We start from the raw sequence: 137,645 nt of genomic DNA on the forward strand, positions 1-137,645 counted from the left end.
CCCCCTTCCCCCCAAAAAAGGTTTAAATTACACTAAAATTAACTCTACAAATTTTTGTGGTTTTTATGATGGGCCAGGTCGGGTTACACTCCAGCTTATATAATGTAGCCCACTCAAAGAAAGAAAAATTGTTACTATTTAGAAACTTATACATACATACACACACACACATAGATAATACATACATACATACATACGCATATATATATATATCTATATGGGGACGGATCAGCAGCCCTCTAAAAATACTCTTAATTTTACACTAATTAATATCCATTAGATTTGAATTGAATCAATGGATGAGAGTAATTGAAATTAAATCTTCAAGATCTTTTAATATTCTCTCTCTCCATGTGGTCCCCACCTAAAATTTTTCTCTCTTTTATTTTTTCCCTTCCTTCACACGTGATGTGCTCTATCTATCTTCTCTTCTCTTGTTCTTTTTAACCTATGACTTTTCGTTTGCTTTTTTCTTTCTTCCTCAGTCATAAAAAGTCTTAACTCTCTCCAGCAAAAAATTTTTACTCTCTCCAACTTTTAACTCCACAACTCTTCGTGAAGATGCCTGAAAATAATGAATATTTGGTATGTGTCATACTTTTATAATTTTTTATTTTTTTTACAATTAATTTTACCTAACTTTTCTAATACGTAATTTTTTCAATATTTTTATCTTTTTATACATTATTTATTTTTCTTTCAATTGTTTGACACATTACAGGGGAACAATGGCGAAGAGGTTGAAAACAATCTTGAACAATTAGAGGCACCATATGTGGGGATGCTTTTTGAAACATTAGAGCAAGCTAGAAACTACTATGAAGATTACGGTAGACAGGAGGGATTTTGGATTCGAACTCGATCTTCTTCCAAGAGTAGAGTATGCTGCAATGAGGTGACTAGTGGACAATTTACTTGTGCCCATCAAGGAAAGCATGTGCCAAAGATTAATAAGCCTAATTTTATGGAAGAACACAATGAAAAAGATGCAAGTGAGGTAAATACAAAAAAAAGAAGTAGAAATTGTTCAACAGTCAAATGTGGGTGTGAAGCTAGTATGCGGGTTATGTATGACAAATGGTCAAACAAGTGGAAGATTACGGTTTTCAGGGACTCTCACAATCATAAAGTAGTTACTCCTGCTAGAAGAATAAAGATGAAGTCAAACAAACACATGCCTAAAGCTGCTAAGAATTTGACTGAAGCTTTTCATAAAGAAAATTTGCCTATTGCAAAAGTTCGTTCAATTCTAGGAGGTTCGCAAATGGGCTTTAACAACAGAGATTGCTATAATCACTTAAGAAATGTGCGTCATAAGCAATTGGATGGAGGGGATGCCCAATCAGTCCTTATATATTTCAGGAAAAAGCAAGCTGAGAACCCTCAATTTTTTTATGCAATCCAATGTGATGAAAAAGGGCAAGCAACCAATTTTTTTTGGGTAGATGCTCGATCACGGTTGGCATATCACTGTTTTGGGGATGTAGTTTCATTTGACACAACTTATAGAACAAACAAGTACGATATGCCGTTCGCACCATTCACAGGAGTGAACCACCACTTACAGTCAATACAATTCGGTTGTGCACTCCTACAGGATGAAACAGAGGTAACATTTCAGTGGCTTTTTGAGACATGGCTTGAAGCTATGGGAGGACGTCCTCCAGTTTCTATCATTACTGACCAAGACTTGGCAATGAAAAGAGCAATTGTGACGGTTTTTCCAAATACTCACCATCGATTATGCCTTTGGCATATTAAGAAGAAGTTTGCCGAGAAGTTGTCACATGTGTACTTCAAGAAGTCAAGATTCAAGATCGGATTGAAAAAATGTATTATGTCTACTTACAAAGTAGAGGAATTTGAAGAAACTTGGAAGAGTTTGATTATAGAGTATAAATTGGAAGACAATGAATGGCTAAATCATCTATATGAAATACGTGCTTCTTGGGCACCTGTTTATAATCGTAGTATTTTTTTTGTTGGAATGAATACTACAGGACGAAGTGAGGGCATTAATTCATTCTTTGATGGCTTTGTAACATCCTCGACAAATCTTAGAGAGTTTGTTGTGAAATATGAAGAAGCGTTGAAAAGGATTATTGAAAAAAAAAAGGGATGAAGATTTTGAATCAGAACACAAATATCGAATTGTCAATGATGGAGAATTTCTTTTGAAACATGCAATCCCAATTGTATACCAGAAATGTTTTTAATAAATTTAAGGATGAATGGAGCCAAGTTAATCGATATAAAGTTGAAGAGAATGGATGTGATGCTGAATTTCTCAAGTACCTAGTGAGAACAAAGTTTGGAGAATCTGAAGAGTTTATGGTGAAGTTAAATCCGCAAACTTATGAGGGTACTTGTGATTGTAAAAAATTTGAGTTCGTTGGAATACTTTGCAGACATATGCTGAAAGTGTTTGTTCGTTTAGACATTGATAAGTTGCCGAATCATTTTATTCTTCCAAGATGGAGACAAGAGGCAAATAAATTTAGAAAGATTGATTTGAGAGATTTTTTGAAAAATGATGGTAAAGAAGAATTAGAGGCTTTGAGACTAAGCCATATGTGCCACCAAGCTACTAAATTAGCATGTGCTGCTGCATCTTTAAATGAGGCATACTTGATTTACATGGATGGTATCAACGAGCTAGCAAAAAAGTTGTTAGATATTTCAAACCAACCAGCCACTGTTTGCCAACAGAAAGATGATCCTTGCTTTAGCATTAGTTCATCTCAACCATTACTTTTGGATCCAAATATTTCACAAACCAAGGGTCGGAAGAAAGATGTTAACAACACTGGCAGAATCAAAAGTGGTATTGAGTTGGCTCTTGGCAAGAAGAAGAGGAAGTGCAATTCATGCGGCAAACTTGGACATGATAAGCGTATTTGTCCTTTAAATCCAAGTAGAAAAAGCATTGAAATATCAAATCCAGGTAAATTGTAAATAAAATCTTGTGATAATTACCTTTCAATATTAAAGATCTCTCTAAAAAGTTTATTTTTAATTATTTGCAGAAATATTACGGAATGAAGAAATGAGTTAAATTGATATCAATATAATCATGAAGAGGATTGTTGTAAGTATGCTTAGACTTTGATTGATTATGTTCATTGAAATTTATATGTTTAATAGCCAACTTCTTCAATTTTTAGTTCTTCACTTGTATATGTGATTTGAGTTTTATTGTGCATAGTGATTGCCTCAAGCTATAAGCTTAAGTTGTATTCTGCAGACCATTGATGCTACTTATTTTTCTTCATTGTTGTTTTCACTCGTTTCCCCTCTTATTTTCTTTTATTGTCAATTTTGCGTAGCATTGTTGTTGAAATCCTTCCAGGAGGACTCAAAAAGTTGGGCACCAAAATCATTGACGAGGAATATTGAAGCAACCAACTTGTTTCATTGGTTAAAGAAGTCTCTGTAATTTTGTCTTATTTAGTCATTTTAGACTTACTTTATGGACCACTTAAAGCAAATTCTCAAATTAATTATGATGTAATACTAATAATTTTAAATAGCACAAGGCAAGGTTTCTATTTGTTTGCTCAAAATTGCTATTATTTTCTCTTTCTTTATTTTTATTCATAATATAGAGTAGAGATCATATTCCCATTTGCACATTTTTTTTCATGTACTTAAGATTATAATATTTTTATTCATAATATGTGGTAAATCTTTGTACCAATCATATCTAGACTTGAGATTTGAAGAAAAACTTCTAATGCCATGTCGTTGTCAATAGACATCCTTTTTCACAAGAATTTTTTGTTAAACTTGAGTTTGATGACTATTTTGATGGGGGACTAGTTCCGCTGGTTAAAATTAATAATTTTGTGCTTTCAAATGGTATGTGGAGAGAGAAAAAAAGTGAAAGAAAGAGTTGTGGAGTTAAAAGTTGGAGAGAGTAAAGAATTTTTGCTGGAGAGAGTTAAGACTTTTTATGACTGAGGAAGAAAGAAAAAAGCAAACGAAAAGTCATATGTTAAAAAGAACAAGAGAAGAGAAGAGAGAGAGAGAGCACATCACGTGAAGGAAGGGAAAAAATAAAAGAGTGAGAAAAATTTTAGGTGGAGACCACATGAAGAGAGAGAATATTAAAAGATCTTGAAGATTTAATTTCAATTACTCTCATCCATTGATTTAATTCAAATCTAATAGATATTAATTAGTGTAAAATTAAGAGTATTTTTAGGGGGCTGCTGATCCGTCCCCTGTATATATATATATATATATACAGAAATGTTACAATCCGGAATTTTAAAGTGCGGAAACGTTCGGGAAAATGCATAAACCTTGCGGTTTAAGCACTTTAAGTTTTAAGGTTTTAAAATCCCACGGTTTTAAAGTTTTTCCGAATGTTTCCCTCACTTTATAATCATGGACTAGAAAACTACTAATATTATATATATATCTCAATCTTAGGTACGAACGTCCACGCTTTATCCTTTTATAATGCTATAGAACGCAGCCGTATAGAGTATTTTTATAGTCCTGTAAAATGGTGAATTAGATTTTTTAAGACGTGTAGTTGTTTACATTTGATAACATTTATATAAACTAATCAGAATTGAGGTTGCGCGTTATGATCATTACTATAAGGAACTCTTTTATCAAATATAAATTGGAGGACTATCAAAGGTCCAGAAGATATTTCATATTGTTGTAAATATTTTTAGCTTTACCTTGTGTTTGGATACCAAGAAAATGAGCAAGAAAATAGAACAGTTTTGGAAGGGAAAATTGCTCTGTTGCTTGAGAGTTGGATTGTATTGCATAAATGGGATTGCTTACATTTCTACGGGCCTTGAGCCTTCTTATTTTTGGGCCATTCATTGAACCCGCTTTGATCTAAAGTATTTTACAAAATTAGTGTTCTTTAAAACATGAAACGAATTTAGTTTTTCTTTTTCTTTTTAATTTTTTTTCTTTCTCTTCAATTGGTAAACATATTTGAACGGGGAGAGGTCTGAAATTTGAATCTACTTACTCATATCAACAAGGAGAATACTGATATTTGTATCGAAAAAAGTATAAAAATTAGCTCAAAAATTATTATAAAAAAAAAAGATTTGAGACAAATTAATTAGATAGTATTCCTTCGACTTTAGTCATCATCATACGTGTAAAATCAGCTCTTTATTTGGTCATGAAACGAGTTTCGGCTGTGGCTTTCCTGATGCTCTTTGGGATTACATCATCTTTTGCTAATTAAATTATAGACATATTCATAATTACAGGAAATATCTGGATCCTGAGTTTTATTGTTGAGAGAGATACGCCATCGGCCCCATAAATCCATAATCAAATCAATTCCGAATAAATGAAGATCTTGGCTTTGCGTGGAAAATTTGTTCCGTTGGCTACACCTACCCTAAACAGGAGGCCAACATACAAAACATGTAGAAGTGTTGATGTCATCCAATTCAATTGATTAAAATTGTGTGAAAACAGGAAGTTATTCAATAATTGATTATTTAGAGTCAATTCAGTTAGGGGTGTTTGCGGATTGAATATCAATTTATATCCGATTCATGATTTTGTGGATTGTAAATTTTTAATCCAATCCAATCTACAGATTGGCGAATTCCAAATCCAATTCATATGTCTGCGGATTGGATGTGAATTTGATCCAATTCATATTCAACCCACCATTGTGCGAATTGGTTTGCCAATTAAATTTTTTTAATTATGTTCATTCTACAACTAATTAAATAAAAAATCTAATATAAAAATAATTTTACTACCGATCAAATTCAAAATTGAATAAGATTTAAATAAAGTTAGAATAATACATTCAAATTTTCTAAAAATAACACAGTAAGAAGAAAAAATCTCATTTGCTTAAATCAATACATGAAAAATAACTAAAATTATAAAAATTAATTGTTTAGAAAGTTATATTTGTTTATTTAATTATTCAATTATGCTTATTATATATTATTATCGGATAATATATGTATAGTGTTAATGTAACTATATTTTAACTTATTTATTTATTAGTAAGTAGTAATGCCACATTTACAAGTTTTATTTTTTTAGTTAAGTAAATATATATATTTTTATATTTTTACGAATTTGTGAATTTTTTTGGATTTATAGAAGTAAATTATATCCAATCCACCAACAGTGGATTTTTAAATTTTCAATCCAATGCAATCCACCAATCCACAGATTAGATTTTTGCGGATTATACGGATCGAGCGGACCGGATTAGATTATGAACACCTCAAAATTTAGTAATGCTGTAACTTTTAAAATAATTGTTGTTACTTATTCCATGGAAATAATTGGCTATGAGAAAAATCAGTTAGGTGTTTGGCAAAACTTATTTTAAAAGTACTGTGAGTTTTAAAAGCAGTTGTGTTGTTTAATAAATCTTATTGTTAAATTATTGTAAGAATTTAAATGATTGAATTGGACATAATGTTTGAATAAAATTTATTTAAACATTTATAAACACACACACACATATAGTAATTGACAACTAAAATAAATATTTTATATTATCAATTTTATTTTTTATTTTATTATCTCAATATAATTGGTAATAATAATAATATTTCAAAATTGATGATTTTATTTCTTGGTTAATAACGATAATTTTGAATTCTTATAACATAAATGAGGATATATATGGAATTGTATTAAATATAAAATTAATTTTCAAAATCAGATTTTGAAAAGTTACTCTAGCAAAAAATGATTTCAAAATAATTTATCAAACACTAAAATTAATTTTCAACATTTCAAGATCATCTTTAAACTTCCTAAAACGAATCCTATACAGACCTTAAATCTTATCACTTCTCATTCAAATCACGAATTTAATTTAGTGATTGAGATATAAACTTTTTATCCCATTATAAAAATTAAAATGTACCACTGCTCTTAAATAGTGAATAACATGAAACTTCCAACACTGCAAAGATGTATATGTATAACGCTGAGCATGTGTGCTTTTTTGATAATGGCCCCTACTTCAAATATATATTACTACGATAACACAGATTCACAGTCTCCTCCAACTGTAAAGGAATCAGATCAAGAATAATAGAATCAATGAAGGTGACTACCAATTATTCATTATCAATTAATTAAAAGAGAAATTGGAGGCATCACATCAGATGATCAGAGAATGTAAATTTTTTAATTGTTCAATCATGTATCTTTATGAGTCAGTAATATGTCATCCATACATCTTATTGTAAGCCATCAACAACAAAAACAACTTTTCATAAATCATGAAAAAAAATTTATCCGCTCTTAATTTATAGAAACTGATACACCTTAAATGGCTGTTTTATTCGTTAAAATAATTTTTTCCATTCCTAAAAGCAGGATCATATGCGACTAGCTAGCTACTCTATCTATCATATCCTTTGAGTGTGCCATGTGCACCTTTTTATTCCATTGCATGAGTAGCAGCCTTGCTCTTCTCTTCTTTTGATTCAGCACAAATCACTTGTAGATAAACCCCAGTGTTTTTTTTTTCAAAAAAAAAAAAAGCCTAAAATAATAAAGCAAAATAAAGCTACCCTTGTCTCTATCTTCATTCATGTTCTTTGCTTTGTCTCTGGTCTTTGAAATCACTTTAAACGTCCATGAAAATCACATACCCAATCATCTTTTCCTCTTCTTTCAATTCCAAGTGTCGCCCACATGTCGCTACTTTAGTTTGATTTGTAGGCCCCTTGATGTATTTTTGTACAGTATTTACACAAAAGTGTTGCCTAGGATATTCAAATTTATGCATGCTAGAATATTGCACATTCATGATCTAGTCATCAAGCAATTATATAACTAATTAAGGTGCATGGTGGGTCAATGTGCTGGGAAGAAAAGTGGTGAAGAATCTCTCTGAATTTTCCCTTCCAAAATTCTCACTCTGCTCATCTTCTCTTCACACCAATGCATTTGTTCTTCACTGATGTCTGTCATTCTTAAAACTCTAGACACCACTTTGAGGTCTATTAGACCCATCAAAATCTCTATCTCTTCCTCCACCGTTAATCTTTTCTTCCTCATGCATTTGCGTGAACGGCGGAGATCTTTGAGCTTCGTCTTCTTCTGCACTTATAAAGAAAAGATATATGACTGGTTATACGTATATATAAATATATATTTTAAAAAAGCAATGAAAGGAGATTAACTTACTTTGTTATTTACTTTCTTTATGAGATTAAGAAGAGTGGGATCAACTGAGCCTCTTTTATTTCTCCCAAAGAAAGATTTAATGATTTGACAAGGTCTCTCCTTATCTGCTTTGAGAAAATTCATGAATGTTCGGATCCCTTCTTCCATTATCATTATAAATGCAGCCGATGAAATTCTTGAAGCAAAACCCTCATCTTTTAGATCATCCTCAGAATCTTTAATTAAAAAAAGAAAAGATTATAAATAAGCTTAAGAAACATTATCAAATGATTAAATATAACATGATTCATATTCATTTAAGATTTGGATTTAATGCTGATATGATTTAATTTCTATGTAACTACGTAAAATCTTTAAAAGATCGATGTCATTTAAATATGCACTATTGAAATAAAAAAAAAGAAGGTTATCAATTTTTCTTTGAAATCAATATATATCACTTAGTCACGTACTATTTTACATATAATACTAAATAACTCCCCTAGCACGAAAAAAAAAAAGATCGAAAAGAGAAATAAATGGGTTATTAATTGATATTTAATGTTAGAAATATAAAATATATATTCAGTTTTAAAATAATAAATAGTATAAAAAATTCTTATTATTAATTCTATTTAATCACACCAAAATCTAAATTTCTCATTTGTAGTATTTCAATTTGTATTTTAGTTTCAATTTATTTGATTTATTAATTTATAATAAATATAAATGAAAATGTATTTAAAAATAAAGATAATATTATCAATTTATGGTGCTAGGTGGTTATATTGCTTATAATGAAAATAATAAAGGAGTAATGAAAATAGTAAAGGAGCAACTGATATATAGTAATGGGAAAAAAAAGGGGCAAATCTCACGACAAAATAACGAGTAATAAGAAAAAAACTGTTAAAGAAAAAAGTACCTCGATATTCTGGCACTAGAAGTAACTTTGGTGCTAAAAGCCTCATTCTAGCATATACCTCGGGTCTCCTGCCTTGCTCATAAGGCTCATTCTCTATGTATCGCTGTAAAAGAACCTGAAATTGCTGAAACTGCTGTGCGATGTGAGCCGGACAGCCGGGGTCAGATTGATCTCGACGCGAAGCTAATAGCTTGCGCTGAAAGTACTTGTAATTCCAATTCAGTGCTTCCCATGTCAAGCAAATTTGAGCTACATAAGCAGCTTCTAGTTCATGATATGGGTTGTGCCGGATGTCCGCTGGCTTCTTGTTTATTGTTGCAAATTTATGAACAATCCTCTCAGAGATCGATCTCGGACAGACTTGGATAGACCTTAATGATTCTGAAAATACGCAGGAAAAATTAATCACTTGCATGAGGAAACTAATACAAAAATTTATTAAATATATGGAATTTAAAACAACAATTATATTACCTGTTTCATGAAGCTTTTGTGCGCTAACTTGGCCCAAAAACATCATTTCTTCATCATACCTTTGAAAAACTGTGTAGGATTCCCATTTGGGGCAACTTCTTCGCGACGAAGAAGAAAAGGGATCTTCAGTCCCTGAATCTCTGTAAGTGATGGAGCTCCTCCAGTCCGAGGAGCTCTTTGAAGTAGAACCAACGGTACAGGAATCACCGAATATCTCTTCATGGTCAATATCCTTTTCTTGGACTTGAAGCTTATTCTTGGACTCCAATCTAGTTGCCGAAAAAACAAAAATATTTTCACTTTTGTCCGCTTTATTTTTTTCATTTTCCTGATCACGGTGACTTTCTGCAACGGCATTAGCAATATGATCAGGATGTGCGAGCGAACTTATTATTACAAGTGCAGCAAGTGATGACTAATGTAACAAAGCACACATAGTGGTGCTAGTAAAAGAGTGAAAATACCGTCATCATTTTCGACCAAACCACTTTTATTGTGAACGTTTATGATTATTGGAGAAGTGGAGCCGCCATGATTTTGTTCAGAATCATAGGCTGAATGGTTATAATCTCTTGCTGGAGAGATCTCTTCTTCTACGACGTCTTCTGATGAATCACCACCATCATCAGGTTCAGAATATAGAGCAGTATCGAAACTTCCATCTCGATCGTCATCAGCAGTGACATGCTCATCATGCGGGTTTATAAATTCCTGAACATGATCTTGGTCTCCGTATAAACTGTTGTCATGCAAAAACACAAGCGATTCACCTCCATGAATTATGTCGGCCACCAGATGATGATGATGATTTTCGGTGCTTTCCCCGTGAAAATATCTGTCATTGTCATATGCCTCTTCCTCTTCTTCCTCCTCCTCGGACAACAAATTGTAATCATATTCATTCTGAGCTCTGCGACAAAATAAAAAAATAAAAAAAATAAAAAAATACAATAATGAGATAGAGCTACAGATATAATATATTCATGATGATTATGGTTTCTATACCTTTGGATTAAAGGGTAACTGCCAACGAAGTGAAAAAAATTGGCTAGAAAAATGGAAGAGTAGTAGATGAAGAGAAGGAGAAGAAAAGAGAGGCTTGAGATATTGTAGAAGAACCTAGCAAGGGTTTCTTTTGAACATTGCATTTTCTTGAGGAGGGTTGCTCCAAAATGAGTTCCCAATAATTTCTACTCAAAGCCAAAGTGGAGTCCTAGAAAAAGTGTGTGCTTTGGTTGCTTTCTTAACATATCTTCTGACTCATCAGACAAAATTATCCATTACGCTTCTTTAAATGTCTTATATGTCCTATAAATTAGAGTGTAACTAATTAATTATGATATCACAATGATTGACTGTGATATTACAATAGGAATTTACCCAGACTCTACTGTGTTCTGGTGCTTTTCAAATATTTGGATTTAAAATTATTTCATATATTTAAAAGATAATGATCTTCTTAAAAAATAAAAATACATGTACACAAGGAAAATTTTAAGGAATTGGATCCTCTTCTGATTTGATCTCTATTGAGTTTTTAAAATTTTTTACCATTTATCTTTTAGTAACAGTGTATGAGTAAAATTTAATTATTTATTTATTAACTATCAATTATTAATTGAGTTATTTGCTCAGTACAAATTAAATTAAGAGAGAACCCTAATCTAAATTTTAATTCCTATCAATTAATATGAGGGAAGAAAGTTGATTTACTATCTTTTTTAACGAGTGATTTTCGAATTATGATTCAAAATTGAAAAAACTATCCACTACCCAAATTTATGAATTGATACATTTGAAATCTAAAATTAATTTCATGAAGACAAATGATAGCATATTATGAAATTATGGGGGAAAAAGGAACAAAAATGCCTAACTATTTATTTTGTAAAACACATTGCTAAAATACTTATTTACTCATTTTTGTGCTTAACGCAAAATAATTCCTACAACAATTTTTCATAAATAAAGAGGTGAAAGAAAAGCGGTGGGGTTTTCTTTTGCATGTGCTGCACTGTACGACAAACTAAGAAGAATCATTAGGATTACTATTTGCATTAAAAGTTTGGAAATCGTGTAACAAACTGAGTAAACAAAGTAGAAATTAGATCCTAGTTCATAAGGAAGAAGCTGCTTTATCATATCCATAATAATTAAATAAATAATCACTAAAGAAATAGAGCAAAAGATGGAAAGAAGAGACCAAAACCTTGCCGCACGCATCCATTTGCAGACATGCATATATATGAACCCCCACCTTTTACTTTTTAAAAGAATTATTAATGAAAACTTTTGAAAAAGATTTTTCACCTCTTCAAATATAATACGCTATAAACAATATGTGATGGAGAGACTTTGGCTCTTGATGACATAAAATCATAAGTATTGACAGTATCTTTCTAAAAGGTTATTGTGGATTTGTATTATAAGCGGCTTCTCTTAGAAATTTCCTTGTTTTGCCTCTTGTCCTTAACTTCGCCTCTAAGCATTTTTCTTTTTCTTTTTTTTTGCTGCTGCCTTCTCAGAAATTGGCACTTATGTCACGCATTCTTAGTTAATTATATCATTATATCCCGAATTCTAGGTTGTAGACCATATATTTAATTTCGTCAGAATCTTCATTCAACTTGAGAAGCTAAAATCATAAAATGTCATTTGCTATGCATGAGACTAGAGAAGAGATTATAATTATAGGGAATTATTAGGATTCTCATTTCAAATGAGCTTTTAAAAATAAATTTTGGTTGCAAAATACAATGGGATACAAGAAATTAGTATATACTCTATACACACACACACATATACACGGGCAATTATATATTAAGATATAATTAAATGCATGTGTGACACTATGATAAATGATTTAATATGATTATTAATGTTATGAGATCCACCAAACAAAAAGTTTTTTTTTAAATTTTTTTTAAAAAAGCCCACATACTCTACATTTGATAGAATTTGATTGACAGGGCATACCTTCTCAGCAGGCTGAGGTAGTATGCTCGGCTCACAAATAATTTTGGGTGGGGAGAGAGTTAATTACCAGTTGTGTTATTATTGCTACTATTTTTTTATTTTAAAATAACAGCATGTACAAGTACAACACCCCTATATACTGACATAATAATAGAGAAAAGCTGAAGGCATTTTTGTGAAGTTGGGTACTCTCGCGACTCATTCATAGTAGTTCCATTACCATGCTAAAGCCTAAATTGATTAATGGTGGCTCCACTCCACACCGCCAGAGTCTCTCAACATTATCTAGAAGCAAACAATTTTTAGCTTGCAGCTGCAACTGCTGCTCGTATGCAAATGAATGTACAAATTGTCACCTGGCCCCCATTCTTGCAAAGCCCGATTTGGTCCCTGATGTCACCTATGTATCAAAAGATTCTTTCCCGTGACCATGTCCCTTTGTCTTTGCATTAACCACCGTTTTTACCATTTACCTTTTTCTATTTATTTCAGCAACTACTATTGCATATTGCAACTTTTACAATTTACAAGTTACTTAACTAATCTCGTTATAAATTTTCAAACTGTACGGCCATTTTCGCTGTGTCCATTGATAAAGTTTCATTGCTCTTAGAGCGAACGGAGGGATGTATTTTCTATGGGCTTGCTTACTCACCGGCTTTGTTACTCTCGAGCCCAAAAATTAGTATGGATTCAAGAGCACTGGTAAAGACCACACAAGTTCAGACGCCCATGAGATAAAATAGAATGTAAGTAATGTGAACTTAAGCTTCATTTAGTATTATAGTTAGACAGTTATAGTTTAAAAATTATGATATTAAAATAATTAGTAGATATTTGTTCTTGTAGTTTGAAAATTTTAATTTAATTTTATTCTACACTTATATGATAAATTTTTTTAATTTTTTTGTTATTTCTTTCTTTTTATTTTTTGATAACAAACTTCAGCAATTATTAATTATAATTGTTTCTAAATAGTATGATTAATTACTAAATTATTCCAGGGCTATTATGGCAATTTAACAATCATTTTGGTGACAGGAATCAATCATGATTCCTGAGTCTACTCTTGCGGTCGTCAAGGTTTGGATTTCCGAAATTTGAAAGGAATCCCGCTTCCGCTCTAATTTTGCAAATTAAAACCTCACAATCCCTTTTCCTTAGGAATCAGGATTTTTTTTTTCTGCCGTTATTACCAACAAAGCGGGTTTAAATTTTCAGAAATTATACACACGAAATGATGGCTTCTTCCGCAAGCAAGAAAAGCAAGAGGAATATCAGCACTGGTGATGAAAGAACCCAAGAATCTCTGTCAATGGAACCGAGAAGCTGATGGGAAGACTTGAATCTTGATATTCTGATGAAGATATTCGACGGCATATCCTCCTCCGACTTGTCTTGCAATATTTCCTCAGTATGCTGCTCTTGGCAATTAGCCTGTTGGTACATCTTGTGCTGGGCAAACAAAAAAAACCTGCTTGATTTGGGTTTAATCAGGCCTGCTCTTGCAAATGCAAAATTTACTTCGTCACGAGACAGAGTATTGATGAAACTGTTAAAGAGTATACTAGATGATAATGATACGTTGGGAAATATTTATTTGGAGAATTGGCGATTGTCTATAAGAACACTTTTGTTTCCTGAAGATCTTAAAATTTCAGACGCTCATCTCATTTATGCTTCGCAAAGAACAAAGGGTATTGATAGGTTAGTCCTATTAGGGTCATCAGAAATAACAGGGAGAGGATTTGCGAAAGCAATATGCAATTGGAGAAATGTCAACTCAGTACAATTGGAAAAATTAGATATCGATACTTTGATCAAATTGTGGAAGAAATTGGAAGAAACTGCTCTGCGGTACTTGAAGCTGTGACTCTTAGCATGCGTGATTTTTACTTAACGTGCAGTGCAGCTTCCGTGATTGCGGAAAACCTTGTTTGAGTTAAGATACTAAGGTTTGAAGGTGTTTGCATACACAGAGATGGAATCAATAGACTCTTCAACAACTGCCTTTGAATGCAAGAAATTCAACTCTGTGGTTGCTTTCTGATGGAAGATGATGATCTGTCAAATTTGAAAGCAACAATAAATGTGAATTTTGCTTTAAGGAAGAGGGATCGATTCCAAGAATGAGGTTTTCATAATAATGTTGAAGAGGGTACTAAATACTGTTAAAGTGTGAGCTTTAAACTGATTTCCAGGAGATCAACCGTCGTGTCAGTTTGTGGTCATGTTGGTATACGACATGTCAGCTGTAAAGCATACAAGTCTGTATGACAAACTTGTATTGTCAACCAAAAGCTTTAAGTGAAGCACGTAAATGTCACGTGCTTCCACTTACTCTGTACAGCATTGAAGACTGTCATTTTGGAGCTCACTGTTTGAAAGAATTCAACACGTGTCCTCAAGGCTGTTAAGTCTAGTTACAACAAGCAGGAGAATTCTAGGTTTGTTAGCTAACAAAGCCATATTACAGTTGGTTGACAGGGGTTTTTGTAAAGGGCTTTAAGCTAGTATAAACAGTCTTAAGGACTGGGAAATTTGAGAGCGTGTTGCTTGTAACTTCGTCTCATAACTTGTAACTTGTTCTTGGTGATTGAATAAAAGTTGTTGCTCTGTTCTTCAGTGGATGTAGGTTGTCTCCAGTCGAACCACTTATATTTGTTGTTCTTTGTATACTGTTTCTGGATGATTCTCTTGTGTGGATTTAATTAGCCATTTCTAGGTCATAGTTAGAGAGTTCAGCTAGATCCTAGAGATTCTTGATTGGATACTAAATCTAGTCTAGGTTCAATAAATTGGTATCAGAGCTTTATCTCTGATCTTTGATCCAAGAAATGGGAACCTTTAAGTTTGAGGTAGAAAAATTCACTGGAGAAAACAACTTTCATCTATGGCGGCTCAAGATGAGAGCTCTGTTGGTTCATCAGGGGCTGGAAGAGACTTTCGGTGATCCAAGATCTAAAAGAAGCCCAGCAAGTTTTCTGATGAAGAAATGCAAGATGCTTTGGATAAAGCTCATAGCACTCTAATCTTGAGTCTGGGAGATGGGGTTCTTAGGGAAGTGGGAGATCAAACAATTGTTGCACGCCTCTGGAAAAAACTTGAAGACCTATACACCAAGAAGTCTCTAACCAAAAGACTTTGTACCAAAAAGAGGCTGTATACTTTGCAAATGAAGGAAGGAGGTTTTCTGGCAACTCACATTGATAGCTTTAACAAGATCATCCTGGATTTTAAAGATATAAATGTGAGACTTGAGGATGAAGACAAGACAATAATCTTGTTATCATCTCTCCCACCATCTTATGAACACTTTGTAGATACACTGCTCTATAGAAGGCAGTCAATATCGATAGCTGATGTAAAGGATCCTCTAAGTTCTAAAGAAGTCACAAAGAAGGCATAAACAAAATTTGGGGAATGTTTGATGACAAGAGGAAGGCCTGAAAAGAGAGAAAACAACAAAGGGAAGAAAAAAGACAAGTCAAAGTCTAAGAATAAAAATCTGAAATGCTTTCACTGCCATAAAGAAGGGCAGGACATTTCAAGAGGGACTGTTCAGATAGAAAGAACAATGGTAAAGAAGGGCATGGAAAGAATGGTGATGCTGCTGTTGCATCTGAGGATGAGGGCTATGACTCAACTGGTGTCCTTTTGGCTTCTGAAACTCAAACAAACAGTAAGTGGATTCTTGATTCTGGATGTTCATATCATATATGCCCTGATCAAAATCTTTTTACTACTTATAATTCTTTTAATGGAGGTGAGGTTCTGATGGGGAATAACACAATGTGTTAAGTTGCTGGGTTAAGAACCATTAGATTTAAGATATTTGATGGGATGATTAGAGAGCTAATAGAGGTAAGGCATATTCCTGACCTAAAGAGGAATTAATATCTCTAGGCACTCTAGATCAGGTTGGATGCTCCATTAAGATTGAATATGGAGTAATGGAGGTTGTTAGAGGGTCTATAGTGATAATGAAGGGGAATAAGCAAAATGGCTCATATGTGCTTTAAAGCACTGCTGTAATTGGAGATGTCAGTGTTTCAGCAAGTCTGGGTTTGGATAAAACTCTTATATGGCATCTAAGGTTATGACATATGAGTGAGAAAGGGCTAAAAGTTTTAGCAAAACAGGTAGTCTTAGGGGATGATAAGTTGGGATCTCTGGAGTTCTGTGAGGTATGTGTCCTAGGCAAATCCTCAAGAACTAGTTTCAAAACTGCAGTGCATAACACAAAAGGGACCCTAGATTACATCCATTCAGATCTGTGGGGGCCATCACAAACTGTTTCTCTAGGTGGAGCAAAATACTTTCTCTCCTTTATAGATGATTACTCGAGAATGGTATGGGTTTATGTCTTAAAAAGCAAGGATGAATTCTTTGAGAGGTTTAAACAATGGAAAGCATTGGTAGAAACTTAAAGTGGTAGGAAGATTAAGAGACTGAGGATTGATAATGGGCTTGAATTCTGCAACCAACAGTTTGATGATTTCTGCAAACTCAATGGCATAGAAAGACGCAAAACAGTGAGTTACACCCCACAACAAAATGGGCTAGCAGAAAGAATGAACAGGACTTTAATGGATAAGGTCAGATGTTTACTTATCCATTCAAAGCTTCCTAAAACACTGTGGGCTGAAACCTTGATGACATCATGTTATCTAGTGAATAGAAGCTCATCCAGTGCCTTAAACTTCAAGACACCAGTAGAGATGTAGTCAAGAAGGGCAGCAAATTATTTAAATCTAAAGATTTTTTATTGTCCAGCATATGCACATGTCAAGCAAGGGAAGCTGAAGCCAAGAGCACTGAAATGTATATTCCTGGGTTATCCTGAAGGTGTCAAAGGTTATAAGCTCTGGTGCACTGAAATGAGGCCACCAAAGTGTATAGTTAGCCGAGATGTTGTCTTCAATGAGTTAGAGATTTTGATGAAAAGACATCAGAAAGATCATGCTAAAATAGAAGGAGGATTGGACTCACAGGGACAACATTTGAAGGTGGAGTTTACAGGTAAATCAGCTCTGAACTACCATGATGAGGTTGAAGATATGAAAAGAGAAGAAGCTGAAGATATCAGTGAAACTTCTGGAATTCATACAGATATTCAAAACTATCAGCTGGCAAGAGACAGGCAAAGGAGAGTTATCAAAACACCTAAGAGGTTTGCGTATGCAGATTTGATAGCATATGCTCTAACAGCAACCCATGAATTAGACAATGATGAACCTAAAACCTATAGAGAAGCTGTTTCAGGAAAGGATGCAGACAAGTGGATAAAAGCTATGAATGATGAAATGGAGTCATTACACAAGAATAACACCTGAGAGCTTGTAAAAAGACCAGAAAACAAAAGGGTAGTAGGCTGCAAATGGGTTTACAAGGTCAAGCAGGGTATACCAAGGGTTGAATCCATGAGATATAAGGCTAGGTTAGTTGCCAAATGCTACACACAGAAGAAGGGGATAGATTTTACAGAAGTCTACTCACCTGTAGTTAGGCATACCTCAATAAGAATGATCCTAGCACTGGTTGCAGTTCATAGCATGCATCTTGAACAGATGGATGTTAAGATTGCATTTTTACATAGTGAGCTTGAAGAACAAATAATAATGTCTCAATCTGAAGGCTTTGAAGACCAGTCAAAAGGTGATTGGGTATGCCTTCTGAAGAAATCACTTTATGGCCTCAAGTAGTCCCTGAGACAATGGTATCTCAGGTTTGACAGCTTTATGATGAAACTTTGTTTTCAAAGGTGTAATCTAGACTGCTGTGTTTATTACAAAGAGATACAAGGGGAAGTGGTTTATCTGATTCTGTATGTGGATGACATGCTTATTGCCAGCAAAAACATGAAACATATAAATTTTCTGAAACAACAACTCAAAGGTGAATTTGAGATGAAGGATCTGGGACCAGTTAAGAAAATACTTGGAATGCAGCTAATCAGAGATTGAAAATCTGGCACCTTGTTTCTTACACAGGAGGAATACATCAGGAAAGTACTTGACAAGTTTGACATGGTTGCTGCTAAACCAGTGCAAACACCATTACCAGCCTATTTCAGATTATCAGAGCAGCATTGCCCAAAAGCTGATGCTGATAAGTCTGAAATGATGAGAATCCCTTATGCAAGTGTTGTAGGCTGCCTGATGTATGCTATGGTACTCACCAGACCTGATATAGCACATGCAGTCAATGTGGGTAGTAGGTATATGTCCAATCCTAGAAAGGAACATTGGAAGGCTGTAAAGTGGATACTCAGGTATCTAAGGGGAACTTCTGGGCATGGTCTGATATATGGGGGACAGAGAAGAGACGACAGTTTAATTGTGGGATATGTGGATGCTAATTATGCAGGGGACTTGGATAGAAGGAGGTCTTTAACTGGGTATCTATTCACATTCAACAACTGCGCAAAAACTAGAAATCACAGCTACAAAGTGTAGTGGCTTTGTCCACAACTGAAGTAGAGTACACAGCTGCTGCTGAAGCCATAAAAGAGGCAATATGGTTTAAGGGTATGTTGAAGGAGCTTGGAGTCAATCAGAGGTCTGTGGTGATACATTGTGATAGCTAAAGTGCTATATGTCTAAGCAAGAATCAAACTCACCATGAAAGAACCAAACACATTGACATTAAGGTGCACTTCATCAGGCTGGAAGTGTCAAAAGCAATTGTGATGCTTCAGAAAATCCATACAGATGACAATGTTGCAGATATGTTGACTAAAGCTGTTCCAGGAGCTAAATTCAAATTCTGTTTGGATTTGGTTGGCATCTGTTATAATTAAACTACAGATGGTGGGAGAGAAGAGTAGCAGGTCATGAGAGTTTCAAGCTCAAGGTGGAGAATGTTAAAGTATGAGCTTTAAACTGATTTCCAGGAGATCAACCGTCGTGTCAGTTTGTGGTCATGTTGGTATACGACATGTCAACTGTAAAGCATACAAGTCTGTATGACAAACTTGTATCGTCAACCAAAAGTTTTAAGTGAAGCATGTAAATGTCACGTGCTTCCACTTACTCTGTACAGCATTGAAGACTGTCGTTTTGGGGCTCACTGTTTGAAAGAATTCAACACGTGTCCTCAAGGCTGTTAAGTTCAGTTATAACAGGCGAGAGAATTCTGGGTTTGTTAGCTAACAAACCCATATTACAGCTGGTTGACAGGGGGTCTTTGTAAAGGGCTTTAAGCTAGTATAAGTAGTCTTAAGGACTGGGAAATCTGAGAGAGTGTTGCTTGTAACTTCGTCTCATAACTTGTAACTTGTTCTTGGTGATTGAATAAAAGTTGTTGCTCTGTTCTTCAGTGGATGTAGGTTGTCTCCAGCCGAACCACTTATATTTGTTGTTCTTTGTATACTATTTCTGGGTGATTCTCTTGTGTGGATTTGATTAGCCATTTTCTAGGTCATAGTTAGAGAGTTCAGCTAGATCCTCGAGATTCTTGATTGGATACTAAATCTGGTCTAGGTTCAACAAATACGAGTGGAGGAATTGGCTGAGAAGAGGATAACAGTGCCAATGATGATGAAGCTGAATGTTACTTTTGAAGGTTTATTTTCTGGTGGCTTTTGATGGTTCAAGTAGTTGCAATTGGCAGCTGATTAATTTTTTTATTCTTCTGATATTCTGAGGTACTGTTTATTCTTTTTCTGTAATAATATGTATTTCTTCAGTTGCTTTATATCTATTCTGAATTTCTTAGGCTTAGAAGTACAGAGCGGCTAGTTGAATATTTTGATGTAACATCATGGTCTGCGGCCGCCAAATGAAAAAAGAGAAAAAAAAAAACTGAAATCGTTTTGTCAACAAGAAATGAAATTCAATGAACTGATGTTCACAAACCTATCAAGGCTCCTCATGTCATGATTCGGGAGATAAATCAACAATTTAAATTAGAACATTGCTAAAGGGAAACTAGCAAGGTGACAGACTCTTAAGGATGGAATTTGGAAAAATATTATCCATAGCCACCTCTTTCACCAGTAGCATTTTCAGTTAATCTTCCTTTTGAACCTTTTTTGCACCACGGAAACACAAATCAGAAACGTGATCATAAGAATTGCAAGCAAGTTAAACTCTAACACACCTGTTTATAGAAGAACGACTGCACGGTGTTGTCAAGGTTACCCGTCCATCTATTTTCACCTTGTAGCTTCACATTTTTGAGCTTGGGGGTCATTTGGTCTCCATAACCAAAGGTCTTCATGTCCGGACATCCATCAATCTCAAGTTCCTCCAGCACAGGCCCCGAGCAAAAACAGGACAAGCTTGCAGACCTCTAAGTGTCATCTCACTATCCTCTCTGATGTCTCTGCTGATGCTCCTTTTTCACCTTCCTCTTCCATGACAATTTCTTGCATCACGGACCAATACAGAACTCTCAGTTTCTTGAGTTGTCCTAGCCTTTTCACAGTGCAGGTTGTGAAGAGGTTTACTAATTTGCCACAATTAACATTATGTATTGAACGTTTTAGAAGCGACAAAGTCGGAGAAAACCTTTAAAATTAATTTAATATTAGACCTTGGACATATAATAGTTTCTTATCGAATCTCTTTAGAAGGAAAATCTTTTTCCTCATAGTAGCCTGCCTCAGTCCTCTTATGAAACTTTCGTTATTGGGTTAGGCATACACTTCACATGTTTCTAGCATTGAGAGATTGTGGTTTGGCCATTTTTCTACGGCAGCCACCATCTCCATTTCCCCATCCCCTCCTTTTTTCTTCCCAAAGATCTCCTCTAAGTTACTGCAATCACTTGTGATTTCTTCCAAACAAACAAGGCTTTCCTGTAGAGGCTGTGGAAACAGTCTTCTTAACTTACGACACCGCCATAAGTGGCTGCCGTAGAAAAATGGCCAAACCACAATCTCTTGTTAACTTTCCTGTAGAGTCTTCTTAACTTTCCTGTAGAGGCGTGCATAGGCTTATTATGTGCCCAATATCGCCCGTCCATAGATGATAGATATGTCATCTCAAGCCCAGGAAATCAATTACAAGCATCTGTGACAAACAATTAAATACAAATACATGGTAGTATTCTAAGATTGGTAATCTCTGAACCCAATGACTTTGTGCAATACTTAGAAGATGACATCCAGTTTGATTAAAATTTCCTACACCTTGTATATCAATTCGACTATGATTATTCTATATGAATGTGAAATATAACCCCCGATGGGGATGGGGGGGTTGACAACATTCACGTGCAACTGCGAGGTTGTAAGAAATTAAATGCCCATTGTATGGGGTCTATTCATCAGCCCAGTCCAAATATAGGCTCGCCACTTAAAGCCTTAAATTCTCGGCTCAACCATGAAAATTTACATATAATTGCATCATTGTCCCTAAACTACTAACTAATTAACACCGGATGTGCTAGGAAGGAAAAATACCAAGGACTCCTCAACATTTGGTCTCAATAACACAATAACGAGGGGGAAAAAAGAAAAAAAAAACACACGCTTTCGCTGGTTTGAAAATGTTTAAATTTTACGAATGTAAGTAATATGGAATATTGACATTAAGGCTCGTTGCCTACTAGTGGATTGTTGTTGTCAATATGTATTGAAGCCAGGTTTTGGAACCATTGAGAGGTTCCCCTTACGATCCCCTCCAGAGGTGATTCATAGAGAGACTAGCCCTCTTCATTTCAGGGAATGGGTGTATATAACACATATACGTATAATAAGTATATACATATAAGTGTAAGAGTTCCATGATTGGATAGGAAACGACCGAAGGAAGACTCGTCATAAGAATATGAGCCCGGATAATACCCGGAAAGCAACTCCCATCAGTGCCTTCTTATTCTTAAGGGTGTTAGTCGGCTACCATTGGCTTTAGTCCTGTAAGAATGACTCCAATATGATTCCCCTCATATAATTTTCCTCCTAGAAGTATAGGTGATAATGGATTTATCCCTTCAAATATTAATGATCTTAAAACATGCTTGTTTAAATTTTAGTTTATTTATATATTGGCCTTAAAATGTTAAAATTATAAATAATATGAAATATTGCCACTCGCACCAAGGTTTATTGCCCATTAGTGGGTTGGTGCTCTTAAAAATATTTGAAGGCTTTAATTTGAATTCCCTGCATAAAGTTATTTTTCTTACTAATGCAGATGAGAATATATTAATCTTTTCAAATATTAGTAGGAGTAAATAATAGCATCCATTAATCTTAAAAATAAAAAATAAATCCCATAGTGTAGAGATAAACAAGTCATCTTTAATTGAACCATATTTTTAAGCTACACTTCAAACACCATCACCACCACTGCCATCACGACAACAACAACAAAAACAACAATGCAAAATTATAATTTATACAAAAATTTGTGGTTATAATATTAGTCACATGAAATGTCCAATTAGTGTTGGTTGTTTCTGAAGTTTCCTTAAATTAATAAATATATATGTGCATGAGATTTCTACACCACTGAAGATCAATCATGTTAGATATCAGAACAAGAAATTGATATCTTAACTCTTCTTCGCTTCCACATGTTGCTATAAGTGTGTGTGTTTGTGTGTGTGTAGATCTTATCATTTATTGCCAATGTCTCATCATGCGTTTCTCTTCGGGTTTAAGTAGGAAATGGTCTTCTCAAAAAAAAAAAAAAAAGAGTAGGAAATGGTCAAACATATGACCGACAAATTAAGAAAGTTTCTCAATTATTGGATACTCAGAAAAGACTTGCCGATAAAGCATATAATTAATTAATAAGTTGAACGCTTTATAATGTATGGGTTGTTCTATAATTAATAAATCTAATCGGTAATGACTTATTCTGTGAATACTCATTTTCTTTTTTGGTTATTAAAACAAAAATTAGCTTTAGGTATAGAGTCATTATATTTTTCATGTTGAACAATAACTTACATATAAATTCACTATCAAATCTTCATTTCAAAGATGCAACAAGATATGTGAGTTAGAATCGTTATATATTTATATGGCAAAGCTACTGTAGGGCCGTTGCAACAAAATCTTAACTAATAAATTAATCTTTATATAAGGAGTAGCTAAAACTAAAAATTTGCTTAATTATCGGTGAAGAGTACGTACAAAATGTTTATTAAAAGAATTACTTATTTTTTGGCCTTTTTTTTAATCAACTCTCTCCATACAAAATGTTGCTCATTCTATGCGAATGTTTAAAAGGATCACTGCATGATTTTTTTCCCCCTCAAACGATGAAAACTGTAGAAACCCAATTGTATCCTTTCTTCTAATTGTTAATTTGCCAACATCCAACTTTTTTTTTTTTGTTCTTTTTAACCCATATCAAGTTTCTTTCCTCAATATATATAATGATGTTTTATGTATAAGCTTGTGCAGGAAACCTGTAGATGAGTTTCTAGAAGCTCCAAGTGTAGGAAACATATATGTAGGGATATTTTGGTAGGATTGAAACTTATGATATGGTTTGAACTTTGAAGACAAACAGTGGAAATCATCAAAGAAAAGATCCAACAGAAATGCTTACCAAAAGATCACAGTCTTGTGGGTTGGTGACCATTTTAACCACTCCTTTATAGTAATCTATGTCCGTATTAATTTATTTAATGATTAATAACATTACAATATTATAATATGAAATATTCAATTATATTTACTCTATTCTGTGCCAGCTGTTTTGATGCTTCCAGCTTCACCTGCAATGATACATTGATGATCATCTCATCATCGATCAAAAGTGATGATCAATGCCTCTGGGCATTTCTTGCACATATATGATATATAAATATAACAACAAATTCTAACTTTTGCTGCCTCTATAAACTGTCATATCAAATATATTCTATATTATCTATCATTGCAATGAATAATATTAATAAATTTTGTTAATGTATAAGCCACACAAGAAAAGGGCAATTAACAATTTAGCCTATCGATCGATGACGGTAGGGCGGGTGACAAGTGACAATAACATATTGGTGGAAAAAGTGTTAAATTGCTAATGCCATGTTCCCATTGGACTACCTAGGGTTTGGTGGGTAGAAATGGGTGAAGGTGGTTGGACAGGATCATATGGAGCAAAGAATTTTTCTTTAAAATCTTGTGGTGTAAACAAGACTCAACCCCCTCGTGCACCAATTCTTGCCACTCATAACTCAATATGGTCAATGTTTAAGCTCATTTATTGTACGATAGTAATGGCATATTGGTAAAATAACTCATGTTCATTAGAAAATCGCTATTTCCCTGCACCATCTTTGTCAAAGTGTTAGCTATGTTTATCAAGATTTTAAAAAGACTAGGTAGCTAGCTAGCTAGCCATGGCAGCAGCTTCTTCTTCAAGGGTGAAAGTACACACCATTTATAACTCTTCACCACGTCGATGTTATAAACGCTTATATATATTTAAGCATTTATATACATCATATCCGTACCCCTGGGGTTATTGCTGCCTTTGTTTTTGCTTTCAAGAAAACAATTAATATAATTTGTTAGGCCAACGTTATAATTAAGTTTTTGGGTCTTCATCAAAATGGAGGAAAATCTACCTCCTGGGTTCAGATTCCATCCCACTGATGAAGAACTCATTACTTATTATCTAACACGAAAAGTTTCCGATGTTAGTTTCACATCCAAAGCTGTTGTAGATGTTGATATCAACAAATGTGAACCTTGGGATCTCCCAGGTAGTTTAATTAAGAGCTATTTAGTATAATTTAATTTCTTAATTTGTTGTTAATTTCCAATTTATGTATGTATGCACCACCCTTGTTTTTCAGAATTTATAATATCTATATATTGTGTTGTCCTATCTGTGTCTAAGATTTATTAATTTTCAGGTTTTTAATTTATCAAAAAATAATATCATTGCTTCGATTTTAGATTTTTTTTTCTTTTTTGTTTGAAGAATCTAAAAACATAACTTAAAATAAAAATAATAATAATTGTCGTATGCCTTCTTTTTTTTCTTTTTTTTTTCCTGGGTGATCATTGCTAAAACTCACACATCCCTCTGTGAAGATATTAGTCGAGATTACAATGAATGAAAGCTCTTCACCTTTCATCAAATTGGTAAACAAATGAATAAGTAAACATAAATTAAATTTTGATAATTGGTATGTTCGTATTCAATTACCAAAATCAAGAACCAGAGGTAGTTTCTTTTCTTTTTTTTTTTTTTTGTATTTTCTTAATAATTTTGTGGTACCTGCTACACTATTGGGCGGCCATGGTCTCTAAAGACTGAGTCAAATGCATATATGTTGCAGGCAAGGCTTCGATGGGCGAAAAGGAATGGTACTTCTTCAACTTGAGAGATCGAAAATACCCAACTGGGCTTCGAACAAACCGAGCAACTGAAGCTGGCTACTGGAAAACCACTGGCAAAGACAAAGAAATCTTTCGAGCTGGAGTACTTGTTGGCATGAAAAAAACCCTAGTCTTTTACAAAGGTAGAGCTCCTAAGGGTGAGAAGAGCAACTGGGTCATGCATGAATACCGCCTCGAAAACAAACACCCCTTCAGATCCTCTAAGGTACGTAATAACTATAGCTAGAGAAATTCTTGGGTGCTTAGTGAATCGTCTTGTTGGGTTATCCCATGCATACCGGATGTGATGATGGTCAGTAAGTGCGAACGAAATAACACTGATATCAGAGCTCCCAGGTTCATGAACAACCTAATAGGACGAAACAAGTTGTCTGCTCTCCAACCCAAAGCTCGATATATGAGAATAGATTGTTGGGGATCTCCCCATTAGTTGTGAAGGGGTTGGAGCCAAGATCATTTAATAGATATCTTTTGTTAGATTTTTGTAATGTGTATCTCTCAATTAATCATGTGATATGTATCTTCCATTTGGATTATAGTCACCTCTCCCTCAAAATATGTCTAAAACCATGTGATATGTATCTCTCATTTAAATTATAGTCACCTATCCCTAAAAAAAAATCTAAAAATAAATATATTCTCTCAAAGTGTTAATATCATGTGTTGATAAAGGCTCAAAACCGTGTGATATGTATCTTCCGTTTGGATTATAGTCTCATATACCTAAAAAAAATATCTAAGAAAAAATATATTCTCTCAAAATGCTAATATCATATCTGCTCAAAATAAATTTTTTTATCAAAGTACATAAACTAGTTTTTATGAGTTAAGCTCCATTCACGTGTGGCAAGAATTCAATAGATAGTAGGAGTATTGTTATAGACGGAGAGTACCCAAGATTTTTGGCATTTGACAATCATATGACTCTCTTAATATTTGTTGCCGAATTATACTAAATTTTTCACTGTTATATGCAGGAGGAATGGGTGGTTTGTAGGGTCTTTCAGAAAAGCGCAGCAGCTGTGAAGAAACCACAACATACACCATCATCACAGCCATCAGATGAGTCTCTATGTGATACAAACTCAATGGTCAATGAGTTTGGAGATATAGAGTTGCCAAACTTGAATGGCATTGCAAATTTAACAAGCGGATTTGGAAATATTCCATCTACACATAGTTATAGCAGTGATAACAGCAATGTTAATAACCTGAACATGACCAACAATATGAACTTGAACATGAATTGGGCAGCAGCATCTCTTCCATCGCTTACCTGGCCTTCAAGCTTGCTAAGTCCGAATCTATCGATGAATTCCTTGCTTCTCAAGGCATTACAGTATAGGAATTATCAAGCAAGGGAAGCTACAAGTAATGAACACAACTCATTCCTGCAGCAACAAGGTGGCATTAATTCTCGGTTTGAAAGTGATTTAAGTTCAAATTTCCAAGCTTCCTCTTCTTCAAAGGTCATCTTAGATTCTGTGGTTCCGCAACAAACACAGCAGGAGCAACCGTTTAATTTGGACTCCATATGGTGACGCTTGCATGTAAAGTCTGATCTAACATTATGCAATTAATCATCAAATCTAGTTAAGGGATGGGGGTGGCTAAGTTGCCTTTTACCACAAGTCCAACAGGGCAATTAGTTCATACAATAAATTTTTAGTTTGTTAAGATATTGCAGTTAATCAGATGTCAAATTTCCAGGCTTATGTTATGTGGTGTTGCTTATGTGATCAACTGTGTTCAAGTGTACTGTACTAATTAGCTGTAGTTTAATGGTCTATATGTCCTTAATTGTGTAATTAATGTATTTTATTCTCAAATGTGAATTAATTGTAAGGTCCACGCAACATATAAGGGAAAATTACCTTATATACGTTGCTTGCTGGAAACGTATTATGCATTTATGGATCGAATTGAATGTTCTCAAAATCTCTCACCTTGCTTTCGGATTTGGATTATTTGGTGACCAGAAACAGAATCGTGTGAGAATTGTTTCTTTTCAAACCAAAGTCATATATTTTATTATTATTATTATTATTACAAATTTTTCTTCGCTAAAATACAAAGTGGTAATTAACGATTATTAGATAAAAATATAGGAGCCACTAAATTCTAACCGTACGTACAGAATACATAGCATGTTTAGAAGTTCACAATCTTATGTTCATGAGAGGATCATAATTTACATAAGTTATTTCTCTCTCTCTCTCTATATATATATATTAATATCCCATTTTGAGTAATAATCTAGTGAATGGTAATATTCATCTTATGACAATACCGAATGACATCATACAATTAATCCATATTTTCAACACTACTCACATTAAATCATAGAATTGTGCTATGGTCCAAGTGCTCACCATCGACACAGGTGCTTTCTAGATTATTTTCTTTAGGCTGTGACTATAATATCCTCACCCTACAATTTGGCATCGTGAGATGATCAAATTTTGTCAACTTTGTATCGTGGGAACTTTAGTTGGACCCTTTCCTCTCATAACCATGAAAAATTTTTTGGGCCCCTTTCATTAAAAAGAAAGACACTTTGGGTCCAATCCGCAAATGGGCCTGGGCCCGCAATTTCCAAGAATACCCTTTATGGTTTAAAATCCCCCAAAACTCAATCAGACAACAACCGTCTTCTTCTTTCTCACACGAGACATGGCGGGAAAGCAAGTTGCTGGCGACGGCTTACCGGCGAACCTTGCCGGTATGTCGAAGAACCAGCTCTACGAAATCATGACTCAAATGAAGTCACTGATTGAGCAGAACGAGCAACAGGCGAGACAAATCCTAATTCAGAACCCTCTCTTGACCAAAGCACTTTTTCAGGTTTCAATTTTTTTTTTTTAAATTCCTAAATTACGTTTTTCTGTCTTATTTCTGGATAAAATTTTCCTCAATTTTTCTTTCTTGCTTTTTTTTTGCCCTTGGTGCTTACTGAGTGGAATTTAATTTTGCTTTTGTCACTGTGATAATTTGGTTCAATTAGGGTTTCAGTTTTGTGAATATGAGGTTGAAAGATTCTTCTTCTTATGTTAGCTAGCGAGCTTCGTGATTCAAGCGATTATGTATGGAATAGTTCATCTTGTATCATTGTAGTTTTTCCTGCGTCGCTGAGTCTGCGTAAAGTGTTGATTCTCAAAACAATTTTCTTCATGGATTTATTTGTATCACCACACTAGGTGGTAAATGATGTTTTTGTTGATTGAAATTTACTCAGTTTCTTTAACCAGCAACTACTTCATTGATTGCTGATCAAAAGTATTATGATTCACTTGTTTAAACAGGCACAAATTATGCTTGGGATGGTAAAGCCTCCTCAAGTGGTATGTTTTTTTGTCTTTATCAAACTTAATCTCTGTAGCTTTCATTGGTGTATTTGTGTCATGATGAGTTTCATTTTATCTTCAGATTCCAAGTGTCCAGCCACCAGCGTTGCAGCATCCTCAGCAATCGGCTCCGCAACTTCAGCAGCCCAATTTCCAGGCTGCACAGGCTTTGTCTGGTCAAGTTGGTTTGCAGGACCAAACTAGTGCATCTCAGACCCAAACTTCAATCAGAAAACAGCACCAAAACCAACCTGCGATGCCAATATCATCTGCATCTCTTCCTGCTGCAAATCTTCAGTCTCAGCCAATGCATTCACATGCACTACAGGTGCCACAGCAGCCTAAGGGACGTCCAAATGCCCCATTGACGACAATGTCCCTTCCACAGCCATCTCAACACTCAAGCATGCCTCCAATTTCTCATCATTCTGCTTCACAGCCACCTTCGCTTCATCAACCCCAAATGCCTGCTGCCTCCAGCCAGTTGCAACCACCATTGCAGTCAACAGGACCGCCTCATATGCCGCTGCAACCGCCATTGCCACAACAGCCTAGACCAGCTTCAATGCAATCTTTCCATCAGTACGCCCCTCATGTGGGGTCCACTGTGGGTTTCCAGCACCCTGGTGCTCAACAGCGTTCTTCCCAACCTATGTATCATGTAAGTTGAATATTATAGTTCATTGTCATTTTGGGTATATCACAAGTAGGTTGCAATAATTTCTTTGCTAAACTGGCCAGTCAGGACCCAATCCTCCAGCTAGCATTGGACCTTCATTCCAGCAGGGTCAGCCACCAGTTCCAAGTCAGCCACTGCCTCAATCTGTTTATCAGGTATGTATATGCTCTTGGGTGTCTATGAATTGATTGATGCATTCTCTCATTAGCTTTCTGAATGGGATTGGTTAAAAATGGCGATGCGTGGGTTTCTCATCTTGTTAACTGACTTCTGGTAGTGAAGAAATATTTAATGGCTCCTACAGACACTGTTCTTTTCCTATTAGAAAAGCAATGTCCTTTATATTTTCCCACTTGATTTTGGTATAAGATATGGCCCTTCTCTTATGCATTTATGAACAGTAAGATCCATTGTTTTCCATAGCATAGTAGGATAGCTAAAATGAGAAATGTGGATTGCACATGTGAGATGGAGGAAGTACTGTCCTCATATAATTACTGATGTCTTAGGCATGATTAATCCCTCTTACCACTTTACCAACACTGACATCCAGGCCTTGTAAACTGTAAATTCCATTTGTTATATGCCTATTTCTCATATGGCTGTTGTACTTGAGAATTTATCAGTTCGCTCAATGCTTATTCAGGCTGGAGGTTCACGTTTGGGGTCAGATTTTAACAATCAAATTGGAAACTCCATGCAAATAGATAGAGGATCTTGGATGTCAGGTCCGCCAGAGAATCCAGCATTTACACAACTTTCAGGACCACCGCCAGCAGTTTCTGGTCAGATGGGCCCAGGCAATCAGCCCCCTCGCCCATCATCGGTATTTTATCTGACTCTTTAAATTTCAAGTTGGCGTAAGTTCTGTCAATATAGCTCAAATTGACTCATCAATATTTGACTTCCTTTGTTCCTCATTGTGCAGTTGAGTCCTGAGATGGAGCAGGCACTTCTTCAGCAGGTTATGAGCTTGTCACCAGAACAGATTAGTCTCTTGCCTCCAGAGCAAAGGAATCAAGTGCTCCAGCTTCAGCAAATTCTACGTCAATGACAAGATAATGTATTCTTTCGAAAAGAGCGAGGAAATGTTACTTCCATTTGAATTTTTCCTACAGAGATTGTACTGTAGCTATGGGTGGCAGCGACAAAGGGTCAAGTGAAATTGGTTAGGATCTCTTCACAGAAAAATTACAACTCACGAAGCCGAAAGTTTAGTGTGGGGGAGTGGATTTTGGGGATAATATTTCATTGTAATCTCTTAATGCGTACATGTCATTAATTCTCAGCAAGTAGTTTGATCTTATTTGGTTGATTTCTTCTTGAACATTACTTCTAGTTTGATAGACTTTATAGCTGCTTTAAAATAAAGTGCGTTCTTGGACATATGTTATATGTATGCTTGTAGATCATTAATTATTAAGTTTGATGATTAATCAATTGATTTGGTCCAAGAAAATTTTTTATATATGGTGAAACTTGTTTGAAGGATATCTTGATTCTAATAAATTTTATTCATCGGGGTCTTTATTGGTTGTATCTTCTACAACAGTTATTGGCATTGTTTTTGTCGGTAATCATGTCAATCTTTGAAGATTTTGTAATCGTATTTAGGAGTCGAAGGAAATAAAACAATGTTATAATTTCTTTCTTTAAATGAAATGGCAAGTAATAGTATATTATCAAAATTTTATACATCTTCGTGAATACCAAAGAAAAGGAGGACAAAAAAAGGCAGCAACACGCAGCCGTTACAATTTTTCTGTTAAAAATAATTTCAGCACAAGAAATTAGAAGATTATTTTAGTTGAATTAAAAAGTGTACTCATGATAATTACAAACATAATATTGAACAACCACCGTGATAAGAATGGAAGGGCCATCTACTCACGAAAGAACAAGAATCACCGCCAGCAGCAGTGACAACGTCAAATTATTGCAGGATGCACGCACTCACCCAGTTGATCGATGAGGCTATTCTCAAGCATTCATCATGGATTTACTCGATTCTCTTTGCTGCAAATGGGAAACATAAGCAATGTAATGAGCCCAGCTCCCTTGAATCTTGATGTTTGTGACAACAGACAATTGATGATCAATCCATACTAAGCTGCACACTCTCTGCATCACTTAACCTGCTTAGAAAAGGGGAGACGTAGATGACACGACAAGGAATGTCGAGCAAATGCCAATTGCTTGTCAAACAAAAGTCATGGAAGAGATAGAATGACTACAATTATCCTGAATAAAAAAAAATGGTAAGAATTTTGATAAAATTGCAATCTCACTTGATTATTTCAGAGGCAGATGTCTTTCTATACTTATGAAGGTTCTTTATAAGTATGGAAACTTTGGGATGTGATATCAAACAAATGTAACGAAAACATATCTAGTCTTGACTAAGACGTGAATTCTTTACACCAGCAAAACATGACAATCAATTAAAATGGAACCAAATAATTACCAGAATTGGATATAGCTGGTGACAAAACAGATCCAGTGACTTCAAAATGTTCAAAACTTTCAGCCATTCTTGCTAAGATCGTTGTCATCACTTTCAAAGCTTGATAATTCAGAATCTTCATCAGCTTCTGAATCAAAGTCTTCATCAGAAACATAGTCGTTGTCTTCATTCTGCAAAGGAGAACTCCATAGATGATTTCTTGAATGATTTCTTAATATAAGTTACATGTATATCCCTCTACTGGTAACAACATAAAGAATATTAACAGTCACAATGGAACATGGCTAAGACTTCAACTCCAAAACCCACCCACCTAAGCACTAAACAAAATCATTCGTCCCTAGCCAGGCAGTTCCTCTTTCAAAACAATTCAGGGGTTCAAGTTTTATTAGGCATAAAGAGCTGAGGATTACAATCGTTTGATGAAAAAATTACTAAAGAGAAAGAAGAGAGAGTGAGAGGAGAGGGGGGGGGGGGGGGGGGGGGGGAGGGGAATCAATAAGGAACATTGTCACCACTAAAAAATATATAGGAACACTAGTTCTTTAGTTGCAGTCAGTGGTGCAGACAACTCACTTGGGGTAAGACTGACACATGATCAAACTGCTTAAGGTCCCCTGAGCACCTAATATTTCCATCCTCCTCATCCTTGGAAACACCCTGTCGACAAATAAACATAAACGAAATAAGAGTATCATCAAAAAGTTCCCAATTGGCTGAATTTGTATTGCTTTAAAAAAAAAAATTAATAGTGATAATGGTGAAAATAATTAGACTTTCTTATTTTCAGTTATTCATTAAACAATTATTACACCCCTTTGATGTCCATAACCGGCATTTATTTCTTTTTTGAGCAGGGTAAAAAGAAGTATATTAAAGAAAAAACATAAAAGTTGCAAAGGTGGGCCAGGTGTCCACTAGATAATAAATAAAATTTTATATAAAAAAAAGTTGAGAAATAATCTATGTTGCATATCAATTTTACTTGCCACTAGACCTGTGACAGCTCAAATGGTTGTCAAGATGCCAAAATGCAAATGCCATGTCATTTCAGTGTCATTTATCTAATCTGGTTTACATTAGAGACCCTCAAAGGTTAGAATAAAAACTTCACCAAGTCAAGCGTAGACCCCAAAAAGCAACAGGGTATGGATTATGGCTACCACTTCAGACCACATACCACAATTAACTCCAAGCAATAGATTGTAAAGTTACAAGGCAGGTTTCCCCTGCAATGACCTGTTCTATGCGGAAAGAAAAATTTACGGTGTGTGCCATAATGGGAATTCATTATAAACTAAGGTTAAACTTTTCAAAGGTTACATAAGAATAAGATTAGTATAATTTCAAGTAGATGGATCTAGTGAATTTAAAAATAGTGTGCCTGCTCTTATGCAGAATGCAATTTGAGTTCATAATAGAGAAGGAAGCAGAAAAACCAATACTAACAATTTCTTTCTTCATTTGCTCTATGGTATTCTCCAGATCCGAGATATGCTGACTTAGAGCCTGCACAGTTCATGTTCGATTACAGTGAAATGAGAATCTTTGATAGATAGCAATTGCCATTTTATATAACAGAAAACTAAAGGTAAAGAGAAAAACCTCATGCCGCTGCATGGCCACAGAGCGCTTAAGTGCTTTTGCCTTCGTCAGAAGGTTTCTAGGTCTCAAGCTAATTGGCCGTCTATAATTCTTCCCACGATAGAAAATTAGGGCAAATCCTTTAGGGACTCTTTCTATTGCTATTAGAATCCCACCACTTTCATATTCCAATAGCCTTGCAGTGTCTTCAACATATGCAAGCGTCTTTTGCTTGGTTATCAGTTTGACAAGTTCTCTGTACTTCCAATGCAAGTGCATATTCTCAACGACACCATCAAAAACACCTCGAATGCCTGATCAATCACCAGACAAAGACCATTAGAAGTTCTGTTCAGATCTGCTTTTCACTCAAGAAGCTAAGGATTACTCACCAAGAGGCAAGAATGCCTTCATTCTTAAACCAACCCTACGAAACATAGCCCGTTCCTCATCAGTGATTGTTTCTTGGTCATAATCAGGACCAGAAGGAACCATGGATGCTTCTATTTTAGCTAACAGTCTCTCTGCTCTAAGCTTCTTGGCTTGGGACTGTTCATGCATTTAAAAGTTTAACCAATTTAAAAACAAATAAATGGAAATATTGCATAAAAAGTAAAATTGGTTGTAAGTTATGCACAAAAAAGTCCATATGACTTCTTAAATGACAACTAACACAAGCCATCCAGCAAGAGGTTGATGTTAATATTCAAAACTTGATAAATTAATTAAAGCACTAGAATAATTTAAATCAAATAACTGTGTTTCAATCCCAAATGGACATTATCACATCAATAGCATCCTTACTAGTCTTCACTTTCTTCCCTACATTCCTCTCTCACTTTCTGTGTAGGATACACAACAAATGTTTGTCCATCAGGTCAAATGATTCTTCAATAAGAAAACAATTTTTTATAATTTCCTTCAAAATGCAATAAAGCAAAAAGAGAAATAAGAAATTATATTCAGTTTCTAATATGGGAGTTTCACTTCAAGTGGTGAGTAAAACCATTCATGCTTTTTTATGATGAATTAGATTTTATTGGTTTCATCATTGAATCATGATGCAAACATAATTGAATGGAAGAGCCTATACTTCATTAGGTAACTTTGAAATAATTGATATCTTCGTTTACAATGCCTGAACCAAATTCCAGGGGCTGCCAGTTCCCAATGCCAAATATGAAAACAAAATTACTTGAGCATTTAACACGGTCCATCCCATGCACAAGGGTTGTGAGTTCTTTTTAAAACAGTGGTGGTTCTTCAATGATAATAAGAAACAAAGAATGGTTAAGAAAGATCTGATTGTACTTACAACAGCAAGTTTATGTTCAATCCGTTTGACGAGCCTACCATGCTTAGCTTTGGAAGCTTCTTCAACCATTTTCTCACGTTCTTCAGCAGAAACTTCTCTGCCCCAGCGTTTTTGAGCCTCATAAAACTCAGCTAAAGTACCTGCAGGTGCCTGTCCTTCAGTTTCACCTGATGGAGTTGCCTCCAGTGTTTTACTCCGCACTTTTTCTTCAACATCTTGGATCTGTTTCGCACATTGCTCTCTTTCAGCCAAAGCAGAAGCAACATTTGGTGGAAGGAAATCTTTCCCACGGTATAAAACAATGTAAAACTTGTTTCTTTGAAGTAAGGTGCCTCCTGTTAAGCTCTGCAAAGCAAATAAAATTTAAAACTGCGTATACTTCACGCTTTTCTTGCAAGTACAGCAAAATGCTATGACCAAAAAAAAGGGGGAGGGAGAAGAAATGAAATGTGTCAAAGCTTGTGAAAACAATATTTTATAAATCCCAGATTTACTAAACCTACTCATCCGACAGCATATAGCTTGAAAAATGAGAGTGGCATTACATTTAATTGCAAAATTAGGAATTTGCAGTTAAAGCATCGGTTGAATTGGCTTAAACAGAGAGAGAAGAAGGAAAAAAAGAACACACCTTCAGCTCCTCAGCCATTAGTTTGTTATTTGTATTCTGGATACCCCGCTTTACAGCAATCTTTGCAACAAGGCTTTTCTCCCAAAGTTTAAGTATAGCAATGGCTAAACCTTGATGATTTCTGTTCCTTCCTGTACAAATAAATTTAGGATGAACACTGGTGCCCAAAATAGAAACTGTGAGCTAAAGAAACTCCTCGCAGGAGAGAACAATACCAAGGGCAAAATGACAAGGAAGTGATCTGGCAAGTCTCCTTAAATCAGTCATTTCTGCATTGGTCAGTCGAGATCGCATTCCGGTAGGAAGAAGCCTGAAAGGTGTCTTGTAACCATCAACTTTTGGAGGAAGTAAATCAGCATCAACTGGGAGTATCCCTGTGCCCCACCACTCCTGGAAACGAGGACCTAGACTATCTAATAGGCTGTTACATTCAGCTTCCTCTTCAGTCATTGGCTTAGAATGGTCCAAAATCCTGACAGGTACCTCACTCTTTTCATCGACACTTCTCGCAGTTGAGCCGTCAGTAGAAGATACATGAGGGACAAAAAGAGTATCTCCATCTCCATCTAGAGGTTGTGGTTTGGACGACGGTCCTGCATAGTTATTTCCTCGATACACCACCATGACACTTCCTGCCCTCCAAATAACTAATCCTCCTGTTCGCCGCTGACAATCACTACAAGCACTCAGTCACCATTCATCACTATTTTCATAAAAATTTACCACAAATGATTCAAAAAGAGCCCAAGATAAATATGCACTTTTAAGAAACACCACAAGTACAGGCATTGCCTAGTACTAGCAAATCAATAAACCAACTATTCTCAAATCAAAACCCAAGAAAACAGAACTAACCTCAACAATCTCATGAGCCGTCTTCATATCAGTGGCAAGAACCTCGTGAAACTTGAGCCGAACTAACTCATCCTTCCTCCACTTATCGTGAATCTTCCGCATCACATCCTGAGTGAGTCCAGCTTTAGGCACATTAATCCTCTCCCTCAAATACATCCCATTCCTTCTCAACCGTCTCAATTCCTCATCTTCAATCGTCAGCTCCGCCAACGTTGGCGCCTTCATCCGCCTCCTCCTCGTTTCTCCCGCCGGCTTCTCTCCTCCCGCTCTCAAATTCTCCTCCTCCTCCCTCTCCCACGGCAACAACGAATCATCCTCTTCTCCTTCTACTTCTCGAAGTACCGTATTCGGGCGGACCCACTCTCGCCTCAACAGATCTTCTAACCTCTCCTCTCCCGTCGCCGCACCGTTAATGTCATCTTCCTCTTCTTCCCCCTCCTCCTCGTCGTCGGACCCTAACCCTAGGTTCCGCAGCCGCAAAACGATGCGTTCAATTGCGTTACGACCTTTGTTGTCGCTATCCGAATACCGAGGATAAGAATCCGGCGACGTTTGTTTTTCATCAATTTGATTCCGTCCGCCCAATTTGTTGGCATTCTCGGTGGAGGGAGGCTTAGGGCGGGACCAGTTGTTGAGCCAGGGGGCGGAAGTGGAGGGAGAGCGAGGCTTGGGGAACTGCTGGTTCTGGCTGTCGGTTCTAGGGTTTTGGTTCGTGCGAAGAGAAGAGAAAGGTTTCAGTAATTGAAACGACGGCGTTTTCCGGGAAGAAGAAGAGAAAGGGAGATGGTTAAGTGAAGGAGTAGAGTGTGAGGTGAGAGTGAGTGAGTTTCGGAATGGCAGTTCTGTTAATTTGGACGTTGTCAAAGCCATTTTAGTAAATGCACGAGTGTGCTCAGCAGCAGCTTTTTGTTATTCTTCTTCTTCTTCTTTTAATGTTTTCATTGTTATGAAAGCTGAGTGCTGCTGTGCTGATGGTGCTGATGGACAGATAGGAGAGGTTGAAGAGAGAGACAGTTTTCCACTTGGCGGAGAAGATAAGATATGATCTCTGGATATTTTTAGTTGGGTCGGATATTTTTTAATTGGGCCGGTCCACACTTTTCAGCCCAATTTATCATTGGGCCTCGAACATTAGAAACGATTGTTATCTATCCTTTCAGCCCATACTAATATTAGTTTTTGAATTAGTTTTTTTTTTCGAATTAAAAAAATGCTCTTATCCAGCCTCACCTTGTTAACAGCAAGACTAACCATATCTATTAGTAAGAGGAGAATAAAGTATTAACGCTAACTTTTTATTAGGAGTAATGATACAGTCACAAATTCTTGTACAAATTTATTTTGTACAAACTAACGTGGCATTAATTCATTGGTTGAATGAAAATATAAATTAATAAAAACAAATCATGTGGGCCAAGTAATATTTAATTCAACCAATCTTATCATGCCACATCAGTTTGTACAAAATAAATTTGTACAAGAGTTTGTGACTGTATCATTACTCTTTTATTAGTGGTAGCACTCAAACATGTACTCCTCAACTTCAAGAACGTGAGTTCTCTTATTGATTTAATTTATTTATTTTCCACTTTTCTTTATTTTTTAATTAATTATGAAAGAATGGCGAATGGGTGAATTAAGACTTAAGTGTGTAAAATGAGGGGAAAAAAAAAAGAATTCTATATTCACAATCATTGACTTCTAATATTGATATTGGCATCGCTTTTATAAACAAAATGCTATAAAATTTTATAAAAAATAGAGCATAACACTCGATGCTTTCCTATTCAATAGAATAATCCTCTACTCTTTATTGTTCATCCTCTTGGAGATGTATGGCGAACTAAAAAATACGTGTATGACAGAAAAAGGGATTAACAGCCAATCCCTTCATTTGCTGCTAAAACTATTTATTATATGTGGGTGTAAACTACAAGGACATATCGGTTGGGGCCCATGTACATTATCTATCTGATACAATTTGTATGTGCAAAATTACATTAAGAGAAAAATAATCAAACACTTAATAAGGTATGGCTCCATTTCCAGGAGATCTTCTATTAATGGAAGGTGATGAGTTAATAATTTCCTGACCAAGTTCCTTTATCTTGTTAAGTAGAAGCATCTGTTCAGTTTCGAGCTGTACCATGTACTCTTCTTGTGAGTCTTCAAGAGTTTCCAGCTCGCTCAAAGCAGTTGAAAGCTCTTCCAGATTGTCATCATCGATCAATGATTGAAATTTGACCATCATTTGTTTCATCTGAAAAAGACTCAGAGAAAAAAACATATGTAAAGATTCAGAGGCTGAAACAAAAAGCAAGGTTAATCTATGACGAAGCAAAGCTGTTCATAATAAATTGGAGTGATGCATATCTTTTTTATATTTCTGTTCCCTTATAAGATGCTAGGCGTTACATCAGATTATCATTTATCCAAACGCATGTAATTTTCACCAAGTATATATAAAGGGAGATTTGCAGGGGTATTATGCAACTTATGAGATAATGGCATGCAACATATATCTTTGTCAGAAACAAAATCTTCTAATAATCAACAGTATACCCAATGTATATATGTATCTATATCAGTCTCACCTGGCTAGAAATTTTGTGTGCTCTAGTTGAAGATGAATCGGAATCCATACTGGTTCTCTTATCTAGTTCTGGAACTTTTCTTGTTATTAGAACGTGAATTTCCCCCTTTCTCACTCCTTGGAGAGGTATCCACTTGTCAGCCATCTGATTTGGAGGCAATCTCTGATATTCAACAACACAATCACCGATACTTGATGAAGCCAGTAATGCATTGTGGTCTCTCACATGCAGTGTCAGGGGACTGCCATCATCAGGGAACTCTAAGGTTTGATGCCATTGAGGATTTAGAGTTTTGAATATGACCTGAAAGGCAAGCCACGGTAAGCTACCAGATCATTAATCAAATTAACATATTTGCAGAAGATCCTATGGGAGAAAATAGAAGGATGAAATACATGTATCTGGGAAGAATGCATATTGTATTGATTAAGCTATGGAATTTGAAAATTATATATGTTAATATCCACCAAATTTGATGAAACTGCAATGTGAAAATCATTGGAGTGGATTTCACAGCTGGGTATTAGGCATGCGTTGAACAATTACATGCAAATGATGGGGGAAGAAGAAGGAAGGCTATATACAAGTTCTTTGCTATAAACAGGATAAGAGTACATATTAATAACCAATAAAAGAAAATGAAAGTTTTATATCCATTTTCACAGAGCCAGTAGTCATATCATAGCAAAATTCTACTGATAAAAAACTATCCAATGAAACTATGATTAGAGCAATGTCATTTTCTTAATCATGAATAAGGTGTCCTTACCTTTGTTCTCTTCTTCAAGTCTCCATACTGCACTTTAACATATGGATCACTTGTTCCCCTGAGATCAGCAGCAACGAGGTCTCTCGCTTCAACAATAACAAGTTCAATCCAGCCATTGCCAGAACCTATGTTTTGACCCTGAAAATATTCAAGGGAAAGGAAGAAAATGAATATATTGGAACGAGCATTCTTCAACCAAAAGGTTGTCAATAACCAGTGCCAAAACATTATGGACATTGGTCCCATTGAACTACGATTATATGTAACCATCAGGCTCAAAATAAACCTAAGCTTCAAAACCTGATTTTCTATTACCATGCAAGAAAATCAGCTAGAAAACAGCCATTCCTAGCCACAATCTGAGCAAACAATCATGATCATGCATGCACATTCGCTGAATAATCCATAAAACAAATATTCAGATTAGGAACTCGGACCAAAATTTCTAATGCATTCAGAGTTTTTATTTCCATTTATTACCGATTCTTCTTTTCCTTTTCGGTAAAGAATAAAACAGTTCCTTTATTTTCCAATAGTAAAAACATACCCTTGATCCTTCGTTGTCATCAACTCTCACAGCTTCTATTTGAAGCCTTAGTTCTCCTGTATTTACTTTTTCAAGGGGGACCCATATATCTCTAACTGACCCTTCTACAAGCCCTTCCAAATTTACTCGTGCACTACCCATGTTTTCATCTCCAAATATTTCTTCATTGTAGCATTTTACCATAAGGCATTCACCACCACCTATCTCGTCAAGCTCAAACTTCTGATTCCAGACATGATTAGGTGAATGTGCAGTCCTTGTTCTTTGGACAATCTGAAAGGAATGTTCACATCATAAGCACGACTTGTCATAATTATTACACATATAGAATGAATCACAAATGACCTAGCAAAATTTGTAACCTTAGCATCAGACCAGACTACAGTCTCAAGGGTAGATAAGAAAACCTTACCTTGCCATATTGCAGTTTAACATATGGGTCACACTTTCCAGATTTGTCTTTTGGCATAAGGTCTTTTCCTTCTACAACAGTTACATTAATCTTTCTTCCAGTCCTTGAAATAAAATTTGACGACCCACTAAGCGATTGCTGAGAGCCGGAATGGAAGTTATTCAAGCTATGAGAACCATCAGAAAATTGCCACTCCTTCAGCACAAGCCTCACTGTCAACTGCAAAACACATATGAACAAGAAAAATTTACGTTACACCTGTCCATATATTTGCATGCTGCCAACTGAATGAGTCATGTATCATTAATTTAATGATAACTAAAACAAAAATTTATGGAATTTGTTGTTTTTTAATAGTTGAAGTCCTAAAAGCAATCCTTGGATCCAAAAAGCAGGTGGGACACCCAAACATACGTTCTTATGGGAGAGAACATCAGTCTGTCAGATTGTGACAGAAAACAAGTCAAGTAATTGCATAAAACTGTTTAGTTAGTCTGCTGCTAATCTGGTAATTGGCAAGAAAGCACAATAGATTCACTGGTGATTCACGCAGCAAAAGACGGCTTGATCTTACTTCAGTTTTTCACCAAGATGACTGCTAATCTGTTATGGGTGGAATCTTAGCGCCAATTATAACTTGCTAAGAAAACATGTGATTTATACCTCCCCAGAATTGACCCCCTCAAAAGGAACTGTCATCTCAACTTCATCTCCGCAGAACTCAGCATGCTTGGCTATTATGCCGGAGTCGGGTCCTATTGCCCAAAATGTTGTTGAATCGTCTGCAACATACTTCATCTGCACACAAGGCCGAAAACGAAAGATTAACTTAGTTGATACCATATAATGATAAATTACCTAGTTTGCAATATGCATAGAATTATTTGAAAGCTAGCAGAATTGAACACAGAAATTGTGCATTCTTAATTTACAAAATGGTCTTGTAGCTACTTTCCAATAATTTATTTTATTTTAGGAAGTTTGTTGAGTGATGGCGGAAAATGAAGACAAGCTTAGAAAACAATTACAGGTTATAAGATGTCTGAGCCTATAATTGATATATTGTTAAACAATTTAAACATATCATATAGGAAAACAAACACTACAATGTAAATTCAGTGAAAAGAGCTCATGATCTAATTTTTGGCTTTTGTACAGAACATGCTGTGATGCATTCCAATTGACACTAAGAAACCACCTACAGTAACACATAATACCATACCTTCACTTCGCAACTTGTCAGATAATCATACTTGACATGGCCAGGAATACACTCATAAAGATTGAATCGAACAGTTCCAGTTTCTTCATGTAAGACCATATTAAACATTGAATCCCATCTAGGATCTGAGCCTGGTCTAGCAGCTGTTCTCCTGGTTAACTCTTCAAGTTCAATCTCCACAAAAGTTGTCAAATCTTTATCCTCATAATGCTCTTCTAAACTGCTGTCTGCGGAGTAGTTTTGTTGCCTTCTTGATGGACTTCCTCTCAAACTACTTCTGGAAAGTTTACTCGCAGAAATGACTCTCACATAAACAATACCACCAACAGCCTTTTTCCTCAAATCCACTGCTGGCAAAGAGTAACAACGGCGGCGAGGTTCAACCAATGTCTTAACTAAGGTCTCATTAATAAGTCTAGCCTGCATGAAGCAAATGAAAAAACAAATTATAGGATCACCAAAAATCAGCATTCTCCAAATAATTGTAGCTTAATATGCCACTCAAATCTGTATGTTGGAGTGCATATGCTAAATATGGAATGAACAAGAAAGAAAAATGTTGCTCCAAACTCAGTAGATAAAATTCTAAACTAAATCCTATGAAAGGCCTTGGGGTGCATGGAAAACTGGCTCTGCTTAGGACTTACAGATGAGTATTGGACATGGGATTATTCTCATTCAGCTTATCTAGTCCATTAAGTCATCCGAAGCACAATAAGGCTTTTTATCAAATTTTGCAACACTAGAGAGGTTGATAAGAGTCAATATATAGAGATATCCTTGGGGAAAGAGAGAGAAAGAGGAATATTGCTCAAAACTAACTACACGGTTAGATCCAATAAATGAAGATTTTTAAAGAAAATGGAACAAGAAACTTCATCTTCTTGTTTAATTAGTACAAATTGGAAAGGGGAATGGTCAAAACTAATGCTACTTGACATGAATTTGAAGTAAAGTTGAAAGAAATCTCTGCATCATACATCCCCCCCCCCCCCCCCCCCCCCCCCCCCCCTCCCTTTCTTTTTCTCTCTCTGTGACACCCAAAATATAGAGGAATGTAACAACCTATTATGCTGGCAATATAGTATTTCAAGGCTCTGTAATATAAACTTGAGTATAAAAATAGAAACTTATTAAAAATCTTCAATCGCATAAAAGATTAAAATGCTATTTAATGTGATTGACTAATTATAAATAGTTTAAAGGATGTTACATGCAGAGGTGTATTGAATAGCCAGCCTAATTTCCTGAAATTTGAGATATCATATAGTTACACCAAGTATCATGTTAATGAGCTTCAATTACTATATAATTGGGGGCTTTTGTGGAACCATATCTAAAACCAGTTTTCTGTATAGAAAAAGGCAGCATTGCAGCACCATCATTCCAGATATGCAGCAAACTAAACTGTTTAGCTGTTTAAAATGGAGGTCAAAGAAGAAAATTAAATTAAAATGCAGAATAAAGGTGAAAACATTTAGCAAACACACCAGCCAATTTGAAACGCCTGGCAGCTCCGTGGCAGGTAAAGATTGGCTTCCACCACTTCCAAAAGCAACTCCTATTCTCACATCTGGAATGGATACAAATGAGTATAGAACTGCTTTCCCTTCCAGAATTGGCATCACTAAAAGCTGTAAAAAAATCAAGGAATTAAATAAGCTATATTCAACAATAATCAAAATCACAACATACCTACAATTCAGAAACAGCAAATATCAAGATTTAAACCATGATGACATTTTCCGAATGGACAAACTACCAACATGACAGATACAATGAAAGAAACATAATAACACGCATCAAGTTCTGGGCTCCAGTGTCTACAAGGTGTATCCCCAAAGAACATAGAAGCATGACCACTGTAAATAAAATACAAGAAAATGCTATTTCATTCAATAAAAGCTCATATTCACACAGAAGGCACATTGAAATGAGGTTTTATATGTTGGACAGCTTCGGTTGTTGTCCAGATTTTACTAGAACTGAAACCAATTTTTTCTTTTTTAAGAAATTGTGGAAATGATAATAGAATGGATATATAATCTCTTCCAAAATGTAAAGCAAAAAACATTCATTCCATGATGTCTAGTTCTCGCAACGAAACCATACAATTGATAAGAATGTCAAATTCATTACAGCTTTCCTTTTCAAAAAGGTAAAAAAATAAATAAATAAAACAAAAGAAGAAGAAGAATAGCCGTAGAAAATATAGGCTCAACATACATCACCCTTAATGTGGAGGCTGTTGATGACAATTTTAGCAGTTCCAAGTAATGGTTTGGCCAACTTTGCAAGCAACAAGATGCTTATGTCATTAGCGTCCCAGTCAAAACCCAATTGCATAACCCGCTGCCAACATGCACAAGTGACACCTTGTCAAAAGCTAAGATAAAATTTACAGCTTGGAATTCAAGAAGTAATCTATCAAGCCAGAAAGAAGGGTTGGGGGGGGGGGGGGGTTGTTTGGAGAGGAGCAGTAGCAAATATTAATAATCCGTAAATATCAAACTATATGACATGCAGAATTTGACCATGCAATATCATTCCTATCCAAGCTGCAGTAGGCACCAGATAATGTGTGACAGGCCATGCATTAAGCGTTATCTGATATTATAAAACTTTCCAGGAAGTTAATGGTATCCAAATAAAAATGTTACCTGGGGTTTAACCAAAAGACCAGCGTATTTGGTAGAGTGGCCTATCCACCCTATAAGCCTAGGACAAACCACCTACCCCCGGGGCCCAAAAACTACTCAATGACTCCCCTTTGGTTTCATTTTTTTCTTTTCTTTTCTCATGGATTCAAGGAGTCAGATAAAATCCATCTATTCTTAAAACACATTAAATAATAGAACGGAAAGCTGGTAAACCTATCTGACAATTCACTAGTCTGTATCTTATCATGTCATCTTCCTAAATATTTGAGAAAGAAATTATCCATGCTGTTCAGTTCTTGGATTAGCAACAAAAGTAGCTTTAAGAAGCATAAATCATGTAAAAAGGGAAACCAAAGAATGTAAACTGATGAATAGATCTCAAAATTAGCATTATATCTAGTTCACTGACATTTAATAAGAAAAAAGGGGGTCATCTCGCTTAGGCATATCAATCTCATTCCAAAATAACCTAATAATATCCAGAAAGATAACATAAATTTGACATAATTCTACAAAATGAATCAACTCGCTGTCTTCTGAATTTCAAAAGTAAAACCAGGAATCAAACCTGATCACCTGAGGATGACCAGCGAGTTCCATGCAGACCCAAGCAAGGCGAGGTCGAACCAAGTGAAAACTCCTGCAATTCTATTTTTTCCTGCATAAAAGATTACTTTTTACTCAATAAACACATATCATGCTGTTAGCATCAGCTCAAAAAGTTCCAAGTGTTGGACACTTGAGGACATAACACTTATGTCCTCCCATGTCAAATGCTTAAACAGACAGTTACAGGAGATTCACCCGTATGGCTAAAGTAAGTGACAACCTGAGGGTGCTACACAAAGTTTATTGTGAAAAGCTCATATACTATCAAGCTTAATTACTGTCAAGCCAATAATTCAGATGGATACATGTAATAGGAGATCACTTACTATAAGCCTTGGTTTTCGGTGCTTTAGCCGTTTCTGCATAAAAGAGGATTCTGTTAAAAGAATTTAATAAGAAAAAATAAAATGTAAAATGATTTTGTGTTTTCATATGAAGTATTCGACTACATGAAAATTTCAGACGAAAACATAGAAAAATGGATGAAAATATCGGAGATGGTAAGGATCCAAACTTCTTCCATGATTAAACATTTCTTGCAAACATGATCCAGAAAAGGACTGATATGGAGAAACAAAGAGAAGTGTTCTCAATTCCCTTCCAAGTAGTCACAAAATGAATGCTAACACTTCTCTTTTACTTTTTCAGCCTAAGGAATGCTAACAATTAATCAATCATATTCTAGATCCATCTATTTAGTATCTTCTAAAAAGGAAGAAAGCAACTGTAATCCAGTTATAAAAATCAAAGAAAACCAATGGGGTCAGTGCCTTAGGAGGGTAATTAATTTAGTTAACCAACGGAGCCAATAAAAATTTAAACCCATAAATCAACATTTGGACACAGAATACCTATGAGAGTTAATAGGCCTGGTCTACGTAATTCTAGAACATGACAATGGATCTAAAGCTATTGAAGAAATCCAAATCAAATGGATCCAATACACCTGTAACTAACATTGACATGTCACTAATCAGATTGAACTCGAATATATCCTAAACATGATCTGGTTGGGAGGCCAAAAATGAGCAGCAAGAAATTAGAAAGCTTTGAGAAATGCTAGAAAGCCAATTCAGCATTTGTAAATTAAAGAAAATTGCCAGCTGAATATGTTAACCAAATAGAAAAGAATCAGTTTATGACCATTTGTGTCACAAAAACATAAAAATACAGGCAAGAAGAAAGACCTTGAGCAAAAGGTGGAGGTACATCTTCAATATCAAATTATAAGTTCAGTAACAACCAACAGTCAACCACTATATTCGCACCTCTACTATTTGTGAAAATCTTATTGAAAGCTTTGGATTTATGTAGCCAGGCCAAACTTCCATCAACAGTTTATTCAGCCACTCACAGTGCTCCAGTGGGGTTATTGGCTGTATAAAGAATTCCAAAAGATATTTTTCAATAAAAATGAAAACAGCATAATAAATCTAGAATTGCACATTATCAAAAAGGAATGAAAGAGTAAGAAAAAATACTGAGGTTTTCAATATGATTTGATTCCACTTCTTATTCAACTCTTCCACATGTCTTCGATGTTGATATTGCCCGTACTGTAGGCATAAGAGTGAGTTTATGTTACTATCAGTAAATTGATATCCATGCTGGAAATAATTTGAATTGATAAGAACAAAAACAAACCAAGCAAGTTAACCAAGACACAGAAGCAAGGACCTTGGACGCTTGGGTACCGAACCAAGTATAAGCAAAAGAGAAGAAAATATAATAGAAAAACAATGTTTTTCAGTAGGTTCAGAGCATTAATTTGCAGTGAACCTCAATCAACTAGAAAGAAGACCAATTACCTCACCCAGAAAAAAAAAAAAAATCTCATTCGTATTCCCTGTCTCCTACCTTAAATTCCCAAAAGGCAAGGAATTACTGAATCTTTACAGCAATATAAACACAAGAATTCATTGAATTTTCATTTTGCAAGATCTCATCATACCACTTACTGCTCCTTTTAATGAGAACTTTCCAACAGATCATAGATGTCAATCACTACAAGAGATGTGTATATTGGGAGTACAAAATAAACTAAGCTGCCAACGGTACAATTTGCACCAAAGCACATGGAAGTTATCATAGAAAATTCCTGATGGCTATACAAATATGAATTGACAAGCAGTTCCCTCGCAGATTGACATCAGGTACGAACAAAAAGAATACATTCGTTATTGTCAACAGTTAAGTAAATTATGTAACTTGCCAGAAAATTAGCCAACTAAAATTTTACAACAAACACCAGCAAGCTAGCAGATCAGTCAACTTCTTGTTTTCAAAATTACGAACAAAGTGTATTTTCGTTGAAAGAGTTTATGTATAGTTTTCTACCAATTTAATCCATTCGTAAATAAAAATAGTGGAAAAAGAATAAATAAATAAATGAAACATGAAACACCATGGATAATAGAAAAGTTGGCACAATTCTAAAAATAGCTTAAGGAGTTGCAAAAAAAAAAAAACTCAACTAACAATACATTTCATACTAATAAAACTCTCATCAAAATTACCAAAACAAGGGCCAAAAACAAAAGACTAATAACATACAAATTAGGTTAAAAAAAAACAATATCAAGTCAACAACTTCAACAACAAAAGAAAATTGCCGATACCCAGTAACCAAACACGCAGGAAGTATGTAGCAAAAGAGAAAGAGTGACTAGCCTGAACGGTGGCCCAAACGGCGATGGCAAGAGGAACCCAATTGGAGAAAGAGAAGAACCATCTCTCAAAGACCCAAAGCAACAGGACCAATGGGATCACAAAAGGAAGCAGAGGCTTCTCTTCCAATAAATTTTTCCAAAACTCTACAACTTGTTCTACATTCAGAGCAAAAGAACGAGCTCCCTTCTTTCTTCTGCTTCTAGCCATTTGAGTATTTGACTTTTGATTCAACAACAACCCACTAGAGCCTCACGTCCATGGCTTCAAACAATGAAAAAGAAAGATGGGATATTATTAATTTGAGACGTAAACGAGAAGGCTTCAGTTACTTGAACAGAAGTTTAAACGGCAAACGGGGAAGTTTGAAGAGTATAATGGCTTTGGCTCTGGCCTTGGCCTTTCCAATTTAGAAAGAGAGAGAGAAGACTTGAGACAAGAACGAACCAGTCTTTAAAAGTCAGCACTTAGGAATTGGCCATAAAATTTAGTTAAAAACAAGACCGGTCTCCGTATGATTCTGGATTTTTATTATTAAAAAGCAATAATACTTTTCCTAATTAAATAAGCTAAGCATTTCTGTCATTTTTCAGCTGTTTGATTAAGGATAATTATTTTTAGAGGTTTAGAAATAATTTTTAAAAATTAATAAAAATATTATTATTGTTATTAATTATATTGAGAGAATGAAATAATAATTAAATTTATAAAATAAAATATTTATTTTAATTATTAATTATTAAATTCTTAATAAAAATATTATATATACATAAATTTATAAATATATAAATAAATTTTATTTAACGTTATATTCATTTCAATTATTCACGTTTTTACAATAGTTCAGCAGTCCTAATGTTATATAACAAAAAATAAATGATTAAATATTTAATTTATTTTTTTTATAACTAATTATTATAATAATATAATTTCAGTATTACTAAATTAGTCTTAAATAACTTTTTCATTAATACTTTCCATGGCCAGCTGGACGCATGGTTTTGCTTTCAATTTTGGCTGACGGTTAATATTTAATATCTAAAACGGACGGTTATGATGATATTTTATCAGCTCGCCGATTAATTGAGTTCATTCATGATCTATCTCTTTGTAATTGGATTAGCTGATTCGTCCACATTGACCCAAAATTGAAGGACGCAATGATCACGTCGGACGGGCCGGAGATCGCTGGATTATATCAAAGACAAAAATAAATACGTGGGGGCCACTTTCTCATCTGCTTCCGACGCATCTTAATAAAAATAATAATATTATTCGTTCGATTTCTCTGTCCAAATCGTGGGGTCACCACTAACCTCGTGTGGTGCATTGGATTTTTTAAATTGGAAAAATTTACAAAAATCAAAGAAAAAAAAATCTCTATGAAAATATCGAAGTTGTAAACTAATCTACACACGTGCAAATATGCTTCAAAGATCCACTTTCATTTTTCTGTTTTTCCAAGGCATAGGGCGGGTAAACTTAAATTAATTTTACAGTTCATTTCTCGTTATTATTTAACTGATCATTCGAATTTAAATTTTAGAGGGTTAAAGAAAATAAAAAATTAATTTAAATTACATTTATTTTTTTAATTAAAAACATAACTTCTTACTATTTTAAAGTTCGAACACAACTCAAGTGATCATTCGAATAAATTTATCTGAAAATCAGTCTGATCAAATCATTTATATTTCCAATATTTTTCGTTTTTTTTTTTTTTTTACATTTGAAGAGTAAAAGCCGTTCGCATAAGATCCTCCTGCATCTCGCATAATGTCTTCAGATGGGTTAACACAACTTTTTCAAGCTTAACCAAATTGAGACAAATGGCACGTCGGCTCCCGTGCAGTGCAGCTGATGAGTTGCGCTGATTGAAAAAAAGGCAAGGCGCTCGTTTTTCCCCGAATGTTCGGATTTTTATAAAATTTAGATTTGAATTAGAATTAGAATTGTACAGCCACATGTTTCAACGTGATTCATTACAAATATATAACAAGATGTTGAGGTAAACAAAATTAAGCAAAATAATTTTAAACAATAAAGTTATTTTAATTGCCAAAAAGAAAATTAAAATAAAAATCAATTGAATTTTATTCAACCGTACCTTTCCGTAGTTTGACTAAAATAAGAATGGGTGCTGCTGGGAAACTAACACCCAACCAACTTTCCTGGAAAGAGAAAAGCGGCAAAATATAAAAATAAAATGTTTACTAATTATTAATAATTAATAATAGACTAATAGACCTTTTGGGGAAAGATCCTTTATTAATTAATCAAACTCATAGACCATTCAAAAGTTCAAACTCGTAGACCTTTTGGGGAAAGATCTTTTATTAATTAATCATGCATTTTCGTTGCTGCCCACCAATATTTCGGAGATTTGGGTACTTGATAATAAATATATTTGCTTTTTAGCTCTAAGAATATCTAATTCCCAAATGAGATTATACCAGCCTGAAAAAATATATATGATAAAAGCATCTATCACTATCTTTAATTGTGACTTAACATAAGAGAGCATACTTTTTGGGTGAATGGACCAAGCAGGGACTTTAATTTGCTACGTGTCTTGAGAATTCTTTTTGCGGAATTTGTAAGCATATAAGCAATGGAATGGAACATCGTCGGTACTCAGTAGAAGCAACGATGGCTAGAGAAAATACTGTCCAAAAAGTAGAATTAGTTGTCTTTCCCGTTTTTCTTTTTCTCAATTAGACATATGCTGAGAGTTGGTTTCATAGAGTCGATTTAAAATTCAATCCAAAAAATCTGCTCTAATGAAAAATATAAATACAGGTTCTCAAATCAGGATAATTATAATTTTATTGACTATGTATGATTTTGTACCTCTTATAAAATTTTTAATTTAATGATCAAATGGGTTACACCATCGTAATGTGCTCTTATGATGTCAAAAAGCAATTCTTAATTATTAAACATTAGAGGATACTCTTAAAACTGCACACACACACGAACATATTGAATACACAGTTTTCATCAACAATCCATAAGATTGCAATCTTCTAAATTAGTTCTTATAATTGAAACCTGATAAGCCCTTTGGAGGTATGAACATAAGAAAATTGATTGTAATGCTAATGCAGCCAAAGCTAGAGACATCGACGCCAAATCAGCACATTCACATGACAGTGGCAATGGCCATGGGGACGGGCCAATTCGACAAGGGAATATTTTTGCTGTCTTAATGTATTTTAGTCATTGAGTCATTGTAACTTCCATAAAGTTGCGTGCCAGTAATAATAAGACAAATAAATGTCCCCACCGCCTTAGCGCACAAAAATGAATATGCTCGTAAAGTCTTAGGACACCTAACAAAACAATGACGTGGAGCTCATCTGAGGATGAAAATGGACATCGTCCGCTGCGGATTTATTATTACTAAACTTACATTTATTAAAAAATTAAATTATTAAATCCGTCTGCAAACCTACAACGGTTTTTTTTAAAAAAAAACCTCCCGCTGTGGGTTTTAATAATTACTAAATTCACCCGCAACCCGTGACGTATTTTTACAAGTTTTTTCATTTAAAATTACGAATATAAAAAATACTTTTAATAATACATAAAAATTTAAATTATACAATTCAAACTATAAATATATAATAATAGCCTAAAAAATCCGCAAACAATATTCAATTCTAGATTTTATCAATGTAAATAAGAAATTAAAATTTCAACATTAAAAAGATACACAAAATATATTAATTTAACACAAAATATTTTTATTGTAGGCAAATCATCATCACTAATATCAATGCATTGCTTCATCTTTTAATCAATATACAAGTATTATCAATAATATTAATAAACAGATTTTATACAATATCGTGAAGGCAACACAAACAAAACCAATTAAAGTAAAATAAAATATTAGTAATAAAAATTATAAAATTTATACTTATTAAAAACTTATTGTATATATGTTACAGTGAAATAAGTTAGGTTTAGTAATTAGAAACTTTAACTTGAATATATTTATGATTAAAAATTTTTAATGTAATTTTTGTGATTAAAATAAACATAAAAATAAAAATAATTAAAATAAATAATGCGGGTTGTTGGATACCCACGTTAGTGCTCATCGAATTTTTTCTCAACACTAAATTCACCTACAACTCGTAAAATTAACCGCAACGAGCGGATTTTTACAGGTAGATTTAAGTGTGTTGGTTAGTTGGCGGGTAATTTTGCCGTCCCTAAACTCATCTCATGTGCTCGAATTCATCACACCAATTTCTCTTTTCCCGCTCTTTTCTTTTTTCTTTTTTTTGGGGAAACTCTCGAATAGTCGTCTCCTTGTCCAAATTTGCACCCAAAATGAAGGATACGCAAAGGATTTCTGTTCCCACCCCGCTTCTTTTCCCATGCTTCCAATTCCAATGGGTTCAGACAGCACCATCAAGGCTTTATCGAAAAATGGCATGGACCGCCCATTAACACACCCTTTTCTTTTCTGAATTGGATGCGAAGCTATCTTCTCACCTTTTGCATGCCTTCATTCTACCCACAAGAGAGATTGTTCCTTCTTCTTCCTCTCTCCACCGTACAATAACAGGAACAGGAAACAAGAAGCCAAGTTTTGGTAGACAATGAAGAGAAATTGAATTGCATTATCTAGTTCTGAAACTCAAAGAACACATAAGTGCCTTTTATCGGATGGCAAAAACCCGTGAAAGGCTTTATGCGTTTAGGCTTTCACACAGGTTCGTCTTTTGATCTTAGGCTCAAGTAAACATAGGGGGCCCCCACGATCTTTTATACACAATAATGGCTTTTTTAAAAATTAATATTGATAATGTGTAATACATATGATTTTTAAATAATAATTTTAACAAAAATAATAAACATGTAATAGGTTCTATCGTATAAGCATGGGATCATATTAACTTAACTTTCAAATTATATTAACTATTGTCTACTAAATACTGGAAATATTATAGGTTTTTTTTATATGATTTAGTGTAGTTTTAATTATTTTAAAAATTAAATTTTTTAGTTGGGTACTCATTTTTCATTCTAAACTGAAAGTTAAATTGATTTAATATTCTATAGTATTAAAGTATTTGGTAAACACTAACTATTGTGCCTTGAAAATTAAACTGATTTAATCCACCACTTGTATATAATTTTTTTTTTATTTTTATCAAAATTAATTTACTATATACTATTAACTTTTATTTCATAATTATAATTTTTTATAAGAATAGTAACTTAAAAATTACAGTACCTCTATAAAAAAAATAATGATACAACTACAAACTCTTCTACAAACTAATGTGGCATTAATTCATTGGTTGAATGAAAATATAAAATAATATAAATAAATCATATGGGACAAGAGATATTTAATTCAACCAATGAATTAATATCATATCAATTTGTATAAGATAAATTTATACAATAATTTGTGACTATATCATTATTCATAAACAAAAGGGGACCTTAAAATCTATGTATTAATGATATCCATAATTTTTAGGTGTAATGGGCCTTAAAATGTGCCTCGAAAAGGGACTTGGATTTTGTACCTGCATTCTTATGGGCCGTCTTGGAGCATCCACCAACAACATTCATGTGACGCTGATTTATTTATTTTTATTTTTTAATAAATATGGAGGCAGGAAAATAAAATTGTTTGAACCAAGATTTGGAGAAATAAGAAATTAGCTATATTAAAACAAAACGTAAATAAATTAATTAGTTTTAAATTTAATAAATCAAAACAAAACATAATTAGTTTCATATAATCAAAATTTAATCCGCTTAATTACAATAAAGATATTAGTTATATTATTTTGGAGAAATAAGAAATATCCTGATAAATTAATAATTTAGTAGTTAATGGATGATAATTTACTGATCAATTAATCTTTAACTTAATTAATATATATTATGTGGTTGACAATTAATTTTTTTTATTAATTTATCGATATTTTGTTGACTATGTATGATTTTGTACATATTATAGATCATAATGTGTTCTTATGATGTCAAAAAAAAATCTTAATTATTAAACATTAGAGGATATTCTTAAAACTGCACACACACACGCACACACCAAATATTGAATACATGGCTTTCAACAACAATACGTAGAGATTGCAATCTTCTAAGTTAGTTCTTATAATTGAAACCTAATAAGCCCTTTGGAGGTGTGAACATAAGAAAATTGATTGTAATGCAGCCAAAGCTAGAGACATTGACGCCGAATCGGCAGATTCACATGACAGTGACAATGGCCATCGGCACGGACCAATTCGACAAGCGAATAATTTTGCTGTCTTAGTGCCTGTTTGGTATGGCTTATTTAAGAGCCATAAGTGCTTATTTAATCGTATAAGCACTTTTTTAAAATTTTTATGGTGTTTGGTTATTTTTTTAGTAGAGTTTTTTTAGCTTAAATAAGCTAATTTACCTCTATTAGTAAAAGCCCAAAATTTGAGCTTTTGGGAGTAGAGGTTATAGAGCTTTTCTAAAAATAGATAATATAAAAAATATCACATAGTTTAATGATTTAAAAATACTTTTTTTATTGACAACCAAACACCCAATGACTTTTTATGCAAAAGCTCTATTGGTATAAACTCTACTGCTATAAGCTCTACTGTTATAAGCTCTATTTAATAAACTGTACCAAACGGAGCCTTAATGTCTTTAGTCATTGACGAATAATGTCACCAGCGCCTTAGGGCACATATATGCTTTTTGTTGTTTAAAAGAATATGCTTATATATTCTCTTTAGAACAGTTAAGAAAACAATGACGTGGAGCTCATCTCACGCTCGAATTCATCACACCGATTTCTCTTTCCCCCATTTTTTTTTTTGGGCCAAACTCTCCCTGTCCATATTTGCACCCAAAATGAAGCACGTGTAGAGGATAGTTTATTTTTCCTCATGCTTCCAATTCCAATGGGTTCAGACAGCACTATCAAGGCTTTATCCAAAGGAAAATTATAAAGGAACTAAAAGAAGATTAAATGACGACAGAAACACAGTGCCTACTATAATTTCACGTGTTTTCTTAGTCTTCTTTTAGTTTTGCGTGGGCTCATAATAAATAATAAAATAAAGAATTGATTGTATAGAAAACATGTCTAAATTCAGCTTTTTATCTCCTCCCTCCCCAGCTAGATTTTCCAGTCCTTAGTTTACTCCCCTCCTTCGTTCTTCCCTTTCCGTTCATCTGGAAGGAAGAGGAAATCGACCCCCAACAATTGGTCATCTCCATTTCTACAAAATAATTAACATTTGTATTAAGAAACTTACATAACATTTTTGTCCAGTAACGAAAATTCATAACAATTTAAATATATAAAACATGTACATCCACAAATTTTTATAATTTATTCCATTATCTCCGGCAATTTAAATTATAAAATTCTAACAACTTAAATATATAAAACACATCCAGAAATTGTTATAATTTATTCCATTATTTTCAGCAATTTAAATTAAAAAAATCCTAACATATATAAAACACATTTAGAAATTGTTATAATTTATTCCATTATTTCCAGCCATTTAAATTAAGAAAAATCCTAACATCTATAAAACACACTCAGAAATTGTTATAATTTATTCCATTATTTTCAGCCATTTAAATTAAAAAAAAAACCTAACATATATAAAACACATTCAGAAATTGTTATGATTTATTCCATTATTTCCAACCATTTAAATTTTAAAAAAATCATAACAATTCATAACAATTTAAATATATAAAAAGCAAAAATCTACGAATTTTCACAATTTAAATTAAATATTCTAACCATTTAAATATATAGAACATAACAAAAATTTTATTTGAATGTAATGAGAGTCACAAACTTATCAATTAACCGGTACCAATTTTATCAAGTTGCCTCTGTTTGCATATCCAGATCTAACTTCTTCCTTGTGATAAGCGAGATGCAGAGAGGGAACTGATTTTTTCTTGTTAAATGCAGATGGCTCACGTTAAACGAAAGGTGAGAGATGGAGAGAGAGAGAGAGAGAGAGAGAGAGAGGAGAACAAGAAAAATTAATTGTAAAAAAATGATGCTATTGTCATCTCTTTTCGTTACTTCTGTAGTTTCCTTTTCATTATTTTAATATTTTCTTTTGATTATTTTATTTTTAAATGAAAAAAGTAACAGACAAAGGATGATGAATGGAGTTGAAGCAACAAACAAAGGGACCCACATTTCTGTCATCCCTTTGTATCCAAGAGTTCAAATAGCAAAACTCTTATCCAAATGACATGGACTGCCCATTAAGACACCCTTTTCTTTTTTGCATCGGATGTGAAGCTATCTTCTCACCTTTTGCATGCCTTCATTCTGCTCCTTAGAGAGATTATTCTTTCTTCTTCCTTTCTCCAGTGTACAATAGCAGGAATAGGAAACAATAAGCTAAGTGTTGAGTGTTAGAAAATGCATATTTATAAAGGAGAAAACCGTCATTTTACATTTCAAGTCTTACTAACAACCCTTACTTTTATGTATTTAACCTTCTTGTGATTTAATTACATGTGTTTTATTTTAATTAAGTATTTTATGTATTTTAGGGGCATTATAGTCATTTCACAATAAAGGAGAAATCAGACGGCAAAACGGACATCACTTTTGAACTCAGGACGGTCAAAAACCTTAGGAGGAGCATAAAAGGAAAAATGGCACTATTCACATGTACGGTACTATTCACGCGTACGGTACTGTCTACGTTACTGTTCACGACACTGTTCACATAGACGGATGATGACGTGGCATTGACCGATGATGTGGCATTGACTGATTAGGTGTCACGATCCTGTTGGACTAAAATTCTTATGTACTGTTGATGGTGACGTGGCAGCATATTAGTGGACGAAAAATCTTGCGTACGGTGCATGCATCACACAGGATTATTTTCAACCAAACCGCGTTACTGTTCATCCGGGTCAAACCGCGTTACTGTTCAAAGTCGGGTCAAACCGTGTTACTGTTCATCCGCGTGGTCAAACCGTGGACTGTTGACTGATGACGTGGCGCAATCCTGAGCGTCCAAATTGTTTTTAATCCGATGGCCATGATTTACTCCATGTATCTATAAAAAGGGGGCCTCCCCCCCCTAATTTGATATCTCTGAATCCATTTTTGGGATCCATTTTCTGTAATTCCCTCTCCATCTTGTATTTTCTTCATATTTTAATAAATTCCCATTTTGCCCCTAGTTCAACTATGAGTGGCTAATTTTCTTTCAAGCTTGGGTTGAAGGTGAAGTCTCAACATGTGTCATGGGCTTAATTTGGTAAATTTATTTTCTCTTCCCCTCTAATTTTTGTGGATGTTTTGACTTCTCGTCGACAAATAATAATAGTCTTGTCTAGATACCGCCTTGGTTACACCGGCTCTCTAGTATAAGGTTATTATTATTTGGCACGATAAGCCCTTAGCACCATATTGATTAGAGCGTGGTTCATGAGGTGTGGATTCCCCCCTCATGATTTAATTAGCATTAATACAGATTATTTAGCCCATGATGCATGTTGATACGGATCCAGATACCCAAGTACGTCATTTCAATATAATTCTCGTCAATTTATTCTCGCCATTTCAATACCAATTTTAGAATTTATTCTCGCCATTTCAATACCAATTTTAGAATTTATCCTCGCCATTTTAATTTAAGTTTTAGCATATTCCAAATCATTTCCACCATAAATCCAATCACCCATTTACAAAATTAATTCTACACAATTAAAATCCACCTCCTCGTGGGATCGACACTCGTCACCATAGATCTATACTACAATAGATTCGTGCGCTTGCGAGTACATTAAAATTTGCACAACAAGTTTTTGGCGCCGTTGCCGGGGAGGTAAGTAATTTTAATTCATAGAATTAATTTTTGTGAATAATTTCTTTTATTTATTTATTTTTAATTAAAAAAAAGAAAAAAAAAGTGAATCTACATATAACGGTTAGTATTTCTTTTCTTTTTCTCTTCTTTAACATTTTGTAATTTAATTTTCAATTTATTTTTCTTTATTTTATTTTATTTTAATTAATTTAATTTTTAGTTAATTTCTTTCACGTATTTATTTTTGTGTATTTTTATAGAAAGGTTGTAATAGCGCAATAAGGTTAGTATCGTAATTTCTCACTCTTCTTTATTTTTATTTGTTTTGTTCCCATCTTTATTTTTTGTTTTGTTTGCATCTTTATTTTTATTTTATTTATTTTGCATGCATGGTCGTAGGTCATTATTACCTAATCTTGAACCTATAGACCTTGAATTAGAAAAAACACTTCGCACACACAAACACGTTAAAAATAAAATGGATTTACAAGCACCACAGGAGAGGCCATTTAAGGACTATTTTAGTCCCTTAGCTAATTTGAGCACGTCATGCATAAGATACCCAAATGTAGCTGCTAGGAGTTTTGAATTAAAACCTAGTGTGTTAAATTGTCTCCCTACATTTTATGGCCTAGAAAATGAGGATCCATATAATCATTTGAATGATTTTCATGCCATTTGTCAAACATTCAAATATGAGAATTTTTCAGATGATGATGTTAAACTTAGACTATTCCCATTTTCTTTAAAAGATAGAGCTCGTTCATGGTTAAATACTTTACCTGCTAATAGCATTTCATCATGGGAACAAATGGTAACGAAATTTTTGAATAAATATTTCCCAGTGCATAAAACCAACGCTATTCGCAGGGAAATCTCGGAGTTTACCCAGAGAGAGGACGAGCAATTTTTCGAAACATGGGAGCGATTCAATGGGCTACTCTTGAAGTGTCCACATCATGGGTACGAGAAATGGCATCAATGCCAATACTTTTTGGAGGGATTACAACCAAATGTGCAAGAATGGCTAATGGCAACAAGTGGAGGAGAGCTAATGTCAAAAAGTGCGTCAGAAATTTGGGAATTCTTCCAGCGACAAGCGGACAATTCCCAACAACGGAGTCGATCACTCAGGAATACTAGAAGGATTAAAGGAGTGAACGAGGTTCACATTGGCGAGTCAACTTCGGGAATCAAAGAAGTCAAGGAGATGGTTGAAGGTCTTGCTCGACAAATAGCATCATTATCGACTGCTAAATCAACAGAACCACATGACCATGACTCATACTCAGATCAAGCCAATGCCATAGGTGTAATGAGAAAGCCATCAAATTACAACCCATACTCCAACACATATAACCCTGGATGGAGAGATCACCCTAATTTTTCATGGTCTCAAGGATTCCAACAGAATGGACCAGCAGCTCCAGCTCCACCAATGCAACAAATTTCTCAAACTCCTCAAGCCTCTCAGCCACCATTTAGACCATACAATCAGAACCAGAATTACTCTCAACCTAGACCATGGGAGGATGCATTCCAGAGTTTCAGGAATGTTACTCACTCCACGATTGAGCAACAGAACCGCACCATTGATGGACTACGAAATGAGTTGAGAGCAGGCTTCAACTCACAAGCTCAATCAGTTTCAAGCCTCGAGAAGATGGTGGGACAACTTGCTTCTTCAGTTCAGACCTTGGCAATGACCGTTGAGAAAGGTAAGTTTCCAAGTCAACCAGTGCCTAACCCTAAAGGAGTGCATGAAGCAAGTACCAGTTCACCACAGCAGCATGGAGAGGTCAAAGCAGTAATGACCTTGCGAAAAGGAAAGGAAGTCGACAACAAAGTGGAGATGCCGGTGACAAAAGAAAATCAAATTGTACCTGTGAATGTTGAAGACTCATCACCGGAGGAGAAAGAAGAAACCAACCCACGAGAATACGTTCCGAAAGCTCCATTTCCTCAAAGGTTAGCGAAAGGAAAAAAGGGAAAATCCACAGGTGAGATTCTCGAAATCTTCAAACAGGTAAGTGTTAATATCCCTTTGCTTGATGCTATTAAACAAGTTCCATCTTATGCCAAGTTTCTTAAAGACCTTTGTACTAAAAAGAGAAATATGCATGTTCAAAAGAAGGCATTTTTAACAGAAAATGTTAGTTCTATACTCCAACATAAAATTCCTTTAAAATGCAAAGACCCTGGCTCCCCCACTATCTCATGTAGTATAGGGAACCACACAATTGAGAATGCTTTGTTGGATTTAGGAGCTAGTGTAAATCTTTTGCCTTACTCTGTATTCGTGAAACTTGGACTGGGAGAATTACACCCAACTCCAGTGGTGTTACAGCTTGCAGATCGGTCCACGAAAATACCTCGTGGTATTGTGGAGGACGTGCTTATCCAGGTAGACAAGTTTTATTTTCCTGTTGATTTCATTGTAATTGACACTCAACCAATACAGGATTCAAGGAAGCACATCCCCATTATTCTAGGCCGACCTTTCTTGGCAACTGCGGATGCTCACATTCAATGTAGAACTGGAAATATGCAGTTGTCCTTCGGCAACATGACTATGGAGCTGAACATCTTCAACATTGCCAAACAACCTCACAGTGCAGATGATGGAATTGTTGATGTGGATTTAATTGAAGCATTAGTTGATGACACTTTTCTTTCAAACCTTAGTGGTGATCCTTTACAAACATGTTTAACTCACTTTGGTTTTGATTTTGATATTGACAGATCGGTTGATGAGGTCAACGCCCTGCTTGACTCAGCACCATCTATGGACACTAATAAATGGAAGTCAAGAGTTGAACAACTAGCACCATCAGAGAAGCAACTCATTCCATCATCAGAATCACCACCGAAACTCGAGCTCAAACCATTGCCCAACACTTTGGAATATGCGTTTTTGGGAGAAGAAAGCACTCTGCCGGTAATCATCTCATCATCCCTCAATGACGAACAAAAAGGTAAGTTGTTGGATGTTTTAAAAGAGCATAAAGGGGCATTAGGATGGACCATAGCAGACATCAAAGGTATAAACCCAGTAGACTGCATGCATTACATTCACCTTGATGAAAATGCTAAATCTACTAGGGAAATGCAACGTCGGTTAAATCCTAATATGAAAGAAGTTGTTAGAACAGAAGTCCTTAAGCTATTAGACGCAGGTATCATTTACCCAATTTCTGATAGTTCATGGGTCAGTCCTGTACAAGTTGTCCCCAAAAAGTCAGGAGTCACAGTAGTTACGAATGCAGATAATGAATTGATACCCACTAGAGTAACTACAGGATGGCGTGTATGCATTGATTATAGAAAATTGAATTCTGTCACACGTAAAGACCATTTTCCTTTACCATTTATTGATCAAATGCTTGATAGATTAGCAGGCCATGAATTTTATTGCTTTCTAGATGGTTACTTAGGATATAATCAGATTCCCATAGCACCAAAAGATCAAGAGAAAACTACTTTCACTTGCCCTTTTGGCACATTTGCATATAGGAGAATGCCATTTGGATTATGTAATGCACCTGCTACATTTCAACGATGCATGTTGAGCATTTTTTCTGATATGGTGGAACGATTCCTTGAAGTCTTTATGGATGATTTTTCTGTCTTTGGTGACTCGTTTGATCAATGTTTACATCATCTAACACTAGTTCTGCAGAGATGTATCGAGAAGAACTTGGTCTTAAATTGGGAGAAATGTCATTTTATGGTAAAACAAGGTATTGTTCTCGGTCACATCATTTCGAGCAAAGGTATTGAGGTTGACAAAGCCAAGGTGGATCTCATTTCTAATCTTCCTCCACCTAAAACAGTCAGAGAAGTAAGATCTTTCCTTGGGCATGCTGGTTTCTATAGACGTTTCATTAAAGATTTTAGCAAAGTTTCTAGACCCTTATGCAATTTACTTGCCAAGGATGTACCTTTTATCTTTAATGATTCATGTCTTATGGCTTTTGAAAAATTAAAGCAATTGTTGACATCATCACCCATCATTCAGGCCCCAAACTGGAACTTACCATTTGAGCTTATGTGTGATGCATCTAATTATGCAGTAGGAGCAGTATTAGGACAAAGAGTTGATCGAATTCCCCATGTTATTTACTATGCTAGTATGACATTAAATGATGCACAGTTGAACTATTCAACTACTGAAAAAGAAATGCTAGCAGTAGTGTTTGCATTAGAAAAATTTCGATCTTATCTCATTGGTTGTAAAATAATTGTGTTCACAGATCATGCTGCTCTTAAATATCTTCTCACAAAGAAAGATGCAAAAGCTAGACTAATTCGTTGGGTGTTACTTTTGCAGGAATTTGACTTGGAATTCAAAGATAAGAAAGGGACAGAAAATGTTGTGGCGGACCACCTCTCTCGTCTCCATTTTGACACAATTACAGAATCATTACCATTGAATGAGTCATTTCCAGATGAACAATTAATGAATGTGGAAGTATTACCTTGGTATGCTGATATAGTTAATTATCTTGTTACAGGTAAACTTCCAGAGCATTGGACCAAGCAAGACAAGGCTAAATTCTTTGCAGAGATAAAAAATTTCTTTTGGGATGACCCGTATTTGTTCAAGTATTGTGCAGACCAAATTGTTAGACGATGTGTCCCAGAAAGTGAAATTCAGAATATCCTTTCATTCTGCCATGAACAAGCTTGTGGAGGCCATTTCAGTGCTAAGAAAACAGCGACTAAAGTTTTACAATGTGGTTTCTATTGGCCATCTATATTTCGAGACGCTTACACTTTCTGTTCTTCATGTGATAGGTGTCAACGAATGGGAAGCATTACACGAAGGAACATGATGCCACTAAATCCAATTTTAGTGGTTGAGATTTTTGATGTATGGGGTATCGACTTCATGGGACCCTTTCCCCCGTCTTTTGGCCATCAATACATATTGGTTGCTGTTGACTACGTATCAAAATGGGTAGAAGCAATTCCATGTAGGACCAATGATCACAAGGTGGTGATAGCATTTTTGAAGAGCAACATTGTTTCACGCTTTGGATTCCCTCGAGCAATAATCAGTGATGGTGGTGCCCACTTTTGTAACAAAGCATTCAAAGCACTTTTGACAAAGTATTCAATCACACACAAAGTGGCGACCCCGTATCATCCGCAAACCAGTGGCCAAGTTGAGATCTCCAATCGAGAAATAAAGCACATATTAGAAAAGACGGTGAGGCCGGACAGAAAAGATTGGTCATTAAGACTTGATGATGCCTTATGGGCATATAGAACGGCTTTCAAGACCCCGATTGGGATGTCACCCTACAGGCTAGTGTATGGAAAAGCTTGCCACCTACCTGTGGAACTCGAGCATCGTGCGTATTGGGCCATCAAGAAATTCAATTTTGACATGCAGCAAGCCAACTCAGAAAGAAGATTACAACTGGCAGAACTTGAAGAAATTCGCAATGATGCATACGAAAATGCCAAGATTTACAAGCAACGAATGAAAGTCTTCCATGACAAGCACGTTATGAGAAAATCGTTCACTCCAGGTCAGAAAGTGCTTTTATTCAATTCTCGCTTGCACCTATTCCCAGGTAAGTTACGCTCTCGTTGGTCTGGCCCATTTATTGTTCATACTGTTTTTCCACATGGGGCAATTGAAATTAAGGACCCAAAGAACGGTGTCACGTTTAAAGTTAATGGTCAAAGATTAAAGCCATATCTAGAATACCAACCACGTGGAGAAGACACCGAAATAAATTTGAGTGACCCACCAGATTTGAATTGATTTTTTTTTCTTTCTTTTCGTTGATTTGATTTTGTTTTCGTTCTTTATATTATTCTTTTGCTAATTGAAATTGTTTTTGCATAAGTGTGTTTATTTTACCATTAAGTTTTCTCTTATCATTGTTAATCATGAGTCTCATACTTAGACCGTTCCTCCTGAACATTCTTAAACCACTTCAACGTGTCAAAACTCATCTCAAAAGGCAGATTCAATTTTGTAAAACACAACGCATTTGGGCTCTACAACCACCAGAGTTAGTAGCCTATGTTGAGGGTTTAGAAAGCCAACTCAGAGACATTGAGAGAAGTGTTTACGACATCCAGTTGGAGCTTGAGGTAAATTCAATAAGAGGACGATTTTAATTTTCTTTGTGTGTTTTAATTTGTTTTTCTGTTTGTGTGCTTTAGTTTGTTACCCCGGTGAAGTGGCGGATAACGGTACTCCGTGACAATCAAGTCGGTTACTTCAGGTTCCCATAATAACTGATATTCTGAGGCGAAGGTATGGACAGAAATGAGATTCTAGCGAAGCTTCACAAGCGATTCCCTTCACTTCCTCAGAATGCCCTCCTTACGATCTATAAAGCTCGGTCCGAACGCATGCGATTACTCATGAGGAATAACATACCTGTTGACATCCGTTGGTTAATCGAGGCTAAAGTACGATCGGCAGGTGAGTTACCTCCAAAATTTATTGCATACATGCCTGGTTGTGGTAAAGGAAATTATGCAAGAAAACGACGAGCTCGAAGAATTTCTGTTGCTTGTCATAAGTGTGCCAGAATGAGTTGCAATAAAAACCCATGTTCTTTAGGAATGGTGTCTGATAACAGGGAAGATAAGATTCAATTCATTAGGGATGGCTTGAATAAGGAGTCATTGGATGATATCCTTTTGTCTCTTGAAACGCATCCCAGTGGATATGTGCAAGGAGCGATTCTCCAGTTATGGCCATTATTCCAGAAAGAGCATGCACGATATAGTCTCGGGAATCTGACTATAAACGACCCTGTTTGCCAGTTTATAAGAAAACTGCATAGGAAGCCTATCCTCGACCCATAGAGGGCGTTCAAGCCGTTTCTGGACGTAAAACCAGAGGAAGATGTGAGCCACAGTCGCAACTACGTGTAAATATCCTTTTACTTTACTGTTATTTTATTTCATTTCACTGTTGTTTTATTGTTTGCATTATTGTCTTTAATAATTTTATTACTGTTTGCTTTTTCCTTTTTACTGTTTTCTTTTTGACTCGCGAGCCATGTGCTTCATGCGTTATTTGACACTAACATGTTACCTCATTCACAGCTGTGACCCACTATCACCAAGACTCTTAAATGTGATTTCTTTTGTCAAACACTCACAAATTATTTTTGAGAAATATTCCAATGGCAGCTACTCCCAATAGACAATTCAAGAACATTTGTGTGCTTTCTGGATTTACATATGGCAAACATAAAGAGTTCGTTGAGGCAGCCATAGATCTTGGTCGAAGCGTAGCAGCGAGAAAATTACACTTGGTGTATGGAGGAGGTAATCGAGGGTTATCAAAAATGGTCTCAGAAGCAGCTTTTATCAGAGGAAGTCAAGTGTTAGGCATCATCCCAAGAGTCTTAAAACCTTTGGGGAGTTCGTCTGACTCATCAACTGGAGAAGAGTTAGTCGTCTCAGGTATGCAAGAAAGAATAACTGAAATGCTTAATCATGCTGATGCATTTATTTTCCTTCCAGGAGATCTTGCAACACTAGAGGCACTTATCACGCTAGCATCTTGGGCCCATCTGCACATCCACCAAAAACCCATCGGTTTGTTAAATGTCAATAACTTTTATGATGGCTTTATCGCATTTCTTAACCATGCAATAAAAAACTATTTCATTCCCGCTAATGTGAAAAAACTTTTTATTTGTGCTCACACTGCTAATGAGCTACTTGATCTGTTACAAGCTTATAGACCGGAGCCAGACCCCTGGACCTTCGTGTTGGAGCGTCCAAATAATGATGGTAACAGTAGCAGCAGTAAGAAGTACAAATTAGATTTAACTCTCCGCCTATAAATATTTTCTTCTGTGTTGCACCACCCAGGTGATGTCTTCTAAACTCTACTTCTTTCCTTTCAAACATTGAGGACAATGTTCCGTTCTGGTTGGGGGGAGGGAATAGTCGACAATTGTAGAATTTTGGTTAAGTTTTTACTAATTTTTGTTGTAGAAACTAACTGTTGCTAACTTTTTGTGTTGAAGATGGCTGAATATGGAGTGTAGTGACTCTAGAAACGCATCTTCATCGTTTATAAAAAAAAAAAAAAAAAAAATTCAGACATTTTCTTTTTCTTTATTATGTGTTTATGTTTATTTTTCTTCTTTTTAATTTCTCCTCTATAAATATACATTTTCCAACTTTTGAGTCAAAGATGGCTGAATATGGAGTGTAGTTCCTCTAGAAACGCATCTTCTTTAAAAAAAAAAAAAATCATTTTCGTTTTCTATCATTTTACGTGTAACTTTTCTAATTAGTTTTTATGCATCATTTTCACATTTCTGCATGCATATTTTCCTTTCATGTTTAGAATAGGTTGGGGGGTAGAATGTTGTTTAAAAAAAAAAAAATTTGTGTGATTTGTTTTAACATTGGGTGACATGATTAATTTTAAATTTTAGTATTTGTATTATCTTTGGTCTTAAGTGATGTTACATTATGTTTGCTACTCTACATGTTGATGTCGGAGACATATATGAGTTGCTTGAAGGAATGAACATGTCATAATAAGTACCAAGTGAGTTTTTGAGCCTATTATTTTTCTTGGAGAATAACCCTTTTGCCCACTCTTTATACAGCTTAGCAGTTTATTATTTTATACACGATCTCTAAATTACTTTTGAGTTAACCCTAAAAAAAAAAAATTGTAAAATAAAAAAAAAAGAAAAAAGAAAAAGAAAAAAGAGTGTGTTGCTACATTTGGAGGCCCATCTAACTAGTAGATATGGAAGGTTATTCAGAGCCCTAAAAGACGATGGAAAGGTCATCTTTGATCCGTTTGAGCCTTTCTAGCCATCCCTTTTATTAAATATCCATAGTTAACCCTTTTGAGCCTTTAAAAAAAAATATATATATATATTTTCTTTGTCAACTTATCATCTTGACCCACTCCGATTTGGAGTATTACCCGATGTCTTATAAGTTCCATCACCTATTTATGTTTGAGAAAATGTAAATAATTATGTTGTTCAGTGAAGTTATGCCAAAAACAAAAACAAAAAAAAAACAAAAACAAAAACAAAAACAAAAGTTGTTGTTTCAAAAGAATAAAAATAGGTGAAATCCACCTTGCAACTTTCAAAAAAAAAAAAAAAAAATTTCTCTGCATTTTTCTCAAACATACACTTTGTTTTCCTTATTTTCCGTCTTTGTTAGCCATGTCCCTAGCCTACGTTTCATCCTAATAAAAGTCCTTCTTGATTTTAGGGAACTATAGTTTGAAGTAGAAGCTAGTTATATGGGCTAAAAAGATGTAGTGATGCATAATTAAAAAAAAAAAAGATAAATAAAGTGGGTTGACTAACATTTTATTTGACTTGAGATCGTATTATTTCTAAGCCGAGGGCATATTTATTTCATCTTGGTGAGAGCATGTGATATCACTTCTTTATTATTTTCTCTCTCAATTACCATTCATTGGAGTGACTATTTTTATTGGGATTAATTTATTTGTGAGAGTGTCACTACTTCCAGTGAGATTTTGGGGTTTGACATGTCATTCTTGAGAGTAGCTAAAACAAAGTCTACTGGGCTAATTCACGTGGATGGTTGATGTGGGTGTGATGTTGCTTTAGACTGGAGATAATGCTTATACTTTTATTTGATTGCTATCATTAATCTGATGGAATAAATACGAGTGTTTCTATTAAAACAAAAAAAAAAAAAAAATTTTGAATTTGAATTTTGTTTTCGCTTTATTTGCTAGGGACTAGCAATAAGCTGGTTGGGGGGTGTGTTGAGTGTTAGAAAATGCATATTTATAAAGGAGAAAACCGTCATTTTACATTTCAAGTCTTACTAACAACCCTTACTTTTATGTATTTAACCTTCTTGTGATTTAATTACATGTGTTTTATTTTAATTAAGTATTTTATGTATTTTAGGGGCATTATAGTCATTTCACAATAAAGGAGAAATCAGACGGCAAAACGGACATCACTTTTGAACTCAGGACGGTCAAAAACCTTAGGAGGAGCATAAAAGGAAAAATGGCACTATTCACATGTACGGTACTATTCACGCGTACGGTACTGTCTACGTTACTGTTCACGACACTGTTCACATAGACGGATGATGACGTGGCATTGACCGATGATGTGGCATTGACTGATTAGGTGTCACGATCCTGTTGGACTAAAATTCTTATGTACTGTTGATGGTGACGTGGCAGCATATTAGTGGACGAAAAATCTTGCGTACGGTGCATGCATCACACAGGATTATTTTCAACCAAACCGCGTTACTGTTCATCCGGGTCAAACCGCGTTACTGTTCAAAGTCGGGTCAAACCGTGTTACTGTTCATCCGCGTGGTCAAACCGTGGACTGTTGACTGATGACGTGGCGCAATCCTGAGCGTCCAAACTGTTTTTAATCCGATGGCCATGATTTACTCCATGTATCTATAAAAAGGGGGCCTCCCCCTCCTAATTTGATATCTCTGAATCCATTTTTGGGATCCATTTTCTGTAATTCCCTCTCCATCTTGTATTTTCTTCATATTTTAATAAATTCCCATTTTGCCCCTAGTTCAACTATGAGTGGCTAATTTTCTTTCAAGCTTGGGTTGAAGGTGAAGTCTCAACATGTGTCATGGGCTTAATTTGGTAAATTTATTTTCTCTTCCCCTCTAATTTTTGTGGATGTTTTGACTTCTCGTCGACAAATAATAATAGTCTTGTCTAGATACCGCCTTGGTTACACCGGCTCTCTAGTATAAGGTTATTATTATTTGGCACGATAAGCCCTTAGCACCATATTGATTAGAGCGTGGTTCATGAGGTGTGGATTCCCCCCTCATGATTTAATTAGCATTAATACAGATTATTTAGCCCATGATGCATGTTGATACGGATCCAGATACCCAAGTACGTCATTTCAATATAATTCTCGTTAATTTATTCTCGCCATTTCAATACCAATTTTAGAATTTATTCTCGCCATTTCAATACCAATTTTAGAATTTATCCTCGCCATTTTAATTTAAGTTTTAGCATATTCCAAATCATTTCCACCATAAATCCAATCACCCATTTACAAAATTAATTCTACACAATTAAAATCCACCTCCTCGTGGGATCGACACTCGTCACCATAGATCTATACTACAATAGATTCGTGCGCTTGCGAGTACATTAAAATTTGCACAACACTAAGTTTTGGTAGACAATGAAGAGAAATTGAATTGCATTGTCTAGTTCTGAAACTCAAGGAACATATAAGTTGCTTTTATGGGATGGCAAAAACCTGTAAAAGGCTTGATGTGTTTAGGCTTTCACACAGGTTTGCCTTCCAACTCTTAGGCTCAAGGAAACATAGGGGCCCCCCAACGATCTTTAATATTCAATAATGGCTTTTTAAAAATTAATATTGATAGTGTGTAAAATATATGATTTTAAATAATAATTTTAATAAAAATAACAAACATGTTTTAGGTTTTCATTGTGCAAGTATGGGATTAGGGGTTGGCAAAACTAGGTTCAGGTCGAGTTCGGGTCAATTCGATCGGGTTTCAGGTTGTTCGGGTTAAACAAAAATCAATTTGAATTAAATATGAATTATTGACCCGACCTAATCTGATTCAAATATAATTTGGATCAGATTGGGTCGGGTCAATAATTCGGGTTTAATTGGGGTAAAATTGAGTTCGAATTTGAAGCTTGAAAGTTGAAAGCTTCAAAATCAGGTTCGGGTAGGGAGAAAGCTAGAAACTCGGGTTGGGTTGTGAGGATTCAGTCTTCAAGCAGTTGATCGGTGGCCACGACACTAGATCACGAACAGGTTTTCGGCAGCAGATGGGCGGACGTGCAACAATAGATCGCGGATGGCTCACGGCTAGACGCGGTTTCACTTGGCAGTTGGCAACGGCAGATCGCGGTTTGACAGTGTTGTGAACTTGTGAAGTTGTGATTCTTGTTTGTTGTGGACTTGTGGTGGTGTGTGCGTCTGTGAGAGCGAGTGACTTTGTGTGTGTTCAGTGTGTGGTGTCTGATGGTGTGTGTGTGTTTAGGTTTAGTTTTTTTTTTAGCAAACCTGATTGGGTATTCAGATCGGGTCGGGTTTACCCGACCCAATCACAACCCGATCGTGTCGGGTTTACCCGACCCAATCACAACCCGATCGTGTCGGGTTTACCCGACCCAATCACAACCCGATCGTGTTTGCAATTTTTAATCCAATTGGGTTTCAATTCCGACCTAACCCGACCCGAACTTGAAATTTTTCGGGTCAGGTCGGGTAAAATGCTCACCCCTATATGAGATCATATTAATTAAACTTTCAAGTTACAATAACTATTATCTACTCGATACTAAAAATTTTATAGGTTTTTCTTTGATATGATTTAGTGCAGTTTTAATTTTTTTAGTTCGGTACTCGTTTTTCATCCTAAACTAAAAAGATAGGTTGATTTAATAACTTATAGTATTAAAATGTTTGGTAAACACTAACTATTTTGTTTTAAAAACTAAACTAATTTAATCCACACTTGTATGATTAAAAAAAGTATAATATTTTTATTATTTTTATCAAAATTATTTTACTATATACTATTAACTTTTATTTTATAACTATATTTTTTTTTATAAAAACAATAACTTAAAAATTACAATACCTTTATAAAAAAAATACAACCTTATAATCTATGTATTAATGACATTCATAATTTTTAGGTATAATGAGCCTTAGAATGTGCCTCGAAAAGGGACTTGCATTTGTACCTGCGATCTTATGGGTCGTCTTGGAGCATCCACCAACAACATTCTTGCGATGCTGATTTATTTATTTTTTATTTTTTAATAAATATGGTGGCAGGAAAATAAAATTGTTTGAACCAAGATTTGGAAATTTTTTACGATTATGTTAAGTCCATTTCATGCATAACTTTTTTTTTAATATTATTTTTAAAAAATTATTGGTTCAAAGCTTTTCATTCTTTGACTTTTCAACTATAATTAAATAATAATAATACTGATAAAGGTGTTGCATGCTTTGAAGCGTCGGGGGCCCATGTGCTTCTTCAACAAGCTAGGCTCGCATCACAAGCAGACGCAGTCAAGCATGACTGATGAGTCAGCACGGTGGCTTTCTTCGTTGATCCCTCGTATCGTACGGCCGTTGAGTGAGCATCACGCATCCACTTCGCACTCATATGCTATGAGTTTATTATTTAAAATTTATATCTCATAAATTTATTTATGATTTGACTAACTATTTGATATTCTGAATTTTTTGAATTATTTGATTATTTGATTTTTTGGAATTTTTATATTTTGATTAAACTATTTAGTTAATGATTATGTTTTTATCCAAGTAAGATCATCTTTTTTTTTTTTTAACAGAGTGCTTTGTTTAGTTATGTTTAGGTTAAACTTAATACAAGTGATATCAAAAAAATAAAAAAATACAAAAGCAAATAAAAAACTTGCCAAACAAATTGACATTTTCAAAAAAAAAAAAATGTTGATAAGTGATAACAAGATTTTCTCCCAAAAAAAAAAATTGTCATAAGATCATAAGATTATGACATTTAATAATAATATAATGTAATGATAAATTTTGTTAATTTTTGAAAATTTTAGTGGTCCAGTGTGTGAAATTTTTAGCTCTGCAAGATCAGTGCAAGGTTATGACATCGTTCGGTTGAAATCGCAATTACAGTATATGAGTATATCATCATGATACCCATTGGCTTTAATAAAAGGCATTCATAGCGTATTATGCATTAATAAAAATATATTCTAATTTTATAATTCTAATTCTAATTTTTATAATATAAATAAATAATTTATTCTAACATTTTTCATTCCTTCCTCGTTTTAATTACAATCTATTGCTATCGTGGGCATTAAGCTCGTGCGTGTGACAAGTAGAATGTTTCGGTTTGAAGCGGGCCCCACCTGCTTGCCCAGCACGTAATCTATAAACTATTATTATCTACGTACTTCACCCGATGGCGGTTTAGCAACAGACACAAATCGACGGTCCAGATTAGTTCTACTTTACTCTCAGCAACCTCTACATAACTATATAAATAGAAAGGAAAACTATAAACGACAAGCCCCAAGCCCCCGTAAGGCCCAAGCAAAAAATCTGTCCCTCTACAGAGGCAGCCTGTATAAGTAAATAATAAAACCACACCGATATAATATCATCGAGAAAGTAGAGACCGGCGTCTAATCGCTTCTGAAAACTTCTTTGGATTGATCAGGTATTTTCTCGTTATATTTTTCTGTAGCTTTGATTTTCATTTTTTAAAATTTATTTTTGTGATATGTGGCTGCGAATATATCTAGGGATTACAATTTTTTTTCGGCCCTTGATTTTTTTTTTTTCATTTCTTTTTGCTGATTTCTTTTTTTGAAGTTCAAATTCGTATAATCATCTGATGTTTGAAGTTCGAATTTAATGCTGTGACAATTGCAAAAAACTGAGTGTTCGGGTTCTCTTTATTGGGTAATCGACTCCAATATAATATATTTTTTTCCGTCTTATCATTTCTTGTAGCTTCTGAGGAGTTAAAGCTTGGGGTTTGGTTCAATTTCAATTGGATAGTGTTGTTCAGTTTGGTTAGCATTTGTGGATACGGATAAGAGATTTGTTGTTTCTGAATCCAGAAGAATGAGCTCTGATAGAAGGGATGGGACTAGAAATCCTGCCCGAAGCGCCCGCCAGGAATGGGTCCCACGAGGATCCCCAGCTAGAGTTGTGAATCCACCACCTCAGAGCATCAATCCGAATACGATGAATGGTGTGGTTGAAAATAGCAGAAATATGCCCACTCCGGATGATAATCAACATAGCAGAAATATGCCCACTCCGGATGATAATCAACATAGCAGAAACATTGCCCCTAGAGTTCAAAATGGGCAATTCACAAATCATCACAGGGGGAGGGCAAGGGGTGAGAATCAGGATAAGAAGCTACCAAAGGACCTGGATTTGCCACAGCTTTTGCAAGAGATTCAAGACAAGCTCATGAAAAGTAAAGTGGAGTGTATGATCTGTTATGATATGGTTAAGAGGTCTGCACCAATATGGTCTTGTTCGAGTTGTTTCTCGATTTTTCATCTGAGTTGCATCAAGAAATGGGCACGTGCACCCACATCTGCTGATTTGTCAGCAGAAAGGAGTCAAGGCTTTAACTGGCGCTGCCCGGGTTGTCAATCTGTGCAGCTCACATCATCAAAGGAGATTCGATATGTTTGTTTCTGTGGGAAGAGGACAGACCCAACTTCTGATTTTTATTTGACTCCGCATTCATGTGGAGAACCCTGTGGTAAGCCACTTGAGAGTAAGATTTCCAGTGCTGGTGGGAGTGAGGAGGATCTTTGTCCTCACAAATGTGTCTTGCAGTGCCATCCTGGTCCATGTCCTCCTTGTAAGGCATTTGCTCCACCACGTTTGTGTCCGTGTGGAAAGAAAATGATTACAACTAGATGCTTTGATCGGAAGTCTGTTCTAACGTGTGGTCAGCACTGCAATAAGCATCTTGAATGTTGGCGTCACAAATGCGAGAAGATATGCCATGTAGGTCCTTGTGGTCCTTGTCGGGTTCTTGTCAATGCCTCATGTTTCTGCAAGAAAAAGGTGGAGGTTGTACTTTGTGGAGACATGGCTGTAAAGGGGGAGGTGAAAGCAGAAGCTGGAGTTTTTTCATGTAGTTCAACTTGTGGAAAAAAGCTTAGTTGTGGTCATCATAGCTGTGGAGAAATTTGCCATCCTGGTCCTTGTGGAGATTGTGAATTGTTGCCAAGCAAGATCAAGTCTTGTTTCTGTGGAAAGATGAGCTTGCAGGAGCAAAGGAAGAGTTGTTTGGACCCAATTCCAGCTTGTTCAGAGAAATGTGGCAAACCACTTGCTTGTGGGCTGCACTATTGTGATGAGTTGTGCCATGCTGGGAACTGTCCTCCTTGTTTAGCTGCAGTCACCCAAAAGTGTCGTTGTGGATCAACTTCCCGAAATGTAGAATGCTACAGAACAACAGGGGGTGAGAATTTCACCTGTGAGAAAGCTTGTGGACGAAAGAAGAATTGCGGGAGGCACCGGTGTAGTGAGCGGTGCTGCCCTCTCTCTAGCTCTAACAGCCTTCTCTCCGGAGATTGGGATCCACACTTTTGTCAAATGGCTTGTGGAAAGAAGCTGAGGTGTGGACAGCATTCCTGTGAATCACTGTGTCACAGTGGCCATTGTCCTCCTTGCCTTGAAACAATCTTTACTGATTTGACATGTGCCTGTGGGAGAACTTCATTTCCACCTCCATTGCCTTGTGGTACACCTCCTCCTTCATGTCAGCTCCCATGCTCCGTTCCTCAGCCCTGTGGCCATTCAGCTTCTCACAGTTGCCATTTTGGGGACTGCCCACCTTGTTCTGTGCCTATAGCAAAGGAGTGCATTGGGGGGCACGTGGTTTTGAGGAATGTACCTTGTGGCTCAAAGGATATTAGATGTAACAAGCTCTGTGGCAAGACGAGGCAATGTGGTATGCATGCATGTGGCAGAACTTGTCACCCGCCTCCTTGTGATACTGCCTGCAATTCTGAACCAGGCTCAAAGGCTTCTTGTGGGCAGGTGTGTGGTGCTCCAAGGAGGGATTGCCGGCATACATGTACTGCACTATGCCATCCGTCTGCTCTTTGTCCTGATGTAAGATGCGAATTCCCTGTCACAATCAATTGTTCTTGCGGCCGGATTACAGCAAGTGTTCCCTGTGATGCTGGAGGGAGCAGTTCTGGTTATAGTTCTGATACCGTTTATGAAGCCTCCATTGTCCAGAAGTTGCCAGCACCACTTCAACCCGTGGAATCGACAGGCAAGAAAATTCCCCTAGGGCAGAGGAAGCTTATGTGTGATGATGAATGTGCTAAGTTGGAGCGTAAACGGGTTCTTGCGGATGCTTTTGAAATCACTACCCCAAATTTGGATGCACTTCATTTTGGAGAGAGTGCTGTGACTGAGTTGCTTGCTGATCTTTATAGGCGTGATCCAAAGTGGGTGCTCTCTGTGGAGGAAAGATGCAAATTCTTGGTGCTCGGCAAGAACAGAGGGTCTACAAATGCTCTTAAGGTTCATGTTTTCTGTCCAATGCTGAAGGATAAGAGGGATGCAGTAAGGCTGATAGCTGAGAGATGGAAGCTAGCTGTCAATCCTGCTGGGTGGGAGCCAAAGCGTTTTATTGTGGTTCATGTTACACCCAAGTCCAAGCCTCCACCTCGGGTGATTGGGGTTAAGGGTGCCACCACTGTAAACGCTCCTCATGCGCCAGTGTTTGATCCACTAGTAGATATGGATCCCAGGCTTGTTGTTTCCTTTCTAGATTTGCCTAGGGAGTCAGATATAAGTGCTCTTGTATTGAGATTTGGAGGGGAATGTGAACTGGTTTGGTTGAACGACAAGAACGCATTGGCTGTATTTAGTGATCCTGCACGAGCAGCAACTGCTACAAGGAGATTGGATCATGGATCAGTTTATTATGGAGCTGTTGTGGTCCAGAATGTTGGTGCACCTTCGACTGCTAATGCATGGGGAGGACCTGGAACTGTCAAGGAAGTGGGAGCAGCCCTTTCTTCCCAGAGAGGAAATCCGTGGAAAAAGGCTGTAGTTCAAGAGATGGCTTGGAGAGAAGATTCATGGGGTGAAGAAGAGTCTTCTGCTGGTTCTGGAGATGTGCAGGCGTCTGCCTGGAAAAATAAAGAAGCTCCAATTGTGGCATCAATAAACCGGTGGAGTGTCCTGGACTCTGAAACATTGTCTTATTCATCTCCTGTATCTATTAGAACTGAAGAACCTGCAAAACAGTCAGCAAGTCAATCCAATAAAGGGGGTGAATCAAATGCAAGCAGTGTGAATGTGGCAGGGCAGCCTGCTTCAAGTTTTAGTGAAACGGAGCTGTCAGAAGTGGTTGATGACTGGGAGAAGGCTTATGATTAGATGACCTGCAAATATGGTTGCGATTTTGAAGCTGTTAGAGGTTGCTGATTTATTAAGATTTTTGTTTTGATTCCCCCCCACAATTCAATGTGGAGGGACCATGTAACTGTTGCTGTATCGGAAGGGCATTCACATTGTTGTGAAGGTGAATTTCCTGTTATACTAGAAAAAGGCAAAAACCTTATGAATACTCTCTCTTTTTCTCGTTAGGGTTCTGTTTGTTCAAAGGAAGCTTGTAATTGCATTTTTACATAGAAAACCCTGAGCAAGTTCTCTAAAAGGCACACATGATATGATCTACACATTCTGCGGATAATGTAAAATCCATTTGCAGCAATTAGTAAGTTCTGCTGCTATTTGTTTTGTTGATGAAACATTGCATTTGTAGTTTGGAGTACATGTTTTCAGTTCCCGAAGGGAGAATGATAAGAGTCAATTGATGGTGTTTGCATGAAAACAACTGAAAGGCTTGACGAGGAGGGGGAATATTCAAGAGGCTTATTTTGCTACTTGTAGATGAAAGGACTATTTGGATATTCAATGAAAGAAGTGAATGAGGTAATTTTGTTTAATTAATTATTTTATTGTGTGACACTGATATGAAATAGCAAAATTCTTGTTTGCTGTTTGTAGACAAGTAAACAGAGAAACATATGAGGACTCTAGGAAAATCTTCAGCAAATGGAAGTATTATTTTCTGTTTAGCTTTAATTAAGCAATGAGTTTGGCTTTATAAACCAAAGCTTGATTGGATTTTCAGAGTTCGATTCGGTGAATTTGGAAAATAGCTCTGTGGTGGGAGACTATTTTGTGTTGAATTTAGAAAATAATACAAAAAGATTTCTCCACCATTGGCTGTTGCTGTTATAGTAAAATGATTTTTGGAGTCCTCCAAGAGGTGGTGCAATGAAAATGGTTGGCTACCATTTTGGCAATCCTTGGAATGGAAGCAAGTGGTTCCCTATGAAAGAAGACATACTGAAAATATTTTATATATATTTGTGTATCATGGTTTTTAAAAAATAAATTATTTATTAGTTAAATGGTAGATACTTAATTGCCTCATTCGAATTCTTATATATGCAATGAAGAAGTTGATTTTTTAACATGTTCTGTTCAAATATTCGAGTTCTTTTTATTTTATTTTTTAGTGGCTTAGAATTTTTCTTTTTAACTGTAAATGAGTTCTTGAAGAATGACCTGCCAAATGTGAGAATGTTCAGCTTATGTGAAAAAACTTCGCCAAGTTAGCCATTTCGTATTTAAAAATTCGACAGCTAATATGAATTTATCTCATTCCTTAAAATCCATCAAATTAGAAAAATTCAAATTAAAAAAAAGATTTATTTATTCCGCTGCATGTTGAGTGATCTATATTATCAATGCATAAAAAGATTCCTAAATATATGAATAACGATTTCTGTTACTATTATTGGCGCTTGTCAGGCGATTATCTTCATCTCCAAAATTACAAGCTTCCGTGAGTTATATATAACATGTTATGGAGCTAAAATAGCTATGGAAATTTTTAGACGACGTTGATATCAAAATAGAAAGGGAAATTTACACCAATAACTGTTGTGCAAATTTTATTAAACTCGCAAACGCACGAATCTATTGTAGAGTAGATTAATGGTGACGAGTGTCGATCCCACGAGGAGGTGGATTTTAATTGTGTGTAAAATTAATTTTGTAAATGGGTGGTTGGATTTGTGGTGAAAATGATTTGGATTATCCTAAAATTGGAATTGAAATAGCGAGAATAAATTCTAAAATTGGAATTGAAATGGCGAGAATAAATTGAAGAGAAATCTATTGTGATGACGTACTTGGGTATCTGGATCTGTATCAACATGCATCATGGGCTAAATAATCCTTATTAATGCCAATTAAATCATGAGGGGGGAATCCACACCTCATGAATCACGCTCTAATCAATATGGTGCTAAGGGCTTATCGTGTCAAATAATAATAACCTTGTACTAGGGGGCCGGTGAAACCAAGGCGGTACTAGACAAGATTAGTATTATTTATCGACGAGAAGTCAAAACATCCACAAAAATTAGAGGGGAAGAGAAAGTAAATTTGCCAAATAAAGCCCATGACACATGTTGAGACTTCACCTTCAACCCAACCTTGAAAGAAAATTAGCCACTCATAATTGAACTAGGGGCAAAATGAGAATTTATTAAAATATGTAGAAAATATAAGATGGAGAAGGAATTACAGAAAATGGATCTCAAAAATGAATTCAGAGATATTAAATTAGGGGGGGGGAGGTCTCCTTTTTATAGATACATGGAGTAAATCATGGCCATCGGATTAAAAATAGTTTGGACGCTCAGAATTGCACCACGTGATCAGTCAACAGTACGCGGTTTGACCACACGGATGAACAGTAACACAGTTTGACCCAGGTTGAACAGTGACGCGGTTTGGTTGAAAATAATCCTGTGTAATGCATGTACCATATGCGAGATTTTTGGTCCACTGATATGCTGCCATGTCATCAGTCAACAGTGCATAAAAATTTTAGTCCAACAAGATCGTGACACCTAATCAGTCAATGCCACATCATCGGTCAATGCCACATCATCGATCCGTCTATATGAACAGTGTCGTGAACAATAACGTGGACAATACTGTACATGTGAACAATGCCATTTTTCCTTTTATGCTTATTCTAAGGTTTTTGACCGTCCTGAGTTCAAAAGTAATGTCAATTTTGCCGTCTGATCTCTCGTTTATTGTGAAATGACTATGATGCCCCTAAAATACATAAAATACTTAATTAAAATAAAACACACGGAATTAAATCAAAAAAAGGTTAAATACATAAAAGTAAGGGTGTTAGTAAAACTTGAAGTGTAAAATGACGATTTTCTCCTTTATAAATATACATTTTCTAACACTCAACACACTCCCCAACCAGCTTATTGCTAGTCCCTAGCAAATAAAGTGAAAACAAAATTCACATCCAAAATGATTTTTTTTTTAAACACTCTTGTTTATTCAATCAGACTAATGATAACAATAAAATAAAAGTATAAGCATTATCTCAAGTCTAAAGAAATATCACACCCACATCAACCATCCACATGAATCAGCCCAGTAGACTTTGTCATAGCTACCTTCAAGAATGACATGTCAAACTCCAAAATCTCACTGGAAGTAGTAACACTCTCACAAAGAAATTAAACCCAATAAAAATAGTCACTCCAATGAATGGTAATTGAGAGAAAATAATCAAGAAGTGATATTACATGCTCTCACCAAGATGAAAGAAATATGCCCTCAGCTTAGAAGTAATACGATCTCAAGTCAAATAAAAATGCTAGTCAACCCAATTTATTTATTTATTTATTTTTCTTTCATGCATCACTATATCTTTTTAACCCATATAACTAGCTTCTACTTCAGACTATAGTTTCCTAAAATCAAGAAGGACTTTTATTAGGACGTAACGTAGGTTAGAGACATGGCTAACAAAGAAGGGAAATAAAGAAAACAAAGTGTATGTTTGAGAAAAATGCAGAAGAATTTTTTTTTTTGAAGTTGCAAGGTGGATTTCACCTATTATTGTTATTTTTTTTTTTGAAACCACAATTTTTTTTTGTTTTGTTGGGCATAACTTCACTATACAAAATAATTATTTACATTTTTCTCAAATATAAATAGGTGATGGAACTTGTAAGATATTGGGTAATACTCCAAATCGGAGTGGGTCAAGATGATAAGTTTGACAAAGAAAAGTTTTTTTTTTAATTAATTTTTTTAAAGGCTCAAAATGGTTAACTATGAATATTTGATAAAAGGGATGGGTAGAAAGGCTCAAACGGATTAAAGATGGCCTTTCCATCATCTTTTAGGGCTCTAAATAATCTTCCATATCTACTAGTTAGATGGGCCTCCATATGTAGCAACACACATTTTTTTTCTTTTTTTATTTTACAATTTTTTTTAAAGGTTAACTCAAAAGAAATTTAGAGATTGTGTATACAGCAATAACTGCTAAGCTGTATAAAGAATGGGCAAAAGGGTTACTCTCCAAGAAAATGATAGGCTCAAAAACTCACTTGATACTTATTATGACATGTTCATTCCTTCAAGCAATTCATATTTGTCTCCGACATCAACACGTAGAGTAGCAAACATAGTGTAACATCACTTAAGACTAAAGATAATACAAATACTAAAATTTAAAATTAATCATGTCATCCAATGTTAAAACAAATCACACATTTTTTTTTTTAAACAACATTCTACCCCTCAACCTATTCTAAACATGAAAGGAAAATATGCATGCAGAAATGTGAAAATGATGCAGAAAAATTAATTAGAAAAAGATTTTTTTTAATTTTTAACTAAGAAGATACGTTTCTAGAGGCACTACACTCCATATTCAGCCATCTTCGACTCAAATATTTGAAAATGTATATTTATAAAGGAGAAATTAAAAAGAAGAAGAAAAATGAACATCAAAACTTAATAAAGAAAAAGAAAATGTCTGAATTTTTTTTTGAATTTTTTTTTGTTTTTTTTCAAACGATGAAGATGCGTTTCTAGAGTCACTACACTCCATATTCAGCCATCTTCAACACAAAAAGTTAGCAACAATTAGTTTCTACAACAAAAAATTAGTAAAAACTTAACCAAGATTCCACAATTATCGACTATTCCCTCCCCCTAATCAGAACGAAACATTGTCCTCAATGTTTTAAAGGAAAAAAGTAGAGTTTAGAAGACATCACCTGGGTGGTGCAACACAGAAGAAAATATTTACAGGCGGAGAGTTAAATCTAATTTGTACTTCTTACTGCGGCTACTGTTACCATCATTATTTGGACGCTCTAACACAAAGGTCCAGGGGTCTGGCTCCGGTCGATAAGCTTGTAACAAATCAAGTAGCTCATTAGCTATGTGAGCACAAATAAAAAGGTTTTTGGCATTGGAAGGAACGAAATAGTTTTTTATTGCATGGTTTCTCGTGAACAGTAACGTGGACAGTACCGTACATGTGAACAGTGCCATTTTTCCTTTTATGCTTCTCCTAAGGTTTTTGACCATCTTGAGTTCAAAAGTGATGTTCGTTTTGCCATCTGATCTCTCGTTTATTGTGAAATGACTATGATGCCCCTAAAATACATAAAATACTTAATTAAAATAAAACACACGGAATTAAATCAAAAGAAGGTTAAATACATAAAAGTAAGGGTGTTAGTAAAACTTGAAGTGTAAAATGACGATTTTCTCCTTTATAAATATACATTTTCTAACACTCAACAATAACCATAAAAGTTTTTGCTTTTTTCATCTTAACCCCCCAAACAAATTTCTATCAACATTAGCCATAAAAAAACCTTTGAGACCAAAATACCCCTCTCTCATCTCTCCCCTAACAATCTCTCTTTCACTCATCTCTCCCAAACTGAAGAAACTCTCATAGTCGGCGGCGACAACAGCCCTCGTCGGCGGCGGCTCCATCTCTCATCGGCATCCGATTAACCATCTACAGCCTTCAACAAAACCTAAGTTAGTCATTTTATTTATATTTCATTAATTTAAAATGAAATTTTAGAATAATAGTGGCTGTAGTTTGAGAATAATGGTGGTGGTGTTTGTGGTGGTGGTTGTTGTTTTGGGAGTGTAGAACCGCTGCCCAGCGAAGGGCGCTAGAGCGCACGCGCCGCTCGCCCAAGCGACGGGCGCTAGCTCGCGCCCGTGCTGTCGCACCAATTTTTGGTGCGACATCACGACCTGTCACACCAAATTACAGTGGGTTTAATATTTTTTTTCCGTCAAGTCAATTTATTTTATTTTTGTTGTAAATACAATGTAATAATGTTATAAATATTACAGATACATGGCGAAATCAGAATCATCGGATATCGAAGTAGGCATGATGTATTTTCGTTATGCCGATCACTTTCCGGGTCGAATTTCGAGCATGTGTAATTTATCTTTGGTCGTAAAAGCCATCGAGGAAAAATTAACAAAGTGGCAGTTGAATCTATTCAAGAAGGATATATTTGGACATTTCTTGGAGTGTCGAAGCTTTCCATTTAGTGGGGTAATTTTGCACAATCTTTTACTGAGGCAAGTGGCCCATAAAGAAGATAGCCGTGAGGATCAGTTATGGTTTCAAATTGGTGAGCATTTGATTCGCTTGTCAATTATAGAATGGTGCTTGGTTACTGGACTTTCATATGGTGTTGATACCGAACTAAGAAATAACAAAATGGTGCATAGGCTACGGAATACGTATTTTGGTGGTGTGTATCGCAAGATTAATCTTAAGGAATTCGATACATTATTTAAGAAGTTGAAATTCGAGGAAATGGACGATATAGACGCATTAAAGATTGCGTTCTTTTATTTTGCGGACAGAGTACTAAATGCAAGAAAAAATCACTGTCAAATTAATTTTGATTGGCTTAACGAAGTTGATGATATAGAGTACTTCCGAAACCGTCAATGGAGTCTTTTGTCGTGGGAAATGATATACGAGAGTCTTGACGATGCACTGTTCGAGAAAGACAAGAAATTTAAGACGACTCGGTTGAAAAACCCATATCATAACTCGGTTGTAAAGAGTATATATATGTTGGTTGCTTCGAATTTGTATAGATTAGATGAGAAATTTTAGAGTACATTAAAGATATTATATTTAATTAATACATATATGCTATGCATATTTTTATTAAATATGTTTGATGTGTTCTAAAATCACTTCAAATGGAGACAAATGGAATATAAAAGTACCCAAATAGATGGATGTATGTAAAGGATAAATTGTCATTCCCCTCTCTCTGCCTCTAATTGATATCGGGCTGCTCACTTGAAAGACAAGATAAAAATTGTAAAAAATGTCTCTTATAACATTTTTCTTGTCAAGTTGACCCAGCAAAGGGAAATTTGTAGAGTTTGAACGGCCAAAAAGATATGTAAAGAGTATATAAATGTTGGTTAATTGTGAAAATAGTAAAACTTTTATGGTTATTTTTATAAATTTTCCAAATAGAAACTTAAGCTTCTAAGTTTTTTCTGTTATAATTTTTGAAAACAAATTTTACATATGTGCATGACACAAGAAGTGAAGTAGAACGCTAAACTGATAATAATAAATTGATGCCGAGAATATACGGGTCTATACTATATACTATACGTGTGTCGATTATACCGACACGCCACATCACGTGAGTGGCACCCACGCTCGTGTTAATACCTGCTTTTTATTTATTTATTTTCTTTTTGAAGAAATACCTGCTTTTAAGAAAAAACAGAAAGATATAAAATAAGAAACCCAAACCATGCTTCCCCACCAAACGCGCCGTCAACGCCCAACCTTAAAACCAGCTAAAACCAACACTTAGGGGACTCGCCTTCCCAACTAATCTCCCTACAACCACTCATATTTCAACACGTCAGCATCCTCATTACAACGGCCCACCCTACTTGGGACTCTCTTTTCCTTTTTGCTCACGTGCCTGTTTCCTCTGCCAAATCGTGACGTGGCGTTGTTTCGCTCGCCCATGCAGTTAAATTCTATTTTTAGTTCTTTTTGCATTAGATTATTTTCATTATCCTTTCTTTTAATTTTTTAAAAAATTTTTTATTTTTATTTTTATTACCGGTGCCTATAAAAACAAAACCAAAACAACATTCAATTTCCCTTCTCGTGTCTCCATTTTTTAAAAAATTAAAAAATGAGGCCAACATCAGCAGCAACACAACAATGCAATAACGATAACAATAATAATCAAAATAATAATAATAACAATAATAATTCTCCGCCATTGAAGATCAATAAAGACTCACATTTCATCAAGAAATCGTCGGCGTCGGCGTCGGCGTCGGTGTCATTGCCGCCGTCGCACCGGCATCCAGTGATCATCTACACGCATTCGCCGAAGATCATACACACGCACCCGCGAGACTTCATGGTACTGGTGCAGAAACTCACCGGATTGTCGCGATCGAGCGACGATAACTCGACGGAGAAATGCAATGGATCGTCGGAGGAGGAGAATAATGATAGCAACAACAACAATATTAAGAGCTGTAAGATCGTCGGAATGGACGACGAGTCGACGTCGGTGATAACGACGGATGAGAACTGCAGCGGAGGAAACATCGACGACGGTCAGGTGAATTCTTGTTTTGTTCCGCCGCCGATATTTGAGCCGCCGAATCCATTTTTTACGAGTAATATTCCAGTGTTTACGCCGAATTCTGCAGATTTTTTGTGCTCGAATCATCAGCAGTTTTATAATTACGCAGCTGATTCGTTGCTTTTCTCGTCGAATATCAGAGGGGCAATTTCGTCAACACATCCGGCAGCAGCTGAAGGCATGAATGATTTTCGTGAATTTTAGAGTTTTTCTTTTTAAAAATTTTGGAGGCATACATATTATTATAATATTATTTATATTATAATATATTAACTATTAAATTCATTCATTCATTCATTCTTTCTTTAGGTGAACTCTTTTGATTTGTTTTTGATGATAATAAGGGTTCAATTAAATTAATTAAGTTATTAGATAGCATTTTTTTTCCCCTTCAGGAATAAAGTTTTACAGAACAATGTTTGTTTGTTGAGCCTTTTATTATTTCACTTGATGGTAGTCATGGAAGAAAAAAAATTTTTTGTTTATTTGCGTAGCTTTCTTATTCAAAATATATCATTGTAATTTTTTTGAAATCATATATGCATAAGATGGGGACTCTTTGTTTTTTTTTTTTTTTGGGTTCTAGTTCAAAATGTTTCTGATCTCTTTCTTTTCTGCATGATTTTTTTTTTGGGTAGTATGTGAAATATATGTGAAGACTAATAATGTTCATTACTCAAAAAAAAAAAGAAGGATATTGTCAACGATTCCTCACTTGAAAGACAGAATAAACTTTTATAAAAAATGTTCTTTAACATTTTTCCTGTCAACTTGAACCGGCAAAGGGACGTGTGGATTTTGAATGGCCAAAGGGAGAGTAAATACATGTTGGCTGTCTAGAATCTGTCAAAAATGAGAGGAGAAGTTTTAGATTACATTTACATCATAAGTTTATAATTTATTAATGCATATATATTATGTGCAGTTTAATTAAATAAAATTATTAATTATATAATAATTTTTTAAAATAAATGCACCTATGATATATATGCATTAATTAGGTGTAATACTTATAATGTGTTTTAAAATTTCTCAAATAAAAAACTGATGGAGTATAAAAATGCGTAAATAGTTGGACGTACGTAAAGAACAAAATTGTTATTTTATAGTTACAAATTTTATTACCAAGATTTGAAGTGCTATAGTTTCTAAGGAAAATCATCGCTCATTAAAAGTTATAACTTTTCATGATTCGGAGTCCTACTTGGAAGCTTCCCATGCTTTTGCTCTCTCCTTTTTTTTTTCCCCTCTTCTTCAAAACTACTGTCGATTTATTCAATTGAAAGTCATGATAAAAAATTTTAAAAAAATGCCTCTTTAATATTTTTAATATCAAGTTGACATGGCAAAGGGACATATGCAAAGTTTGAATCTCCAAAGCGATATGTAAAGAGTATATATATGTTGGTTGCCTCGAATTTGTATAGATTAGATGAGAAATTTTAGAGTACATTAAAGATATTATATTTAATTAATACATATATGCTATGCATATTTTTATTAAATATGTTTGATGTGTTCTAAAATCACTTCAAATGGAGACAAATGGAATATAAAAGTACCCAAATAGATGGATGTATGTAAAGGATAAATTGTCATTCCCCTCTCTCTGCCTCTAATTGATATCGGGCTGCTCACTTGAAAGACAAGATAAAAATTGTAAACAATGTCTCTTATAACATTTTTCTTGTCAAGTTGACCCAGCAAAGGGAAATTTGTAGAGTTTGAATGGCCAAAAAGATATGTAAAGAGTATATAAATGTTGGTTAATTGTGAAAATAGTAAAACTTTTATGGTTATTTTTATAAATTTTCCAAATAGAAACTTAAGCTTCTAAGTTTTTTCTGTTATAATTTTTGAAAACAAATTTTGCATATGTGCATGACACAAGAAGTGAAGTAGAATGCTAAACTGATAATAATAAATTGATGCTGAGAATATACGGGTCTATACTATATACTATACGTGTGTCGATTATACCGACGCGCCACATCACGTGAGTGGCACCCACGCTCGTGTTAATACCTGCTTTTTATTTATTTATTTTCTTTTTGAAGAAATACCTGCTTTTAAGGAAAAACAGAAAGATATAAAATAAGAAACCCAAACCATGCTTCCCCACCAAACGCGCCGTCAACGCCCAACCTTAAAACCAGCTAAAACCAACACCTAGGGGACTCGCCTTCCCAACTAATCTCCCTACAACCACTCATATTTCAACACGTCAGCATCCTCATTACAACGGCCCACCCTACTTGGGACTCTCTTTTCCTTTTTGCTCACGTGCCTGTTTCCTCTGCCAAATCGTGACGTGGCGTTGTTTCGCTCGCCCATGCAGTTAAATTCTATTTTTAGTTCTTTTTGCATTAGATTATTTTCATTATCCTTTCTTTTAATTTTTTAAAATTTTTTTATTTTTATTTTTATTACCGGTGCCTATAAAAACAAAACCAAAACAACATTCAATTTCCCTTCTCGTGTCTCCATTTTTTAAAAAATTAAAAAATGAGGCCAACATCAGCAGCAACACAACAATGCAATAACGATAACAATAATAATCAAAATAATAATAATAACAATAATAATTCTCCGCCATTGAAGATCAATAAAGACTCACATTTCATCAAGAAATCGTCGGCGTCGGCGTCGGCGTCGGTGTCATTGCCGCCGTCGCACCGGCATCCAGTGATCATCTACACGCATTCGCCGAAGATTATACACACGCAACCGCGAGACTTCATGGTACTGGTGCAGAAACTCACCGGATTGTCGCGATCGAGCGATGATAACTCGACGGAGAAATGCAATGGATCGTCGGAGGAGGAGAATAATGATAGCAACAACAACAATATTAAGAGCTGTAAGATCGTCGGAATGGACGACGAGTCGACGTCGGTGATAACGACGGATGAGAACTGCAGCGGAGGAAACATCGACGACGGTCAGGTGAATTCTTGTTTTGTTCCGCCGCCGATATTTGAGCCGCCGAATCCATTTTTTACGAGTAATATTCCAGTGTTTACGCCGAATTCTGCAGATTTTTTGTGCTCGAATCATCAGCAGTTTTATAATTACGCAGCTGATTCGTTGCTTTTCTCGTCGAATATCAGAGGGGCAATTTCGTCAACACATCCGGCAGCAGCTGAAGGCATGAATGATTTTCGTGAATTTTAGAGTTTTTCTTTTTAAAAATTTTGGAGGCATACATATTATTATAATATTATTTATATTATAATATATTAACTATTAAATTCATTCATTCATTCATTCTTTCTTTAGGTGAACTCTTTTGATTTGTTTTTGATGATAATAAGGGTTCAATTAAATTAATTAAGTTATTAGATAGCATTTTTTTCCCCTTCAGGAATAAAGTTTTACAGAACAATGTTTGTTTGTTGAGCCTTTTATTATTTCACTTGATGGTAGTCACGGAAGAAAAACAAAATTTTGTTTATTTACGTAGCTTTCTTATTCAAAATATATCATTGTAATTTTTTTGAAATCATATATGCATAAGATGGGGACTCTTTGTTTTTTTTTTTTTTTGGGTTCTAGTTCAAAATGTTTCTGATCTCTTTTTTTTCTTCATGATTTTTTTTTTTTGGGTAGTATGTGAAATATATGTGAAGACTAATAATGTTCATTACTCAAAAAAAAAAAAAAAAGAAAGATATTGTCAACGATTACTCACTTGAAAGACAGAATAAACTTTTATAAAAAATGTTCTTTAACATTTTTCCTGTCAACTTGAACCGGCAAAGGGACGTGTGGATTTTGAATGGCCAAAGGGAGAGTAAATACATGTTGGCTGTCTAGAATCTGTCAAAAATGAGAGGAGAAGTTTTAGATTACATTTACATCATAAGTTTATAATTTATTAATGCATATATATTATGTGCAGTTTAATTAAATAAAATTATTAATTATATAATAATTTTTTAAAATAAATGCACCTATGATATATATGCATTAATTAGGTGTAATACTTATAATGTGTTTTAAAATTTCTCAAATAAAAAACTGATGGAGTATTAAAATGCGTAAATAGTTGGACGTACGTAAAGAACAAAATTGTTATTTTATAGTTACAAATTTTATTACCAAGATTTGAAGTGCTATAGTTTCTGAGGAAATCATCGCTCATTAAAAGTTATAACTTTTCATGATTCGGAGTCCTACTTGGAAGCTTCCCATTCGTTTGCTCTCTCCTTTTTTTGTTCCCCTCTTCTTCAAAACTACTGTCGATTTATTCAATTGAAAGTCATGATAAAAAATTATAAAAAAATGCCTCTTTAATATTTTTATTGTCAAGTTGACATGGCAAAGGGACATATGCAAAGTTTGAATCGCCAAAGGGATATGTAAAGAGTATATATATGTTGGTTGCTTCGAATTTGTATAGATTAGATGAGAAATTTTAGAGTACATTAATGATATTATATTTAATTAATACATATATGCTATGCATATTTTTATTAAATATGTTTGATGTGTTCTAAAATCATTTCAAATGGAGACAAATGGAATATAAAAGTACCCAAATAGATGGATGTATGTAAAGGATAAATTGTCATTCCCCTCTCTCTGCCTCTAATTGATATCGGGCTGCTCACTTGAAAGACAAGATAAAAATTGTAAAAAATGTCTCTTATAACATTTTTCTTGTCAAGTTTACCCAGCAAAGGGAAATTTGTAGAGTTTGAATGGCCAAAAAGATATGTAAAGAGTATATAAATGTTGGTTAATTGTGAAAATAGTAAAACTTTTATGGTTATTTTTATAAATTTTCCAAATAGAAACTTAAGCTTCTAAGTTTTTTCTGTTATAATTTTTGAAAACAAATTTTGCATATGTGCATGACACAAGAAGTGAAGTAGAACGCTAAACTGATAATAATAAATTGATGCCGAGAATATACGGGTCTATACTATATACTATACGTGTGTCGATTATACCGACGCGCCACATCACGTGAGTGGCACCCACGCTCGTGTTAATACCTGCTTTTTATTTATTTATTTTCTTTTTGAAGAAATACCTGCTTTTAAGAAAAAACAGAAAGATATAAAATAAGAAACCCAAACCATGCTTCCCCACCAAACGCGCCGTCAACGCCCAACCTTAAAACCAGCCAAAACCAACACCTAGGGGACTCGCCTTCCCAACTAATCTCCCTACAACCACTCATATTTCAACACGCCAGCATCCTCATTACAACGGCCCACCCTACTTGGGACTCTCTTTTCCTTTTTGCTCACGTGCCTGTTTCCTCCGCCAAATCGTGACGTGGCGTTGTTTCGCTCGCCCATGCAGTTAAATTCTATTTTTAGTTCTTTTTGCATTAGATTATTTTCATTATCCTTTCTTTTAATTTTTTAAAAAATTTTTTATTTTTATTTTTATTACCGATGCCTATAAAAACAAAACCAAAACAACATTCAATTTCCCTTCTCGTGTCTCCATTTTTTAAAAAATTAAAAAATGAGGCCAACATCAGCAGCAGCACAACAATGCAATAACGATAACAATAATAATCAAAATAATAATAATAACAATAATAATTCTCCGCCATTGAAGATCAATAAAGACTCACATTTCATCAAGAAATCGTCGGCGTCGGCGTCGGCGTCGGTGTCATTGCCGCCGTCGCACCAGCATCCAGTGATCATCTACACGCATTCGCCGAAGATCATACACACGCACCCGCTAGACTTCATGGTACTGGTGCAGAAACTCACCGGATTGTCGCGATCGAGCGACGATAACTCGACGGAGAAATGCAATGGATCGTCGGAGGAGGAGAATAATGATAGCAACAACAACAATATTAAGAGCTGTAAGATCGCCGGAAAGGACGACGAGTCGACGTCGGTGATAACGACGGATGAGAACTGCAGCGGAGGAAACATCGACGACGGTCAGGTGAATTCTTGTTTTTTTCCGCCGCCGATATTTGAGCCGCCGAATCCATTTTTTACGAGTAATATTCCAGTGTTTACGCCGAATTCTGCAGATTTTTTGTGCTCGAATCATCAGCAGTTTTATAATTACGCAGCTAATTCGTTGCTTTTCTCGTCGAATATCAGAGGGGCAATTTTGTCAACACATCCGGCAGCAGCTGAAGGCATGAATGATTTTCGTGAATTTTAGAGTTTTTCTTTTTAAAAATTTTGGAGGCATACATATTATTATAATATTATTTATATTATAATATATTAACTATTAAATTCATTCATTCATTCATTAGGTGAACTCTTTTGATTTGTTTTTGATTATAATAAGGGTTCAATTAAATTAATTAAGTTATTAGATAGCATTTTTTTCCCCTTCAGGAATAAAGTTTTACAGAACAATGTTTGTTTATTGAGCCTTTTATTATTTCACTTGATGGTACTCACGGAAGAAAGACAAAATTTTGTTTATTTACGTAGCTTTCTTATTCAAAATATATCATTGTAATTTTTTTGAAATCATATATGCATAAGATGGGGACTCTTTGGTTTTTTTTTTTTGGGTTCTAGTTCAAAATGTTTCTGATCTCTTTCTTTTCTGCATGATTTTTTTTTTTTTTGGGTAGTATGTGAAATATATGTGAAGACTAATAATGTTCATTACTCAAAAAAAAAAAAAAAGATATTGTCAACGATTACTCACTTGAAAGACAGAATAAACTTTTATAAAAAATGTTCTTTAACATTTTTCCTATCAACTTGAACCGGCAAAGGGACGTGTGGATTTTGAAGGGCCAAAGGGAGAGTAAATACATGTTGGCTGTCTAGAATCTGTCAAAAATGAGAGGAGAAGTTTTAGATTACATTTACATCATAAGTTTATAATTTATTAATGCATATATATTATGTGCAGTTTAATTAAATAAAATTATTAATTATATAATAATTTTTTAAAATAAATGCACATATGATATATATGCATTAATTAGGTGTAATACTTATAATGTGTTTTAAAATTTCTCAAATAAAAAACTGATGGAGTATAAAAATGAGTAAATAGTTGGACGTACGTAAAGAACAAAATTATTATTTTATAGTTACAAATTTTATTACCAAGATTTGAAGTGCTATAGTTTTTGAGGAAAATCATCGCTCATTAAAAGTTATAACTTTTCATGATTCGGAGTCCTACTTGTAAGCTTCCCATTCTTTTGCTCTCTCCTTTTTTTTTTCCCCTCTTCTTCAAAACTACTGTCGATTTATTCAATTGAAAGTCACGATAAAAAATTTTAAAAAAATGCCTCTTTAACTTTTTTATTGTCAAGTTGACATGGCAAAGGGACATATGCAAAGTTTGAATCGCCAAAGGGGTATGTAAAGAGTATATATATGTTGGTTGCTTCGAATTTCTATAAATTAGATGAGAAATTTTAAAGTACATTAGAGATATTATATTTAATTAATACATATATGCGATGTATAGTTTTATTAAATATGTTTGATGTGCTCTAAAATCACTTCAATTGGAGACAAATGGAATATAAAAGTACCCAAATAGATGGATGTATGTAAAGGATAAATTGTCATTCCCCTCTCTCTGTCTCTAATTGATATCGGGCTGCTCACTTGAAAGACAAGATAACAATTGTAAAAAATGTCTCTTATAACATTTTTCTTGTCAAGTTGACCCAACAAAGGGAAATTTGTAGAGTTTGAATGGCCAAAAAGATATGTAAAGAGTATATAAATGTTGGTTTCTCATAATTTGTAGAATTTCGAGGAGAAAATTTGAAATACGTATTATATCTAATTAATACATATGTGCTATGTGTAGTTTAATTAAATATAATTATTAATTATATGGTGATTTAAAAAAACACATATAATATATATGTATTAATTAAGTGTAATACCTTTGAAGTCCTCTAAAATCTCTCAAATAAAAAATAGATAGAGTATAAAAATATGTAAATAGATGGATCTACATAAATGATAAAATTATTATTTTTTTTTGTAGTTACAAATTTTTATTACAAAAATTTGAAGTGCTATAGATTTCAATAAAAATAACCGCTGGTAAAAAGATATAAAAAAACTTTTCATGGCACAGATTTCTACTTGGAAACTGTATTCCCCTCCCCCCCCGGCCCCCCCCCCCCCCCCCTCTCTCTTCGTAAAACTGGTGTCCTTTTATTTAATTGAAATACAAGATAAAAAATTATATAAAATGTCTATTTAACATTTTTCTTGTCAAGTTGACCTGGCAAAGGGACACGTGTGGAGTTTGAATGGCTACAGAGATATGTAAAGAGTATATATATGATGGCTGTTTAGAATTTATAGAAATTAGAGGATAAATTCTAAAGTACATGAAAGGTATTATATCTAATTAATGCATGTATATTATGTATAATTTAATTAAATATAATTATTAATTATATGGAATGAATACATGACATATATGTATTATATATACGACATATAGATTCCAATGAAAATCGTTGCCGATAAAAAGGTGTATAATAGCTTTTTATCGGCAATGATTTTCTAACTTGATTCTTTATCAGTTCATTGCAAAGGTCAAATTTCTTTTTCAACTCCATAGCACATTATGATGGTAAAAACAGTGATTACAATCAATTATATATGTGCTTTAGAATTTGAATCTTAATAGTTGTTAATTACTTTGTATCAACCTACCTCACGGGCTGTTAACTTGATAGAATCCTAGAATGTTGGAAGCTTATAACTAATAATTTTGAAATTCAATTATATTGTACTTATTTTTTTATTTGAAGTTCAGTCTGCATATAATTTAAAATGGCGACCAAAATGTAAGGAAAAAAAAAGAAATACACAGTTTTTATAATTATTTATTTAATATTTTATTTTAATAATATCATGCTAGTTTTATTTGAAGCTAATTTATTAATTGAATTTTAATGTGAAGTCATTAATTATCTCACTCCTTAAATTAAAAAAATAAAGAGTTAGATATTAGTATTTAGTTTTATGTCAAAATTTTTAACTTGAGACAGCCTACCTATTTATTAATTATTTAAATTATTTATAAATTTGAAACCATCTGAATTTATATGTGAAAATTTTAAAACATTTAATATTTTAGAATTTCAGTATACAACAGGGAGTTTAGAGTTAATTACCAACCTCTACATCCTAACGTTCAACTCTCTCGCTCGCTCTCTCCCTATATATAACGGGGACGCGCTAAAACGACCACCCACTCTCAGCTTCCTTTATATACACAGCTCTCTCTTGTTTTGCGTACGCAACTCTCTTGTTTATGTTCGATGAAAATGGCGCCGGGAAAGGGAAAACTGAAAATCGAAATCAAGAAAATAGGGAAGCAAAAAGCGAGAATGGTTACTTTTTCAAAACGACGGCAAAGCCTTTTCAAAAAAGCCCAAGAATACGCTAACATCACCGGCTCTCAGATCGCCGTTCTTGTTTTCTCACCGGCCGGCAACCCGTACGTTCATGGGTCACCGTCATTTGACGCCGTTATTGACAAATTCTTGAGCGTTAACGGCGGCGCAAGCAGCAGTGGCCAAGTGGGTGTCCATCACAATGAAGCCGATGTGTGCCGCGGATTCTTGATGGTTCTGGAAGACAAGATCAAACGGTGTCGGAGTGCGGAGGATTTGTCGGCGGTGAAGGCGGAGTTGGAGGAAGTGAGAGTGAAGGTTTTGCAGAGACTTAAGCATATTGAAGAAGACGAATTCGTCACTTCTTTGCTCAATTGTTGATTCAATTTTGATGCTGGACATTAATTAAATTAGGGTTTTGCTTCGATCAACTGATAGTTGATCAAGATTCGATTTTTTTTTTTTTTTCCGTTGGGTATATATAGTTTACATTAGGAGATTTTTAGGGTTTACAAAATGATTTTTTTTTTTTTTATTGGCTTACAAATTGCAAAAGTACCAAACCCTTTCACAAGCACTGGCTCACAAATCACAATTCTGGCAGCAGTAGTGTCTTTTGCTTACTATCGACCTTGGGCATCTCCGTAGCCAAAACTCGCAAGTGAAAGAAACAAATAACAAGCTATTTATTATTAGAATTATTTTTGAAATTAGAAGTTTCTAATATTATAAACCCAATGTTTGAGATTTGACCGATTATGTGGAAATTACTATTAGACCAGAGCCTTAATTTTGAAGATGAGGCTTGGAATGATGAAATATAAACCCAAAAAAAAAAAAAAAAAAAAAAGGTAGCTGTTACTAAGGCATCAAAGAAAAGGTTAAAAGAAGTTGATGGAAACAAAATGCAACTCAAATCTATTAATCTAACCAAGAAAACGGTCTCTGCCTTAGGGTACAAGTGGTTGGTAGAATGAAGTTGGCAATGAATGGCCTTGCAAAAGAGGAGTAGTCCATCTCAGTGGCAAATGAACTGAAAAGGATAATGCATGTGTCTGGCTAACTAAAGGGTAATGGCAAATGAACTGAAAAGGATAATGCATGTGTCTGGCTAACAGGCTCATGTGACTTACAAAATGTGACTCATGTGTCTGGCTAACTGGCTCATACTAGCTTGTTATTTGTTATTAAACAAATAACAAGCTAATATGTTAGATCATGCGTGCTTTTTTTGTGCTTGGTTTGATTATTATTCTTTTAAAGAAGAAGGATCATGTGTTGTTTTTGTGATTTACTTAGTTTCTAATATATCTTCAGTTAAGAAAATAGAATGGAGTCTTCTTGTTGCCTTTAAATTAAATTAGTATTTTGTTTGATTAAGTTATTGTGAGGCTTTGATTGAGATTTTGTTACTTTATGTTGTGAATGGATGAGTTTATAGATCTATGCCGGACAATTGTTTGATAAATTGTCTAAAAGAAAAAGAATTTGGTGCTTTGCTTCACTAATTGTGGCCTAGAAATTATTACTGCATGTAGAAGTATTTCCAATCCGTAGTTGACTTTACATTAAGAAAAAATTATCCTAATTGAATGAATAACTTGCGTTGGTTTTCGCTTCATCAATTCAGTGCAGCAATGAATCCTCTTATATATGCATATAATAGAGGCAAAATGAAAAAAAAAATTCCACAAAAATTCGGTAAATGGAAATATTCTAATAATTGCGTTCTGTGTCTAGCTTATTTCATTTCATCGTAATGCATTTACTATCATAAAAAAGAAGACACAAAAAATGGCCAGGCACCTCCCTACAGCTAGCCGTCTCCCATCATGATCCTGCCCTCAAACAATCAGCCCCTGGAAACTTATCATCATGTCATGTGAGTCGCTGTGATTAATTATCATTCAGTTGCCAATATATTTACTGCCCTTGTTAACAAAGAACATAAGTATTGGTAGAAAGCGTTTTCTACTGCAGGTTGAAATCACATCAGCCCAGGAACCAGTAACCTACATATGCACATGACACAAATCTGGATTACAGAAAGGAAAATTATACAAGAAATCAAAAAAAGAAACAAAAGAAATTTCAGCACCCTCTGAATATACCTCCACATTTGAGTCACTATGCTGAACATTATAATGTTCATCATGCTGATCATCAGACAGAAAGCAGACAGAATATCGTCGATCATAAGAGAGGCAAACCTGGAAAAATGAAAGATAAAACTTTTAATTGCAACATGAGCACGCAGCTTCAATTTATAACTTGAGGAGGTTCAAGCACATGAAATTTACCATTGAAGCGACGAAATATGTGTAATCAGGCAGGTATCCTTGAAATATCTTGCTTAGATCCAACTCATTAGAGAGAGCACTCAATGTCGTTGATATATTTTCTAAACTCTCGTCAACTCCCTGCCAATCTATAAGTGATATGAAGACCTGTGGAAGACGCCGTGGAGCACACGAGATACGGTTTAGTTGTCCGCAGCCACAAGTCATTTTCCCACCCATCCCCGTCAACTCTAAAAGCTGTTTACCAGACATATCCCTGTGGTCATTCTGGGTTAAAAGGACAATGCTCAAATCATCAGAAACAGAGACTAAAAACATTTGTGTTCCAAAAAATAAATGGAGACTTTGTCAATGAAGTATACCAACTCAACCTACCTTCCACCTTCTGAGATCGTATGCGGATATAGTGAGATAAAGGAGAGTAGACTTCTCATATCCCGATCTAATATGACAGTTGGTGCATTCTATACTTTCCAAAACATCCATTCCAAATATTCTATGCACCAAACAATGGGAGCTTGTACAAGCCAAACGGCCCATGTACACGTCTTCTGGTTTGTCATCAGAATTAACGTCATTAAATGACTGGTGGAGAGCTTGGAAGATAACAAGAAGGAATAGAGAAGCATGCTTCACTGGTCCCTGGAAAGTAGGCATTTGAATGAGGGATAGTATATAGATACAAAGGAAGGAACCAACATAAAGACAACAAAGAACAGCAATGGCTTATATATCATTTCAAGTTCTGCAGTTTTGTGGAGGTGAAAATTTTTCAAAACTGGAGACTGATTTGCTACAAACCTCCTGGAAGTTTTTTCGAGTACCGTAGCAAGTGCTCAGAGCAATTCTTAATTCAGTGGGATCAACAGCTTCTCCGCGATTCTTGGCAGCAATTATGCCAAAAAAGGCACAGACAATGCAGGGATCTTCATCGTGCTCTTCAACTTTATCTAATAACTTTTTACATTCCTCTTGAAATTCTCGTAGGTTCCATAGGGACTGCATTACCACATAAAAGAAAAAAAAAATATTCAGGAGTGACAGAAAGTGAAACAAGAAGTGACCATCTTTCCAGTAGCAGATGACAGAAAATCATCTGGTTATGGAATGATAACCCATCATTCCAGTAGTATGTGACAGAAAACATTTGGTTATGGAATGATAACCTGTATAATCGTATATAGAATGCTATTAGCAGCTTCTTTTCCAAGTCCAGTTCCAAGCAAATTGACATTGAACCTAGCCTCATGCTCAAGTTGAAGCTGATAGTTCACATTTTCTTCAAGCAATTTTTTGTCGGCCGCAATCGATTGTTGCAGATCATCAGCTCTTTCATCCTTCTCAGAATTTGGATTGTCATTGTTAACCAAGAACAGAAGTACTGGTAGTAAGCGTTTTCTGCTGCAGGTAGAAATCACATCATCCCAGGAGCCAGTAACCTACATATGCACATGACACAAATCTGGATTACAGAAAGGGGAAAAAAAAGGAATATATATATATATATATAAGAAATCACAAAAAAAAAAGGGAATCTCAGCACCCTCTGAACGTACCTCCACATTTGATTCACTATGCTGAACATAATGTTTATCATGCTGATCATCATAAAGAAAGCAGACAGAATGTTGTCGATCACTAGAACAGCAAACCTGGAAATGAATGACAAAAAACTTTTAATTGCAACATGAGCACACGGTTTCAATTTATAACTTGAGAAGGTTCAAGTACATGAAATTTACCATTGAAACGATGAAATATGTGTAATCAGGCACGTATCCTTGAAATAACTTGCTTACATCCACCTCATTAGATAGAGCACTCAAGGTTGTTGATATATCTTCTGAACTCTGGTCACCTCTCGGCCAATATATAACTGCAATTTCAATCCATATGTAACTTAAGAATAACTAAATTGTTGATCATATGACAATTTGTCTGCTTTTTAATGACAATTGAGATCTAGCATACTGGCTGTCAAGACATGTGGAGGACACCAAGGAGCACGGTTAATAAGGTTTAGTTGTCCGCAGCCACAAGTCATTCGCCCAATTATCCCCACCAGCTCTAAAAGCTCTTCATTAGACATATCCCTATGTTTATTCTGAGTTAAAAGGACAATGCCCAAAACATCAAAAACAAGGACTAAAACATCTGTATTCCAAAAAAATAAGTGGGGACTTGTCAATGGATAATTCCAACTCAACTTACCGCAAGGACTCTGAGTTTGTCTGCATTTAGAGAAAGAACAAGGTGAGTATTCTTTCGATATCCCGATCTAATGTGACAGTTGATGCATTCTATACTTTCAAAAAGATCCATTCCAAATATTCTATGCACCAAACAACTAGAGTTTATGCAATCCAAACTCCCCTCGTACATGTCTTCTGGTTCGTCATCAGAATTAACAGCATAAAATGCCACGTGAAGAGCTTTCAAGATAACTATAAGGAAAAAAGAAGCATCCTTCACTCGTCCCTGGAAAGGAAGCATTTGAATGAGGGTAGGTATTAAGGAACCAACCGAAAGACAATAAAGAACAGCAACGGCTTATATATCATTTCAAGTTCTGCATTCTCATGGAGGTGAATTTTTTTTTAAAACTCAAGACTGATTTGCTACAAACCAATTGCAAGTTGTTTTGGTTCCAGTGGCAGTAGCTCAAAGCAATTCTTAATTCAGTAGGATCAACAGCTTCTCTGCGATTCTTGGCAGCAAATATGCCAAAAAAGGCACAGACAATGCAGGGAGTTCCAACGTGCCTATGATCTGCATCTAATTTCTTCTTGCATTCCCCTTGAAATTCTCGTAGGTTCCATAGGGACTGCATTACCACATAACAGAAAAACATTTCAGCAGTGATAGAAAAAGAAACAAGAAGCGACCATCATTCCAGCAGCAGATGACAGAAATTCATCTAGTTGTCGAATGATAACCCATCATTCCAGCAGTATACGACAGAAAACATTTAGTTATGGAATGAAAACCTGTATAATCATATATAGAAAGCTATTGGCAGCTTCTTTTCCAAGTCCAGTTCCAAGGATGTTGACATTGAGCCTAGCCTCATGCTCAAATTGAAGCTGATACTTCATATTTTCTTCAAGCAATTTTTCGTTAGCCGCAATCGATTGTTGCAGATCATCAGATCTTTCATCCTTCTCAGAATTTGGATTGTCACTGAGCACAGGTGAAACATCTCAGACTCTACTTAAATTGAAAACAATTCAATACCAAATTAGGGACTAACTTTTGAACTGCTTTCTCCTGAGGAAGCGAGGGCCGCTGAATATATACAGTTTCCGTAGGCTGCTTAATATCTCCAGTTTCCGTAGGCTGCTGAATATCTCCAGTTACCGTAGGCTGCTCAATGTCTTCAGTTGCCGAAGGCTGCTCAATATCTCCAGTTTCCGTAGGCTGCTGAATATCTCCAGTTGCCGTAGGCTGCTCAATGTCTTCAGTTGCCGAAGGCTGCTCAATATCTCCAGTTTCCGTAGGCCGCTGAATATCTCCAGTTTCCAAAGGCTGCTCAATGTCTCCAGTTGCCGTAGGCTGCTCAATGTCTCCAGCTGCCGAACGCTGCCCAATGTCTCCAGTTGCCTAAAGTACAAAAATTTCAGCTTACTTCAAACAATTTATAAACAGAACAACTTACTCGGCAGCAAAAACAAGAAGATCACAGTTCAGAAACCAAACCCTAAAATCCATAGCCTCTCCCTGATCTTTCCTTTTCTTGTTCTTGTTCTTCTTCTTGTTTTTGGATTTTCTTTGTGTTTGTCCTTTATTATCAGGCTCCTCTAAAAGTTTTTCTGTTTCATTGTACTTCTTCTCAGCCTTCTCGGTCACAACCGATTGTTGCTGATCATCAGCTCTTTCATCCATCTCGGAACTTAGATTGTCACTGAGCACAGGTGAAAACATATCAGACTCTACTGAAAGTCAAAATACTTCAATACTAAATAAGGGACTAACTTTTGAACTGCTTTCTCCTGAGTAAGCGAAGCCTGCTCGGTATCTCCAGTTTCTGAAGGCTGCCCAGTATCCCCAGTTTCCAAAGGCTGCTCAGTATCCCCAGTTTCCGAAGGCTGCTCAATGTCTCCGGTTGCCTACAGTTAAAAAGAAAAAAAATCAGCTTGCTTCAAACAAATTAGACTTACATGACAGCAGGGGGAAAAAAGGGAAGATCACAGTTCAGAGACCAAACCTTAAAATCCTTAGCCTGTCCTTGACCTTTCCTTTTCTTGTTCTTATTCTTGTTCTTCTTGTTTTTGGATTTTCCTTGTGTTTGTCCTTTATTATCAGGCTCCTCTGAACTTTTTTGAATTTCATTTAACTTTTCATTTAACATCTTCGCATCCTCCTCATCAATATGACATTCTAGTCGTGACTACAGAGCACAGAATTTCACCATGTGAAGATGTAGTATAAACATCAAAGGCAAAAAAGCATTAAGAAAACTGAGAGATTCGAGCACAAACCTTGATAAATGACTTTAACATGGGCAGCAAAATTAACCGATAGTCATAAGCAGATATCTGTCCTAGATGCAGGTTGAATAGCCTCATGCTGACAATGCTTCTGATTATCGTTACAGTTTTTAGAGTCATCTGTGAGATTGAAAATGTTCAGGCAAATGAGAACGAAATAGCATTATAATTAAAGAATCCTTCAGCTGAAGGAATAAAAGCCGATGGTACTCACATCATTTCCCAGTTGATCTCTCCACGATATAATTTTTTCTTCTACGTAGTCATCTGATTGATTTAAGTTTTCGTGCACTCTTGACGTGTTTTCAAACTGATAAGCAGTCACAGGTTGTTCTGTTTCCAGCACATTCAGAATAAAATCTAACTCAAACTGATAAGCTGCATCATCATCATCAAATTGATTGATGACATCAATAATCTCTTCTAGCTCTGTTTGCCGTTCTCTGAGAAGGGATTCAAAAGTTTTCCTCACATACTCTGGATTTTCCTCCCTTCGCTCAGTCTCTTCAGCACATATACCATTCACTGCCAATAGTGCATCCATTTTTTCTGAAAGCTTGCTTCTTTCCTCATACGCTCTCACAAACTTTGAACGTTCCACTTTAAAGGACTCAAACATCTTAACTCTTTGCCCTTTATTAGATTCTCTTAGACTTGCCCATAATTTTAATGGTTCCCCAACCTCTTGGCCCACATATAACCATGACATTACATCAGTACCACAAGACAGTATGCCATCCAAAATCAGATTCGATGAGTTGTTGTCAAATACAACAGCCTCTTTGAAATCAGAAGTCTTTGCACCAGTTAGTTGTTCATCTGTGTCTTCACTTAAAGTACCAGACACATGCTGTAATTTATGGATGATGCTGTTAAGTTCTGAAGATTCCAAAAAGCAAACTAGCTTAAGTGTTTTTGGGCCTAGATTCTTCAACAGTGAATCAGAAAATCTAGTCTCAAGCATGGCAACGGCATTCTGTATCACGTCATCAATATCGGCTTGCACAAGAAAATTGTACCTGAGAAGAAATTGAAACGTGCTACGAAGACTCTCAAGAAGTGCAATACGTTTGTTATCATCACTTAATGGCCAATCTTTGGGTGCTATAGATGATGCTTCCTCATCACTTTCACTTCCCATCTGTTTAGTGAGTGGGACATCTTCATCAGAAAAACCTTTATGCTCATCTTGACCCTTTTCTGCACACCTGCCACTGTCATCCGGATTACAAGATTCTGATTTGGATTCGTTTTCCAAAATCTTGATTGCTTCTGCTGTATCAACAGGCTTCCACTCACCATTAACAATCATCTCATGTGAAATCTCATCGACTCGTTTTGGAAGGATTGATGCCAGATCATGATGAATTCTCAAGTCATGAGAATCACAGAGGTGCTCCATGCAAGACTGCCAGTCACCAAACTTCTCCGAACAATCGCAACACTCCCAAAACTTCCATTCTCCCTGCGCCTTAGCAAATTTAATAGCTTCCGAAAGAAGATCCTTCTCCTTGCGATCTGTCAAATGTTTTTCGAGCTCTTCTCTTTTCACTCGAAATAAACTTCTTTTTTGCTCAGCACTCATTTCATTGTTCCAGAAAGATCTTGCATTGTTTGCTTTTTCAAAATTGGCCATAAATTTATCAGCAAATTGTTTCTTTTTTCTCTCTTCTAGCTTTTCCCGCATAGGATTTTGCTCCATTTCCTCCTTCTCTGGCAAATTCCCGAGTCTCGCAAGCTGGTTTTTAATCTCAACTACCTTTTTTTCTGCTGCCTTTGCACTTTCCTCGATCATTTCAACTGAACTGATGGCAGCCCACCTTTTCTTCCTCTCACTTTTCTTGATCAACTCCCTCAATTCTTGCTTTGTTTTCTCAATTTCCCATTCTTGGCTCGGATCTTTGAAAACGAAAGAAGATCTTTCAGGCTCCCTGGGATTCTCGATTCTTAACGCCCTGTTACATTCCTGAATCACCTGGTCATATTCTCCGTTGAATCTTGCCAAATCATACAGCGTACAGGCACAAAAGTAAGCTATTGTGGTGGAATTCGAGCATTGAACCGATGCTTCGAGAGCAGAGATGGCTGCATCTTGGATGAATTTCTTGTTTGTGTCATCATCGTATTTATTTCCCAAAACGATTTTGTAGAGTATAAAGGCTGTGGCGTGGTGGTAAAAAGGACATTTTTCGTAGCGTGACCGAGAATTTTTGATGCATCTCAAGGTTCCAACGTAGTCTCTTTCGTCATATGCTGCAATGGCAGCCCTGCCATCGGTGGTGGTATGGAACGGTGGCGGCGGCGGCGGCAGCGGTTGTTTTCTTTTACCTTTCTTGCTCATTTCGGGGATGGGTTTCTTGTTTTTCTCGACAGAGAATTAGTAGTGCTTGTAAGTGTTTCTTTTTCTTTTTCTGCTTGAGAAAATGGAGGCTTCTCTTGCTTATGGAGGGAAAATAACGGTCGAGGGCAAGTTGGGAAATCCAAAAAAAGTCAACTGATATTCTGATAGTCAGTTGGAGAAGCTGTTATAAGTGTTTGTTAAGCAAGAAAGAAATGGCGGGAAATCTTCTTGGTGTGAAGTTGAAGCCCATCAAGCCCATAATTGCCGAGCCCGCGAATAAATACGACATCATCATGTGTATTAGGCCCACGAAGGCTTGAGCAATCCCATTTTTGAGCAGTTTCCGTCGTGTCAGTTTCCATCAAGCCCATAATTTTTCCAACAGTTTCCGTGCCGCCAGCCGGGGCTGCATGATCCCGTATGCACGTGATTATCCAATAAACTAACTCCATTTTGAGCCCCCAATTAAGAAGATTATGCCTTAAAAAACCTACCAAACACGCAGCTAGATTCGCTAAGGCACGAGAGAACAGAATCAAATGAATAATTGACGGGTAGCTTTGAAGAGGAGGGAGTTTTTGAAATATATGGGTGCGTGTAATAACCCTTGACTTTAAAACCAAGAACTTTCAGCTAAAGAGTAGCTTTTATGAAAATTTAATTAATTGAAATAACTAAAACCGAAATTTTATGTAAATTGAAGATTAACTAAGTTTGTGACTCGTTCAATTAAGTCAAATATTAAGCCCGGCAAATTTTTCTATCTTTTTTCTTTTCCCAATTACCCTAAACTTTTTCGGCATCATAAAATATATTATTTGCTAGTTAGCTACTTGGACTTGATTTTTCTATTAGCTAATTAAAGTCTAATTACAGTCTAGTTCAAGTAATAATTACAATTGGGCAAAATTGTAACGCTGGCTTACCTGACCTACATCTTCCATTAATAAGGCAGTATTCCAATCAACACTGGGAAATTTGATACGTCCCATTCAATAGGTCGGTTGGGCAGATTCTTTTAGAATTTTGAAGAATATTTCATCTCTTGCAGTGTTAAATCTTATCCTTAAATCACAGGCTATGACTATGAGCTTGGAGAACTTACATTCTGGACTCTTGGTTTTATTGTTCTACGGTTTCTAGTAAATACAGCCTTATAAATCTAAAATCTAACTGCAAAGGTGCAATTTGAAGAACTACATCAGAATGGCTCTTATTCCACTTGCAAGTACAGAGTCAAGGAAGTATGCACGCAGAAGGTCAACAACCAGTCCACATATAACAGTTTTACAGTCATTAGTTTGCAGGGATGTCGTCCAGACACTTCACTTTAATTTTCTTGAGCCTTGCTGCAGCATCTCTCATGTATATACTCTGCTCAGGTGAGTCCGTGCAACAATCCAATGCCAAATGCATGATGCTTAATAAACAATCCATTTTGGCTCCAAAAGCTTGCTCCTCTCATATCAAATTTGTTTCAACAACTGCAGTCAATTCATGAGGTAATGATTACTTTACCCACTTCTTTAAACTCATTGCTCCGGGAAACATTTCATCTGTGGGCTTCTTTCTCATAAAAGTTTCCATAAATAGAATACCATAACTACGGACATCGCTTCTGCCTGAAACAGTTCCCTTTGATCCGTATTGTGCATTTTTTAAATTCAATTGAATAGAGGTAAGCAAATGAACTTTAAATAATAATGAACCCAGCCTTTGCATGAGCTTGAGAAAAGAGCAAGTGTTGCATCATAAATTTGAAATTAGACTTGAAATATTACCTAGCGCCATATAACCAATTGCAACGACTGGTTCGTGTCACATAATAATCTCCTTCACCTAAGAGTTTGGAAATGCCAAAGTCACTCACATGTGCCACCATATTTTCATCGATTCAAGAGAATGTTGCTAAGCTTCAAATCACAATGAACCACAAAGTGTTGGTGAATGGCTGTGTTGGAGATATTCAAGAGCTAACCCCACATCTATCATTATATTCAACCTCTTTAGTATATCTAGGAAATAGTTGTGAAAACACAACCAAGGCTTCAAAATTAATATTACAGCAGCTGCTAAGTATCTTTATGAGATTTCGATGAAGAACATTCTTCAGTACTTCGCATTCGGCATTTGTTATGGATTGTTCAGCTGTGTGGCAAATCCAAAATGCTTTGCTCTTTGCACTAAAGCATGATTTGGCCGTGCAATTGCCCTGGTGGAAAAGGTGGATGGTGGGGCTAGTTGTAATTGTGTGAGAGTGGTGGAGAGGCGGTAGAAGCCTACAGTGAGTTGGTATGAAATTGATTACTGATGCTGCTAAGTCAAAATGTGCAGGGATGGGGACTGTGTGTGTGTGTGTGTATATGTATACACACACACACACTTTATACGAATGTACATATCACCTCTCTTTTTGTCTTCCTTTTGTCTTACCAGAATTACACGAGCAGCCGTATGCTGAGCCACCAGTCTCTCAATTGTCGCCTTGTCCATCTTTCTGTGCTTGCTTTCCTTGTGGGGAATATCTTGTCAATATCTCCAAAAACGTAAGTAGGACTATGTATTTACTGCAGAGGATGGGGTACTCCTTTAATTTTAGTACAGGAAGGAAGTTACAGGAATTTGTAGCGGTTCTCTGTGTGGCATTGTAGGTGGTCGGCAATATCTGACATTAACCAGTCAAGATAAGCTGAGCCAGCACCTGGGAACCCCTACCCCTTGCAACATTGGTTAGCCAGCAAGAAAGTGGTAAGATACCTGGAAAACATTATAACCGGCATTCGTTTATATATTTCTAGAGAAGGAAGATTGGAAAATACAGGTTGCTCGAATGCAGACTGGGCCTGTGATTTGGCTGACGGGATGTCCACTAATGGAGCCCGTTGCATATACCTCGGCAATAACCTTATCTCTTCCTCATCTTGAAAGCAAGCATTAGTGGTTGCAAAACCTAGTACATGACTGCAATCCTTATTGGATGAGCTCTGTTATCTCATCAAACTTCCAGTCCTATGCACTGGTGTGACAGTCAGAGTGCTGCTGCCTTAGCCAAGAATTCGGTCTTCCATTGCAAAGACCAAACATATTAAAATGGATGTACACTTTGTTAAAAACAATGTGCTGAAAGGTGACATCATGATGCAGGAAGCATATAAGGTATAATAAATTAGGAAATTTAGATTTTGAGTAAATTTAGTATTTAGTAATTTATTAGAATTTATCTTGTTTTATTAATTTTATTTGAGTTGTATTTGTAATTTCAGTCTAATAAAGATTTTAAATTATTTCTCTTATTCGAGAAGAATTAAGATTAGGTTATTTACTAATTTATATAGGCTTGCTATTCGTAGTTTGTGATAACACTTTTAAATTTCTCATCAATAATATTTACTATTTTCTCAATTGAGATGTTTTTTCTTTTGTAAGAGCCTCATTTCTTGAGTTTTCAAGATTGTATACTAGAACGACATCCAGTATCATTTCTGCACACGTCACATGAGATGCATGATACATACCAACACAGGAGTAGGAAACTAATGTACTTAAGTTGTGTTTGGTATTGAAGTGTTAAGCTGTTGTTGGAAAAAGACTGTAATTATAAAATAAAAATTAATAGTATGTGATAAATATAATTTTTAAATAATAATTTTTATAAAATTAGAAAAGATATAATGAGTTTTTCATCATAAAAGTGTAAAATCAAATCAACTTAACTTTCAAGTTAGAATAGTTAGTATTTACTAAATACTTTAGTGCTATACATTTTAAATTACCCAATTTAATCTCAAACAGGACCTTACTAAGCGAGTCATACTCATATTTCAACCATTTTTGCCGTTATGCTTGCAAGGAATATTAATGAAGCTCATTAGCTACTAATGTGTGCTGATTATCTATCAAGTCGGTTGGAAGATATTTTTAGCTCATCAGCAGCAATTTGTTGACTTTGTAAATAGTGTGTAAAGTTCGTTCGCTTAGAGATTATATTCTATTATTTAGGTTTTGTTTAGTATTAAAGTGCTGTAGTTTTTAAAATATAGATATTGTGAAAAAAAATGTAACTATATAATAAAATTTGATGATGAATAGTAAATATAACTTTTTAATAATAATTTAAACAAAAATAATATAAAAGTATTATAAAATTGTCATCATATAATTGTGAAATCAAATTAGCTTAATTTCCAAACCACAATAGTTATTATATACTAAATATTTTATTATTATAATTTTTAAGTTGTAATTACCAAATCTCAATACTAAACAGGCCCTTAGTTTAGCAAATAACAGCTCCCTTGTATAACTACCAGCTTTGTAGCTCATTTTAGTTCTAATGAAAATATCTTAGATTTAGATCTAAATAACTTTCTCATCACTTTCTTATCAACCAAACAGAAAATCAACTTCAATCATCAATTTGTGTTATACCATATATTGTTGAAATTTTGTGGAGACATTTATAGCAGGGCCCCAAAAATGGAGAAAACTTAGAACTGAAAAAGAAAAAAATGAGAGCGAAATGTGGGGTTACAACTGACAAGTAAGTCAAGATTGTCGTCATCGTCGTTAGAATTATACATACTCTGTGCGTTGAATTTAAGTGATTGACAAGCTAGCGTATGCGTTGTAAATGATTCGTAATACTCCTATTAAGTCATCCTAAAATGTCATCCTCAAACCGTGGAACTTTATTGATTTAAAACATTGAAGAGGTAGGGACTAAAAAATTGATTTTAATTTTAACCAAAAAAAATCGATTTTAATTTTACCTACTCTTTACCTTTTAAAATAAATAAAGTCATTCTCAAATGAAAATCAATAAAAATGAAAGACTACTTATAAACAAACATTAATTTTAAGGCTGAGTATCTCAATATATAACCATTTGAGTTTTAAGTTGAGACTTATGGTGTGTTTGGAATTGAGGTTGGTGCAGTTGTAGCTTAAAAGTTATAGCACTAAAGTGTATAGTAAACGCTAGTTGCTATAGCTTAAAAGATATGCTGATAAGATTTTTCACTTGTATAATAGAAAATTTATTATATCTTTAATAATTTTGTCAAAATTATTATTTAAAATTTATATTTAACACACTTTATTAATTTTTGTTTCATAATTATAATTTTTTTTCCACAGCAGCTGTAGCTTAAAAGTTACAGCACCTCAATCTCAAACACACCCTTAAATATTTGGATCCTTAACATTAATCATATTATAAATGTATATATATTAATCTTCTAAGTGCTTAAACTTTTCATACTTTTTTTAAAAGAAATAATTTCTAGTAATATTTAACGATAATAATAAATATCTATAAAGATGCTATAACTTTAATTAATGATTAACCTAAATAATATTAGGGTAGAGTTATTTATGCTCTAGAACTTACTTTAAGCACCATAGATTTTAACAATTTTTTTGTATTTGTTAAAGTATGCTTAATGCAATTCACTATTGACGAAAATAACTTAAAATCAATTTCAAAACAGCTAATTAATGCTCAAGAAAATGAGAAATCTGTAATGAAACTGCAAACAATTCATGCGCCAAAAGTCTACAAAGATTAATCAACATAGAAACTGAAGTTTCGATGGGATGGGGGTTTGAAAATTGAGTGAGTATTATTGCTGAATGTTTTGTACTCCGCCTTTAAAATCTTACCTATTTCGCTTTTGAAGACCATCACGAGTCTCTTCTATATTTAAGTACGTATGCTGTTTTCCTTCACTTTTAAAAATTATTTCCATCTCATTTAGCACTTAGTTTGCTGCATCTATGAGAACCAATCAATATGCGCTTATTATTCTACCTTGTTCCTATGTTGTTGTTACAATGGTTCACAGCGAGCTTCGCTGCGGGTGTAACAAACATCACAGTGGATCAATCTGCTCTTCTTGCATTCAAAGCCTATACTATTGATCGTCATAATGTTTTAAATCATAATTGGTCCATATTTTATCAGGCATGTATTGGGTTCGTATTTTTTGCGGTGCACGCCATCGTAGAGTTATTGCCTTAAATCTTTCTTGTATTGGTCACTAAGGTATCATTCTCCCACACTTGGGAAGTTTCTTATTCCCAGTGTCTCTTAATATTAGTCATAATAATTTACGTTAAGTTTAAATTAGGATGGCTACGCTGACTCAGATTAATTAGTTTCACAAACAATGAATTGATTGGAAACTTTCCATCATGGATTGGAGTTTTATCTAAATCTCCAAAAGTTGAATCTTTGCATTAACAGATTCATAGGTCTCCTCCCAAGTCTTCAATTTATCCAAAGTGCAGGAGTTGGATTTATGGGTCAATCATTTTTACGGAGATATTCATTCAAAGATTGGAAACTTGAGTAAGCTTGTACATCTGGATCTTAGTGATAACAACCTACAAGGTACGTTCCACTTATTATTATTTGAATCTCAGTTTTATTTTTCAATACCCGATTGTGAATTCCAAAATGGTCCTAATAAAACCACAAATTTGCTACGATTAAAAATTTTCCCAAATAGAGCAAAAGAGGTTAATTGCTAGTAGTTTAATAATGATGTAGTTTTTAATATAATTATTATGAATGATGATAGAGTTACAAACTCTTAATTATTAAAAATATATTATTTGTACTTTATTAATTTTATTTCTTTTTTTGTTATATCAAAATAATTGATAGCTAAATTAGGTGGAGAAGAAATAGCATAAATAAGTGAATGTGAATAAGAAAAATCATTATGATAATGGTCTTTATTTCCTAATTGAATAATGAGAATTTAAATTTTCGTTTAATTTGAAAAATGTTATTTTACTGTTTCAAAGTTTGCTGTAAAATAAAGTTATCATACACGAAGTAATTAAAGATAAAATTTAACAAATACCTAATTGTTTAAAAAAAAAAATCAAATGCCAACCCACTTAAGTAAGTGATTGAAAAAAAAAAAGTTTAAAATCAAATGTTCATATCTAAAAATCACTTTTAAATCTTCCACGACATGCTAAATGGGGGTCAAAACTTTTCATCAAGGCCGTAATTTGACAATATTCCGCTCATTCAATCGGCTCATTTTCGACACTTTCAATCCAAGTCAAAAATGGAAAAGCGTTATAAGTCTCCATTTAACGTTTGCACATTGGCAGGTGAAATTCCAAACGAGATTGGCAATCTAAAAATCCTGGAATTTCTAGCTATTGATACCAATTACTTAAGTGGTCCGATTCCACCGGGATTTCAATATTTCAACCGTAAAAACCATGAATCTACTCGGCAATCAGATTTTGGGCCACACGCTTCCAAACATAGAGAGTTTTTTAATATGAGAAAATCAGCTTGTCGGAACAATTCTCAACTCCATTACTAATGATTCTAAACTCATTTCCTTAGGCTTGAGCTTCAACTCATTCTCTGGCCTGTTCCAAACACTTTGGCAACTTGAGATGTTTGCATATTGAGTAATATGTTTGGCAAGCAAGAAAATACAAAAAAAAAATGAGAGAAAATGCTTAAAAGAAACTTGTACTAGATTCTCATTAACCTAACTCAAAACAAGAACATATTACATATTTACAGTATTGAAATGTACAAACTATTAAATTTGTTATGCATGCAATGTGCTTTGCTTAATAAAAGCTAAATCAAGCAACTAATTCTCTAATCTATTGCTGTTTATTGCACAGTAACTATATGCTCCACATTCAAGTGATATTTGATGCACCGAAAGCTTCCCTCAAGCTGAAACTTTCAAGATGAACATTCAGCTTGCTACGTAAGTAATAGAACTTTAAAAGTGAACGCTTTAGTTAACACATCAGCTATTTGATCTTCACTTGGTATAAAGCAAACTTGTATTTTCTAGGTTGCAACTTTGTCTCAAATAAAATGGATGTCAAGCTCAATAGGCTTGATTTTAGCATGATAAACAAGATTATATGCTAAGGCAATTGCTCGTTGATTGTCACACCACATTATAGGCATGGTGATAAGTTGAATGTGCAATTCATCAATCAAAGACTGTATCAAAATCACCTTTGATGCAGCATGAGCTGAAGCTCTATATTCTGCCCCTGTACTTGATCGAGAGACCACTGACTGCTTCTTGGATGACCATGAAACTAAACTGGCACCTAGATAAATAGCAAAACCAACCACCAACTTCCTAACACTCTATCACAAGTCCAATCAGAGTCTATAAAATAGTTTAACTGCATAGCTCCACAATTATAGAAATGCAGTCCAAAATGTAAGGTACCTTTAAATATCTCAACAGTCTTTTACATGCTTCCCAGTGATGAGTCCTTAATTATGACAAAAACTAACCCAATTTATTAACTGAGAAGGCTGTCGTAGGCGTCGTGACATATTGCAAGGCTCCAATGATACTTTTGTATTGAGATGCATGATCAATTTTATCACTATAGTCTTTGGTAAGATAATGACAAGTTGACATAGGTATAGGCACTAGATTGCAGCTAGCCATGTTATGCTTTGTTAAAATGTCAGCAATATATTTGGCTTGTGACAGATGAACCCTATTTTGAGACTTTGTGACTACCAAGTCCTTTAAAGCAAATATGTGGTGTATATCATGAATGACATGCTAAACTATAAGGGAACGAGATCCACTTATGATAATATCATCAACATACACCAAAACCAGAAACAAGTGACCTCTGTCCCATTTGAAGAAAAGCGAGTTATCTGATTTAGAGTTTTGAAAATGCCAATGAGAAGCATAGTAGTCTTGAACCTATCAAACCAATATCTAGGTGCTTATTTTAAGCCATAAAAGGCATTTAACTTGCAAATATGTTGAGATTTACTAGAATCTACAAAGCTATATATATATATATATATAAACATTATTGACATCCACCAATCTAAGCACCTAGTGATTCATCACTGCCAAACTCAAAATAATTCTAATTATAGAGGCTTTGACTTTGGATGAAGATTTTCAAATTAATCAACCACATTTGTCTAGTGAAATGCTTTTACAACAAGTTTAACTTTGTATCTTTAGATGGATCCATATGAGTTATACTTAAGTCTGAAAACCCAGTTATTTCTATAACGCCAAAATTTCCATGATTTTAAATTATAGAAAATTTTTCTTTATTAGAATTTGTAAATGGCATTATTGCCCTTATAAATAGGATTGTTATGGGGTAATTTTGGAAAAGGCTTATTTTTCCACATTTAATAGGGTTTCTTACGACTCCCTATAAATTCATACTTTTCCCCCTTCCATTACCTTAAGTTCACAACGTTTTCTTCTATTTTCTTTGCTACTCATTACTCTCTTACTTATACCCTAGGATTCAAACCTTTGTTTGGGAGAGAATCATAGCGGTTGGTAAGTTTACTCTCCTTATTCTCCATAAGTTTTCCTACCACTCTATTTAGGGTTTTAATTGGCATGATTTTATATTGTTATATATCATAATACATGATTTAGTATGTGTAAGTTGTGTTTAAGGCTTTGATTTATTGTTGAGTCTTGTTAATCAATCCTTGATGCAATAAGCACACTGGACAATTCTGGACAGCATGAGTATCTCGAAACTAAACATATATTTTCTAAATGATTCTTCTTAAGAAACTTATCTTTTTGAATACTAGGCATATAGGGCTTATTGAATAAATTTTGTTTCATGAGATTTGACTTCGTTTTCAATTTTATATGTATTTTCGAAACAGATACTGCTGCACTGTAAAACTTCGACTTTAGCAGAATGACAAAATTCACAAAATTATTTGCAGTACCAAACGAAAAATTATGAAATTTTAAACAGAGATTGATATATGTGTCTAGTATCCAAATTTTTTATTTCATAATTTTCTGATTAGTATATGATTTTATAAAAATTTCGGAGCTAGTTCTGTTCAGTTAAGGTACTGTGAAATAGTTTCAAATTTGTTAAGATACAAATAGTTTTGAAAATGTTTTTGATATCAGATCTTCTTAAAAATTTTACAGGAGGTGCCCATGGATGTCCAGAATAGTTCTATAGAATATTATGTGATTTCGATTTTTAGATTAAGAGTTAAAATTCTGAGAATCAACCTTGTGTGGTATGAATTAGAAAATTAGATTCTTAGAATAAGTCTGTAATAGTTATATCTTGTATTTTTTTAAGGTATTGAAGGTTTTTGAGGCTCTTAGAGGCTTAGAAGTGTGTTAGGTCAATTCTTTTATTGAGGTAAGTGACTTTATTCCTAATCTATTAGATATGTATGTTTATTTTGATATTATTATTATTATTATTATTATGAGTATGAGTATGAGTATGAGTATGAGTATGAGTATGAGTATGAGTGTTTTTATACTACTTAAAAGATTAATTGATTTTCATAACAAAATTAGTTTTTGTAAATGTTTTCAAATCTAAATTTTTAACAAAATATTATAAATTCTTTTAAATATATAATTAATTTTGTTACATGATTACCTTTTATGATTTTGTTTATAAAATATTTTGCAAGCCTAAATTATTGTTATGGACATTTATGGATTTGATACGAATGTTTTGTGCCATGTACAATTTAGATTACTTATGACTGTACTGGGGCCACATCTTGAGACTATATGGGGGCCACCTCTCGAGAGCCAAAATGCTGCGAAGTGCCACATATAGTACAAAGTGCCACGTACAAGTCATTACATACGAAACACTAATTTGAATGTTTTGGCCCATTCTCCATAGTTATTCTGATTCCGATTCTGATCGTATAATACGATATATATGTTCCGGACTAGTATTGAGTTTTTGTTTTGAGTGTGCACACGATATTCTAATTCTAATTTTGATTCTATTTCTGGCCGGGTCACCGGGAGTATAAGTGACACTATGTGACATGAGCTAACCTTTTGCTTTCTGTGTATGTGTTCTACGATTTGCTTTCATAATTAACTACACTTTTGATATCCCAGATTATTATGAATTTATGTCATCTTATTGTAACATATATTGTTTTATGAAATTTATGAATTATAATATATGTTTTACTAAAAAGAAGGCTTGCAATATTTTTAGTATCGATAAGCCTAGTGTGTTAGGAATAGTTTTACTTACTGAGTTAACGACTCACCCCTCGTCATTACTTTTTACAGATTAAATACCTTGTTGAGAGGTGTGCTTATCAGTGGAGTTAGAGATGCTTTGTTTCCTTTTGCTAGTTGAATAAAAGAAGGATATACTCATTTTTTTAAGTTTATTTATTATATGAACTTGTAATTTGGGAGTTTTGAGACTTTTGTTATATTTATATCTTCGAGAGAGATTATTTAGTATTAGACATATAGTTTCGTGATTTTATTTGAATAAAATTTAAGGTATTTCAGTTTGAGATTTTTGGCAGAAGGATTTGGATTTGTAAGTAACCTCTTTCATCTCGTGCACTGCACTTCTTGAATTTAGGGTGTTACAATTTCCTAATATTTTGACACGAACATCATGCAAGATTAAATCCTATGTTTGATTAGTTTGAAGAGCTTGAAACTCTTCTTGCATTGTTTTGAACCACATTGAATTAAAGAGTGCTTGAGAAACAGAGGTAGGTTTCGAAGGTTGAGCAAGCAAGGCCAATAAGTATAATTTGAGCTTATAAATGCCTACTTTAGGCCTAGTGATCATAGGATGCCTAATTGCTGGAGGTGAATGCATGTGGTAGTGAAGGTGGATTAATATGTAGAGTTGAATAAAGTGAATGGTTATGAACTAAATGTGAGGAAGAGAAAGTAACTGTATTAGGTTGAGAAGAATTTGTATGTGGTGAAGAAAGAGAAGCATTAGAGATGGTTGCTGGGAGTGTTGCCCAAGGGCTTGTAATTTAATAAAAGAAGACATAGAAGAAGGAAAATAATAAAAAATAAACTCACTGGTTGAAATGGATTGACAACCTTTTTAAACTAAATAGAAGAACATAAAGAAAAGAAAATTCATCAAAAGTAACATGATTTAAAATCTAAGTTTTTCCTAAAGAATGAAGACAATGATATCCTTTATAATGAGGGTTGTAACCAATGAAAACACATATGTCAGTTCTAAAATCAAACTTATGTCTGTTATATGGTTTAAGAGAAGGATAACAAGCACAACCAAAGGTTCTAACATTGAAGAGTTTGGTTTTTAGTGGAATATCTTTTGAAAAGGAGAAATGTTGTTCAAAACTGGAGTATGACGTCTATTTATTAAGAAGACGACAACATGAAATGCATTTTACTAGAATCTTAAAGGCAAATGTGCTTGTGCTAGTAGGGTTAGACCAATTTCAACTATATGTCTATGTTTTCTTTAATTGTTTTCCATTTTGATGACGGATATGAGGACAAGGTGCCTAAAATGGATGCCTAATGCAGTAAGTAAAGAAAAAAAGTTCTTAATTCCCCTCTCTAATCTGTTTAAACTGCTTCGATATAGAGTTACAAATGTTTCCTAATAAAGTGTTTAAAAATATAGAATACTTCAAGGGCATCAGACTTAGTAGTTAGTGGAAATATTTAAATGAATCTAGTAAAGTCATTTATGATGCACGGATAGTAGGTGTAACCTTATATGGAATAAATGTGGGAAAGTCCCTAAAGATCTACATAGATCAGTTGTGAAGGTGCTATTGTTTTAGTTTTAACTGAGTCAAAATGCAATATATGATATTTGCTAAATTGTCATGCACTACAGAAATGCAAATTATCAAACTTTATTGAAACCATTAAAGTCATTATGAGATTAGAGTATAGTTTTAAGAGTATAAACTACTGGATAGCCTAACCTTCTACGAAAAAGATTAACATCAAATGACTTCATTGTAGAAATAAACAAACATAGCCTTTTATTTTATTTAGAAGAATTGACAATAACTGAACCTTTAGAAGGAGAAACAAAACAGGAGGCAAAAAGTAACTCAGGTTTATTTAAAAGAACATGACTAAGGAAAGCTGAATTTACTGCAGTGAACTGGGATGAGAGATTTTGAACTCTTTATAAGCCATCTTTAGCAACTCTTTCAAGTAAGGTAATCCTTGTGCTCCTAGCTTTGATAAAGCATAGATTGCCACAAAATTCAAATAATAACATGATTATCGGCTAGAAGTTTGGAAATATTGAGCAAGCTTTTGGTAATATGTGGGACATATAAGACTTGATTAAGAAATAAAGAGTTAGAAGTATTAGTGTCAAGCATAACTAATCCAATATGTTTAATATATAATGCATGTCCATTACTAACAAATAATTTGCATAATTAATATAAGCTTGAAAGAAGAAGATTATTTAAATCATTAGTGATCTGATTTATGGCTCCACTGTCAATTTACCAAGAAATAGCTTCAACAAGTTCAGGAGTTAGAGTTGGAGTTGGAGGAAGTAGAAACAATAAAGAAATTAAGACCATTCCCAATAACATATACAAAAAGAGATAAACCAAGATTAAGGAGTAGTACGTAGAAAGAGCACCAAAGTGTGATTAGGGTGCACCATATTTCCTTAAACCAAAACTCCTTAGTGGACAAATGTTGTCAAAATTAAGCCCAAACCCTCAGTCTGGGCCATTAAAAGACCTTCCTCCATCATGCTAGCATTGATTAAGTTTAAAGCCTCCATTAAAATTTTAAAGCAGTAGTCTTATAATTTGAAGAATCAAGTCCAATTAAAACATGCATGACAAAATCATTCAACTTATTTGCCTTTCTAGTTAAAATAACGTATTTGCTATATGTTTGATCTTAGTAAAGTAATCAGCAAATTCAGTGATCCTTTCTTAATAGTTTGGATCTACATTCTAAGAGTTTGAACTGTAGTTTGAGATCGAGAGATAAACACACTGGTAAGTGATTCCCAAACCTATTTTGAGGTTGCACAATCGATCCTAGTTAAAAGCATATTCTACTGAATTAATGACATCATCTAGCTTAAGAGAGTTGATTAGTCTTGATCCAAGTTGTGAACTCTGGATTCATTTATCTAAATCTATTTCTAGATGAATTTTTAACTCTAGGTTTTCTCAAAAGAAATAAATTGTTCAGGACACTTACGATCTTCGTTAATGAAACCTTCTAAGCCATTTCCTTTAATTGATGCCAAAACTTATGTACGCCACAAAATAAAATTATTTTGATCAAGTTTAATAGGACTAATGAAGCTATAAGAAGGACTGTTTTGATTAATGCTTGGCATTGCAAACTCTGATACCATGTTTGAATATTGAGTAATAGTGTTTAGCAAGCAAGAAAATAAGAGAAAATGTTTAGAAGAAACTTGTAGAAGATTCTCAATTAGCTAAATCAAAATGAAAATATATTACATATTTATAGTACTAAAATCTACAAGTTATTAAATTTGTTATGCACACGTGTGCTTTGCTTGATACAAGCTAAATCAAGTAACTAATTCTGCCACATCATCTCAGGAACTAAGCTGTTGCTGCTGATTACAGAGTAACTATATGCTCTGCATTCAAGTAATATTTGATTAATTGACAAGAGACACCTCAGAAGGCTCGATCTTTGCTATAATTACTTAACGATTGACTCATAGTATAGCTTGCTCTCTTCTTTGACTAATTGCAAAAATCTAAAAACTTTACAATTTGGTTCTAATATGTTACGTGGCATCCTTCCACCATTAATTAGGAATTTATCTACTTCACTTTAGTATTTTTAGGCACATGAGTGTGATCTCAAGGGCAATATTCTTCCACAAATTGATAATTTAAATAGACTCATAATTTTCAATCTCGTATACAATAACTTGGATGGAATTATTCCATTAACAGTGGGAATATTGAAACAGCTACAAGGTATCGCCCTTGATGGTAATAATTTGTAAGGTTCCATTCCCTATGATCTTTGCCACTTAGAAGCGTTGAATGGATTAATGTTAAGTGATAATACGCTCTCAAGTCAGATACCGCCATGGTTTCTAAGTTTAATATCTCAAAGAGAACTCAACTTAGGCTCCAATAACTTCAGTTATAGTATTCTATCATCTTTATGGAGTCTTGAGCACTTCCTGCAATAGACATGTCAAATTCATTTAAGTGGTTCTCTCTCTTTAAATATACTAAATTTTAAAGCCTTGGTAGCTTTAGATTCATCGAGGAATTATTTATTAAGTGTTATTCCAATAATCATTAGTGGCCTCAAGGAATTACAAAATATGTCATTCGCCAGTAATTAATTTGAAGGTCATATCCTTGAATCATTTGACAATTCGACAAGTTTGGAGTTCTTGGATGTCTGTTGTAACAATCTCTTTAGAGAAATTCCTAAGTCATTAGAGGCACTTTTAAATCTCAAACTACTTTATGTGTCTCACAATAAACTAGAAGTAGAAATTTCTAACAATGGGCTATGCAAAAACTTCTCAGCTCAATCATTTATTTGGAATTATGCACTTTGTGGTCCACCAAGACTCTAAATGCCACATTACAAGGAAAGTAACAATAAAAGATCAAAAGAAAGCTACTCCACCTCTCCTGAAATATGTTTTGGCTTCGATAATATCCATTGTACTAATAGTGCTCATCATTATCTTCTTTATAAGACGTCAAAATAAAAAGACAAAAAATCTTAATAAAAAAGATTCATTGTCTCTCATAACATGGAGAAGAGTATCCTATCTAGATATTCAATAGGCTATTGACGGATTAAGAATGCTAGTTGCATGGTACAAGTGGTTTCTAATCAGTATATAAAGAAAATACCTTCTAATGGGGCTAATGTTACAATAAAGTTTTTAATCTATAGTTGGAGAGAGTGGCTAGGAGTTTTGATTCTGAAAGTACCATAACGATCCTTAGTAGTTGTTTTAATCCAGATTTTACAGCATCGGTAGTTGAGTTCATGCCCGATGGTAGTCTGAAGAAATTGTTGTACTCTCACAACTTTTTTCTAGATATCCTTGAGAGATTAAATATAATGATATATGTGGGGTTGACTCATGAATATCTCCATCGTGATCTTTCAACACCTATGATTAACTGTGATTTAAAGCCTAACAACATTCTCTTGGATGAAAATATGGTGGCATATGTGAGTGACTTTGGCATTTCGAAACTCTTTGGTGAAAGAGATGATTCAGTGACACAAACCATGACAATAGCTATAATTGGTGATATAGCTCCAGGTAGTGTTTCAAGTATAACTTCAAATTTCACTCAAAGTTTTGTTACAAGCATAAGTTCAAATTTCGCCCAAAGTTTTGGTCAGTTACAATTTATTTTGTAAAGAGATATCTTTACGAGAAATTGAAATTAAAAATTGCAGAGTATGGATTAGATCTAGAAGGAATGTTTCATCTAGGTGCGATGTTTATAGTTATGGTATTTTATTGATGGAAGCTGTTTGGGGAAAAACAGAAAACATTATAGTGGAACGCCACGTGTTGATGAGGCACCATGACAGTCACTATACGTTCACAGGGTACCCGACCTACCCTTAAAATTCAGTACCTAGGGTACCCGACCTACCCCCTATAACTTAGTACTTGGGGTACCCAATCTATCCCATAAAACTCGGTATCCGGGGTACCTAACCTACCCTCTGTAACTCGGTACCCGGAGTACCCGCCTACCCTATAAAACTCGGTACCCGGCCTGCCCCCTAGAACTCGGTACCCCAGGGTACCCAACAAACTATATGCGAAGTAATCAATGAAAAGTATCTAAAATGTTGGTCACGAGAAACGTCTCTATCGCCTAAAAAGAGAATATTTGATTTTGTGTAAATCAGATGTCATAATATCATGTCGAAAAAGTGGTGACAGTCGGCCAAAAAGTGAAGGACACTGCCCTTAGGACAATGGTCCTCAGCCGCCTTACCAGACAACTTCTGTTGATGTACCTTGGGCCACTTTCCAGCCTACGCCACGTATCCAAAAGGATTAAGTACGCCATGAAATGTCTTCTTGCGCCCCAAGCATGTTCCTCAAATGGCCCAAAATAATAAAAAAGGTAAAAGGACAACCAAGAACCATTGGAAATACGTCACGTGGCAGTCGGGGTACTAGATATATAAAAGCATCCATGTTTATTTTCATCATTCATGATCATACACACTCTACAAAAACCCTTCTTCAACCTTAAATCATGATTTTAAAGGACTGGCAAGCTCTCGTCACCATAGGAAAGCTTGAGTTGCTGACTTAAGCGTCGGAGTGTGAACGCCGGGGCATCTCGGCTTCACCTCTAACCTCATTTCTATTGTTTTGCAAGTTAAAAGCTCACTTTAAGAGACCTCTTCTCTAGATTCATACCTCTCACTGTCATCAGCATCCCCTCATTCTCCTTACCTCCTCTCAGATCTTAAAATTATCGCATACAACGACCTAGTGAGATATCCTGATTTCCCCACAAAATAAATTTATTGTTTTAGATAGGTTTTCTTTTTTTGTTTGCACTCAAAATCTATCTAAAACAGAAGCTTTCACGAGAAAGATGAAATATTTACTCGAGAAATGAGTTTAAAGAACTGGGAAAACGAGTCATTATCTTACGGATTGACAGTTGTTGATGCGAACTTGCTACGAGAAGAGAGAGCTTTCTCTGCCAAAATGGATTGTCCACTAAGCATCGTGCATTTGGCATCTGATTGTTGCATGGATTCACCAGGTCAAAGGATAGATATGACGGATGCGGCTGCAAAACTTGTCAACTTTGTTTGTCCACTTTCTTGTTTGTGGTTGTGAAAGAACAGCCATTGTTCTCAGCAGAGTAGAAATTAGTCTGAGAAATCTGATGGTCCTCTCTCTCTCTCTTTTTTTTTTTGGTACAAAGAGGCTCTTAAACAGAGCTAAGAAATCACTAATTGGGGATAAGCAACCCCACACATATCATGAAGCAAAAGCAGAGTGACACAAGCAATAGCGGAGTAACACCAGCTGGAAGACTAATGAAATTGTGAAGACCAATGGAGAGGTCGAAGACGTAATTCGCAAGGTAATCACCAGCAAAATTCACCACTCTATAAATATAGTTAATAGTAATGTGTCAATTCCTGTGCACAAGATCCTGGATCGACCTTACTATAGGAGAATACTCGTTAGTCACCTCCACATAATTATTCAATACCTGCACAACACACAAACTATCAACTTCCACGAGCAACTAACAAACTCCATAGTTCCAAGCCATGACAAGACCTTGATATAAAACCCATAGCTCAGCAGTCAGCACCTGTGATCGAGCAATAACGAATTGGTAAACTTCTGATGGTCCTCTCTCAACGTCACGTATTTTTATTTTTCCCAAAATTAAACTATTCGTTATACCAAGTTTCCTATAGTTTTGGAACATTTACAAACTTTCCAAGTTTACGTAATCCTTGACAGTCATTTCCAGAAGAGATTTATTCACAATCAAATTCGAACATTGTTTTTACGAATCCTCAGCATATACAACAAAATTAAGAATGCATACTGAAGTTATTCTCACGGGGTTCCCTCACACTACACTTTATCCTTTCTTTAGTTAAAACGGCGGTTTTCGATCATATATAATTGCGGCTTGCCGTTTGATGATGAAGAAATAAGTTATCAAATGTCTCACGAATCCCTTGACTAGCTTGACTTATAATTCGTAAAATTTGCATTAGAAATTACACATGTTGCATGCCTGAATCAGAGATTGAATTGAAATTTTTACAATGACAATAACAGTCACAGACAATCATCACATTACAACTAATAAGGCATATTCTCCTATACAAATTATTGATTTTCCTATACCAATGCCATTAGTTTCCGCTTTCGGTTGATAATTGAGATTTACACTTCATAGATGTATGTCTGTGGTACAAAAAACACAACATATATACTTGCATAAAAATGTACACATCACTTCTTCTTTCTCTCTTCATTTTCCCTTTCCAAAATTACAGGAGCAGCTGGTATGCTGAACCACCATTCTCTCAATCTCCTCATCCATCTCTCGGTGCTTGCTCTCCTTGTGGGAGAATATCTTGTAAATATCTCCAAAAACATAAGTAGAACTATGTACTTACTGGGTACAAATATCAAAATCAACGCCATTAACAAAAGACCAACTGCAAATTTATCGCTTGCCTGGATTATAAAACACCAAAACAGCAGGTGTTGGCACGTCACCAAATAAAATTGAACTGAAGATATAAACGATAATCCCAATGCCACCAAATAATAGTATGCACTAGACCTTTTCTGTGCTTAGTTAGTTAAAAAGGTTTGCAAAAAGATGGAGAGCAAAACCTGTGGGAAAATCGTGAGCAGCAATCCACGTAGCTTAAGAAGAAAGATGTTTCCATCCTGAATAAGCTGTTCAGCCTGGGAAATTGCATTTTGAACAGCCAAAAGCTGCTCCATTGTGTTCATAGGTGGTGGAGCTATTACCTTAACTTCATCAACAGGCTTGCCTTGGTTCAAGAATCTTGTGAGTACCATAAAGATTGCAAAAAAGATGAGCAGTAATGCCAAAGCATAGCCCAGCCATCCCCTACAATGAAAATCCTATTAAGTTTCCATGAAAGCCACCAACCAAGTATATGATTTGTGCAAGAAAACAATTTAAATCATCAGAATTACAAGTAAATCAACTATGGAACATGGACTCTTCTGTAAAACAAAAGTGAAAAAATAAAAACCCTAAAGGTGAAGAATCAAATATCTAAAAATATCCACCCTTCTTAATTGCAACTTTACATAAGGTCTTTTGATGTCCAGTTATTATAAGCATGGTTTAGTATCAAAATTAAAAATGCCAGCTGATCACCAACTACCTAGCTATGCAGATAAAAGTTACTAAATTTGCTTCTTACCTGCAAATGATAAATGTGAAGACTAAACAGAACACTGAAGACTTCAGGGGATCATCCCAATATGCCAGAGAAAGAAGCCACCTTCCAACTTCCATGGCAGGAAGCAGAAGCTCCTACAAGCATATATAAGGTTGAGAATTACAATAAGCTCTATTGATGCTTCAAATGAATTACTCACTCTATTATTGGTTTAGCTTGACACATGATAATCCTCCCCATACTCCTCCCCCTCCTTCCCCACCACACACGATGGAGAGAAATGATGAAAGATATCATTTGTAAATCTTTCTGCGACCATAAGGTCAGCAACCGGAACCCAATACCACGATTCCAGTTGATGCAACTCATAATCTTTGTTTAAATAATCAGCGGAAAAAGACTGATGCAGGATGATAAGATAAGATTTATATTCATGTCAATTCAATGATTATATCATTTCAGTAATCATCATCAACATAAATTAAGACCTACATATGACAGCCAAGAAGACAGAAATAAAACTGGAAACTAGAAATCCACTCCTAACAAGTAAAGAAAACCTAAATCAACAAAAATAAAACAACTCGATATAAGTCAGAATGCAAAACCATGTATTAAGTATCAGTAGCAATACCTTCATGACGGCCAAATTGGTGTCAATACCATCTACTTTAACTCCATCAACCGTTTCTTGTGCCTGTACAACTTTTTTATAGCTATTTCTGGATTCCTTAACAGTTCTTTCCAATGGACTCATCTCCCCCACAGCTATCTCACCCACTACAAGCCCAGCCCCAGCCTCAATAGAATTATTACTTGAACTTGGTCCAAACACAAACCCTAAGTTAGAAACCATGGCCATGGCTGAAATTGAATACATTCCAACCCCACCCACAGACTTGTTAGTCCGTTCTAATTCCCTTAAGTTTGACATGTTTGCAAGAGTTTCCAGTATCAAATCTCCACCCGGAAGCTGATCACATAGGTTAAACATGAGAAGACTCTCGCAACGAACAGAATTTGCAGTACTAATTTCTTGAATAGCTTGTAGTCGCAGAATTCCAAGTACAGCCTTTGAGAGCACTTCATCCCGCTGAACTCCTGTAATTTGAAACTTATTTATAAATCTGTGTGCATATAAAATTTCCCTGATTATTGCTAGCCAGTAATCACGACGTGTATGTCCTTTAAGCTCTGGGAATTCTAAGATTATTGGTTCTGATCTACAAGAAAAACACGATTACGAGTTACCAGCTATTTAAGCTTCAAGAAAAGCTTTTAGTTGAGGAAAATAACTGAAATATGCAACTATAAACAGTGAAAAATCATATGCATCATGACTTACAAGGAAACAGATTTGTAAAAGACTGCCTTGTCAAAAAGTCGAGTGCCCCATGGTCCAGTCAATTCAGGTTTAACAACCTGTTTTAGATCTTCTGCTAAATCATATATTTTTGCCTTCTCATAAGATACAACACGATGGGCTTCAAAATACAGTGCATGATCTGTCAAAGTCAACCGACCTGCATATAAACCAGGATACCTATAAGTTGGCAAATGTGACATTATATTTTTCTTTTCTAGTTCAATAGGACACTTTAGGTCATAGATATTAACTAGTGCTCCAATTTCTCTAAAATGCAGGTTTGCATTAGATACATTCTTTACAAATATAGTCCTAAAACCTGTTAACAAAAGTTATTTATCAAATGAACCAACCTGGCCACGTGGATATTCCCACATGCTCTAGAACTGGCTGGGTGGTGACAGTCCCATCCACCTCCAGAATCTTTTCACCTCTTGATGAACGAATGGCAGAAAGAATAGATGATTCCGACTGAGTCTTCATCTTTTTTATAGCTCTATGGAATTAAGAATTAAAATATTATGGCTACATAAGTGCGCCCATAAATTGGAAAGTGATTTCATAAAGCATGAAAACTTCCATGAAAATTTGATACTGAAGAACTAAGACAAATATATCCATATGTTATATTCAAAATTGAAAAACAAATAAAACTTGACACAAAATGGGGATTTAACCTAAAACAAAAATATTCGAACTGCAGTAGTTAATCAAAATTTATTAATGATAAAACATATCTTAACCAAGTATTTCTCACATCATTGTTCCACAAACCCACACTATCTTAACCAAGTATTTCTCCTGTGAAGAATGCCATTGTTCAACAAATCCACAATGTTTCTTGAGTATTAAATAACAAATTAACAACCAGCATCAATATTGATCATATATAAATATACTTTGGAATTACTATATTTGTATACAACTTTTTAAGGAGCACGACAGTTCATAACAAGTCTCTTGACAGTCCAATTATTTATATGGTATATTCATTTTTTTAAAAAAAAGATAAATAGTCCAGCAAGCTAGTAAATATTATTCCTCCTCTTCCCACTCACAAAAAGACAATTTATGTTTCCAAAGATAAAGAATTTTTTTTCTTTTTTCTCCCTATGTTAAGCATCACGGGTACCTCTCCAGTCCAGTGATGTACTTGTTGAAAATGGAGTATTGAAGCCGCCCACCAGTTGACGACGTTAGCACCTCAAAAAGATTCTCACTGATAACTACATTGGCAATGATTGGAACTGCTGGAGCTATTCTAGAGAAGGCCTCCATCCCAACCGTTGCATCCCCATCCACCTGCAATTAAGATAAAGCCAATACACTCACATCAATAGCAAGTTTCACCATCATATTCAAGATACCATATAAATTAGACCTCTGAAGTTAAAGGGCCCTCCGCCAATATCAACTCAAATGATTACTCACAAATAGATCATAAACAAATATACAGAGATAACACATATCTTCTCAACTTATAAAAAAACATATACCCCAACCGCTGCATCCTCATCTATCTACAAGAAAATTGAGTGTCAACCCATGGACAGCAAGTTTCACCAGATACTATAGACACTGCTTGAAAATTTTCTATGGCCACTTAAGTGACCACAAAATTAGATAGGACCATCTGATAATGCCAACTTAGGGACACAGAAGTGCTATTCATGCACGAGACATAGATACATATCACATCAAACAAAGAGAAAGAGTGAGAGAGAGAGAGAGAGAGAGATACAGGCAGCTTATACTGCACAGTATATAAGACATAGATATCCTCCTGTTTAAGCAACTACAACATGGTTGATCCTTGAGCGAAAGCAAATTAACCCATCAAAATAAACTACAATTGGCAATAGAAAAAATGCTTTTCAAGCAATTAAAAGATTTATCATGGCCACTAACTCAATTAAGTATAAATTTGCAGAAAATATTCATTCAAGAAATGATGATTATCTTTCATCAGACGATTCCCTGAAGGTGCAACCATGTAATGTTTGTATAACATGTATTTATATATTCAACAATTATATGGAAGAGTGTTTCTCAAATTCCCAACTCCTGCTAATTACACAATTGTCAATTGCTGAAAAATTTCCTCACTATTATTAGCAACAATGTAATAATTATGACTCACGTTAAGTAAAGGTTGGCTTGAAGCTGCAGGAACTTCCCAAGCAAGCATCACATCATATGTTAGGCGTCGAAACTTTTTATCAGCTAAATGGCCAGTTACTTGAGTTGAAAGAGCAAGTGTCCTGAAGCAACAATACTCCAAAAAGTTCCTTGCATAACGCGATGGATGCTTTATGGCTTCAGAAGCCTCTGCATTAAAGCTTTCTTGAAGTTCACTCGAGGAAATACCAAGGATTCTGCATTATCAATTTCTAGTTTCCATAAAGACAGTATATAAAGGAATAAAAAAGATAAACTAGCGTCTAAGAAATAGATGTTTCTGAAACTGGCCTGCAGAATAGGTACAATTTAAAAACTAATCAACCAGACAAAGTATCACACTTACTTTGAGCATCTACGAACAACTATATTAGCAAGTGGAGAGAGCTCCTGTATCCAATTCCTGCCGGCGGATGGGGACCTTTCCATTTCTTCAAATTCATCATCAAATGAACTTCGACTTCCAAGCAACCATTTGAATGACCCCTCTCTTACCAGACCCTCAAGCATATTTCTGGTTCTGCTTGATACTTCCATCTCCAAATCTCTTCCCCTTATTATATAACAAAAATTTGAAGACACCCAGAACTGAATACCTGTGGCAATATGTTCACTCAGATACAAATCTCACGTTGCGGAACACAACTAGAATGTTAGCTAATAAATTACTACCTTAACCCATAAAAAAGATTTTTTTTTTCTTCTACAGCATTACTGTCAATGCATAAAATTTTTGCCCTTGCCAATGAAATATGTCAAACGCATACAACCTCCCATTCCATCATAATCATCACAAAACTCAAAATATAACTTATTCATTCAAAACCCGACTATCTAACACTTCCAAACTCTTCAACCATTCAAAAATCAATCACAAATTAACTCATCAAAACAGTTCAAAACCCAAATAGAAACTTCACTAAACAAAACAACGTAATGCCAACAACTTGCTTTAACCAGGCCACTAAGAACTAACCTCAACAAATGTAGATTTTGCATATAAAATTCTTCCAATAACCTCAATATTTCACCAACCCCATCTCAGATTAGCTTCGTTGGACCAACTACCACAAACCCTTTTCACGAAATAGCGAACTTCACGAGATTGCTTCAACTGTCAAAGCAAAGAATACGAGTTTCAAGCAAGAAACACACATGATTCTGTCGTGATATAGGGTTTATTTAATTGAAATAAAAAAGGATTTGTGTTGGATTGGGTAAAAAGATTCTGAAGTGTTCGAGAGAAAGAATAACGCGCAGTGTAGTAGTAGATTGAGGTGGCGTTTAAAAATCTTTCGTCATCTCGAAGTAAATTTTCTGTTCTGTTCGGTGCTGTCTCTCTTTCTGGGTGATGATCAGACGTGCTCAGGTTCACAGAATATAACTACGTGGCAGCCTTTTATTGATTTTATTTCCCGACGAATCAAACTTTGGCTAACCAGATGAGACTTTCAGAGGTCAAAGTCAGATATGAGAGTGGGATCAATTTACTCGCTCACTACCAAAACAAAATCCGTGTTAATTAGCTAATAATATTTATTTATTTTAATTGATAAAAACAGTTTATAGTTTGTACATAGATTTGTTTTGAGATAATTCCATCTACTCTTTGCCCCGATACTTAGATTTTGTTTTGGCATAATTCCATACGTACCCCTGTCGTTTGCAAGTCCTCAGGTACCCCAGCGACCATCGACACCGGTCCAAATACTATTTAAATATGTCATTGACTCCCCTCAACTTTTAAACATTTACCAACTTCGGCTGATACTAATTGTCGTTTTACTTCTAGATCCAGTACACAATTTGTTTATTAAATGAAAATATGAAATGAGTTTTTTACCTCTTACTGCCACAACTCTCGATACAAAGAAAGAAATGTGTCAAGGGAAAAGGATAAACACACCCCCCAACGTTTAGGAAAAGGGATAAAAACCCCCCTAATATTTTTAAAAAAATATTTTAATCATAATTTATTATAATTTTACCATTATACCCTTCTAGCATATAAAAAAAATTTATTAGATTATCCAATTTATCTATATATTTTTAATAAAATTATAAATAGACAAATTGGATATTATAAAAAATTTATAAATATACTTTCATTGCCCAATTCATCTATTTAAATTTTTATCAATAACTAATTTTTAAAAAAGACATCTATACACCTAAACAAATAGTAAATAAATTATAATTTTAAAAATAAAATTGGTTATTAATAACCAATTTTATTTAAACTTTAAACTTGTATATTTAATAATTCTCCACATGTCAATCATTTAAACTTGTACATTTATAACCAATTTTTTATGTTATTTATTATGGTATTAATAACAAATTTTATTTTTAAAATTATAATTTATTTACAATTTTTTTTAAGTGTGTAGATGTCTTTTTTGAAAATTGGTTATTGATAAAAATTTAAATAGAGGAATGAAGCAATGAGGGTATATTTATAATTTTATTAACAATATATAGACAAATTGGATAATCTAATAATTTTTTTTATATGCTAGAATAGTATAATGGTAAAATTATAATAAATTAAAGTGTAAATGTCTTTTTTAAAACGTTAGGGAGTTTTTATCCCTTTGCCTAAAGGTTGGGGGTGTGTTTGTCCTTTTTCCATATGTCAATTACTTAACACTGTCACAAGTCTTCCTGTTATGAGAGACATGTGTCGATCATTTAACACCGCTACATAATTTTAGGTAAGCAGTGATTGGTTAAGTTGGATTCATTTTTTAAAAAAATTTAAAAAAAAGATGCCCTAAAATAAAAGTTTTGAGGTTGAAATCATCCTAGGTTGGCTAATTTAATCTCAAACGTAATAAATTACTCGACAATTTTACTTTATTAATCCAACAAATCTTAGGATCAGTTCAGTACTATTCTAGCTTTTGAAATAATTACTATTAGATGTATTGTTAAATTAATTAGCTGTGAAGAGAATAAGTTAAACGTTTGGTTAAATTTATTTTCAAAAGTGCTGCATGTTTTAAAAGTAATGTTATATATTTGATAAATTTTATTGTTAAATTGATTTAAGAATATAAAAAATTAAAATGGACATAATGTTAAATAAAATTTATTTATACATTTTATAATCATGTATATAAAATATTTTTTTATTGTGTATATATAATAACTAATAATTAAAACAAATGTTTTAATTTTATTTTTTTATTTTTCATCTCAAAATAAATTGGCAATAATAATAATTTTTTATATTTAATGATTTTATTTCCTAATTAATAATGATAATTTTAGATTTTTATAGCATGTGTGAGAATATATAGAATTGTATTAAAATATAAAACTAGTTCTCAAAATCAGATTTTGAAAAGTTACTATTTTCCTATTTTTCAAAATCTATTATAAGATGAAATATTTTAAATTTTTTTTACTAAATATCAAAATTAAATTTTAACTTTTGAAAATCACTTTTGATTCTTTGAAAGGCAATTTCAAATGAGCCTTAAGTTAATTTATGGAGCTTTAACAATCCAACATCAATATATCAATCTCCAAAATTTCTCAAATTCATCATAAAAGACCAATCTCCACAATCCAATGCAAACAAAATCTAGAAGTTCAAAAATAAATGAAATTTGAAACATTGATAATATCTACAAAAGAAACTAAATCCATAATTTTTTCGTATTATAGATTTTATGTATGATTTTTCAAATTTTGCATTTCAAAATATATATTCTACATTTAACCCAAGACCTTATAAATTAGAGTAATATGTTATGGCTCTTGTTGGACTAAAAATCGAATAGGCCTAATCATGACCCAAATAAATTTAGTCCCTATAAAGCTCATGAAGAGGTAGATAAACCACCCAGGATAAATCATCTAGGTGGCAAGACTTCAAAGCCCAAAAGGTGCCGAGGTCTTAGGCTTCTATCCTAAGACAAACCACCTAAGATAAATCAACTACGTTGCAAGGCTTTAAAGCCTAAAAAGTACCGAGGTCCTAGGATCTTATCTTAAGACAAAACACCTAGGATAAATCAACTAAGTGGCAATGCTTCAAGCCCAAAAGGTGCCAAGTCGGCTTCTATCCTAAGACAAACTACTTCCTAAGTTCCAAGGTTCCTATAATTTTAGAATCTTAGTAAAAACAACCTACGGATAAAACGCCTCTTCCTTTAATCTATAGACAGGCTTGCAAATTCATATGTCAATCAACATAGGTATAAAAAGACAAGTGTTGTCAAATGTCACAAGAATAATTACACTTGTCATCGAAGTAACTAGTGCTCAAGTGAAATCAATTTCGTTTATAAATATGCCCTTCATTCTCACTAAAAGGCAAGAAAAAATGGACTCAAGAAGGGAAATATTGGCTTTCTCTCTCTAGTTTTCTTTCTCTCTAAATTGATATTTCTAAAGATCCTATGACTAACTTGACCGTCCGACGGTATACGCCAGCAAATTCGGCCCTCTAATCCTTTTCTCAAGTTTGTAGAATATCATTGGATAAGGACATTCTCATCGCCTAAGGATGTGAACTCGGAGGAAGAGATTTAAATGCCCATTAAGATAAGCCCAAAGTGTAAACTCACCATTGCTAAATACAATAAAGAGGAACCTTAGTCCTAAAGGGATCTTCCTCAGTTGAAATTTTCACATAATAAGTTAGGACAAAATTTGCACCAATAACTCTATTTGATATAACTTTTTAAATAGAGTTTATCTAAGTAGAGTTTTTGACGTATTGACACTTAGATAAAAAGTATAACTGTAATTACGAGACCTCCCCTACCGTCTGTACTCAGTTTCCTTGACTGTTAGTTGACTGGTGATATGTCAAAAATACCCTTGATTCAAGAAAAGACCTCAACACCCTTAGTGCTAACTATCAAATTAATCATTACACTTTAACACGCTTGGAAAACAAAGATTTGACATCAAATATTCATCAATTGTAAAAAGTAAAAAAAAAAATTACTAGGAAACTAGGGCTAGCGATAGTATACAGTGAAAAAAAATTTAAAAATTAAGTACCCTTGGTGCTAAATATCAAATTAATCATTACACTTTTAACACCTTTGGGAAATAAAAAATTGACATCAAATATTCATCAATTGTAAAAAGAAAAAAATATAGTAGGGAAACTAGGGCTAGCAATACTATACAGTGAATTAAATTTTAAATATTTAACATAATACAACAGTTCAAAGGCAAATTTGGTATATCTAATAGACAACAACTTATTGTTAACATTTGTTTAATTCCACTTATCATTAAAGTGCTCTTAGTTACACCGATTTTTTCAACCATCTCCTTTGACTCAAGAATTCAATCTCCACCACTAACTTCAACTGTTGCCCTTTCCTCTTCCATTTCTTTGTGACGTATAGCTATCTTATTTTTCAGATTTTCAGCATATTTTGCCTTCTTTCCTTCCAATTATTCCTGCCAATTACTAGATGTGCTGAAGATGAAATGGGAAGTAAAACAAAGAAAGAAAAAAGAATCTAGAATAAGAAGAGATAGGTTACCTCAATCTTTTTCAGTTGGGCTTACAAAATTCCTTCTTGCTATTTGTCACTAATAAAACAAATTTCTTCAAAATTTAAATCTTTTACACAAACATCATCCAAAATTTCTTCATTTTATTTGTCACTAATGCTTTTTTTATCAAGCAACTAAAAATTCTCCATATTAAGGAGCACAAGCAATATCCTTTTCAGCTTCTTCAAAGCATCACAAACAAACCCTTATTTTCCAATATTATTAATGCATATAACTTCACTAATTTCTAATATGCATTGGTATTTTTAGTTCAAGCACATGTTAAGAAGTTAATTCCTCCAAATAGCATCCATATTCTTCATAACAGTGCTAACCTGTTTTCATTTGACAAAGAAGTCACATAAAAATCACTAATTTCTAACACATATGTTATGATTAGCTCTTAACTTGACAAATCCAAATAGCTAAGGTCTGAAAATAATAAACAACATGCATCTTCTCCAATACATCAACAAATTGATATCATTTTTTTTTTATGAACAACACAATGCCAACCGTTCTCCAACACTTCAGCCCATTTTCATTTCCAAACAATAAAAAAAACCCAATCTATGATTAAAATAAAATAAAATTTCAATTTTATTTTAAAACATAATAAATATTAAACCAAAAAAATTAAATCCGAAATTGTTTCAAAGACTAACCTTCTTTGAATTCAAGTCAATAACAGTCATGTCCGACGCCGAATAGTCAGCTATTTTCACCTGACACCACCTTTAGGCCACCATCGATGCTTTTCTTGTTAATAAATCTAAGTTAAAGTTGCAGAACTTGGCAATAAAAATCTGATTTTTTTCATCTTCAAAGCATTTAGAGATGAGGAGTGCATGTGGGCCTCGGTTGATTGAAAGAAAAAATGGTTTTGTGATGAGTTAGGTTGATGAAAGAGAGCAAGCATTATTCCATCCTCTAGTTAGTGGTTACTGATTTTCATCAGGATTGTTTGAGTGTTTCAGTGGGTTTATCTTGAAATTAGCTTTTTACTTATTTCAATTTTAAATGCGTTTTTACTAATTTACCCTCCTAAACTGACAATATACGAAACTGAGTACAGACGGCAAGGGAGGTCTCTGTAATTACGGGCATACTTTCTATCTAAGTGTCAATACATCAAACCTCAGGGGAGGTCCCTAAAAATTACCCTTTTTGTTAACAAAGCTTTTACAAGTAGATCTTTTACAACACAAAAATGACTTGTTCCGCTGTCAATAAGAGCTTTTATTAAAAATTATAAATATTACCTTAGACAATTTATTTAAAGTTATGTTATGAAATGAATAAAAGAAGATTATGAAACAAGTAATGATATTTTAGACATTTTAACATTTTAAAAATATTTTTTAACCTCTACTCCTAAAATCTTAAAATTTGAGTTTCGCTAGTATAAGTAAAATAGCTTATTTAAACTTCAAAAACTTTACTGAAAAAAAAACTATAACAAAAAATTTAAAAAGGAATTATGAGATTAAATAAGCATTTAGAGCCATTAGATAAGTTATAACAAACAGGTACTGCATTTATTTTTCTTAAAAAAGCTTAAAATATTTTCTACCTTTCACATATTGTGATTAATTTGTTTAATTTTTTTAGATATATCAAAAAAAGTATTATTTTATCATTAAAAAGTTTAATTTTTTAGATATATCAAATGGTAAATTTTTGTTGGTGGTACATCAATAAGTGAATTTCTATTAATGACACATCAATTTATATACAAATTAAGTATTCTAATTAAGTAAACATAGCATTATTAAAAAAATGATTTAAACATTTTAGATAATTTTAAAAAATATAGGATTTGTCCACACTTTTTTTGGTACAACATTTTTGTGAAAAATATGTTCCTAAATTTTTAAAGAACCTTATCTCGTGTGACGTGCCAAATTTTGTTGTTTACATGTCAATCAAATATAGGAAAAAGAAATTGTCTTTACCTTGTGAATCAGATGGATATACAAGACGTTTCTTGAGAATATTTTTAATTCCGTTAGAAGCGTCAACAATTTAGGATGCTAACTTTGGTTCTTGGTATCCTATAAGTCAACAGCATACGATCATTAATAATATAATGGGTGGACAAAATAAAAATTTTCTCCATCCTTTTTAATCAACTGTGAATCACAAATTTGAATTAAATTTAGATAGTATTGTTGATTTAAACCGTACTAAGCTTTTGAATTAAGAGATAATAGCACAAGATCATAAATTTAATGAAAATAAATGGGAATCAAGATTTGTTAATCTAATATTATATGTCAGCATGTCATAAATATCATCTTGTTGTGAAGTAGTGCACCACTTTAGTAAAGCTCAAATGGAAAATGTAACATATGTATAGTGGTTCTCTTAAGCAGGTGCTTGCGTTAGCTTCAAAATGCGAATATCAATTTATGGCTATTGGATAAATCCAATGGTTGCAAGCATTTTAGAGGCTACTGATATGGGTCTCGTCTTCAGTATTTTAATTTTTTTTAGAGGGAAAAAGCAAATTCACGTGATGGTACTCTATTTTCCTTCTCTTCACTCAATCTCGAACATCAAAACAAAATATTTTAGTGAATGGAGCTAAAACATTTTCCTTCCCTTATCAGCCACATTCCTTCTTCTTCGCAGGTGTCCAAATTTCTTTTTTTTTTCATTTTTTATGCATGTTTGAACAAATGTAGTCGCTACATTTTTGTATTCGAGTGACTTAATATTTAGTTTGTTTTTTCTTGTTTGACTCGGTACCTAGTTGAGTTGTTTGGTTGACTCGTGGTGAATTTTGGCTACTTTGGTTAACTCGATACTGAGTTGTATTATGCTTGGTTACTTTTGTAGACTTACTGCTAAGTTTGGTTTTCTTGTTGCGAGTTGAGTTGTTTTTGGTTGACTCGATAAGTTGATTTCTTTTTTTCTTTCAGTTTTCTTTAAATGATACCGAGCATTTTGTTTTCTATTTCAATTGATGGATTCTAAGAATATGGGTGATTAGTCAAGCGGTGGGGAAACTTTGCACACACTTAATGTAGTTTTTTTATTGCAAGCCATATAAGGGGCAAGAATTTGATAATTTAGAAGAAATTTTTGCTTTTTACAACAAGTATGCCAAGGAGGCTGGTTATAACATTAGAATTCATTCTAGTCAAAAAAGTAAAGACAATAATGAAATACTGAGGAAGGAGTATGTGTGCTTTAAAGAAAGAAAATCATTGCAATCAAATGCTTGTGTGGGCAGTGGGTCGAAAAGGCGTCGACCTATAGTACATGATGGTTGTGGTGCAAAACTTGCAGTGGTGAAGTCAAAATACGGTAAATATGTGGTTAGCATTAGGGGTGGCAATATGGGTCAGGATTCGTTTATTCGATTCGATTCGATTCGAATTAAATGGGTTTGGATTTGGAAAAAATTGATTCGTTTAATAAATGGATGAATTCGATTCGATTCGTTAATTAAACGAATCGAATGGGGGTTTGAAAATTTTGATTCATTTATTCGTTTAGAATTCGTTTAATAAATGGGTCATAAACGAATCGAATACGGGTCAATTCGTTTAAAATTAGTTTATTATTCATTTAATTAAATTACTTTTTTATCCTTAAATTTATTTAAAAGCTTTTTAAAATTTTAAGGTTAATATTGTAATTTTAAGCCTAATATATAAAGTCAAATACCCTAATTTCACAGTTCACATTTTGTCTCTCTTTCCCTTGTCTCTTAGCAACTCAAAAGTCAAAATCGTGAGTAGATCTAATCACCAAACACCACTCACCAGCCACTGCTCTACTACGTTTTGCCATCTCTTTGAATTTTTCCCTTTAATTCCATCTCTTAGCAACTAGCGGCTAGTAAATCACCGACAACCATCTCAATAATTTCTCAACCGGCAACAGCAACCATCTTGCGTAAATCACAGACTCACAGTAAGCTCCAAATCCTTTTTTTTTTTATTATTTTTTAATTTTTGCATCCAGGCTCAAGTCCAGCAAGTGCTAACTACTACTTATTGGCATGGGTTTGTCTTTATTAGACTTTTTCCTTGATTTATTAGTCTTAGATTTGTTTATATTCTAATTACCAGCAAGTGCTAACTAGTAACTACTACGTATTGGCATGGGTTTGTCTTTATTAGACTTTTTCCTTGATTTATTAGTCTTAGATTTGTTTAGATTCTAATTATACTCACGTGGCTTTGGCTTTCTTTTATTCTTGTACTCTCTGTTTCTTTTCTTTTGAAATAAATTTTTTTGATTAATCAGGGCCCTTAAAATAATTTAGAATTATTTTATTTTTAGGAGAATGGACACAAGCCAAAGTAATTCAGCATACACAATTAACGATTCTAGTGTTGGAGATGATGATGTAAATGACATAATCGAACTGGAAGAAGAGATTGAAAAAGGTTTAAGGCCAGTCGAACAAAAGGCACCACGGCAAAGGAAACTAACTTCACAAGTTTGGTCGTTGTTCCGTAAGGTTTCGGGAGATAAGTATCCGGACAACAAGCCGAGAGCAGTGTGTAAAAAATGCAGCATTGAGTACGTGGCTGTGCGCAATTCTGGTACAGGTAATCTAAGAAGACATTATGAAACTTGTGCAAAATTTAAAAAGCGCAATCCTGTACAAATGATGTTAGATCGTAGTGATGGACTGTCAACTCGTGTTCCCAAGTTTGAAGCTCATGTGTTTCGTGAATTATTATCTTGTGCCATTATTATGCATGATTTGCCATTTCAATTTGTTGAATATGAGGGAATTAGAAGAATTTGGAATTATTTGTGTGATGAAGTGCCCAACATCTGTAGGAACACTGCGAAAGCCGATGTGTTAAAAATGCATAATAGGGAAAAGATAAAAATTAGAAGCATGTTAGAAGAAGCTCCTAGTAGAATATGTCTTACTACTGATTTATGGACTTCTATAACTACAGATGGTTATTTGTGTCTCACTGCACATTTCATTGATAAGGGATGGAATTTACAGAAAAAAGTGCTAAATTTTTGTGAAATGCCAACTCCACACACTGGGGTTGCTTTGGCTGAAAAAATATTGTCATTGTTGTGTGAATGGGGTATTGAGAAAAGGATTTTTTCATTGACTGTAGACAATGCTTTAAGTAATGATGTTTGTGTTGTAATGTTAAAAAGTCAATTGAGATTAAGGAATGCTTTGGTGTGTGATGGAGATTTCTTTCATATTCAATGCTGTGCTCATATTATTAATTTAATTGTTCAACACGGATTGAAAGAAATTGAGAAAGAAATAGAAAAAGCCCGTGAGAGTGTGAAATATGTCAAAGGGTCACAAGTGAGAAAAAGAAAATTTTTAGAGTGTGTTAAGCAAGTATCTCTAGACGACAAGAAAGGATTAAGACAAGATGTTCCTACAAGATGGAATTCAACTTTTCTCATGCTTGATAGTGTTCTGTATTACAAAAATGCTTTCCGTCATTTACATTTGAATGATTCTAATTACAAGAATTGTCCTTCTGAAGAAGAATGGGGGAAAATAGAAAAAATTGGCAAATTCTTGTCTATGTTTTATGAGATCACATGCATTTTTTCTGGTTCAAAATACCCCACTTCAAATTTGTATTTTCCGAAGGTGTTTGCGGCTAAGGTTGCTTTGGATCAATTATTGTGTAGTGAGGATGTGTACATGAAAACTATGGCACAAAAAATGATCGAAAAATTTGAGAAGTATTGGTATGATTTTTGTACCATTTTGGCCATAACGGTCATCTTGGATCCTAGATATAAGATGGCATTTATTGAGTTTGCTTATAGTAAGGTTTATGGTCAAAATTCGGAGGAGTTGAAACATGTTCGAGATAAGTTGTTTTCAATTTTTGGTGAGTATAATTTGATCACACCATCTTCCTCCACTACATCCGTACTCACTCAAATGAGTGATGTTGGTTCAAGTGCGGGACGTAATGACGATAGTCAAAGTACACTTAACCAAAGGACCATGGATATGTTCAAGGTATATTTACAATTTTCTTATTTGTTCATTGTAAGACTTATTATTTAGATGCTTGTTTTGAATTTTGACTATTCTTATTTCTTAATTATTTTGTAGGAGTTTGATGATTTTGATAACATGGATTGTAGTGCTTATGTTAGAAAATCTGAATTGGAGCTTTATTTAGATGAGCCAAGAATTGATAGAAAGATTGATTTGGACATTCTAAGTTTT

General features: G+C 34.6%; 14 protein-coding genes and 1 non-coding gene across 21 annotated transcripts; 8 read left to right on the forward strand and 7 right to left on the reverse strand.

The window, feature by feature from the left end:
- Nucleotides 1-561: 561 nt before the first annotated feature.
- Nucleotides 562-2,955, forward strand: LOC127900545 (protein FAR1-RELATED SEQUENCE 5-like). The gene is made up of 4 exons (XM_052435690.1): nucleotides 562-585; nucleotides 722-2,038; nucleotides 2,227-2,362; nucleotides 2,543-2,955. The coding sequence occupies exons 1-4, from the start codon at nucleotides 562-564 to the stop codon at nucleotides 2,953-2,955; spliced, it is 1,890 nt and encodes a 629-aa protein (XP_052291650.1).
- A 4,272-nt stretch (nucleotides 2,956-7,227) lies between these two features.
- LOC102627974 (uncharacterized) lies at nucleotides 7,228-10,761 on the reverse strand. The gene is made up of 6 exons (XM_006485730.4): nucleotides 10,550-10,761; nucleotides 10,009-10,454; nucleotides 9,545-9,889; nucleotides 9,071-9,451; nucleotides 8,167-8,381; nucleotides 7,228-8,079 (listed from the first exon to the last, which is right to left on the reverse strand). Exons 1-6 carry the CDS (start codon nucleotides 10,690-10,692, stop codon nucleotides 7,834-7,836), a joined length of 1,776 nt encoding a protein of 591 aa, XP_006485793.2. The 5' UTR covers nucleotides 10,693-10,761; the 3' UTR covers nucleotides 7,228-7,833.
- A 13,891-nt stretch (nucleotides 10,762-24,652) lies between these two features.
- On the forward strand, nucleotides 24,653-27,547 carry LOC102628269 (NAC domain-containing protein 92). The gene is made up of 3 exons (XM_006485731.4): nucleotides 24,653-25,189; nucleotides 25,772-26,037; nucleotides 26,810-27,547. Exons 1-3 carry the CDS (start codon nucleotides 25,036-25,038, stop codon nucleotides 27,371-27,373), a joined length of 984 nt encoding a protein of 327 aa, XP_006485794.2. The 5' UTR covers nucleotides 24,653-25,035; the 3' UTR covers nucleotides 27,374-27,547.
- Nucleotides 27,548-28,466: 919 nt separating this feature from the next.
- LOC102628566 (uncharacterized) lies at nucleotides 28,467-31,295 on the forward strand. Its single transcript, XM_006485732.4, has 6 exons — nucleotides 28,467-28,676; nucleotides 29,135-29,173; nucleotides 29,259-29,837; nucleotides 29,918-30,010; nucleotides 30,502-30,681; nucleotides 30,784-31,295. Exons 1-6 carry the CDS (start codon nucleotides 28,506-28,508, stop codon nucleotides 30,907-30,909), a joined length of 1,188 nt encoding a protein of 395 aa, XP_006485795.2. The 5' UTR covers nucleotides 28,467-28,505; the 3' UTR covers nucleotides 30,910-31,295.
- Nucleotides 31,296-31,478: 183 nt separating this feature from the next.
- Nucleotides 31,479-37,711, reverse strand: LOC102628860 (CRM-domain containing factor CFM3, chloroplastic/mitochondrial). 4 transcript variants are annotated; one of them, XM_052436891.1, is made up of 10 exons: nucleotides 36,705-37,711; nucleotides 36,065-36,515; nucleotides 35,850-35,980; nucleotides 35,219-35,563; nucleotides 34,296-34,452; nucleotides 33,925-34,217; nucleotides 33,769-33,828; nucleotides 32,896-32,979; nucleotides 32,320-32,489; nucleotides 31,479-31,871 (listed from the first exon to the last, which is right to left on the reverse strand). In XM_052436891.1, exons 1-9 carry the CDS (start codon nucleotides 37,572-37,574, stop codon nucleotides 32,379-32,381), a joined length of 2,502 nt encoding a protein of 833 aa, XP_052292851.1. In that variant the 5' UTR covers nucleotides 37,575-37,711; the 3' UTR covers nucleotides 31,479-31,871; nucleotides 32,320-32,378. The 4 variants fall into 4 exon arrangements, with proteins under 4 accessions (XP_052292851.1, XP_006485796.2, XP_024956358.2 ...); XM_006485733.4 differs by having other exon boundaries at nucleotides 31,479-31,990; XM_025100590.2 differs by having other exon boundaries at nucleotides 31,479-32,096.
- Nucleotides 37,712-38,457: 746 nt separating this feature from the next.
- On the reverse strand, nucleotides 38,458-48,660 carry LOC102629121 (uncharacterized). 3 transcript variants are annotated; one of them, XM_006485734.4, is made up of 14 exons: nucleotides 48,188-48,660; nucleotides 46,999-47,073; nucleotides 46,786-46,893; nucleotides 45,844-45,876; nucleotides 45,477-45,566; nucleotides 44,475-44,600; nucleotides 43,739-43,882; nucleotides 42,249-42,668; nucleotides 41,690-41,824; nucleotides 41,027-41,245; nucleotides 40,615-40,887; nucleotides 40,068-40,205; nucleotides 39,299-39,601; nucleotides 38,458-38,964 (listed from the first exon to the last, which is right to left on the reverse strand). In XM_006485734.4, the coding sequence occupies exons 1-14, from the start codon at nucleotides 48,392-48,394 to the stop codon at nucleotides 38,728-38,730; spliced, it is 2,508 nt and encodes an 835-aa protein (XP_006485797.2). In that variant the 5' UTR covers nucleotides 48,395-48,660; the 3' UTR covers nucleotides 38,458-38,727. The 3 variants fall into 3 exon arrangements, with proteins under 3 accessions (XP_006485797.2, XP_024956906.2, XP_024956905.2); XM_025101138.2 differs by lacking the exons at nucleotides 46,999-47,073; nucleotides 48,188-48,660 and having other exon boundaries at nucleotides 45,485-45,566; XM_025101137.2 differs by lacking the exons at nucleotides 46,786-46,893; nucleotides 46,999-47,073; nucleotides 48,188-48,660 and adding an exon at nucleotides 46,705-46,743.
- Nucleotides 48,661-58,891: 10,231 nt separating this feature from the next.
- LOC127901671 (small nucleolar RNA R71) lies at nucleotides 58,892-58,995 on the reverse strand. The gene has a single exon (XR_008053915.1). It is a non-coding gene; the product is annotated as a small nucleolar RNA R71 (small nucleolar RNA).
- A 13,104-nt stretch (nucleotides 58,996-72,099) lies between these two features.
- On the forward strand, nucleotides 72,100-76,360 carry LOC102629412 (NF-X1-type zinc finger protein NFXL1). Its single transcript, XM_006485735.4, has 2 exons — nucleotides 72,100-72,267; nucleotides 72,564-76,360. The coding sequence occupies exon 2, from the start codon at nucleotides 72,678-72,680 to the stop codon at nucleotides 75,984-75,986; it is 3,309 nt and encodes a 1,102-aa protein (XP_006485798.2). The 5' UTR covers nucleotides 72,100-72,267; nucleotides 72,564-72,677; the 3' UTR covers nucleotides 75,987-76,360.
- Nucleotides 76,361-83,692: 7,332 nt separating this feature from the next.
- LOC102623469 (VQ motif-containing protein 20) lies at nucleotides 83,693-84,377 on the forward strand. Its single transcript, XM_006485790.2, has one exon. The coding sequence runs from the start codon at nucleotides 83,693-83,695 to the stop codon at nucleotides 84,359-84,361; it is 669 nt and encodes a 222-aa protein (XP_006485853.2). The 3' UTR covers nucleotides 84,362-84,377.
- A 2,519-nt stretch (nucleotides 84,378-86,896) lies between these two features.
- On the forward strand, nucleotides 86,897-87,331 carry LOC127900546 (uncharacterized). Its single transcript, XM_052435691.1, has one exon. It carries the CDS (start codon nucleotides 86,897-86,899, stop codon nucleotides 87,329-87,331), a length of 435 nt encoding a protein of 144 aa, XP_052291651.1.
- Nucleotides 87,332-89,872: 2,541 nt separating this feature from the next.
- LOC127900547 (uncharacterized) lies at nucleotides 89,873-90,307 on the forward strand. Its single transcript, XM_052435692.1, has one exon. It carries the CDS (start codon nucleotides 89,873-89,875, stop codon nucleotides 90,305-90,307), a length of 435 nt encoding a protein of 144 aa, XP_052291652.1.
- Nucleotides 90,308-93,425: 3,118 nt separating this feature from the next.
- On the forward strand, nucleotides 93,426-93,875 carry LOC107177971 (agamous-like MADS-box protein AGL61). The gene has a single exon (XM_015532554.2). It carries the CDS (start codon nucleotides 93,426-93,428, stop codon nucleotides 93,873-93,875), a length of 450 nt encoding a protein of 149 aa, XP_015388040.2.
- Nucleotides 93,876-95,202: 1,327 nt separating this feature from the next.
- On the reverse strand, nucleotides 95,203-99,075 carry LOC102624054 (uncharacterized). Its single transcript, XM_006485792.4, has 12 exons — nucleotides 98,782-99,075; nucleotides 98,421-98,618; nucleotides 98,006-98,272; nucleotides 97,766-97,898; nucleotides 97,537-97,670; nucleotides 97,351-97,446; nucleotides 96,961-97,233; nucleotides 96,596-96,793; nucleotides 96,170-96,436; nucleotides 95,795-96,061; nucleotides 95,606-95,704; nucleotides 95,203-95,506 (listed from the first exon to the last, which is right to left on the reverse strand). The coding sequence occupies exons 1-12, from the start codon at nucleotides 98,887-98,889 to the stop codon at nucleotides 95,402-95,404; spliced, it is 2,145 nt and encodes a 714-aa protein (XP_006485855.3). The 5' UTR covers nucleotides 98,890-99,075; the 3' UTR covers nucleotides 95,203-95,401.
- A 553-nt stretch (nucleotides 99,076-99,628) lies between these two features.
- LOC112498919 (uncharacterized) lies at nucleotides 99,629-102,622 on the reverse strand. Its single transcript, XM_025100790.2, has 2 exons — nucleotides 100,496-102,622; nucleotides 99,629-100,416 (listed from the first exon to the last, which is right to left on the reverse strand). Exons 1-2 carry the CDS (start codon nucleotides 102,620-102,622, stop codon nucleotides 100,243-100,245), a joined length of 2,301 nt encoding a protein of 766 aa, XP_024956558.2. The 3' UTR covers nucleotides 99,629-100,242.
- Nucleotides 102,623-121,214: 18,592 nt separating this feature from the next.
- On the reverse strand, nucleotides 121,215-127,284 carry LOC102629974 (uncharacterized). Of its 2 annotated transcripts, XM_006485737.4 has the most exons (10): nucleotides 126,894-127,284; nucleotides 126,264-126,513; nucleotides 125,880-126,114; nucleotides 124,872-125,041; nucleotides 124,093-124,235; nucleotides 123,719-123,896; nucleotides 123,008-123,596; nucleotides 122,395-122,507; nucleotides 121,829-122,072; nucleotides 121,215-121,666 (listed from the first exon to the last, which is right to left on the reverse strand). In XM_006485737.4, exons 2-10 carry the CDS (start codon nucleotides 126,452-126,454, stop codon nucleotides 121,439-121,441), a joined length of 2,091 nt encoding a protein of 696 aa, XP_006485800.2. In that variant the 5' UTR covers nucleotides 126,455-126,513; nucleotides 126,894-127,284; the 3' UTR covers nucleotides 121,215-121,438. The 2 variants fall into 2 exon arrangements, with proteins under 2 accessions (XP_006485800.2, XP_052293970.1); XM_052438010.1 differs by lacking the exons at nucleotides 125,880-126,114; nucleotides 126,894-127,284 and having other exon boundaries at nucleotides 126,264-126,412.
- Between the last annotated feature and the right edge of the window lie 10,361 nt (nucleotides 127,285-137,645).

Source organism: Citrus sinensis, chromosome 3 (assembly GCF_022201045.2).
Source record: "Citrus sinensis cultivar Valencia sweet orange chromosome 3, DVS_A1.0, whole genome shotgun sequence".
NCBI lineage: Eukaryota > Viridiplantae > Streptophyta > Magnoliopsida > Sapindales > Rutaceae > Citrus > Citrus sinensis.

Excerpts from the sequence above, each read along its gene's own strand:
- LOC102628860 (XM_052436891.1), bottom strand. The coding sequence starts at position 37,574 with ATGGCTTTGACAACGTCCAAATTAACAGAACTGCCATTCCGAAACTCA. Across the intron at positions 33,829-33,924 it reads TGGCCATGCAGCGGCATGAG|GCTCTAAGTCAGCATATCTC; the intron begins GTTTTTCTCTTT and ends TGAACTGTGCAG. Across the intron at positions 32,490-32,895 it reads ATGTGTCAGTCTTACCCCAA|AATGAAGACAACGACTATGT; the intron begins GTGAGTTGTCTG and ends TCTCCTTTGCAG.
- LOC102627974 (XM_006485730.4), bottom strand. The coding sequence starts at position 10,692 with ATGCAATGTTCAAAAGAAACCCTTGCTAGGTTCTTCTACAATATCTCA. Across the intron at positions 9,890-10,008 it reads TTTGGTCGAAAATGATGACG|AAAGTCACCGTGATCAGGAA; the intron begins GTATTTTCACTC and ends ATGCCGTTGCAG. Across the intron at positions 9,452-9,544 it reads ACAAAAGCTTCATGAAACAG|AATCATTAAGGTCTATCCAA; the intron begins GTAATATAATTG and ends GCGTATTTTCAG.
- LOC102629412 (XM_006485735.4), top strand. The coding sequence starts at position 72,678 with ATGAGCTCTGATAGAAGGGATGGGACTAGAAATCCTGCCCGAAGCGCC.
- LOC127900545 (XM_052435690.1), top strand. The coding sequence starts at position 562 with ATGCCTGAAAATAATGAATATTTG. Across the intron at positions 586-721 it reads CTGAAAATAATGAATATTTG|GGGAACAATGGCGAAGAGGT; the intron begins GTATGTGTCATA and ends GACACATTACAG. Across the intron at positions 2,039-2,226 it reads ATTCATTCTTTGATGGCTTT|GATGAATGGAGCCAAGTTAA; the intron begins GTAACATCCTCG and ends AATAAATTTAAG.
- LOC102624054 (XM_006485792.4), bottom strand. The coding sequence starts at position 98,889 with ATGAAGTATCAGCTTCAATTTGAGCATGAGGCTAGGCTCAATGTCAAC. Across the intron at positions 97,899-98,005 it reads ACAAACTCAGAGTCCTTGCG|AATAAACATAGGGATATGTC; the intron begins GTAAGTTGAGTT and ends CTTTTAACTCAG. Across the intron at positions 97,447-97,536 it reads CATATTTCATCGTTTCAATG|GTTTGCTGTTCTAGTGATCG; the intron begins GTAAATTTCATG and ends ATTCATTTCCAG.
- LOC107177971 (XM_015532554.2), top strand. The coding sequence starts at position 93,426 with ATGGCGCCGGGAAAGGGAAAACTGAAAATCGAAATCAAGAAAATAGGG.
- LOC102623469 (XM_006485790.2), top strand. The coding sequence starts at position 83,693 with ATGAGGCCAACATCAGCAGCAACACAACAATGCAATAACGATAACAAT.
- LOC102628269 (XM_006485731.4), top strand. The coding sequence starts at position 25,036 with ATGGAGGAAAATCTACCTCCTGGGTTCAGATTCCATCCCACTGATGAA. Across the intron at positions 25,190-25,771 it reads TGAACCTTGGGATCTCCCAG|GCAAGGCTTCGATGGGCGAA; the intron begins GTAGTTTAATTA and ends TATATGTTGCAG. Across the intron at positions 26,038-26,809 it reads ACCCCTTCAGATCCTCTAAG|GAGGAATGGGTGGTTTGTAG; the intron begins GTACGTAATAAC and ends TGTTATATGCAG.
- LOC102628566 (XM_006485732.4), top strand. The coding sequence starts at position 28,506 with ATGGCGGGAAAGCAAGTTGCTGGCGACGGCTTACCGGCGAACCTTGCC. Across the intron at positions 28,677-29,134 it reads TGACCAAAGCACTTTTTCAG|GCACAAATTATGCTTGGGAT; the intron begins GTTTCAATTTTT and ends TTGTTTAAACAG. Across the intron at positions 29,174-29,258 it reads TGGTAAAGCCTCCTCAAGTG|ATTCCAAGTGTCCAGCCACC; the intron begins GTATGTTTTTTT and ends TTTTATCTTCAG.
- LOC102629974 (XM_006485737.4), bottom strand. The coding sequence starts at position 126,454 with ATGGAAGTATCAAGCAGAACCAGAAATATGCTTGAGGGTCTGGTAAGA. Across the intron at positions 124,236-124,871 it reads TACATCACTGGACTGGAGAG|AGCTATAAAAAAGATGAAGA; the intron begins GTACCCGTGATG and ends TTAATTCCATAG. Across the intron at positions 122,073-122,394 it reads TTCACATTTATCATTTGCAG|GGGATGGCTGGGCTATGCTT; the intron begins GTAAGAAGCAAA and ends TTTTCATTGTAG.
- LOC127900546 (XM_052435691.1), top strand. The coding sequence starts at position 86,897 with ATGGTACTGGTGCAGAAACTCACCGGATTGTCGCGATCGAGCGATGAT.
- LOC127900547 (XM_052435692.1), top strand. The coding sequence starts at position 89,873 with ATGGTACTGGTGCAGAAACTCACCGGATTGTCGCGATCGAGCGACGAT.
- LOC112498919 (XM_025100790.2), bottom strand. The coding sequence starts at position 102,622 with ATGAGCAAGAAAGGTAAAAGAAAACAACCGCTGCCGCCGCCGCCGCCA. Across the intron at positions 100,417-100,495 it reads GAGATCAACTGGGAAATGAT|TTTTCAATCTCACAGATGAC; the intron begins GTGAGTACCATC and ends TTTGCCTGAACA.
- LOC102629121 (XM_006485734.4), bottom strand. The coding sequence starts at position 48,394 with ATGGCTAGAAGCAGAAGAAAGAAGGGAGCTCGTTCTTTTGCTCTGAAT. Across the intron at positions 46,894-46,998 it reads AAATCATATTGAAAACCTCA|CCAATAACCCCACTGGAGCA; the intron begins GTATTTTTTCTT and ends TTCTTTATACAG. Across the intron at positions 41,825-42,248 it reads TGACAAGTTGCGAAGTGAAG|ATGAAGTATGTTGCAGACGA; the intron begins GTATGGTATTAT and ends CCTTGTGTGCAG.